This window comes from Pygocentrus nattereri, chromosome 6, assembly GCF_015220715.1.
Source record: "Pygocentrus nattereri isolate fPygNat1 chromosome 6, fPygNat1.pri, whole genome shotgun sequence".
Taxonomy (NCBI): Eukaryota; Metazoa; Chordata; class Actinopteri; order Characiformes; family Serrasalmidae; genus Pygocentrus; species Pygocentrus nattereri.
The window spans coordinates 39,152,865-39,297,043 of NC_051216.1; the positions used below are offsets into that span (position 1 = coordinate 39,152,865).

Consider the following 144,179-nt stretch of genomic DNA (forward strand, 5'->3'; position numbering starts at 1 on the left):
TGATCATCTTGTATAGCATTTTAAGAAGTTTCCTTGCCCACAAAAATGCCATTGCAAGGGCTCCCGAGTGGCGCAACCGTCTAAGCATTGGCCCTATCATCAGGAGATCACTAGTTTGATCCCTGGTGATGCTACAGCCATCCGTAGACGGGAGTCCAAGAGAGCACAATTGGCCTCGCTCTCTCTGGGTGGGCCCCTCCTTCTTCCCCATCACTCAACGCGATACTTGTCAGTGCAGGCGTTTGTTAGCTGACGTAACAGTTCTGGCGGTAGGCGCTTTTCACCGAGCGCATTCAGCTGTCCAATGACGTTGCGAGAGCGGCAGTTTGTAAAGAAGCGGTGGCTGGTGTTTCACAGGTCTTGGAGGATGCCTGTGCTAGCCTTCACTCTCCTAGCGTTGATAGCATCATGTGATTGGGGTGATCCTAATCAGCACATAGAATTGGAAATGACTAAATTGGGGAGAAAATTGGGTAACCCCCCCCCCCCCAAAAAAAAAAAAATCCATTGCATGATGAGTATACATCTTTTATGCAATCACAACACAATTAGAAACGCTTCTGACCAGGCATATCACAATTATTACATAATAGTCTGATTGTAATTACTTGTCCTGATTGAAATTATTTTCCACAGCTGTTAATTTTCACATTACATTTACATCACAACAGGATGTGAATTGGGGGTGCTTCAGTGGGTTAAAGCAAATACATGTAAATGAAGGACAAAACACTTTTGTCGAGATGTGTCATGGGTCTTACAAAAGCAACTAAGGTTTTAACTTTTGGCCTGTGCTTTAACATCTGAAGAGGGCAGACGTAAGTTTGTTTATTTGAGCTCGAGCTGCGTCTGTCATTATCTGGGAGCTACTAAACAGCCCATTTACCTACTTTATCATTGTATTATAACAGTTGCATAAAATGAACAAAAAAAAAAAGACATCGTTAATCACAATTACTTAAAGGCCAGTTAATGATCGATGGGTGTGTGTTTGGCTCTTCTGGTTCAATGACTCACCCACAGCCCTAATGGATTGGTATGCATAAGTATGACTTGTTGAGTACAACCGATCAATACATCTCAGTGTCCTGCAGTATGATCAGTATTACTGGATTAGTCGAAGGCTGGAGCATGTGTTGAGTAGGATTGGGTGGTATAACAGTACTGCAGTATTTAAAAAGATGACAAAATATTGACGTGTCTACATCCGAATGGGTAAATAAACACATTTTACCTATTTATATTTTAGAGAGGTCATTGCATTGGTGGCCTGTAATCTCAACAGTAGGGCACACTAAAAGAAAGAGGATAAATAAGAGCCTGAAAATTACTCAGAAAAACTAAGCATGAAAGCGTCTCAGCCATGGCTAAGAGCTCCACTCACCACAGAACATGTTCGATTTCAGCTTTCCCTTAAACACCAGTCATTAGACTAGAAGATTTCTGAGAACACACAAACAAGTATCATTTTATCATCAGTTAGCTGGAACCAAGCCTGTGCTGTGTGACATTTGGCCTGCTAACTAAGCTATCATTAGCTATCATTATCATACGGAAGAGCTTTGAGTTTCATCAAAAAGCTTGACCTTGCTATGCCAAGTATTTGACTAATGAATACTGCTGTGCTTGTTCAGTAAGCCTATCACAGAATATCTATTTTACTTTATTCTGTAAAATGTTCTGGCCTCTTTGCCTGCTGGCTGTTTCTTCAGTAAACACTGGAAATACCTGAGTTAAGTGGCACAGGACGGATAAAGAATGGCTGGACTGTGAAGGCAGCTCGCCAAATACTCTTACTGGGTGACACCAGCAATTTAGAAGCAGCTTTCCTAGGCTGCAATGCAAGAGTCTTTGTCTAGATCACCTTGTCAGTGGACATTCCCCATTGAGAACCCGTCTTGCTGTAAGACCGACCTTAATCTAGGTTGGCAAAACTTGCGCTGGGAAGCCATTCGTCTTGCCTTCATGTAGCACTTAGGAAGAGATGAAAGCCATTGTAAACTGCCCTGCGTTCCACTTGCACCGAAGGGAAAGGAGTTCATCTGCTTTCATTAGGAGACTGCTGAGCCTTCACAGCCTCTATGGGACTTTAATACCCCCTCTATCTGTCTTCACTATCGTGAACTTTCTCCTGGCTCCTCTTACACTAAAGCACATGGAGGCAAGGCTCAACTGATGTTATTTTGGTTCTGTATGATCAGGTTTCGTGTGACCAAGAGTAGGAGATATTTGTGCAGTTGATTTGGATGGTATGTTCATTAAGAAAAGATATTCACTTGGGAGGTGTGCACTGGTGGTCACTTAGGATTCCCATATTTTATAATGTTAGTGAAGACACCAAAATAACACATGCAATACATTGTGGCTGTAGGAACAAACTGTGCTCCAGTTTTTTTTTTTTTTTTTTTTGTCATGTTTCATTTTTTGACATGGATGTCAATACATTTGTTGATAAATGGACCAATAGAAATTGTCCACAATTAAGATTTAATCAGTAACTATATACTTAAATATTGATTAATGATGCATAGATACTGGTATTGGGTATCAGCCAATTACTGTGCTCATTTACTTGTACTTGTGCTCAATTTTAGCCTTTTCAGCATTTCCTTTTGACGTCTGAATACACGCACTTGGTACACAATGATCTACTCAAACATACAGTATGAATCACCAAAGAACAAGATTTTTAAAATCGCAGTGTATGTCTGGCTTTAGAGGACTGGCTTTTGTTTGACCATTGCTCCGAAATGGATGTTTTGGAAGAGTCTCTTAACTTGGTCTGGGTGGTAGAACAGCAGGAAGAGAAGGAATTTAAAGGCAGGCTGATTGCGGATGTGACGATGTGACAGCTACAGGTATTAAGCATTATATTACAGTATAGTCTTCTAATGATATATTACATTGTGTTCACTTATGTACAATGTTATCAACAGAAACGTCCTAGTTTTTGACCGATTTTGACCGAAATGCATGTTTGTGTCACTGAAAAAAAATTGCTTGTCAGTTAATAACACATTGGCTTTGTTTACATGCAAAGATTTTGCCAGTCCGATTGAATTTATTCCGATTACAGATTTAGGATGAGGTGTTTATATGCACACTCTATTAAACAATTTTATGGTCACTACAAGTAATCCGAGGCAAAATGGAGTACCACTTAGAGTAAACGTTACCATGACAGTGAGATCCAGTCCTAGTGAGATGAGTTTCCAGTTGGCGCGTTTGTGTTTTTAACTCCTTTAAAATGATGTCAGACTCAGAAAAACACTTCACATGTAGTTATTAAGGAAGTGGTGAGAGGAAGACGTCATGTTCTGAGACACGTAAGCTGGACATCAGTCCCACCGCCGTCTTTTAAAGATCAGAGCATAAACTTCATGTCCTTTGCAGACCAGTTTCTGCTCCCGCCATGTTGAACATTATAAACCTTTGCTATGATGCGATGCACATCCGCAGAACATACTTAAATGTTCTGATTGGAATGTAATCGGATTCAGGCGTTTATATGTCTGTTATTCTACTATTTAATGGATTATTTACAGGATTACCCACCTCGTTCAATCGGATTGAAATTGTATTCTAAACTATTTGTATTTTGGACTATTTCACTTGAGGTGTTTACATGGAGGTATTCTATTCTGATTGAGCTATTAGTCGGATTATTAGGCTGCATGTAAACATATCCATTGTCATCATGGTTGTTTTGCCAGTGCTGGCAGTAACATCTACTCGTGGTTTCTCCCTTTAGCTTCCAGGGAAGAGGTATGCAGAGGGTTACAATGAAGATGCAGGAGACAAAGGTATTTGGCTGAAGTGAGAAGCTTACCGCTAACTGCCAACCTTCTCAGAGATGCACCAACATGACTTAAGGGAAGGAGCAGCTGTTGGAGAGTAAACCTTTTTTTTTTTTTTTTTTTTTTTTTTTTTTTAATTTAATCCTGCTTCATTTGTTTGTCCACATCCTCTGGGAGGGAAGATTGTGTTCTGCTGTTCTGCGGCTGAACTTCTGTAAATTGTTATTAAGCAAAAATAAACTCGTATCTGTTTAAAATATTACATATGAATCTGAATCTTTTCAATAAAAGAACATTAACATCTATATAGGTTTCCCTTAACACATGTAGTTGATCAGCCGAGACGCTTGCTGCAGGTTGCTTTTTTGCACTGCAGCTTCATGGCTGATGTAGCTAATAACCAAGCTTATAACCAGACCATTTAGAATGAGCAAACAGCACGCACAGTATCGTAGGCTAGAGCGTGATGATTTAAGCATGCATTTTGTCCATTTTGTTCATTTGAGAAGCAAAGTGATATCGGAATCATAGTCATATGCAAAAGTTTGAGCATCCCGGTCATATTCCATGTTATAGATTTTCTAAATGAAAATCTCTACAGAGAACACATTTCTGCATGTTTTAATGCCCAAATACTGTTTATTTGCTGAACATAACATACAGGGGATGGGACTGTGCAAAAGATATGGCATTTTATTGTTATTTATTGTTTTATATATTATTATTATTTGTTTTCCAAAATGTTAAAATTGTGCACTAATATTTGCAGAAAAGCGCCATGTTTAGTTTTTTTTTCTCCCCTTGTAGATTGTGTTAATGTATATCTAATTTCTTTGAAAATACACAATGTAATTTGTAATGTAACATATAAGTTCACCAGAATCATTCAAATTTACAGTGCTGAGATATCTGCATCTTTTCTCTTTATCTTTAATCCTAAAATAAGAACTGTTATATTTATATTGAAATTAGGTTGAAAGTTACCTGTAAGTTTTAGGTTAGGGTTATGGTTAAGGTTAGATTAAGGGACAGGGTTAGTGTTTGGGGAAAATTATGGTGAATTTAGATACAGATATGCAGTAGTATAAAGTTAAGTTAAAAGCCGGTTATTGTTACCTCATTTTTGTTACTTGTTAAATATATTAGCCTCTTAGCTCTGGTGCGAAGACTAAAGAAGCAAACTTTGGACGTCAAACATGACTAATGGGCTAAATTTGAAGTGAGGGGAAGTTTACGTACCATTTGTTTCTTGCTAAACTACTCCCTTTGGACCTTCTATGGTCTAATGATCTGGTGTAATGGAGATTCGGCCAGTGGAAGGCCCAAAAAGTCAATTCCAGGAATAAAGTGGGGGACAATGGACAAACACGACAAGTGGTGATTGGTTTCGTAGAGATTTGGGCAGATGATGTTTAGCATTCCATCACTCCCACACTCCAAAGTGATGGAAAGACGAATGGCGGTAAAGAAGCTAAATCGGACGATCAGCGCTTTCATCCCGTCCTGCCGCGGCCAGACAGTGACTAATCGGCCCAATTAAAAGTCACTTTTGAGAAGCACGACGAGGAAAGCTCGTCTCAACTCATTAGCCATCCGAAACCACCCGCTTCTCGTTAGTGCCCCCACTCTCCCTCCCCCACCAAAAAGATGCTATCTTGGGCCTGTCTGCGGTATTATTTTGTTCCCGCTGCCAGTAAGACTGCGGCCCGCCGTTCCAGAAATAGCAGTACGCTTTGTGCCACTAGTGATTAATTCCTGTCTTTTGTATGCTGAAGAGGCTTCAGATTACCATAATCAACTCCTGATTGCCAGTGCTGATACCTCCCCAATAAAAAAATGCTGTTTATTCATGAACCTCTCCAATTACGCTGCAGAAGTAGATCAGAATGATAAAAAATCGCAGAGTCCTCGCATGACTCACCCAGTCAAATAGCTTTGATCTGTGCATGTCAGTCTTTCGCCATCTCCTGTGGAACCCGGGTCCCTCCTTATTACCCTCCGTGAGTGATTGTTCAAAGGCCAGGAGTGGGATACAGAGAGCTGAGATTAAAACAAATACAAGGGTTTCACTTCAAAAGAGACTGAAAGCCTGTATCTGATTTCATGCCCTTGTCAAGTGGCCCGAGCTGGAGGAGGCTTGCGCTTCAGGAGCCATGCAAATGCACCGAGCATCAGAACATCAGAAAAAGAGCAGGTAAGTAGTGACGTTGAAATTGTGTCTTAGGTGAAGGAGGTCGTGCTAGCTGCATCCCATATCACCAAAGTGGTGGCTTGGTTGAAAAATCATATCTGCTTCCCCCCCAGATGTAGTTGTATCAGATATGTTTGGTTTGCTGAATTTGCTTCTTAAATTTTCTAGAATTATGAGGTTACTGTAGTGTTTAAGTGATGAAAGCTAGCTAACTGGTAATCAAGCCGCAAACAATAGTCTAAAATTTTAAGTAAACCCAGACTTGCTGATGTGGTTTCTGAAGCTGCATGACTGTTTAAACTTTCATGGCGACAACTACTGCTTTTAGCCATGCAGTATACTTTTGTCCATTTTTGTAGATGTGGTAGTGTCATAAGCAAGTCTACTTGGCATTACTCAGTAACTCGATAAGGATTGAAGCAAGTATGTCATGATTTAGACTTGCAGTTTCCACAATGATGAAACGGTTCCTTTAAATTTCTGTTTCTTTATAGCTGCATTAGCCTCATAGCTTCAGTCCAAAACTACAGAAGCAAACTTTGAAACACCAAACATGTATTGACTTGACTACATTTGGCTTAAGAGGAACATTTATAAATTTTATTTCTGGTGAGATAACTGCTTTAACATGTGGTAGCTGTAGGCCAGAGGTGCTGAGCTCTGGCCTGGAATGTCCATCACAGTGGTGTGCCTTCTATTCAAAGCATTCTTGATTCAACTCTGTGGAGAGTTAAAAGGAGTAGTAGGTCTTGCTGAGCAGAGGAATCATCAAAAGGCCCTGTAGGAGGAGAAGTGGACACACTTGCTTCCGTCTGTGAGGCCATAGGTGTTGTCAAAGATGGTCTCTGTCTGGTTTGTTCATCATAATGTTCAAAGCTTATTGTAAACCACTAGGGGGCACACTTAATACACCTCTCAAAGCCGATTGCAGACGAAACGTTTAGAGCTGGGTGGCCTGCAGTTAGGTCTTCTAGCCAAAAGAGGGCACAGACGAGCCTTTTCTCTTTTACAAAGCAAGAAATGGATCTAAAACATCTTATGGATTCATGCTTGGTGGTGCGGAAGACTTTATTTCCCTTCAGCTTGTGCCTTAGGTGTAGCTGACATTAAGAGGCTTTTATTTTGACAGCACTGTTTTAAATATATAAATATTTAATGCTCTGAGATCCTCTCTCTAGTTGTTATTGTACACTCCTGCACTTTTAGGTTGGGGTGCTGCAGTGCAGCTGTGTTAATGGCTGGAGACTGTATGTGTGCTGTGGGCCAGGTAGGGGAGGGCTAAGAACTCCTAATTTTAATGAAAAGAATACATCGTTTCATATCTGCAATGCAGGAATTGAACTTCATTAATGCCATCCATGCTAAACGAGTTTTAAAAGGCTAAATTAGGTCGGCAAAGTCTCTCTTTTTCCCCCTGTAAAGTGGTTGGATTGTAGTTTGAATCTGCATTAGGAAATATGAGCCTCAGCCTGGGTTCCTCTGCCCAGGGCCTAATCCGAAATGACATTACCATTTGAATCGTGGATTATTACAGTTATGATCAGGAGTGGCGAAGAAACGAGCCAGCTGGAAAGACAGACAAAGCCACTGTTGCAGGGTTGAAACACAATAGACAAAACACCAGAATGAGCAACTGTCAGGAAAATTAACAACAGGGGGTCTTATCGCAGAAGAACATATTGAACATCGTGACCTCTGACCCTACGTCATATATTGGATGTCCCTAAATAGTGAGTTTTCACATTTTAATTGCACACAAGTACAGTACGAGTAGGCTGGCACCCTTCTTACCTTTTCAAGATATAATAATCTTGTGTGTACATATTTAAATAAGTAAATATAATGTAACAAATAAATATAATGTGAACACTTTTTTTTTTAGTGTTTATGTACTGTACCTTTATTACAGCTCCATTCTTCAGTGATGTTGAGGTCTCGACTCTGGGGGGGTCAGCCCATTGTTCTGAGAACACCAGCAGATTCTTTGTTTGATGTGTCTGTTTCCTTTTCTCAGTAAGAGCTTCTTGAACTGCTACACATCCTTTCAGACCCACAGCACTGAGTCGTCTTCTCACAGTGGATGGACAGAAACACCTGTGGATGTTTTCAGATCTGAACCAGCTTGACTTTCACCTCTAAAAGGTTTTATGCAACTTTCTAACACTAGAGGAACACATTGAAAAAGCATTTCTCATTTCTTTTCTTTCAAGGTCCTCCTCCTGAAAGACTTTAGAAAATGATACAGGATTACTGCTCAGTTAAAAAAAAAACATTTCACTGAAAAAGTGAATAGTACTGTGCAAAAGCCAGAGGAACACCCTTCTTTTATTTAATTTCCAGTCAAAACAGCCTTTAAGAACAAGTTAATTTTTCAGCAGGTAATTCTGAGGGGAATGTATGTAAGGAAATCCATTTGCATAAGGAAGGAAAAAGGGAAAGCAGAGGAGAGGAGAGGAGAAAATCAAGCTCCACTCTTACAACCCCAATTCCAATGAAGTTGGACGTTGTGTAAAACATAAATAAATACAGAATACGATGATTTGCAAATCCTTTTCAACCTACATTCGATTGAATACACTACAAAGACAAGATATTTAATGTTCAAATGGATAAACTTTATTGTTTTTTGCAAATATTCACTCATTTTGAATTTGATGCCTGCAACACGTTCCAAAGAAGTTGGGACAGGGGCAACAAAAGACTGGGGAAGTTGAGGAAAGCTCCAAAAACACCTGTTTAGAACATTCCACAGGTGAGCAGGTTAATTGGAAACAGGTGAGTGTCATGATTGGGTATAAAGGGAGCATCCCTGAAAGGCTCAGTCGTTCACAAGCAAGGATGGGGTGAGGTTCACCACTTTGTGAACAACTGCATGAGCAAATAGTCCAACAGTTTAAGAACAACATTTCTCAACATGCAATTGCAGGGAATTTAGGGATTTCATCATCTACAGTCCATAATATCATCAAAAGATTCAGAGAATCTGGAGAAATCTCTGCAAGTAAGCGGCAAGGCAGAAAACCAACATTGAATGCCCGTGACCTTCGATCCCTCAGGCGGCACTGCATTAAAAACCGACATCATTCTGTAACGGATATTCCCACATGGGCTCAGGAACACTTCAGAAAACCACTATCAGTGAACACAGTTCGTCGCTCCATCTACAAGTGCAAGTTAAAACTCTGCCATGCTAAGCGAAAGCCACATATCACCACCACCCAGAAACGCTGCTGGCTTCTCTGGGCCCGAGCTCATCTGAGATGGACTGATGCAAAGTGGAAAAGTGTCCTGTGGTCTGACGAGTCCACACTTCAAATTGTTTTTGGAAATCATGGATGTCGTGTCCTCCGGGCCAAAGAGGAAAAGGACTGTCCAGATTGTTATCAGCGCAAAGTTCAAAAGCCAGCATCTCTGATGGTATGGGGGTGTGTTAGTGCCCATAGCATGGGTAACTTGCACATCTGTGAAGGCACCATTCAATGCCAAGTCACATTCTGCACGTGTTACAACAGCGTGGCTTCATAGTAAAAGAGTGCGGGTACTAGACTGGCCTGCCTGCAGTCCAGACCTGTCTCACATTGAAAATGTGTCGCGCATTATGAAGTGCAAAATACGACAACGGAGACCCCGGACTGTTGAGCAACTGAAGTTGTACATCAAGCAAGAATGGGAAAGAATTCCACCTACAAAGCTTCAACAATTAGTGTCCTCAGTTCCCAAACGCTTATTGAGTGTTGTTTAAAGGAAAGGTGATGTAACACAGTGGTAAACATGCCCCTGTCCCAACTTCTTTGGAACGTGTTGCAGGCATCAAATTCAAAATGAATGAATATTTGCAAAAAAACAATAAAGTTTATCCGTTTGAACATTAAATATCTTGTCTTTGTAGTGTATTCAATTCAATATAGGTTGAAAAGCATTTGCAAATCATTGTATTCTGTTTTTATTTATGTTTTACACAACGTCCCAACTTCACTGGAATTGGGGTTGTACTTCAGATCAGAAAAACATCCACAGGTGTTTCTGTCCATCTTTCCACTGTGAGAAGACAACTCAGTGTTAGGGGTCTGAAAGGATGCATTGCTGTTCAAGAAGCTCTTACTGGAAAAAGAAAACAGACTCATCTAACAAAGTATCTGCTGGTGTTCTCAGAACCATGGGCTGACCACCCCAGAGTCCAGACCTCAACGTCACTGAACGCGTTTGGTATTATTTGGATGGTGAGAAGCAGAAAATGCTAAACTAACTTCTAAGACTGAACTTTAGATTTCTTGAGAAACTGAAAGCAAGTCTCCTGAAAAGAACGGACACTGTAATAAAGGTAAAGAGTGGACACAATAAACTTAGTTTGTTGAGGCTTCTGTAAAATTTTATGTCAGACATATGTTTCCTGCTTTTTTCTATTGCTGAAAAATGAGCAGCTTGTACTTGGTGGTTTACAGTGGTTTTGTCTGCAAATTAACCAAAGAAATGCTAGCCTGATGTTTGTACAGTACATATGTTGCAAAAATGGTTTGTAACTGAATTTAGCAACTTCTCTTGGTCTTCTGTTAGGTATTTTTGAGTAAACACAGAGAATATTAATAAAGGAATAAGAATTACAATTGCAAAGCCTAGATGTTTTCAGTTCTTGACTGGGTGCTGATACGATTTCTAGCACTGCTCTGACACGCAGTGTTCCCTGCTGCAAATGTGCCAGGAATTCAGACGGCTTCTGAAGCTGTCTAATAGATACTCCGATAATCCGCTTTTAACTGTCAGACACCTACCCGTGCCTGTTAATGCAGGAGGAAGTGGAGAGCGCTTTGTGAAGCTGTGGATATTAAGAGTAGATGTTGGGCAGATTGATTCTCTCCTGCTGAAGTATCATGCTTTACCATAGTATACTGATGGCTTGATGTGGATGACAGTTTTTTCACCCATAAACGACCTTGTGTTTTGTTGCTGCGCCCATATTTATGCCCACAAAAGTATGACAGGGTAGCATTAACAAAGAATTGCACCCACAGGGCCGTAATAATATGAAGACCAGGGTTTCCAAACTTTTTACAAAGAAGGCTGGATTGTATCATATCAAAAATACATAAGGGCCAAAATAGTTTTCAAAGTATCACTGCACAGAATCAAAGCTCTCTGTGAGCTACTTTGTTTCCTATCACTGTGAAAAAGGCGCATGATGTTTCTTTTATTGTTGGATTGCTCATTCAGAGCAGTTTGCAGTGACAAGTGCTTCTAATAAATTATTAAATTCTTTAAGAAGAACAATAAATCATGACCGATGTATTAGTTATATTCATATTCAAGTGTTTACTTGTTCAAAAATAGAATTTGTGAGATAAACAAAAAAAAATCTCAAATTTTTGATTTTGTTAGATGTTCTTTACATGTCAGATAAATGCAGCAACCAAATTCAGAAATCACTTTATTAAACAAGAACAGCAGATTAAACAGCCACATTTTTGTTAATGAATCTGTTCATGCTTTGTTTCATGTCTATTAATGTTAAATTCATTTCAGTCTTTTGAAAGGCTCACGGATTTGCTGTTGCTGTCAATGAAAAGGTATTCAAATTTCCCTCTCACCAAAATTGCCAGATCTCGGGGATGGGGGAGTAGCTAAGTAGCGTGCTACTTTTTGTAGTTAATTACAAAGTTTTGTAGCTAGTAGCTGTAGCCACTACAGTTTTATGAAATGTAGCAAGTAGCTGTGGTGCCTACAGATTTCTGTGTAGTTATAGCGATAATTTTCGCTGCAATTTCGCTTCAGGCAGTCCATGGAAAATCCATAGAATGAACCATAGAATGTAACCGTTAAATGGACTGGTGGCAATTTTGCAATTTTGCAGCCGGTTGAGCAAATGGACACGTGCTGCCCCATGCACTGATCACCCCATAGCAGTAGGCTTAGCTCAGGGGTTGCAACCAAAATAGTAAGAAGAGCAATTTTGTCCTTTCAACAAAAATAAAACCTTTTACACACAACATTTTATATCCGATTTACCATTTTGGTTGTGAATAAGTCTCAATATGTGCTAATGTGCTAGTATAGGCTAAAAAAACTAAGAAACAAAAATGCAGACTTATGTTGCTCAGCTTTAAGCTTTAGCTCAGCTGTAGCCACTTTTCTCGCACCTCAGGCAGGAAACTTTACTGCAAGTTTCTTGTAAAATGTCTCCCAGTGTTTGACTTTTTTACGATACTGAAGTCGCTTCTCATTCTCCTGCTTCTCGTTCCAATTCTCCCGTTCCACCTTAGGGTCAATGATGAGAATTTTGAGGCTAAAGTGTTGCTGAAATTTAACAAAGAGCCCTTGTGTGGGTACATATATTACTGAAATGTGTAAATTGAAGCAGTTTTATTTCAACAGTTGAAAATGCTTTACATTAAATTTTTGGTTTGTTTGAGTTTATTTTTGTTGATTTTTGTTAGGAAAAACCTGGAATGATTGAATTTGCCTTTACTTAGTCTATATCTTTCTTGGATATCATGCCTTTGGGTGTGTAAGTTTGATTGTTAGTTACACTTTTTGGTGAACATTTCATACATATGCAGCTTTTGTATGTTTCTTTCTGGTACAGGAGTAAAAGCAGTGTCTTGTTCACACTATCAGTTGGGCTTGTTTGGTGTGTCAGGTGGAGATTCACAAACATTCAGACAGTCATGCTTTGAAAATAACTAAAAAGCAGTGCACTATTTTTCAAAATGTAGCTAAAAAGTAGCCACTACTTGCTCTGGAAAAGTAGCTGAATTGTACCTAGCTACAAAGTAGCTAACTACTCATTTTTCAGTAGGTATCCCCACCCTGCTGGTTCTTAGTGTTAGGTTTGTGCCTTATTACTGTAGGCTTGACTAAATGTTTTTCAGTAAATTAAGCTGCAGGTCTAGCTAAGGGGTCAGCAATATGTGACTCGTGTACTGCCCTGTTGCAGCTCCACAGCAGAATTAGATTTTTAGGTAAAAATAAAATAATCGGATTTTTCAGTGAAATAAAGTTCTGCTGATCATTCTCACACAGTTTTAACAATATTGGTCTTAAAATAATGGTTAATTTCACTAAAATTCATTACACTAAATGACTTTTTTACTGCCACCATCAGGTAAAAGGAAGAGCTGCAACTTACTGGCTGGTTGGCCACTTATAACACACTGTCATAGAAGTCACAGCTCAAATTAAATTAATTAAAATGAAATTATCCACATGATGCAGTTGAGCCTGAGGCCAGACGTTGGACACCTCTGCATGAGGACTGTTTGGAACACTTGGAGATTGTAGAGGTGGAAAATAATCTCAAGCAGTCGTGTGGTTTGGGATTAGTTAGCACTGTGCCACTACACATTAGTAAGTGCTTTAAATTGGCTTTAGTACAGCTGCAGTTTTGTGCAGACGTTTAGGCACCCCGGTCAAATTCCATGTTTTATATGTTATTTTCTATATGAAAACAAGTTCATGCATCCTGTACAGAGAATACACTTCTGCACATTTCAGCATGTGGTTGTTTCCAGGTACGGTGAAAAGTCACTGTGCATGCTACTTGGACATATTCAACCAGTAATTATTCTGTATTCAATGATGAGTTTCTGCTGTGAAGCAAACTCTAACATCAAAATAATAAACTTCTAACATCAATAATTTCTGACACATAAATCCTTACAGTTTTATTTCAATCTGATTGATATTCTGAAGCTTTCTTTGGACCTCAGTAGCGTTTCTCTGACATGTGCTGCACCTGAAAGTCCTTGACTGGTGCTGTATCCTTCAGAAATGAAACGGGAACAGGAGAAAAGTTTCAGCGGTGTGAAGAAAAGCCCTGGGCTACAATTTCACAGCTGGGGTGTCAAGAGTGGGCCTCCTTTTGACAACTTTCCATTTTTACTGTCAGTTTAATCATATTTCATACCTCGTTTTAAATGAGTCATTAACATGCAGGGGAACACATGATTTGTGTAACTTTGATTACTTTTGTACCTCCGTCAGTGTGGCCGTGGGCTAATTTCTGAATTTATAGCGTGGACCTTATTGAGGTCCACTGCCTGTCCTTGACCCAGGAACGTGCTGGAATTTTCTTTTGGACTGAATGTGCCACAGGACAATGTTCACTTGCTTTTTCAATTGACCATGTAGGAGTACAGTTGAGACGTTTTCAGCTACAGTAACAGAGTTTACATGACGTATTACAGTATTTTTTTTTTGTATTGCCGCTGTCGGAACAAAACCTTGTATCTCCATTTGTCTCACTTTAACTTTGTTAATACAGTTTGCAAATTCCAGTAGTCCTTTGCATTGTCTTAAAATTTTATGATAAATCCATCCATCCATCCATCCATCCATCCATCCATCCATCCATCCATCCATCCATCCATCCATCCATCCATCATCGTTGACTGCTGATGATCAGCATGATTTATGATAAATGGACCAACAGAAATCATCCAAAATTACTTGTTTTTTTCTTTATATTGTAAATGTACTGTTGGAGGTTTTGTTCCAAAAGCTACAGTATATACTGTAATAAAGTGTTCTCATTTCTGAAGAGATTTTAATTGTACTGTAGCATATAGCATGTACTGTAACATGTCTTATTATTATTTATTCTTATGTGGGAGAAAACTTGATAGAATATTGCTTCATAACCGTGTCTGATGTTTTCAGCTTCCAAGTGGGAAAAACCTGTTTCAAACTTGGTTTGTCAAGAGCTTGCTCAAGAGACTTCTCCAAGTAACAGTTCTTTGATGATATTTTAACATAGCAATGCCCATACACTAAGATGTGAGGGTGCATTTACAGCTATTTAAAGCACTTTTTAGTTTGTATTTGTGTGTGATATGCATCTCTAAATAAATGGGGATACTTGATGAATTCAAAGGTTAACTCAATCTGTACTGTAGCCCATATTTATCAAAACGTTTTACAGCTTTCAGATAACACTGAATAGAATTACATGAACTGCTGAAACATGACTTTAGATCAGTGTTCTAACTTTGAAATTCTTGATAAATATGCGGCTTTCAATTATATGTTTGGTGAAATGCCACAGTTTAAGCATCCACATTCACGTAAATGAAGCACTAATCAAAACACTTTTTAATTCCAGCATAACATTTTTAAGAGGCTTTTTTGTATATGCACAAGCAATCAACTTTCACGACCCTCCCCCTTGCCAATACTGACCATCCAATCATAGCAACTGTAACTACACACTGGTACTGGCACTTCCGACAAGCTTTCAGAATTTAACCATATGCTACCATGCTTCCTGGTGACAAAAAACAGCTTAGAATAGTCTTGCTGGTTGACCAGCATCCAAAACATTTAGTTTAGATTTAATTTAATTTAGTTTATTTTGCACAATTTAAAATAGAAACAAATAGCATACATACAGTGCAGGGAGAGGCAAAAAATCTAATAGGCCTATATAAAGCTGTCACAATTGGCCCCTCCCAGTCCTGTCCATGTACGTTTGTTTTGGTTTTCAAGTCCTGCCCCTTGTTTGGTTACTCCCCCCTGATTGTTTTCACCTGTCCCTCGTTTTCTCTGTGTATTTAAGCCCTGAGTTTGCCCCTTGTGTTTGCTGGTCTTTGTATCGGTCTTTGTTTGATGTATTGGTCTATATTTGCTCGTCGTGTTTGTACCGTTGGTTAGTCTGGTTTTGTCATGTCTGCCTCAAGATCTATCCGTATTGGCTCTTTGACCCTGGACCGTTATGACCCTGATTTTGGATTTACCCTCAATAAAAGTCACTTACCTCCACACATGCGTCCGCTGTCTTGTTCCTCGTTACAAAAGCCTCCACCTAAATAACAATAAAATTACACAATATAGTGAAAAATGCTAAATAATATATAACATAATACTGACATAAAACAAACCTCAAATAGCTTAACTATTAACTTAAATATTAACATTGACATAACACATTACACAAAAAAAAACATTCAAGCATATATGAAATATATATACATGTGTTTATGAAATTGGTGATTTATATAACCATATTAACTCTGGAACAGTAGTAATAATAAACACAATAAATATCCCAATAAATGAAGCAAATAAAACAATAAAAAACTACATTACAGATATTAAGTGATCTTTTAAGTATCTTCTTTAGGATTTTATAGAACAATTTTTTTTTGCCAAATGAGAAAGCCTATTCCATATTTTAGTACCCCTAAATCTTATTAAAATTGACCTCTACAAGTGGGAAATTTAGGAGGATGAAGATCTGAAGATTGACACGTTAAATATAGATGAACGTCTGACTTTACTGTGAAATAATTTTTAAACTGCTCTGGAATATTCCCTTCACTTGAATATATCTTACAAATAAAAATGATCTATTTGAAAAATGTTCATATCATAAATTGTAAGAATTTGAAATTTCTGAAAAAGAGGAGCAGATGACGTATATAAATCTGATCAGGCTACAATCCTAACAACACATTGCTGAAGGACCCAAATTGTGAAGAGTAGTGAAGAAAGTACTTGCCCACAATATATTGCAATATTAAAGGATAAATTAAACTATAATAAGGAGTAAAAAGACTATTTGCATTAACCAGATGACCACCTTGAGGCATCTCAACAGACTCAATTATAATTTTAGATAAATTCATTTATCATTTTTTACCACTAAAAATGATAAAATTTGACTTTTTATATATTTAAAGAAAGTTTATTTAATCTAAACCATGTAGTATAGTCATTTAAACCATTAATATCCTTAATCAATGTGTTGAAATTTAAATGTGAAGTGTCATCTGCAAACATGATTGGAGAAAGAATAATTGAAACATTAGACAGATCATTAATATAAACAAGAAATAATAATGATCCAAAAATGGATCCCTGAGGAACCACGCCCAATAATCTAGTTTGACTGGAATAGCAACATATGCTGGTCTTGGTGCTGATCCTCATAACATCATCCGTTGACGCTGACCAGCATACCAGCACCAAAACTTGACATTATTCTATTTTTGGGTGCCGATTGTGCTTTAGATGTTTGTAGATAATCATTACATTGCCAAGCTTGTTTTGTTACAATGGATGTACAGTTTTTAAAAAGTTTATATATATATATAGCCGTCTTTACCACATTCTCCATCAGTCTAAAGAACGCTTTCATGATGTAAAGAACCCTTTCATCATGCAAAGGGTTAGTTGAGTCTTCAAGGTTCTGTATAGAACCATTTTCTTTACTAAAGATCCCTTGAAGAGTATAGGGGGTGCTTAGCTACGCTAAGGAATAAAATCTACCTAAAAGCCGTGGTGATGGTAAATGTAGCCTGTCATTTTTTTCTATTTCTCAGCAAACCAAAATCAATTTTTGCATTTCTAGTAGTATTTTACTAGTTATTAGGTGGTTACTAGTGCCATGGCCCAACCTTATGTACTATTTGGATGGGATTAGTTTTCCTTGGGGAGGTAGAGTAGTACAGTTTTACCACAGGACATCTATAATGTCTATGACTTGCACAGGATAAGAAATCTTGGTATGAATGACAGAGGTGGGAGCAGTTACTCAATATACATGCTGCCTTTACTTCAGAAATGAGTTGAAAAAATACAAAACCATTTCCTTTAGCCAATTACAGTGGATATAAAAAGTCTACACACCCCTGTTCAAATGCCAGGTTTTTGTGATGTAAAGAAATGACAGCAAGACAAATCATTTCACAACTTTTTCCACCTTTAATGTGACCTATAACCTGTACAATGTAATTGGAAAACAAACAGAAACCTTTACATTGGAAAAATCTAAAATAAAAAACTTAAAATAACCTGGTTGCATAAATATGCACACCCTTAAACTAATACTTTGTTGCAGCACCTTTGGCTTTTATTACAGCACTCAGTCTTTTTGGAGCCTATCAGTGTGGTACATCTTGATGTGGCAATATTTGCCCACTCTTCTTTGCAAAACCGCTCTAATTCTGACAGATTGCGAGGGCATCTCCTGTGCACAGCCCTCTTCAGATCACCCCACAGATTCGGTGGGATTCAGGTATGGACTGGCTGGGCCATTCCAAAGTCTTAATCTTATTCCGGTGAAGCCATTCTTTTGTTGATTTAGATGTGTGCTTTGGGTCATTGTCGTGCTGAAAGATGAAGTTCCTCTTCATCTTCAGCTTGCTAACAGAAGGCTGAAGGTTTTGTGCCAACATTGACTGGTATTTGGAACTGTTCATAATTCCGTCCACCCTGACTAAGGCCCCAGTTCCAGCTGAAGAAAAACAGCCCCAAAACATGACGCTGCCACCACCATGCTTCACTGTAGGTATGGTGTTCTTTTGGTGATGAGCAGTGTTGTTTTTGCGCCAAATATACCTTTTGGAATTATGTCCGAAAAGTTCAACCTTGGTTTCATCAGACAATAACAGATTTTCCCACATGCGTTTGGGAGATTTCAGATGTCTTTTTGCAAAATTAAGCCAGGCTTGGATGTTTTTCTTTGAAAGATAAGGCTTCCACCTTGCCACCCTACCCCATAGCCAAGACATATGAAGAAGATGGGAGATTGTTGTCACATGTACTGCACAGCCAGTACTTGCCAGAAATTCTTGCAGCTCCTTCAGTGTTGCTGTCGGCCTCTTGGCAGCCTCCCTGACCAGTTTTCTTCTTGTCTTATCATCAATTTTGGATGGATGTCCTGTTCTTGGTAATGTCACTGTTGTGCCATGTTTTCTCCACTTGATGATGACAGTCTTCACTGTGTTCCATGGTATATTTAATGACTTGGAAATTCTTTTGTAGCCTTCACCTGACTGATATCTTTGAATAATGAGATCCCTCTGATGCTCTGGCCGATCTTTGCGGACCATGACTTGTGCTGGAAGATGTGGCTACAAAAATGTCAGGACAAGATTACTAGAACAGCTGAACTTTATTTGGGGTTGATCAGAGGCACTTTGACAGAGGCATTGATGACAGGTGTGTGCTGACTCCAATTTAACATGAGTTTGAATGTAATTGGTTAAATCTGACCACAGCCACACCCCAAGTTATAAAAGGGTGTGCACACTTATGCAACCACATTATCTCAGTTGTTTATTTTTACTTCACCTCCCTGAAAGATTTCTGTTTGTTTTTCAATTGCATTGACTTTTTATATCCACTGTATTCTGTTTACACTGACCATCTGTCTTACTGTCTTAAGTAAATGCATTGTCTGATTAACATTGTCATTAGCTTGTGACTATTTTTCATGTCATTTTTATGTTTTAGGGTATGACAGCAGATATCACTTAAATTCTAGCCACAGAATACACAAGTAAATGCTTTTTTTAGCCTCCATACTTAAAAAACTCACAGAATATCATAGCATTTCTACTGATTTGTGCATAATTAATATAACCGGAGGTTATTTTTATGGCTCATAAAAGACACTGGGATCTTAATTGATGTGGGAGCATGCAATCAGAAAAAGTGACAGAAATGGACTAAAAGTGGACTAAAATAACAGAGAAACACTGTTAGTAATTACATTATCTCAACTTCTTATGTACAATTAATCAGATCTGCATAGGGCTTTAAACTGTAAAGCAACTGTACTACTTGTACACTTAAATATTGTTGTTGGTTTGCATTATTATCTCCCACTTATCTCCTACAGAAGCAGTCCTGAAACAACCACATGACCACCTGCTTTTAAGTTAAGAGGTTGGCATCCACTTTACCCCCTCTGGTATGGTAAACAGTGAAGATGATATCCATTTTCTGCTTTTGTTTTGTAAAGTTTTCTCATCTGCTCAGATGGAGGTCACAGCCAGTGCTGCCATGTATCATTTTCAAAAGTTTGAAGTTTGAAGTGCTATTCTACGCCTGTCTTTCACCTCCTCCCAACTAGTGTCAATCCAGCTGACTTTCACCATATCACTGGTGAAACCTCTTATGGAGTGGAAAGTAGTGTGAGCAGGCTGAGTTCATAGGCAAAAGGTGACATATTACCACATCTGGTATTGAGAAGCGTCTGAACTTGTTACTGACATGAATAATTTTCTCTGATTGTGGAAAGTTTCAGCAACGTGCTCAACCCTGGGATAATATAATTAATCCACTAATAATGTGTTTTTGCTATGTAACAAAGACATTTTCGTCTTAACTGTTTTCCAACCTATCTTTATCCTTTAGAATTAAACAGGCTGTTTTTGTTATGGTGAAGACTGACATATGTAAATGAGCTCTGTTGTCACTGGCTACCTGTATCGTGCCTCATTCCAAAGAAGCAGGCCAGGCTTCACTCCATATAGCTTAAAAAAAAAATAAAATAAAATAAAATAAAATAAAATAAGCTTGTTTTATCTGCTGTTTCCATGTAAAATCAAGTTTATGGAATTTATGATGAATTAGACCAGGCAGTGTTACATGTCCATGGTAAAGAACAGAGCACAGTGACACCACTCTGGCCATATTTCATAGATTACCTTCATGCTACTGTGCTAATAACCTAGCTTGTTGGGTATCTCTTAAACCTGCTGTCCAACCATGGAATCATTCCAGGCCCAGACTGCAATATTACTGGCTCCACTAGATTCAGTTAACATGGAGTCTTATTCACGCTTGTCATTTCTTGTGATTTGCGTACACACACAGAGGAGATTCAGCCACATTCCATTTACACCTTGCTACATAAATCTCCCTGATGGAAATTCAGTTTGCATCAGTGCACCTTTTCACATGCAATGCGCATTCTCTTCTGGAATCTTCTCAAATAATGCCTGGCACCACAGCATTTTTGACTCTGTGCAGTTTATGCAGTTTATGCATTTCATGAGAACATGCTCCAGCTTTTACAACACTTACTGTGAAAGAGGAGCTTTTGCTAGCAATTCAGTGAACTACATTTTTGCCATGGGAATGCAACATGTGGCAAAGTCTATCATAGTTTCACTCATATTTGTATATAGACCACTGCAGTCGGCCATCATTCTCTAGTCCGTATTATGCCCGTATTAGGAACTCTGGGGCTAAAATGGATTTCTTTATGGGAAATAAGTGGGGTTTTCGAAAAAGCACCTCTATCGTAACCTGTGGTAAATAAAAATGTTCAGAACCTGATGTGTTTTGTCCTGTGTACATTTTCCTCCCGCATATCATTGGATCCTCTGAATTATGGGGTTGTTAAAGAGTCTTCATAATAAAACTGCTACATGGAAGCTAATGCTACTGCGCATCAATTTGATGTCACTAAGCTACACGAAAGTATGGTGGGCTAGGGCAAGCTGTGCTACCTTATTGAAATGTCCTATCATAATGCATTTTTATAGAGGACCCCGTAAATAAAACTTCTAGGTAGGACATTTTGATAGCCTAAAGTTATTTATGAAAAAATACTACCAGTGTTAAAACTACCTAGGTAGTTTTAGCTACTTTTTCACCAGCTTCTTGTTTGAATTTCCCCATTTCACCTTAAATGATGCAGGAGTAGTGATTAGCTGTCATAAATATTACCAAATGTGACAAAACAATTCTGACCTGTTGGTTCTGTGAAAGAGCAAAATTAAATTATCGTTGGAAATGAAGTAACCTACTCATATCACACCTTTCAACTCTCCACGAAGCTGAAGACAGCTTGTTTTTTGCCAGCTGCTTGTTTGACTTTTCCCATTCCACCTTAAATGGCGCAGTAAGTGCGGCATTGTTGTTTAAGGCGGAATGGGAGAATTCAAATAGAAAGCTGGTGAATGTCCTGAGAAAGTGGATATTTTGAGAGCCTAAATCAGCTTATCAGGGGGTCAGCAGTGATATTAAGCTGAGTGTGTACTGAGTTAGTTTGAGTGCAGGCAAGTTTGTAGAGCTTTTCAAAGGAAGCTATGAACTCAACAGAGAGAACTGTCGTGTTTCAGTGAGTATCAGATGATGATGAGTCGATGCATGGCACCGACTGCAGAATGATAGCGCAACTACAGTGATCTATTATATTTAACTTTAATATGTTTCTGTTTGGTAGTAGCGTGGCATGGTGGTGCGGTGGATAGTGCTGCTGCCTCACAGCAAGAGGGGCCTGGGTCCTGACTGGGCATCCAGGATCCTTTCTGTGTGGAGTTTGAATGTTCTCCCGTCTCTGCGTGGGTTTCCTTCGGGTAAAATGTATGTCATCTGTCTGCCCTGCAATGGTCCAGGGTGTATCCTGCCTTCCACTCGATGACTGCTGGGATAGGCTCCAGCTCCCAATGCAACCCAGAAAGATAAGCAGCCTAGACATTGTGTGTGTGTGTTTGGTGAACATTTTACAAAGTATAAGTTATTAAAGACTTGAATGAAATAGCATGGCTGTATCACTAACTAGGCTAACAACTCTAGCTAATGTTTGCTAGGCCTAGTGAAAATCTATTTCTCCGACAAACTAACATGTTGGCATGTCGTCCTCTGAGAAGAAAAGTTCACCTGTAAGAAGATAAAAAATCTCAATCAGCATAAAACACTGTGCAAGTTAGATCTGCTGGCTCATCTGAAGAGGCAGCCTCTAATCATCCAACATAGAAAAAAAAACCTACAGAATGTTTGATTGCTGTGAATGATTACAGATGCATTTGTGGATCTGTTTGGATGAGGTACAGCCACGTAGATTGCACCTTGAAGAAAAAGATACATTTGCACTTGGACTAGCTGTGTCTAATACGTCCCAAATCATGTCCTAAAGTGGTCTCAGCATATGGACAGCAATGTATCTTGGTAGTGCTTGCACTTATTTTCATGATTAGGTAGTTGTCCAGCTGGTGAAGTGTAAATTAGTGTAAATTGGCTCTAAGGTGCTGCTTCCTGCTGTCAGATCCAGGGTTGTATGCTAAGGTGTGGATGAGACTAACATGTTATGGCATGCTAGTAGGCTAACAGCATGATGTTTCCTGCTGGATGTGGACAGCTAAAGGGGGTTCAGAACTTTACTGGTCCTCTTGTCAGATGTAAATAATGAAAGAGGCTTCAGGGAGCTTACGTCCTTGTTAGTAAAAGACAGATTTCTTGTTCCTTGGTCTTTTCACAGGTAATACAAGGCTGAAGGGTGGCACCAGATAATAATTTACCATGTAGGATAGTAGTTCATAGACCTTGTCCTCAATAATATGTTTGAAAATGCATGCCTTTTCCTCTCTTCTGGCTTTTCATCCTCCATGTCTATTTGAGAATGCTCTCCAGGAATGGAAAAGCATTTGGAAATACTGTTTTCAAATTGTAGGGTAGATGCTGGGGACCACTGACCGTATAAGTGTTTTCAAAAATGCTGGTTTCTGTCATCCTGCGACAGGCCCCCCGGTCACCACATGATACCAGCTCCAGCACATCCAGAATGGAGGACAACTTCATTAGAATGTCACTGTTAATCACTCTCTTGACATTTGGTCATTTCTTTAGAATTAAATCCCACAGCATTCTTAATTACAAGACAAGCACCTTGCATTGCTGTGCAACAGACCTCAGAGAGCTCACTTGCTATCGACTTGGTTTTGCTGTGTAGCTTAGCCATCTATTCTGTCCGGGGGGTCTCTCTTAGGAAACAGGATTTATGGCTCAGCCAGCAAACTTCAAGCGTAGTTCAGTCTAACTCTGGATTTTCTGTCTCACAACGGCGGATCACTTTTTGGCAGCTTGTACTGCACACATAACCTACTCAAAGGAAGGTTAAGTTTGGGGTTTTGAATCATAAACACTTCTTTGACCAGTCAACGCAAGCTTCTAACTAATCAGGGCTGATGGAGGTGGAAGCTTGTGGTGAGTTTCTTTTTCTTTTGTGGTGTTTGTGCCTTCAGTCACTTAAAATATTACTTTTTAGCAAAGGAAGCATATCATACAATGTAGATATTTTGGATTACATGCTTTTTTAGGTTTCATGAGGCTGAAAAGTCAGGAAGCAATGTTCTGGTGTTGGAGATCTAGTACCTTGGATCATTCAGATTCATCATACCTGGCTGTAATGCTCAGATGGCCCTAAAGACCTTGGGTATCTGATTCAGGTGTGTTAGGTCAAGGTTGGAGCTGACTTCTAGAACACCAAGACTGCGCACCTTTGTTTCAGGATCATCACATTTTCATTAGATCTGTACCTAGACAAAAGATTATGACATGCTCCACAACAAGCAACCTGGCTCAGATCCAGATTTTTGGCTGCTTCAATGTGGATGGAATACCTTTTACAAATGCCATATTAGTGTCTACAAGGTCTTAGCTAGTTAGATCTGACTGTTTTGAACAAACAGCAAAGCAAGAGTTGAAAAGTTAGACATCAGCAGAGCACCTGGAGACACTCGTTCTTCACTAATTTTGGACAGAAAATATAATTTGATTTGTATCTGTGGGATTCACATTGACACCCAGATGTGAACAAGTTTGCTGTAGTACATTAAGCATCAAGGGTGTTTTTTTTTTTTTTTTTTTAAATGAAATCCAATCTGTCACTTAGCAGAAGTAATGACAGCATTCTAAACAGTGTCTCGGTAATTGCTTTAATTGCACGGCCCTAAGTCTCTTTAGGTTATATTAGCGCTTTCATCTGGCACTGCCATCAGCTTCGGGAACAGGAATGACGCAGAGTTCCGACACATGAGCATGTCTCTCATTAGTCGAATGCAAGAGCAGTGTTAGAAAACCACCCAGAGCATAGCTTGCAGGCTTGGCTGCCTGCTAGCGCCAACAGTTGCATTATCAAACATGCTCATTGGTGGATTTACAGAAGCTGTTAGCTGTTATCGCAAATCAGTAGCAAGACCAAGCAGCTAAATTGATCAGTATGAATGAGCATAGCTGGTCATCAGCAAAATGTATATGTTTTGTTTTGGACGCTGGTAAGCTGGATGACCAACTAGACCCATATAAACCAACTTAGACCAGTTTAGACCAGCACAGAATTCATGTTGGTTGATGCTGGTTTTGCAGCAGGGTTGGTGAATAGTGAATGTGCTAACAAATCTTTGGTCATGGGAATGTTTTTTTGAAGGTTTAAGTAAAGTACATCTGTTGTTCTACAGCCATAATAGTCTTTGAAGTGAGATTTTCTGGTTTAAGAACTACAAAATACCCTCTGGAATGGATTGTTGTGGGTGTCTGTTTGATTTTTTTTCCTATTAGCTGGGAAACCAGAAGGAAACAATTAGCTAACATAACTTTTCAGAAGCCAAATATTTTAAGCCTTTAAGTCGTCAATACAGTGATGAGAACTCATTAATCAAAAAAACAAAAATGAGTTGTAAGATGTCGAGGACCACAAGCTAAAAGCTACAGGCAGCATCTGTGGAAAGGATTTTGTGCTAAAAAAGCAGCTTTTCCTTAAAAATGTGTAATAACTGAGGTAAGATTTACGCTAATGCTAGCTTGGTTGTTTTGATTAGCCTATAGATCAGTTGCTAGGCTAGCAGTCAGGAATTGTTGACAACAGAGGGATTCTCATTGGTAGTTCTGATGTATTTGTGTAATGCATGCTGTGTGCTGTAGTAGGAGAACCAAAATATGAAAAAAATCTTGAACTCTGTCCAAGGAGGAATAATGCTGCGCTACATAACAGGACAAACACCATTCAACTGTAATTTTAGGCCCCTAAATCCAGAACTAAGCTAATCATTCAAGCATGTTATGTCTTTTTCTAACCATGTCTACTCAAATCAGCGCTGCTCCATGTTTTTGCCTTTGGCTTGTCAGCTTTTTGTCGTGCTAGTAAGGTCCCTTGCTAAGCAAGTCCAGGCATCCTCACTGCGCTGAGAACACAAGTGTGTACTTGCTGTCTCGCTCTGCACAAAGACTTGATTTCACAAACACTTAGGTGATCTGAGCTTTAAATAGAAGTTTTAATCATATTTCCATATGTTAAACACACTGAGGATACGAGGGGGAGAAATTACTTTGGGGAATCTTTGGAAATCCAGTTAATTTGCTCCCTGGCCAGAATTAAGCCCCAAGCTCTCATAAATTACCATTTCATTAAGATTCAGAAGGCAAACAGATTTAAATATTCATGGGTTCCCTCCCCTCTTTGATTAGATTTTAATTACATGACTTTGTCTTAAACAAATGGGGAGGGGGGCACTGGGATAAAGGAGCTATTTGTTTCGAGGGATAATGAGCGCACCTGAAAGGTAGAGGTGCGGTGAGGAGAGGTATCATTCAGTGGCGGAGACAAAAAGGCCCCTTGGGGCCCTTCCCCTCGCGCTTTGTCTCATTTGTTTCGAAGAAGAGGTGGGGGGAGAAAAAAAGACATGATAGAATGAGAAGTTCCTGACTCGCGGCTGCCGAAGCCCGAGGATCCTTTCGCGACTTGTCAGGGAGTATCAGGACCTTGGCTGGCTCTCGAGAACAAATTTATCCTCAAAGTAGCTCCCGCCTTCGCCGTTCCCTGGCCTACTGAAAATTTCATGACCTCTAACAATTATTCAAAGGAGCGCCGTACACGACTCAATCACATTATAAACACTGTTACACACATCAGCTTTGAGGCTTTTTTCCCCTCCCAAAAGGAATTGAAATATGCATGCGATTCCATTCCATTATTAATTTGCCCCAGACACGATGCATGTGTCATAGCCAAGGACGAGATTGTGGTCCGCCATGGTCATGACGGGCAGAGCAGAATGAAATCAATTATGAAATTCCAGTTTTTCCCAGCACTCTCATGAGCTTTTTGCTTCTCTGCCAAAACACACACAAAGACAATATTAGCCAAACGATTTTGAGGAGATCTCCAGAGGCGCACGGCTTTGCATCATCCCTGAAATCACACATTTACATAATAGGCGATGTCTACTGTCAATTTGCTCAAAATCTCTCCGTGTTATCTTCCATTGCTCTCTATGGGCCAAACCCTGGCATGTTTAAATGGCCTTTTTTGAAACTTGGAGCGTCCATCACCTCTAAATGATTCGTGACCTGCCCAATTTAGGTCTCCACATGGGAGCTGTGGGCCTGGGGCAGGGTTTTGCAGAAACTGGGACGTTCCTCATTAATTCCTATAGGCTACACGAATTCTGACACCATGTTGGTTTGCTATCCTCAATCAAGCACATTTGAAAAGCTGGAGTTTAATATGACTATACATAATAGCAGCTGTTTTTAATGATTATTAATTAATACAGATACAGCATACCTAAGCATATATACTGTACACTTACTGGCCACTTTATTAGAGACCCACCACTTGTAGCTCCACCTTGCTGCAGACTGTAGTCCATGGGCTCCCAGTCCTGGTTCTGGAGATTGACAAGCCTTCATATTTTAGCTCCAACCCTAATACAACACACCTAATCCAGGTAATGAAATGAAGATAATGAAGAGCCAGGTGTGTTGGATCTGGAATCCCCTGGGTGGGACATCTCCAAGACTAGGATTGGCAGCCCTGCTGTAGCCCAGTTTAGCACAATCTGTGTTCGCCAGCCTTTCATAGGTATCCACTTCACAGTTGGCCACTTTCTGACCACAGAGCTGTTCTTTGCTGGATTTTTTTGGAATGGTGGAACACTTTCAACCTAGCATTGACACTGCTGTATTGGATACACTCGTACTAGCACCACACAGATTACCATGCCATTGTCAACGGTGCCACTGCTGTGCTGAGAATGATCCACCACCCAAATAATATCTGGTCATCAGCTGTCCTGTGGTCAGACACTAGCCAATGTTTAGATGAAAGGTGGTCAGAAATTGTACATGACAACAAATGAGCTACAGTTTGTGATTGTACTGTTACACTGTCAGAAAAAAAGTATTGCACAAGGACATTTTATTCTCAAGGTACAAACAATGCAAATGTACCCTCAAATGATTTTAAGGTCAAACTATGCACTTAAAATATGTTTTTCTCAGGAGAGAGTTACATAATTATGCCTTTTCATAACCTAATATCTTAAAATAGAAAAGTAAAATAATAAGGCTGGAGACAAGACAAAAAATGTGGTGTTACTAAAACTTATTATGGTACAATTATCTTCCCTGACTAAAGGTACTGAAGACATGCCTTTGAGGGTACCTTTATACCCCTACAGTGGACCTAACATTGGCGTAGGGTATGCAGGGTATGCATTTGTCTGAGTAGACCTATTTCAGTGAAGTTTGTACCATCTTGATATGAAGTGTGTTGCTATATGTTATACCTTGACTTGTGACTGTACCATTAGGTCAGATGTTTGCAAAAACAATTGTTAAGCCGAACTGACACTAAATGTAACTGGTTTGAATGTTATTTGGCTCTCAATCTGGTAATGCATAGTTATTTACATTACTTACGATTCTTATATCAAGATGTACACTTAGGTTTTATAGTGCACCTTAAAAAAATATATTTTACACTAAAGTCTTCAATCTTGTATCTTAAAGCTATCATAAAACAAAAGTCAGCTTAGAGGCATTAACCACTTCAGACGTCTGGTTCCTATCACCACCACTGAATAATTCTGATTTGGGTAATGAATCACTTTACATCAAAGCCACTCTAAATGACTCCTCATGGTTTAATTAAGATTCCATTTTTGCAAAAATCGAAACCCTCTAAGTTGAGGGTCTGTATCTTTTCAGAACAATTCTCACAGCAAGCATTTCAGCACTCTACACCTCTACACCTCTATCAGAGAAGAAATATACTATACTGTATACTAATGTTCTACACAACACAAAACAGCCTTTCTGGATTAATTTGTATTAATATTTATGTGATTAAGTCAAATAATTTTATTAATAATGATAAGATTGAATCAATTTTCTCTCTCAGGTGAACATATAGTGTAATTTGTAATATCGACATTTCAATATACCCTCAGTTTAGCCTGAAAATGCAAGTTATCTTAGAAGAGTTTTCTGGAGAGACAGACATGTCCATGGCTGGATTTCTATTTTTATGCATGTGGCTTCTCAGCCATCACACTTGCTATAAATGGTCTTGCAGGAGAAGAAGGTGCAGGCCAGCCACATCTCCCTTATCTGCTAACATAAACACTTCAGCTCTGCTAACACACGCTCGTCTGCTCGCCGAGGCGGCTATCTTGCCTCGACATCGGCCTGCGCCGGGGCAGTAATAAGGGCCGATAAATCAGCTCTTTCCGCTGGTAATTGTGCCTTTTGGGGATTTGTAGGCTCCATCTAATAGCCCTCTTAAACACACTGATTAAGATGACGGTGCACGCTGACTCGTCAGATTTAGCCACACGCCTCCTTCACCGGTAGTTCTCCTGTACAGACTCCTCCTGTGTTCCTACAGTAGGTCAGACTGTGGGGAGGAGGCCGCAAAATGTCGACTCCTCTGCACACCCCCAAAAAATGTGTCAAGCCCAAAATAGCAAAACAAGCTTTAATGTTCTTAACAAATCATTAGCAAGCAAATTAGGAAGAATTAAATAAACAAAATAAAAATGTGTAGGATAGCATTTCTTTAAATGTGGAAGGACTGTGGGTAAACTTGCAGATGCTCTGTTACGGACAGAAGAGTCAATGTTGTTCCGCTCAGCATTGATGGCTTCAGACAGCTGAAAAACATTGACAAGCTAGTTTGTGTTTAATATGAAACCAAATATTCTCTGTAGGGTTTAAATCTGGACTCTGGCTTTGTCCTTTGTTTTGCACAGGCTTGGACACTAATGTTTGCTTAACCTTGTGGCAAATTGAATTAGGGGTGTTTCAACATATCACAGCACTCGACACACACAAGCAGGTGATGAACACCACCACCTGCACTTGGATTTAACACTACAGGCAGGCTTTAATCCTTAAGCAACTGCTTTGAACACTTTCTTTATAACTTTTTGAACATTTTCACTTTTTCCTTCATTTCTTTTGTGTTTATACAGCCATATGCAAAATTACATGATTTTCTTAGTGAAATATGTTGACACGTCCTCTACAGAGAACAGACCTCTGCACATTTTAATGCACCACTACTGTTGTTTTTCCAATATGTTAAATAAATAAATTAGAAAAGGGCAAATCTCTAAAAAGCTATTAATTAAAGCCAAAATAGTTATTGTTCTAAAATTACACTTGTGTGTTTGTGCATGTGTGTGTGTGTGTGTGTGTGTGTGTATGACCTGGTCTGAGTGGAGTTTTAAACACCTCAGTGTCACTGCTGGACTGAGAACAGTCAACCAACCAAAAATATCCAGCCAACAGCGACCTGTGGCCAGGGTCCTGTGACCACTGATGGAGGACTAGATGATTATCTCATACTGTACAGCCAGAGGTGAGCTGTTGTGTCTGGTTTTATATCTACAATGACAAGGTAGGAGTATCTAATAGAGTGGACAGTGAGTGGACACTTCAGCAGCACTGCTGTGTCTGATCCACTTGTATCAGCACAACACACACTAGCACATCACCACCACGTCAGTGTTACTGCAGTGCTGAGAATGACCCACCACCCAAAAAGTACCTGCTCTGTGAGGGTCCATGGGTGTCCTAATCCCTGAAGAACAGGGTAAAAGGGGACAAATAAAGTATCAGAGAAACAGATGGACTACAGTCTGTAACTGTAGAAATACAAAGTGCATCTATATAGTAAGGGGAGCTGATAAAATGGACAACACACACACACACACACACACACACACATATATATATATATATATATATATATATATATATATAGGTCAGAGTCCAGAAGCACAAACTGACTTGGCAATGTTTTCCAACTGTTTTGCACCATCAATACTAAGAGAAACAACATTGACTGTTCTGTCTGTAAAAGGCTGTCTGCAGGTTTACCCACAAGACTTCTACATTTAAAGGAATCAAAGAGTAAAGCTTTCCCACACTAACTTACTGCACTTATTGGCAATGTCTATTTATACTCACTGAATGCAGCACTGACAGCCTGACTGTGTGCACTAACTTCAGCTGGTAATTCATGTGACTAGAACAACAAAGCGCTCATTTTTGCTGCAGTTTTAATATTTTTCATGAACTAAAATGAGGCAATACTGGAGAAAAAGCTGTCTTTAAGGGAGAACTGGAGAGTAAAGGTATTGGTTCGTTCATTCATTTATTCATTCCAACAAATGAGTCAACTTTCCACTCATGGCTCAATCATTATTAAATAAATAAAATGGTAAAATATCAGTCTAGTAATAACAGTTACTAATGCTGAAACATTAGGACAAAAGTTTGATGATGATGTTTTGGATAGTGTACTTGCCATGTTTGTAAATGATTATTTATCTGTTATTTTTGTCTAAAATAAAACGAAACATCCTTCAGATCAACTTAAGTTGTTGCACTCAAAATCAACTGTACTTTTAATAGTCACATGCACAAAATAGATTTCTTTAAAAACACACATGTACAGATATAGAACTGCAGATGTAAACACTAGCAATAACAAATCAGGCAGAAAGAGAGTGGTTGGTAATGATGCAGAGCTTAAAAGAAAAGGCAGAATCATTATATTGCTAAATTGTAAGCTAATACTGCTACATTGCTATCAAGGAATAGTATAAAATAGCACATAATTATGTGTTACATAGTAAAATTGTGCTGTTTACTCCAAGTGTACATAGCAGCATTATTTTATTATGCATTTAGAGTTCAAAGTGCTATTTTATACTATTCCCTGATCTGCCTTATCTACTTGTCTAAGGATATAAAAGCTTAATGTTTTGCCTATTTCTTTGCATGTAAGTGTACATGTTCTTTAACTCTCCTGTTATCCTTGGAGTCCACTTGACCCCGTTCAGTGGTGAACATCTCTAAATAAATGATTGACATCATTTCTTTGCTTAATTTTTAATGACTTTTCCTAATTTTATCGGGACAACTGAGTAAACCTAAAATTAACATGATGATATGCAACACTTTACGGTGGGTTACTGTTCATAAGGCTACATGACACCTACATAAGGTTGTCATTACAACTGACATAACCCTACATAACTGTTTATAAATGCTTATTACAACAGGCACCTTCTGTCATAAAGGCTACTTTAGCTGACTTTGATCTAAACTGGCAAATGTAACCTTTATAGTGAATGACGCTTATCGGAACAAGCATTTATAAACAGTTATGTAGGGTTATGTAGGTGTCATGTTGCTGATATGGTTTCAGTGTCCTGTACACATTTTTTATGCATCAGTGTTCTCTGGGTTCACTTTGACCCCAGGCTGTTTTAGGTGTGTAAAACGTAAGAAATATTTGGTTGTTTTGGATGATACTGTGATCAGTATTACATGCAATTTTATAATCTTCATAAAGCTTCCCTCTGTGGCACTACCATAACAGAACCATACCTGTAGTACTGCGAGAGCCCATGAAAGTTCACACAATGTGGAGGGAGAGTAAAATTCCCAGAGGTTTAAATTGCTGGGGTCAAACATCAGGTGGCTTAAGCATTTGGTAGTTGAGGCAAGATATTGAAGCCCAAGCCATAAAACAAAACTACTGCATAAAACCAGAAAATAAACTTGAGTTTTTTTTTATTTATAAAGCACTCTTTATACCTGTGGCAGCTCTAAATGCAGTAATCAGATTTCTCAGTGCAGGTAAACTCTGCGCATGTGCAAAAACAGACGCAGGTACTGGAAATAAGCGAAAAATGTTGCCGCAAGACGGCAGCAAAACACTTTAAAAGCGACACTGAAACCAACTATGTTTGAAGAAATGAAGGATCTAAATATTCATCTTCTAGATGATGGATGCTCATATTTTGAGGTAAAGTGGTGCCATGAAATTTGTTTACATCACATCCTCTTCTGTGAGTTTACTGGCTGGTTGTAAAGCAGAAACTCAGAGTTTTCACATTATCTGATTACTCAAGTACATATAAACTTAAAATTCAATGCTAAGTTAAAGAGATGTGTGATCTCTTTGTAAAAGATGAAATGGAGTTCTATGGTTTATAAGCATAATAACCGAAAAAGATAACAGCAACTACTCCATATTGTTTAAAAGGGTTAGTAAAATATACAGTAGCAATATTACTGACCTAAAAACCCCCAAAAAACATGTATGTCCATTTTTCTGCATCATTTGAACTGGGCAGCTGTTTTTCGCATTGTGTGAACATGTTATAAAGAATGGAAATGCTGCAAAATGACTTGGAATAAAATATCTTTACATTAATTTATATTAATATGTGTATTTATATTAATGAATGCCTTCTCCTGTAAATGTCCCATTTTGGAGATTCATAACAGAGGCGGTACACAGCAGGCCGTTTCTTTAGTTGTGTATGTGTTTAGGAAGTGTAAACTGTATGCAGTGTGTGAAATGCACCTGCTTTGAGTTGTACAGTGTTTAGCTTGCAGGACAGCTTTTAATTACAAATTGTTTTGCCTGCCACATCTTCACCTTAACGTTTTGCTTGTAAGCTTATTGTTCACATCAACACTATTTTCTCCATTAAATTGTGTGTGCTCTTTTCAGTTGATGTGAGAAGGTGGCTTTGGTAGACTGTTCTGTTTGCAGTTTGGAAAACAAATGATAAAAGACAGTTCTACCAAGGACCCACTATTCTAGGCTGCAGCCCAGCTTTTGGAATGCAGCTACAGTGTGTGCTCACAACAGAAGTGGTCCAATTTTTTTAGCATCTAATTACATTTGAGTGGCATTCTGATGCCTCTCCCAGAAGAACTGGGATCAGCTAATTAGTGAATTAACAGATCTGTAGGGTCCAATACTAGTAGGGTCCAGAAGACTAAAGGGGAATTCCACCCATTTTTAAAATGTTTTACATAATTCTACTGTTGTAAACAAAATCATTCATAGCGTTTGTATTTACTATCCAAAACCACAGTGAACCTACATGCATCTGCTTAGTTTGTAATGGAACTTAGATAATGGGAAAATAGTGATAAATCAGACAAGGTACATTTTTTAGGGGAATATTTTGCCTCTCAATGCCCTGCATGCACCCCTCCACCATGCATGGATTAAAATAAACAGATTAATATTTTAGGACATTTTAGGCCAAAAGTTTACCACAAAACTGTCATGAAACAATGTCTCAAACATCTCAGACCATCTACTAACATTCTGCGAGGGAGCTTTTAGAGGTGGGTGTCTGGTTCCTATCACCACCAGTTCTCTAGAATGGAGCATTTCACATCAAACCACTCTGAATGACTTAATTTACATCTTAACCATTTAATTATTTAAATATATTTTGAAAAATTGGTGGAGTTCCCCTTTAAAAGGTATCAGACTGTGCATATGTGTTACTGCTAAGATAGTACACTAGCTTGTTTCTTCTTTCTAAACTTGTTAATCTGGGTGGTGAAAAACTGCTACACTTACTAGAAGCTGTGGCAAGAAATTTCAGTCACTGACTCTCATGTAAAGGTTGTGTCTGATTCGTTAGAGCCTTCGGAGCATGACGGTCCTCCGCCCCACATCTTCGCTGGTGGCCCTGGGCTCAGTGCCAGTTCAAAGCAATTTCCAGCTAAATATGGTTCTGATATGGATACTAAAAGACTGGGAGATAAGCAACGCAGAGCCACTTGTCTTCCACACGCTGCTTCCTCCATTAATGAAAGGATTCAGTGCTCAATGGTCCGTCAGAGGCCGAAGCGATGGCTTGGCCACTGCTCAGAGAGAATGTCCGTGCTCCCGAGATGAATGCCATCACTCTGCTCATTGTTCCAGACAATGAGAGCCACCCATGCCAGCGTACACTCAAATTGCTGCTTCCCGCAGCTGTAGCCTGTTGGTCTGCTATGGTGAAAACAGTCTATTGTTTTTTTTTTGTGTGTTGAATTTGAATTATATTTTTCATTAGTTGCTATGCAGTCAGGTTGATTTTTTTTTTTGGCTCATTTTTTCTTCCCCAGTTTTCTCATGGCCTAATCTGCCAGCCAGGTTTCAACATCTCATGATGCTGCCAAGCTGAGAGGGTGAAGGCCAATTCATGCTTGCTCTGAAACATGTGAGATCAGCCACTGCATCTTTTCTAAGTGTTGCTATGCAATGTCATTGGACAGCTCCACATGCTTGGTGGACCAAGCGTGTGGAACTGTCACCACTACTTTGTTGAATGATGGTGGACCCTGTTGGGACCACTGGTCACAGATGGCTATGGCATCACTGGGGATTGAACTCCTAGTCAATCAAAAAGGGCCAGTGTGGCTGTCAGTTTCATTACAAACGAGTGGGAGCTCAGCTAATCAGTTGTTTGAAGAAATTGATTTAATGAGTAAAATTAGGAAAGTTGCTGCTTGTTTGGATTAGGTCACCAGTATTCCAGGGACATTTACAGTTCAGTGGTCAATATATCATTAAAACACCCAATGTTTTTGTCTATGAAATATTAAAAGGGGGGACATCGCTTGTTTCATGTATTTTGACCATAGTAACTGTTGTATTGTATTAAATTATGGTCTGACTAGGCATTATCTAACTTTGTCAACTGTGTCAGAAAATCAGACAGTAGTCTGCCATGGTGAGTGAAGCTGTAGTAAACAATGGAACTCTCAATAAAGAAAAATGGTCAACATGCATGGGAATAAGTCACAGTAGTCCTATAAAAGATTTGTATTTCTTACTTTCCCCCTAACATTAGTTGTCATTCATCACTGTTTAGAAATAATGTCACTATGTCACGGACTCCATCTCCCAGAACCCCACACCCCTCCACCTTTCAGCGTCACTTGATTACTGATTAACCTCACCTGTTAATTGTTTCATGTGGCTTATTAGTTTAGTGTATAAGGCTAGGCTTTAGCATAGGATCTTTACAAAGTATTGCCTTTGTTTACAGAGCATTACTGAGCCTTCCAATCTGTTTGTTTGCTTTAGCACTGTGTATGACCATTGCTTTATTTTGTTTTTGACCATGCCTTTTACCTTGCCCTTTCGGTATTGTTGTGATTTCTGGTTTGACCTCCTTTTCTGGATTTTGGACTTTGTTTTTTGAACTTCTGTCATGGCTACTGTTTTGGTGATCTGGCTTTGGATGGGTTGATTTTAGATACTCCTTAATAAACCTTTTTTACTTCAGTGTGGTCTGCAAGCATCTGAAGTATAAAGGGTCTCAAAAGTCAGTAAGTCTGGTGGCTTAGTTAGGGACAAGGCAGAGATATGTTTGCCACAAAAGATCTAGTGGTTGTTTGAGCCTATAATTTATATTCATAGTAATATTTTAGTGGCACAGTGGTGGGTAGCGCTGTCGCCTCTCAGCAAGAAGGGCCTGGGTTCGATTCCCCATCTGAGCGACCAGGGTCCTTTCTGTGTGGAGTTTGCATGTTCTCCCTGTGTCTGCTTCGGTTTCCTCCCACTGTCCAAAGACATGCAGTCAGGCCAATAAGACATGGTAAATTGCCCCTAGGTGTGAGTGTGAATGTGTATGTCTGTCTGTCTGTCTGCCCTGCGATGGACTGCTGACCTGTCCATGGTGTTTCCTGCCTTCTGCCTGGTGACAGCTGGGATAGGCTCCATCTTCCCCTGTGACCCAGAAGGAGAAGTGGCTTAGAAGGTGTGTGTGTGTGTCTGTGTGTGTGTGTAAATATTTTGGCAGTAAAAAGAGACCCTATAGATGGCTGCAGCCCTTAGGAAACCCCTAGAAGAAATGTTGATATCCTCCTGATTCTGTTTAGGATCATCTAGCAGAAAATCAAAGTTGACTGCACTCTGTTCTGCTATTGTGCTGAAGTGCCAAAAAAGTAGAAGCAGCTTTTTTATACTTAAAATAGCAATTTTTGACATTCCTTTTTTTTCAGAACTTTCAGGGACTTTTTCTCCTCTTGGCACTTTTTACTTCATGCACTCTGCTCTAAGGGCTTGTAGAGTTCCATGGGATAGTTCATTAAAGCCCCATCCTCTGGTTGAGCTCCTTACTGTATTGCTTAACTCAGGATCTTGAATCATTGCTTTATTGTACACACTTAAAAATTTTGGTTCTTCAAGGGTTCTTTAGTAAAGAAAATAGTTCTATATACAGCCACAAACTCTCAAAGAGCCCTTTGCACAAATGAAAAGGTTATTTGCATTGTGATGGGGTTCTTTCGATTGATGGAGAATGTGCTGTAGATGGTTCTATATAGAACTTTTTGAAAAGGGTTCTGCTATTGTCACGATGTTTAAGCTTGCTAAACAGAAGAACCCTATTTTGGGTGAAAAAGGTTCAGTATAGCACCATATACTACACATTCTCCATTCTCCATCCAGTCTGAAAATGATTTTATCATGCAAAAAACTTGTGGCTCTAAATAGAACCATTGCCTTAGCTCCTCTTCCAAATGAAACTTACTACTGACAAAAACTGCAGCAGCCCTTTTTTGTCAGTTGGCACTTTTCTTTATTTTGTTAAGGAAAGTCCAATTTAAGCAAGGAAGGTTTTGTAATATGGTTATTGAATTTATTTCTGAACTATTAGATATAAGGTTACCAATGTGCCCGTCTCCTCTGTTGCTATGTAATGACTCTGATATCAGCCTAAATCTCCAAAATTGAAGGCTTATCATGGCAGGTTTGATGAGCTTCTGTAAAAACTATTTTAAGGCACTACTGTGAGCCTGATATTCTGTCAAAGAAAGTATAGCTACAGTACCGCTTTGGCATTCTGACCACTGAACCGTTCCACAGCTAAGCTTCTTAATGAAACTCCAATTACTCCAGGTAGCTGGTCAAATGCTATATGATTTGTGAAAGATATTTGAAAAAGTATGTGTGGAGAGGTCTTATGCCTGTTCCCTGAGAGGTTTTATCCTCTTTTTTGTTGTATTGTTTGTTGATTCTGTTACACTGAATTGCAATGTTTATTATTATCCTTATGGCATATTTGTTATGCATGCATATCTATGTAAAACCCAATAAAACACCATTCACAAAAACCAAAAAGATCAATGTTCATACTTCTCCCATGAATGCATTAATTTTTGTAGCTACTGTTGCCAAACCAGTAGAAGCTTTACAGAATGATGCCAAACTCTCCTTAAATATAATAGCTGCGTTCCAAAGCCTGGGCTGCAGCCGAGGTAGTGCGGGTCGGGTCCTCGGTAGGACTGTCCTATGAAGACTCCTTAGTAGCCTATTGGTCACACAAATGGAACAGTCCTAACAAGGCCGTTTGGTGACGTCACCAGAGAGGCGTGACATTTGTGAGGGAATTAGGGGGAGAAAGTGGAGCCTGTTACATTGTGTTTGTTGCCTTTTTATTTCTTCACGGAAATAATGTTCTCATGTAGTACAATAAACCACATATGTACAAATACTTCTATAACCTCATTTCCAAAAATGATGCACAAAATTTAAATAAAAACAAAATGATGAGCAAATTATTTAAACCCTATATTTAATTGAAAATAGTACAAACACAACATATCCAATGTCAAAACTGAGGAATTTTATGGTATCTTGAAAAATATTTGCCCATTTAGAATTTGACACAACAACACATTCCAAAAAATTGAGGACAGGTGCAAGAAAAGGCTGGTAAAGTTGTGTAATGCTAAAAAAACACCTGGTGGTTAATTACAGGTCAGTAACACGATATGGGTATAAAAAAAGCATCCCAGAGAATCTTTCAGAAGGAAAGATGAGGAGTTCACCGCTCTGAGAAAGACTGCACAATCAGAGAACTTTTGCTTTTCATCTTCTGCAGTACAAACAGAAAAAGTCTATCTTAAATAGGTTTTTCCCAGTGAAAAGTACATATTTATACCTTTTTATAACCTAATGTTTTAAAACAGACCAATACAATTAAAAGCCTGGAGACAATACAACTGAGAAAATATAATGTCATTGGTTGTGGTACAATTATGTCCTCTGACTGAAGGTATTGAGATGTACCCTTGAGGCTACCACCCCAGTGACAGTTTACTACCTTTATTTCTGAGAATGTAGGCTTTGGAACTCAGCTAAATGTAGGATGTACCTCTGGTCAAGTAACATTTTGTCACTGCTGGGACAAAAACTCACATCTCTAAAATTGTATCTTACAAAAAAACGTGTGATGGAAGTTAATGCAAGAACATTTTTTCTGAGGAATATTTTCAAATTATGCAACAGCAATGCTTTTCTAAATGAAAATGATGTAAAGACATCATCTACAGAGAACAGATTTCTGCACATTTTAATACACAATTACTTTTATATGATGAATTTAATATATTGTGGGAAAAATTAAACATAAAATGTACAAAAGTTATCACACATTCTATATTCTATGTTAAGTCGGGTGGAGGTGTTTGAACTTTTGGATGTAACTATACGTTAACTCAGTGACGTTGAAAAAAGCTAAATCGATAGAACGATCAGTCAGTTCATCCTTAAAACCGTTATTGCACAATAAACTAGACACACACACAAAATTAACGTCATGTGAATTCCTGTTGGCTGTGGATGGGCAGTGGAGGTTGAGCACCTTGGCTGCATTTGTGGAGGTGAAACTGCTGGAGAAGCCAGGCCGTGTTGTCCTGCAGTGTTACTGAGGGCGTTAGGGTTGTCCTGTGTCATGGTCACACTCTAGATGAACAACCTTGTCCTGACAGTCTAAATATAACAAGCAGAGTTCCAATGGTGTGGCCTAATATGCCCCACTGCGTCCAGATGTCTGCCTCTGTGCCAGTGCGCTGACCCTTCCTATCACAGCTGGAGTGGTGCGCCAATGACCAGAGCAGCTTTGGCCTTTGCTGTGGGTGAAGATGGCAGGTCAGGCTGATGAACGGTGATGAGTATTTCGGGAAGGGTAGGCAAACAAGACCAGAGCGGTGGTGGGTAAATCAAAAACGAGAGAGAAATGTAGCTTAATGGAAACGTTAATGGAAATAGCATTGTTCTCTCTCTGTATCTCTCTCTATATCTCATATATCAGTATCTTTCTGTCTCTATATACCACTTTCTTTTATAATCTCTCCTAATATGTCTCTGTCTTTCTCTCCTTCTGTCTTCATATCTCTCTCTCAAAATCTGTTTCTCAATATCTCTATCATTGAAATAATGAGGGGGAGACACTCTCTCCTGTCCCTCCCTCTCTCTGTGTAAATGTCTCTCTCAGTGTCTCTCTACATCTTTGTGTCTCTCGGTATCTCTGAATGTTTCCTGTATCACTCTCAGTGTCTCTCTGTATCTCTCTCAGTGTCTCTTCATATGTTTCTCAGTGTCTCTCTGCAGCTTTGTGCCTCTTGTATCTCAATATTTTCCAGTATCTCTCAGTGTCTCTCTATATCTCTCTGTTTCTGTATCTCCCTCAGTGTCTCTGTATCTCTCTCCGCATCTCTGTATCTCTGTCTGTATCTCACTGTATCTCTGTATTGCTCTGTGTCTGTCTGTATCTCTCTGTCTCTGTATCTGTGTCTCTCTGTATCTCTCTCAGTGTCGCTTGTACCCCTCTCACATTTCCTCTGTCTTTCTGTATCTCTCTCTCTCTCTTATCCCTCTCTGTCTCTCTGTATTTCACTCTCAGTATCTGTTATTCTCTCTCTGCATCTCTCTCTTTTTATCTCTCATTATGTATTTTTCTCTCCTTACCTCTCACTGTATCTGCCTCTCTCATCATCTGTCTCTTTGTATATCTGAGCATCTTTCCCTCTGTTTCTCTCTTCTTCATTATCTCAATCAATATCTTTCTCTCATTCTCTCTCTTTTTTTCTCTCAAACTCACACACCACACTCGCCACAGAGTGAGAACGGAGACATATGCTTTCATCATCATGCGTTTTCCTAACTCGATTTGCCGAGCGAGGAAATTCAATTCAGACTAGGCTGCTATCCTACTGGCAGCTGCTTAGCCAGTTGTTCTTCTCTCTTAGTACATTTCATTATGCAAATGTAGTATAGAAACAATAGCACGAACAACGTTAAGGGTGCTGTGCTGGAAAATGAAACAAAACACAAGTCTCTTTCTGACATAATGCATGTCGGGCTTTGGTGAATTGTGATCTTTTCCTGTTTCCCCACACAAGGCGGTTGATTATAGAGCTACCATGTACAAACAAGCCATATGTACATATTTTCCTAAAAGCCTGTAATTACTCTGCATCCTAAAAAAAATCTCTGCCTAAAGTAGGACAAAAACAGTTTACAGTGCCTAAATGACTCCAGTTTATTCCACCCTTAAACCCTCCAGTAAGTGCAAAAATATAAGGACTTTATATAGTTTTATATGGAATTATACTTAAAGGGGCACTCCTACCAAATACTACAAATTACATATACTCATTGTGTTATGTTGTATTCTGTAGTGCAGTGTTATATGCCTCAGCCTCATCAGTTTCACAGAATTAAAATATTTCATTTTAATTCATTTATCCATTCATCTTAAAAAAGGCAATGGTTCCACTTAGAAATATGAGCTCTATATAGAACCATTTGCATGCTTAAATGGTTCTTTGCATGGTGAAATCGGTTCTTCACATTGATGGAGAATGTTTGCATACAGAACCTTTTTGAAAATGTTTCTATATGGCACCAAAAAGGGTTCTACTACTGTGAGGATGTCAAGCTTGTAACAATAGAACAATAGATGAACACTTTTCCGTGCTGTATAGAACCATTCTCAAAAAAGCTCTGTATACAACACATTCTTCATCAAACTGAAGAGCAGTTTCATCATGCAAATGAAAGGAAAATTTAAGTCTCCAAATGGTTCTATATAGAACTCATGATTGTAAAATGAACCATTGCCTTTACTAAAGAACCGTGTTTTTTAAACGTGTAGTCATGCATGATTTAAGGCAGTAGCCACAGTTATGCGGCTGTAATGAAATATTCAGCTTCCTAGCAGTAATGTTAGATATCTATTTTCCACCTAAATCCACCTCAAAGCACTTTTTTTTTTTTTTTCAAAAGTTCCTCCCATCTTCAAGATACATCATCAGAAGTGTAGTTCCCTAGTCTTTAAAATGCTTTACATTGGTGTTTCATTTGTTTTGTAGTATTTGTGTAATATTTTGATGTTACTCTGCTGGCTGAGGATTTTGCCATCATATCTACCAAGATAGTGGCCAAGAGTGATTTTACAACTGTGGCTCAGAGGCTTATTGGGCTGGCTGTTTGGGTGACACTACATCACAGCTATGATGCAGCCTTGACTGGCTGCTGGAGTGATGCTGTATTGCAGCTAAAAGGCTCCCCGGACTGGGGACCTGATTGACGTGACATTGCAGCCTGGGCTGGCTGTTTGGTTGATTCTGCACTGCAGCTGTGGGGCTGCCTGGACTGGTAGTGCTTGGCTGCATGAGCAGCTCTACACTGAATCTATGAAGCCTCTGAGGCCGGCTGCCTAAGCATCGCAGCTATATTGCTGCCTGGGCCGGCCAATTAGGTGATGCTGCGTCGCAGCTATGAGGCTGCCTGGATCGGTGGTGTTCAGCTGCAGGAAAATACTACCCATTTGTGGCTAAGGACATTTTCAGCCTTTGAAGCATCCCATGTCGGCCTCCTGTGTGATGCACTGTAGTTGGCTAAGGACACTTTCTGGGCTAGCTAAGTGACTCTATACCATGGTTTGTGAAATACCCCTGCTAGCTGTATTGTGTATTATGCTCTTTACTTTGGATTATAGATTTAATCATTTCTGATTGAGAAGTGTCTTTCAGTATGGGAAAGGTGCTATATAAATAAAAGTGATGATGATGATGATATTGCATCACCGCTATAAGATGTGAGTAAGCAGGTGTAGCAGTATTGGCCGCAGTATCTCCTTAAAGGTTTCACAGATTGTAAGCATTTACCATTTTTTCGAAGATGCACAGTTCAGTGTGGCGTTGCAGAAGTCTTTGTTTTTTTTTTCTTCTTCCAGTCGAGGTCAGAGAACAGATCACTATACATAAAGCCCCGACTCCTTCTGGCGTCCTGCTTGTGTTTTCCCATTTCTCCAGGCGACGACATCCATTAAGATTGAGCGTTCACAATCTCTTTAGAAATTCCACAGCATGCCGTGCTGCACCACACGCTGAAGACAAATTGCTTTCTTGAAGTTTATTTCAATGTTTCTAAACCACCACCCCCCCCAAAAAAGCAAAGAGAGAGAAAGAGAAAAAAATGCTTTTGTGATGTATGATAAGGCCGGGAGGAAGTAAAATGTGGTGGAATGTTTGGCCTTTGTGTTGAAAGCTTAGCGATCCGTTTGATTTCTACAAGTGCTTTACGGTGACACGGCATGCTGGGTACTGTCATATCAAAGGCAGGCTTCAATGGCAAGGCGTTAAAACTTCCCAAGCTCCCCTTTCAAATTTACCTCTGTGGCAAAATGCTACAGAATGCAAACAGCTTTTTTTTTCCTTTGAGCAAAGCAAATAGAAAGAGCTCAAATTTTGCCTGGGATATTTTTAGATTTTTTTTTATGTTTGTAATCATAAATGGATGTCATTGCTTTGGTAAGTAAAAGCAAAATGATAAAATTTCTTGCTTTTGCCTGGAATATATTTAGAGTTTTTAATAGGTATGTTCTTGTTGTGGATATGTTTATGGTCAATTTCTTAGCAAAGATAAAACTTGAATTGAATTGAAATGACATCCATTATCTATTGAAACGAGCTGTGGTGGTTTGTACCTGGGGCTAGTTAAGGGGGTTTCAGGTTCATGATTAGAAGAATGTTTCATAAGCTAGATTGAAAACACACACAGCTTTTCTGTAGATAGATTAATGTTGTGCATTTGTAAAGCCTAATGTTTCTGAAATGTCTCATACATATAACTATAACGAGAGGTGGCAGAAATACACGAGTCCCTCACTTAAGTAAAAGTATTAGTAATCTAGTAAAACAAATACGCAAATGAAAGTCTAAACATGAATTAGATTTGTTTACTCAAGTTGAAGTATAAAAGTGCATACTCCTACAGTAAAAGTATTTCTTAAAAAAATTTAATAGTGACAATTTAATTGGTCCTTTTTAGATGAAATAAACACTCAATAGACTCTCGAGTAACATTTCAACAACATATCAGTGATGTAGCAGTGAACACATTCAATAAATTAGCAAGAGACTTTCACTTCACTAAAAAATAAAAAATAAAAATTAATAAAATTAAATTTGTTTAGAATCTGATGGATTCAGTTGTTTTTCACTTTATTCGAAGGGTCCAAGTTCATATCTGTTGATGTAAACCTGAGAGGAACTGAACATGTAACAGGTTTATTAGAGACCATCTACACATTCTCAACAAACTGGTACTGCTGACACCTTTCTGTAACTGGAGTTTAACTGGACTAGGTTTTGGTTAAAGTAAGTGTTGGATTAGTGCCAGCGTGAGGGTTAGGATTAGGTTTTGGGTTGAGGTTAAGGTTAGGGTTAGGAATAGGGCCAGGATGAGGGTTAGGATTAGGTTTTGGGTTGAGGTTAAGGTTAGGGTTAGGAATAGGTGTTATAATTAGGGTAAGGTTGGGTAATGTTAGGTTTTTTTGTAATGGAAGTACCATATAAAGTCTAATTCATTCACCAACCACTCAAAATAATGTGTTACCAAAAACATTTAAAGAAATTTTTATTTTTATAGAGGGTTGGAGGTATATTGAGGTCTATGAAACTGAGCATACCTAATGGTTTATACTAGAACTGTATCATCTTTATCCAGATAAAGACAATATGAAAGTTAAATAAAACAGCTAATGTGTGCAGATGTAGAAAAACAACAAAGCAATCTTAAAAAGCTAAACCTATTCATTGTAGGCAAAAGCATACTGCCACAGCAGGCAAGAAACACATATATGGCCCATTTATGTCTTACTTAGTGACTCATTAGATGTTTGCTTTGCCATTTTCTCAAAGCCCATGCCAGCTTTTGTAGTACAAGAGCACTGTAAGTACCAAATTTACAGAAAACCGCTGACGATGACATTATTTATATTTGTTTTTGGCTTTGGATGGGAACAAAAAGATCTACTTTAATGGCAGATAAACTTTTAACCATCACCAGGTTATCTTTTAACCATATATAGAGCTTCATTTTTTTAAAAATGGCACACTGATAATGAAATGAAGAATTGAAACAAATGTGAAAAACTCTCTAGAGCTGCTTTGTATGTCAATGACAAAGTGGAGCTAAGATAGAAGGTAGAAGGTGCTTTATTTGACAATGCGACATAGAAACGTCATAAACTGTGAAGAATGAGTGGAAAACCTATGGATATTCTTGGCTGAATACATAATGGAGTTCAAGAACTGTAGGCTTTTCATAGATGCAGATGTTGTTCAAAGCACAGTGAAACCTTTAAGCATTCTTTTAAGCATTTTTCCAATGGCATCAGTGGCACTACTCAAAAAACAAACTCCTCTGGATTTATAATATATAACCATGTTTGCCGTTACCACAGACAAAATCTTGTCGTCAGTAAATATATCATAAGTGACCAGAATAACATATTATTTGCTGTAAGTAGGTACCATAAGCTGTCATGCATGAGAAAATGGCTAGCCCATATGAGAACCTCCAGATTTGTCCCCAGATTCAATCTGGCAATTTCAAATCATTAATGTTCTGGCTTCGGTTTAGCTCTGACAGATGGTCGCCATGAACAAAAATAGCTTCTAAATTTGGGAATGGGTTTGAAAACCAAGTTAGGCCTCTTTGCACAATATTTGTGTGCAAATCATTCAGCCTGATGATAAGTGTTAGCTGGTGTTCTTTTATTACATTTGCAAACATCCAAACTTAGTCAACAGCAGATTTAGTGATATACAGAGTTTGTATTGCTTTAACAATAGACACAGCATTTACTACTGAGGCTGTAAACCCAGAACTACAGACATTTATGGATTGCTGATGTTAACAAATGCATTAGTTCTTCTAGGTCACTGTACTACTGAACCTGTTGGTTCTCATTTTCAGAAATGGGGACCACATCCATTCCTCAATCTAATTCACCCAAGTTTAACTCGGTTACTTGACTAACCTTTCAAGAGAGGCTCCTGTGGGTGGTTCAACTGTCTAAGCATTGGTCCTATCTTTACGAGATTGTGGCAATGCCACAGCCATCCATAGCTGGGAGACAGAATTGGCAGTTAATTTTCTTATCCAAGAATGTTAAGCTGTCCAATTACGTTGTGTTAGTTTAAAAAAATGTGGAAGGCATATGGAAGCTTGGTTACATTATGTGATAGGAGAACCTAATCAGGAATTGGTGGAATTGTCCACGAGAAAATTGGGTTAAAATAAAAAGAGTGTCTCACCCCAAGGAAAAAATTGTACATAGCATTAGGTCCCAAGAACTGTAGTTGAGAACCACTGAGCTGAGCACCGTCGCTGGTTCCTTATGTTTAAATCAGAGGCCATAGATATATTGCAATATATCGAAGCCATCCATCCTCATGGCTTATGGTATATTTTTCTCCAGCCAAGAACCAGAACGTCATGGGCTACACCCCCCCCCCCCACCCCCTGCACTTGTGACCCAAGATACGAGATTGCATTCCGACATCCATTTACACAAATTTATTTCTGTCATTCCATGAGTCGGGCATGATGCCTGTCTCAGATGGAATATTTATTATTTGCTTTTAGTTTAAATTACCTCTGTGGAATAAATAAATCATCTGGGCATCAAAATGATGTACTGCCATTAATTTTTCAAATGTTCAGAGCACATTCGTGATAAAAGGTACTTGGAGATGCTTCCATTAGAGTGTGGACTTTCTGTGCTCAAGAAAACACTTTCTACTTAAAGTTGGGACTTTTTGTTTTTAAAGATTGTTGCAATGCTTTGTTGACCATGTGCTGGATACACCAGCCCAATGGCTGGAACTTTCCACTGGCAGTTCGTCTGACTGACCGTATTGAGAATAAACCTCCCACTGTTTTCATATCACAATATGTGGTAAGGCCGTATCCATTGATTAAGCGACCATAGTGCAAAACCAGACTTCAGTGTTGACAGTGGTGAATGAGTTTATTGTTTGATACTGGGTAGTGGTATTGGGCCATTATGATGTGGTTACTACTGTTACAAGGTGACTTTTCTTTACAGTAAATTTGTTCCAATATTACTATCCAGTATCAGCATACCTAAACTCTTTCACCACCACCAAGTCTGCTTTGGCACTATGGTCACTTAATCAATGGATACTGGGTAGTGGTATTGGGTCGATATCAACAGAAAATGCTGGCTTGGATAAAATTGAATCTCAGTCACTTGTTACAATTCTAGGCTGAAATCTCACAGAATTTCCTGTAAATTATAACATTATAACACTACATGATAATGGTACATAAACAGTAAGGGTAGCAGAGGGTTTGAGTAGTTTGAACATGGTAAAATTATACAAATAATAAAAAAAAACATATCTTTAAAAGCTTAGTAGTTTTAAACTGGCTGATCAAAGTTTCAGTATTGGTATCAGTATCAAAAGATACTGTGCCATCTCTATGTACATGAATAGCTATCAGTAGACCATTCATGACTACCAAACTTCAGGACCTCGGCCGGACCTTTGAAAACTCCTCGCTGATACCATTTCCAGGCCTGCTGACCCCTCCCTCTATCCCCACAAAACAAAGTTTAACAAGTTGTCCTTTTCGTACTAATTCTATGCCAAGCTCCCTTCATGAGATGGAATTCTGAAGGCTGATTTCCATTTTTGGGAGCAGTTAAGGTGGGATAAAAGAGAAGATACAAAGCAGACTAGAGGCCACTGGCAAAGCGATAATTGCGTCGTCTTGTTCATCTCGTTCCTGTTTTCAGGGAGGTTAATCATGAAGGTGTCAGCTTCGGTTAGCATGGCTCAAGTGATGACAAGTAACCTAGATGCTGCTTAGCAGGCAGAGCAGGTCTTTTCTTTTTTTTTTTTTTTAAGTTCACCATTAGGGAAAAAAAAAAAAAACAAGAGCAATAGAGATCTTTGATGGCGAGTTTCCATTAATCAAGGGAGCTGAAGAGAGAAAAGATGGAGGTTAGGAGGGTGAAGTTCAAGCTTCAGGCTTATTTTCAGCCTGTATCCTTGAGGCGATGAATTAATCATAGGAAAAACACATCCATGCTGTCTGTATGAGAATATATTTCAGAAACATAAAACATTTTCTTCAGTGTTTAATGAGCATTTCAATCTGGTTAAGGTGCTGCAAAGACATCTTCACATGACAAGTGTGACAGCAGTATTGCCTGAGATAGAACGGGAGTTTTATAAGAAGCCAAAAATGGATGAACTATATTGTATGTGTAGATGATGTTGATGAGAGGCCTCGTTCCCAACCAGGTTTCCAGTTCATCCCAAAGGTGTTCGGTGAGGTTGAGCTCAGGGCTGTGTGCAGGCCACTGGAGTTCCAAAACAGCTGCAAAGTTTCTTTTTGGTTGCACGGTGTCGAATTGATCGGCAATTTTTTTGTGCCTTTGTCAACAAAATTTTACCTCATGTAAAAAAACACACACACACACACACACACACACACACACACACACACACACACACATATATATATATATATATATATATATATATTTTTTTTTTTTTTTTTTTTTTTTTTTAACAAATCCACACCAACTGCACTTTCTTTGCCAGCCAGCAAATACATTTAATAAAAAAATCTATAATACAGTTTGCAACCTTGGTGTTTGTAATAATTTGCTTCAAATATTTGGATTTCTTTTAAGAATAACTTGTTTATTTTGCTAAAACATGAAAATGACAGGGTGGACAGGCTGACAGGTCCTGACTTCAGGAAACAGAAGGAAACACTTGTGATAGATGAAGTCTATGAGAACATTACGTTCAATTCAATTAAAAATTTTAAACAAAATGTAAAAAAATGTCGTTACTGCAATTTTTGCAGTATTTCCATTTGCTTTGTAGAGATTTCTGGTAGTTCTGGTGTAGTTTTTACAGGAACATACTGTAAATTCTACAATGAGCTGTTAAGAATGGACATCAGCTCCCAGAATTCATAGCAAAATACAATAACACTGTAATTTAAGACATCAGGTTAAAGTACACCGTAAAATTACAGTAACTGTTTACAGTGTGTTGACCTTGCGTGACAGGGTGGAAATTACCTAAATTTAGCATGTTATGAACACATGTTGACCTTTATTTAGCAAAGTGTTCAACTGTTAAAAGTGATCTGGTACCGTTTCACAAACATATTCTAATATTCCATCCATCCATCCATTTTCTAAGCCGCTTCTCCGTCGTATTCTAATATTCTGAAACCTTTATTGAGAAACTACAAGTTTTACCATGATACATTAAGCTTGATCACACAATATGATGAGAAAATATAGTTGTATATGTTCACTGTGCATGCAGCAGTGGTTAGGAACTCCGTTAAAGGAAAGCATTATGGTCGTTTTGATGTCACTGATGTCAAAAATCAGGAGCCTTAACAGGTTGTAACCCCCTTATGACATCAATGGGTGGACATCCATGTCAAAGATAAACATAAAATGTTGAAAAAAATAAAATGAAAATTACTACATGAATGTTTAAAAGATCTAAACTGTAAAACACAATGTTTGTGGCTGTTAGACAATATGGAAGATCAGGCAGCTAATGGTCTTCAGTATATCAAAATCACCTACATTCAGTAAAAAAAAAGGTACAAAATGTGTCAAATGCTTCTTAATGTAAATACCATTATGCAGATATATTCATGCTCATTTACTCAATCAGAGCAACACTTGAGAATTAAAAAAAGTATGAAACCTGAGTGACTATATACTATGGACAGTGTAGTGTTAAACTGATTATTACTGTTATTGTTGCAAGGATGGATAGACTACAGAACACTAATGCAAATGCACATGAACATTTTGTAGCACTTTTAGATTAAACATGTACATTGAAGCTTGTAAAAAACATTCCATGTGTGTTATTTGAAGCCTGTAACAGATAATAACAGATATTTGAGTTTGTATGTTTCAGTTAGAGCTGCTTAAACTACAGCTCAACCTTGTTGTTAATAACAAATCTAGAACTTCCAGAAGGTCTGGATTGATGGTTTTCTCTCAAAATTGGTCCAACTGGAAATCAAAGCGTGGTTAGTTCCTATGTCACTTTCTAATTATGCTGGTAGTTAATCTAATGTGTAAGTAAGCCTAATGTGTAAGAAAGGCTAGAAATGCAATGCAGTATTCTCGTGAAGTGAATACATTACGATGATTTTAAACAAACATTTCTGACATAAAACCACTTGATGTATCATAGAACTGCATTAAAATCACATTTTATGACAAATAATTAACTTTGGTGAACAAACATGTCCAATTTTGAAACCGTTGTTCTATGCGCTCAGATACACTGAAAAGGTGCTTACAGCACGCCAGAAGCCCTCAAATGCTGCAGAAAGGCTAGAAATGCAATACAGCGTTCTCGTGGCGTGAATACATTACAATGATTTTAAACAAACATTCCTGACTTAAAACACACTTGATATGTCATAGAACTTCATTAAAATCACATTTTTCTGACAAATAATTAACTTTTGTGAACAAGCATGTCCAATTTTGAAACCGTTGTTCTATACGCTTAGATACACTGAAAAAGCACTACCAGCATGCCAGAAGCCCTCGAATGCTGCAGAAAGGCTATAATGTGAAATAAGAGTGGAATTACAATACTTGCTGAGTAGTTTTTAGTTTACAGAAATCGTTGGGCCTTCTCCTGAGGCCTAAAAGACAACTCCATTTTTTGTCAATATGTTATATACATTAACCATGTTGGACCACTTTGTTTAAAAATACTATACCCAGCTGCACATGTTATTATAGCTATTTGAAAATAGACAGGTTGCAAACAATGATGTATTTGACACCATTCTCATGTTAGTTTGATTATATGGCAGGAAAATAAAAAAACCTAAATCCACTAAACACACTAAATGTATGTATTTCAAGTTTTTCTCAATTAATTATTAAGTAGAATTTTGGCATCATTCTGCAAAACTTGTCCAACATCACAACATGGACACAGCACAGGTACATCAATTGTGTGTCGTTGGTTGGGAGCCTTGATCACAGTTTTCACACTTGTCTACTGATTGTTTCATTCTATCTCAGGTACATCATCGATCAGAACGCCACACGGGGTATTTCCATTGATTAAGGGCACAAGGACAAAAGTACTTTCAAATCTTAAAACAGACGACAAGGTAATAAAGCAGTCTTGATAGAGTGACTAATGGTTTCTTGTAGTTCTTTAGTAGTTATTTGAAGCTTATCTAGTGAAGAAGAATAGCATACCTGAAATAAACATGAAAGCTCCTTTGGCAATATTTTGGCTTTGGCTGTTTTGATTGTCAGTGCGATTACCATTACTGAATACTGTATATGTTGAATAATCTCCAGTTTTATGCCTTTAATATACTGTCTACTGCAATCTATAAGAAATTAATAAGTAAGTAAGACAAATTGTTTACACTTTTATGACACTGTATTCAAGCACATTGAATTATATTTGAAATGAAACAATGACTGTTTAAGGAATTAAGCTGGCTGCTCAGTTGTTTCATGGTCTGTTGGGCATGGTTGCATCATCAGTTTATGCACAGTAGAGTTAACAAAAGGTCTAGTGGTTATTGTAAATGTGGCGTGTAAATCTGCTGCTGTTATCTCTAAACAAGACCATCATGAGGCTGAGAAACAGCGACCAAATATTAGATATGTCAAAATGAACTGCTTTTACATTGTTAAGAACCAAGACAATAGTAGATAATTCACTCACATCCTCGGGAAAACATGTCTTTCACCATGTTTTGACTGAGTTTGCTTTGAATTCTCTTTCAATCATCAGAATCATCCACTCATGGAAGGGGTCCAAAGCACAACCCATGATACTAAATGTTCTTCTGCACATTGTGTGCAATTACACTTTTACACCAGAGAGGCCTCCAAAACGTAGACAACTTACATAATGTAGCTTTAACTCCTTACATGGCCAGAGGCTGCTGGTGGGCCCAAAGTTTTATTACACACTTCTGTAACGTAAAAACAGCTCAGTCAGTTTGCACTGCCTGCTGTGCTAACATTCACAAAATAAGCTTAAAAAGCTCGAAAAATTTGTAAGTGACATTTGTAAAGTGTTTTTAAGCATAGCATAAGCCCTGCCCCTCCCTCCCCACTTCATAGTGGATGCCTCCACTATCAAGACTTTCCAGTGGTGTGTTCACACTTGTCTACTGATCATCGATCAGTAGACATCTGAACATCTGAACACCACATGGTTTGTATTAACAGTGGTTTGTATGAAAAAGACCCTTGGTTTTAATTACAACTTATATATGTAATAATGAAGGTAATTAAGCCCAAACGTCTTTTGCTTAACCTCATCATTATTGTTTCATTTCAAATCCAGTGTGCTGGTGTATAGATACAAATAAACCCAAATGCTATCAAGGTTCACTTACTTATAAACTCTTATTTTTGGTTTCATACATGGTGAGACAACACTCAATGTCCTGTAAGCAATAAACAACAAAAAAAAAGACTTCAAGGTTTTATCTTATTTGCATATGAAAGACATCAAGTTCTTTCTGACGCACTGCTAGTGTGCAGTGACTTCTTCTCTTTAGCTTTCCTTCATGCTCTTGCGTCCCGCGGTGCTATTTGACAGTCATTTCATGCTTTGGCTTCGGTGCAATGCTCTTCACACCCGTATGGCTGATTCATGTCAAATGCATGCATTCCTCTCTTTTCGTTTGGGTTAACTGATTCGGCACCTGCTGGCGTTGTTCAATTCCCTTCACAAAAAAATAAAAAATAAAAAATAAAACCTGCCTGATGGCCTTTTCCCAGCACCTGGCCGTTACACGAAATATAGTCTGAAGGTCAGCATGTAATGCTGCAGGGACCCGGGCATGTATAGGTGATCCCAGCCAGGTGATGGCAGAAACGGCACCAGGACAGCATAAAAATCATTTTGTGTATTCTCCCATCTGCCGTGACTAACTGGATGCACCTAGTTGGATTAAAATTCATGTTTTAAATGGAAGGGCCTTTTGTGGGGTGGAGGGGGTGGGGGTGGGGCTGGTGCTGTATCATATGAAGTATTCCTTCTTGGTCTCATCCATGGAGTCCTGCAATGCTGGGTCATTCCGGAGGGCCACATCGGCCGTCTCGGCAAACTCGGTACCCTTGGCCTCGTTGGTGTGGTAGGTGCCCTTATACCGGTACATGTAGCGGAGGATGACCACCAACAAGCAGATCAAGACCAGGACCACTGCAGCAATTACAGCTGAGGAGAAAATGGTAAATTAATTGTAAATTTGCTTGCAGATAACATATCGCTGTTGTCTGAAGAAAACCTTGTATCTCCAAAATGGGAACTGTAAAGGGGAAGGAAAAACCTACTTTACTTTCAATGCAAGTCAATGGAACTAGACTTTTTTCCAAGTCATTTCGGGTCATTTCTTTTGGTCCGTTCTTCATTAAATTTACAAGTGCAACATGAACTTTCAAATCATGTCAATAATTGAAAAACGACAAAAATGGTGATATGAGGTTTTCTTCCAACAACAGCAATATATTATGTAAAATAAAGCAATATTTATTGTTAGCAGTGAGACACTTCACATTATCTCTAACGACATTCATAAAAAATTAAAGTGGTAAAACTAGAAAGGGAAAGTTCACAAACAAACTTTAAGTTGGCTTGACAAAGCCAGCTAATTGTATTTCAGAAGCTGTTGCTAGGCCTTTGCTATGATATCCCAGGTGGTTGCTAGACTGTTGCAGTTCATTGTCAGTTAAAATGTCGCAAATATGACAGGATTAGATTTGATGCTAGTCATGATTCATAGGTGATGCTGCACCTTCACAGGTTTCTACTACTCTATAGAAAGCTGTAAAAACCCAGCCAGTTTGTTCTCAACGTGTGTCCGTAATTAATATTCAGAATGCCTTTTATTTCAGAAGTGATCAAAAATTCTGAGAAAGCTGTGACATTATATGCTTTCTGCTTCAAGAAAATTAAATATATACATGCATAAGTGACTCCAAATTTTTGAACAGGTTAAATACATAAACGTGTAAATAAATACATTACAGAAAAGGTATATTTTGTGCATGCATGACACTGCTATGGTTTCCATTCAGATACACAGGTTTAAGGTAAAGAGGTCATTCTCAGGTCACCACTTTGTTTCCATAGTGCACAACCTGGCTTCATTCTTATGATCCTTCATCCTTATGTGTAAATTAGTAGTAAATTAACTACTGGTCAGTTCACATCAATCACCACTTCTTAAATCAATAAGGTCAAAAGGTGGGCAGTAAGAATAATTGACATTCCTTGTCAATAATTATTGATTATCTCATATCCACAGTAGCCATAAAATGCATGATGGAATACATTTTGATGTATGATTTGCAAAACTGACTGTTTGAAGGTGAGTGTTATATATAAAAGATGTAAAGAAAGCTGCAGTTGCATGTTTTATCTCTACACTGTTGTCGGAACAAAACCTAATATCTCCAAAATGGTAACTTTAAAGGAGAAGGAACAAACATACTTCACTTTCAATGTAAGTCAGTGGAACCAGACTTTTTCCCATGTCATCTTGGACCGTTTCTTTTGGTCCATTCATCAAGGCATGTATATATACATACATATATATATATATATATATATATATATATATATATATATATATATATATATATATACATATACACAGCGCAATGCAAAAGGCACCCAAGACACATTTTCAAAATCCATTTATTTATGTAGTATGTGTTTATTTGCTGAGAAAAGTGTTAATATTTGAATAAACAAAATTTATAGAATATGAATTAATAATGATTATATATAAATAATAGAGATTTTCTGGATGTTAGTTTGTTTGTTTAACCATTTTCAAACCTCTCCTCGAGGAAGCCCAGTATTATATGTAGTTAAAAAGCAACTCCTGGTTTGACCAATCAGTGCTTCAGTAAATTGTGCTCATGATATAATTGATGATATTAACAAGTCTCTGTGGTGGCTGTGAAGGTGTCAAGGAAAAATATGGATCCAAGAAATTCTTGTTACTTTTTATTGTTTTTATGTTTATTTGAATTATGAATATGACTTTACATATTAATAGTATATTATATTATATTATAATGTATATTGTGATAAACTCACTGCTGAGGGAAATTGTTTTAAAAATTTGCTTAGGTGCCTAAAACTTCCACACAGCACTGTATATATATATATAATATTTGTGGAGGGTACTGTAGTACTTACAGTACCCTCCACAAATATTGGTACAGTGGGTAAACATTTTTTACTTATCTCTTTGCTCTTTCATTCACCCCTTTATTTAATTTGTTGTTCAGCCTCCCTTTTCAATGGCAACAGCTCTGAGTCTTCTCCTATAAAGCTTAATGAAACTGGAGAACACATGGCAAAGGATCTGAGACTATTCCTCCATACAGAACCCTTCCAGATCCTTCAGATTCCAAGGTATATGCTCATGGACTCACCTCTTTATCTCAGCCCACCAGCATTCTACAGGGTTTAGATCAGGGGACTGGGATGACCATGTCAAAACCTTAATTCTGTTGTCAGTGAACTATTCTTGTGTTGATTTTGAGGTGTATTTTGAATCATTGTGCTGCTTCTTCTTCTTCTTTCGGCTGCTCCCTTTAGGGGTCACCACAGCGGATCATCTGCCTCCATCTTGCCCTATCCATTGCCTCCTCTACTTTCACACCAACCATCTCAATGTCCACCTTCACTACATCCATAAACCTTCTCTGAGGTCTACCTCTTCTCCTTCTACCCGGCAGCTCCATCTCCAACATTCTTTGCCCAATATATCCACTATTCCTCCTCAACACATGTCCAAACCATCTCAACCTGGCCTCTCTGGCTTTATCTCCAAACAGCTCCACCTTCACTGTCCCTCTGATCTGCTCATTTCTAATCTTATTTTGAATCATTGTGCTACTGAAAGATCTAAATTATGATCCAATTTAAACTTCCTGGCTGAGGCAGTCAGGTTTTGATTTTATATCTGCTAACTCATGGTGGAGTCTGTGATATAACCATACATCTAAACAAATTGTCCAGGGTTTTTGAATTAAAAAAAAAAAAACAGCCCCACAACATCACAGATCCACCATACTTCACAGTGGGGATGAAGGGCTTTTCTGCATGGCTACCTCTGCATCTATACCAAATCTTCCTCCAGTGTTTATTGCCAAAAAGTTCCAGTTCAGTCTCATCTGAGCATAGAACCCAGTCCCACTGAAAGTTATAGAAGAACCTGGCAACCTGTAGGCCTTCAAGTTTGTTGGTTCTTCACAGCAGGGGCTTCTTCTGGCAACCCTCTCAAAAAACCTGTGGTTATTTAGGTGGCATCTATTGTAGTTTGGGAGATGTTTTAGCCCTTGACCTAACTGATGTCTCCAGTTTCTTATCTGTGATTCTTGGGGATTCTTTGTCCCTGCATTTTAAGCATTTTAACTGTTTAGTTATTTTCCTGTATCCTGATTTGTGCAGGTTCTCTGGTCTTTCTCATAACAGTGGATTACTGAGGGCATCCACTTTATTAGAAACCCTACTGTTGACAATCTAGAGCGTGACTAGCACAGTATGCAATAGATGGGCTACAATCTCAAACTGCACATTGGCAAGGTGAAGCTACAGCGTAGGGCTTTGTAATAAAGTGGCTGGTGAGTGTATACTCCCAGTGCTCTAATTAGCATTAGTGCCCTTGATATAAACTATTTACCTCAACAGTATTTCAAAGACCATGATTCCACTGATATCCTGCTGAGATTTATTGTATCTAATTACGCACAAGCCTGACCACATATCTCCTTACTGATTATTCATGTGCAAATTCAGTTAAGAGGAATGGTGCTGGAGCTTTAAGCTTTCACCTTCTTTAACCTTCAGCATGTGTAGAACTTTTCAGAAGCATCTTGCACAGAAGAAAACCATGTTTTGAAGCAGAAGCAGAAGCTTTTCTATAGTTGCAACATCACCACCAGTGCAGTCTGGAAAATTGGACGCATTAGGTCAGGACAGAGTGCACTCGAAGTCGGGCACCTTAATGTTTCTGGCACACAGACATGGCCTTTTATGAGTTTCTTCATCAGAGAGGGACACGTTTTATATCGACTCTTGGACTTCATGACTCTGCAATATCTACCCTAATAGAACTTTAATACCCCAATCTGGAGCAATCTTAGTGAGCAGCTGCTCTTGGAAAAATATTTGGATGCCTCCAAGGAATTAATAATGATAAATCATGCTTCTTTAATCCCTTCATAATTGCATACATAGCATTATTTATATTATTCATTATTGACAACAGCCACAATAACATTAATAATTATAATCATATAATATATATAGAACATAAACCAACTTCTAAGACTGAACTGTAGGCGAGTCTCCTGAAAAGAATGGATGCTGATATTCATATTTAGTCCTTAAGAATTCTGTGTAATTATCTGCTAGATATGTTTTTCTGAGCCAACCCTTTTTTATTTCATTTTATAAGTAATATATCTTTTTTGTTTATGTAATGTAATAACATGCAGTTTCATTCTCAAAGTGCGTTATGTCCATTTATAACATTTTTTAAATATCAATAGGTTCGAAAAGAATAACGAGTCTCATCTAACACATTTATTTTTCAAATAAAGGTTCTATTAATTATCATATAACATTAACATTTCTTGTATTAAGCCCCCTCCCAACAGCATACATGATTGGAGAAAGAGAAAAATCATAAAAGTGGCTTTTAATGTGTTTCAGAAGCAAATCTTTCGTATATTAATCAATAATGATTATATTAAATGACTACATTGAATACATTAAAACTGCCTTCCTTATTATTAAAATGAAAATCAGTCACTTTTTGTACTTATTTGCCTTTAATATGTGTATTTTAACTTACCACCAATTATGACCTTAAAGAATCCATCATCTGAGTTGTCTGCAGAAGAAAAAAAGACACTACATTAGTGATTAAAAATGGATCAGTAGTGCATCAGTGCATCAATCATTTCACACTACATCATGTTGCTATTTCAAGTCACGTATTTATTGCTTAGGCGTTTTAATAATGTCTTAAAACAAATCAGTGATATAATGTAATTTAAAATTGTTTAACATTAGTACAGTATACTATATATATATATATATATATATATATATAGTAGCCTTCTATCTTTTAATGCATTACAGAGACAGTTAACTCTTACACAAGTCAGTCACGTTAATCATGTTGATACCACTCTCATATTCAGCAGTCATGGTTTCTGTTTAGATCCCCAGTGTTAAGTTGTAGAAGTCAGTCTCTGCTCATGATGTTGAACAGTTTTCTTTAATATAAAAACTGGTGTTGCTGATGCAGTGAAAAAATAGCACAGCCTATATCCTTATGTGCAAATTAACTGCTGATCAATTTACATCACAGCTTCTTGAGTTGATAAAGTGAAAGTAAAATTAGAATGAAATGAGACACATCTTTGCTTTAGTACATGTTTTTTATGGATGTAGGTCCATCATAATAACTTATATGCAGCACTGTGCAAGAGTGGATATTTCTGAAAAGAGTTTCTCATTTTTCCAAAGAATCTTTGTCCACAGCAACAGCGTTTTTGAATATTTCGTCACACAAGAATGAAAAAATGAGTTGGAAGTATTACATGAGGATACCAGGCCAAGCGATAATAACTCATAAAAATTGTTGTGATATCACTCAAAAAGACCATAGGTCCTTTTCACATTTCCATTTTTCTGCTGGAAACACTCAGTGCAGGCTGACACTGCACCTTTTTTATTGTCCGCTAAAGCCATGACAATAACAATGACGGGAAGAGCGCGTACAGCTTACTCAAGCGTTCAAGTTTGAAGCAAAAACAACCTTAACGTTAACATGTAGCTTGTGCTTTGAAGTTGCTGCTGCTGCCGCTTTCAGTGGAACAGTTTTCATTTCTCTCTCAAAAGCTGTCAGTATCCTCAGTCCTCAGCGGGGAGTAAATGTTCATACACTGGGGCCGGAAGTTGTGTGAAATGTCTACAGTGGCATTACAAACCACAATGATAGCAAGCTGTTTCAACATCTCCAGCTAACATGGATAATCTAGCGTTTTGGTTATAGTTATTTTCATCTGTCCATCAATTTATCACTCTGTAGACGTTAGCTGACATTACTGTATTTTGATAGCCGTAAAGGAGTTTTTCTACAAAGCATGCAACTTTGCAAGTTCTAACACTTAGAAATATGATGAAAGATGAAAAGATGAAAATTTCAGACCCCTCCATGATTTCTAAGTGGGAGAACTTGCAAAGTCGCAGGGTGTTCAAATGCTTATTTTCCTCACTGGATGTCCTTTATGTGAGCATGCATTTAAAAAAAACAAAGCACAAATCGGAAGCAGAGAAAGTGAAGCAAACGCCTTGTTTGACTTGAACTGAGTCATTGAACATTGCACTTGAACTGTGCAGTTTTATCTCACACAGGTCCAATTTCTGCCACAAAATGAAAATTCTCAGAAAAAAAAATACTACATTGAAATGAAAAAGTAACACTAAATTCAGTTATATAGCATGTTTTCAACCCCCACATTGCTGAGCACTCAGAAAACACCTAGTCATCACGTAAGCTTAACAAATGAAGGCTGCAAAAACCACATACAAATTAATGGTGTGATGTCAGCATTTTCAAAAACCTGTCCACCTGAAAACATAGCAAAATAGACATTTTTTGGTTTTAAAAATCTTTAACCTTGTAAAAAAAAAAAAAAAACTTGTTTTTAATAACTGAAAATGTCCAGGATGTCAAAATGCAGATTTTCCAAAAATGTCTGGATACATCTGAACTTTAGGCACCATAAAATGATTTGAAACAATTTATTACTAAATTGTGTGTTTTGCCTGTAAAAACACTACATCACACTATAATATATGCACATTTAAATACAATTAAAGTTCTTGCTTACAGCTCATCTTTTAAATAACTATTGTAGGCCAAATCTGGCAATTTGCATAATGTTAAAGGAGTGGTCCATCTGGGTTTTTCTTCCTGATCAGCCCCCACCACCAAAATGCTGTACTCGCCATGTCCTAACCCCTATTAAATATTTACCTTCCTCTGACTTTGTTATTATAACATGGGTGAATCTTTCATAAGGCTTTTGTTTTTACAGACAGCTGTCTCCACTGCGCCGTGCCTCATTGTCTCCGTCACCGTAGGGACGAAAACCTCGTTAAAGGAGGCGATTGAAGATAATCATGAATTATTGCACGGGGAACATCTGCCCGCCTCCACTCGACTTTCGCTGAAGGACAAAAGGGAGAGGAAGCCTGTCACTCTCCCAAACTGGACAGGATTGAGGATTAGAATGAAAAAACAGCCTTTAATTGAATATTTGGCCAAAAATCTAATTTACTGAATATTCACCAATTCACCAGCAAATGCATTCGATCAGGATATGTTTGGTGTCTGAAGTTTGCATAACTAGATTTGCATTGGAGCTAAAAAAACTAATGTAGCTAACAAGTATAATAACTAACAATTAGGCTATAAAGTCTATGAGTAGATTTAGTAAAGAGATTAGGTGAAATTGCACACCAATGTGTGCAGCACCAATTAACACCTTATTCCAGAAGGTTCATTACCACACTGTACAACAACATACAGTCAGCATTTTTCTTCATTGGTATTTTGTTAAAAAATAAAGTGAAAATATCAAATCATAAACCCAATATCAAGAATGAAACTAGAGCCGAGTTTATTGTTACACCCCTATCAGAATGTCACAGAGTGTCAGAAACCACATAACCAAGTCTATTTAGACTAGTTTGCAAATCAGTGTGTAATGTTTTAGGTGTGCAGTTTGTGATGATGCTTACTGGTGGGGTAGCTACATTAGCCTCAGTGTAAAACAACAGAAGCTACCTTCAGACATAAAACATGTGTTGGCTGTCCTGGGAAAACTGTGTTTTATATTTAGCCAAACCATCACTTTAAACCCTAAAGCTGTCGGTGCACTTCAAACAACAAAAAAGCTAATTGAAATTGAACTGCTGCCAAACACACTATCATCAGTATACTGAAAGTAAAGTTTGTGTATGTCTTTTGCACACTGGACTGCTCCATGAAGTGACATGGACAGTCGTATGACGTGTGAAAAAAATCACAGTCAGGGAAAGGTCTCAGAACACACAACATGGTGATTAGGGCCAATCACGGTCAGGGGAAGGCCTCAGAACAAAGAATGTGGTGATTAGGAACAATCACAGTCAAGGAGAGGTCTCAGAACAAAGAATGTGGTGATTAGGACCAACCACAGTCAGGGCGAGGTCTCACACAGTGGTTAGGACCAATCACAGTCAGGGGAGGTTTCAGAACACACAGTATGGTGATTAGGACAAATTGCAGTCAAGGGGAGGTCTCAGGACAATCAACGTGGTGTTTAGGGCCAATCACAGCCAGGGGAGGTCTCAGAACAAGCAACATGGTTTTTGGACCAGTCACAGTCAGGGGAAGGTCTCATAGCAAACAATGTGGTGATTAGGACCAATCACAGTCAAGGAGAGGTCTCAGAACAAAGAATGTGGTGATTAGGACCAACCACAGTCAGGGCGAGGTCTCACACAGTGGTTAGGACCAATCACAGTCAGGGGAGGTTTCAGAACACACAGTATGGTGATTAGGACAAATTGCAGTCAAGGGGAGGTCTCAGGACAATGAACGTGGTGTTTAGGGCCAATCACAGCCAAGGGAGGTCTCAGAACAAGCAACATGGTTTTTAGGACCAGTCACAGTCAGGGGAAGGTCTCATAGCAAACAATGTGGTGATTAGGACCAATCACAGTCAAGGAGAGGTCTCAGAACAAAGAATGTGGTGATTAGGACCAACCACAGTCAGGGCGAGGTCTCACACAGTGGTTAGGACCAATCACAGTCAGGGGAGGTCTCAGAACACACAATATGGTGACGAGGACAAATCGCAGTCAAGGAGAGGTCTCAGAACAAAGAATGTGGTGATTAGGACCAACCACAGTCAGGGCGAGGTCTCACACAGTGGTTAGGACCAATCACAGTCGGGGGAGGTTTCAGAACACACAGTATGGTGATTAGGACAAATCGCAGTCAAGGACAGGTCTCAGAACAAAGAATGTTGTGATTAGGACCAATCACAGTCATGGCGAGGTCTCACACAGTGGTTAGGACCAATCACAGTCAGGGGAGGTTTCAGAACACACAGTATGGTGATTAGGACAAATTGCAGTCAAGGGGAGGTCTCAGGACAATCAACGTGGTGTTTAGGGCCAATCACAGCCAGGGGAGGTCTCAGAACAAGCAACATGGTTTTTAGGACCAATCACAGTCAGGGGAAGGTCTCATAGCAAACAATGTGGTGATTAGGACCAATGACAGTCACGGGATGCGGGTCACAGAACAAGCAGTCTGGTGATTAGGACCGATCGCAGTTGGGCGAAGGTCTCAGAACAAATGACATAGTGATATGGACCAATCAAAGTCATGGGAATGTCTCAGAAGAAATGATATGGCGATACAGACCAATCACAGTGAGGGGGAGGTCTCACACAATGATTATGACCAATCAGTCAGGGGGGAGTCTCAAAGCAAATGACACAGTGATTAGGGACTGATCACACTCAGGCAGAGGTCTCAGAACACACAGTGTGGTGATTAGGACCAATTATTGTCAGGGGGATTTGCTGCAAAACATTGTTTTATAATATACTGTTGGTTCAAGGGTCTGCAAATAAGCCCATTCTTCAATTCTCTCATAGCTACATAAATATTAGTTTTATAGTAGTTGCTAATTAAAAAGTCTTAAACTGTAAACATCAGGGGTGAGCAACTGAGGACTGGAGTCCAGCACAGTTTGGTGATTTTGCACTTCTTAAACCTGGCAATCTTAACTTAATTTGTGCAGGAAAATCACCAAACTGCACAGGGATCTGGCCCTTCAGAAGCAGAATTCCCCTTTATACACTTTTTAATCTGTTTTTTGGTTATCTTTTTTGCTTAATAATTATAATTCATTGTTTTATGAATTATTCTATGAAGAACTACGTAAGATATAAAAATATGTAGTTGCAAGAGTGAAGAATTAAAGCGTAGACCTGCTGACAGGCCCTTAGTGTTTAAAGACTAATCTCCTCATTACAGTTTAAAGAGTAAATAAAGAACTGAATAATAAATCTAGGGTTTAAGGTGTGAAAACAACTTGAGAAATAATATGGAATCGATCAAAACACTGGAGCCCCCTGCTCACCCTAAAATGTAGACAATTAAAGCCGCCTCATTAATGGCTAATCACCCGTAACTTTGAGCTGCGTCGGCTGTCGTTAAAAGCTCATCAGGCCAAAGTGTTTACAGTGCAGTCATACGCTGCACAATTAAAGGCAAACTGCGGAACATGACCAGTAGGGAGAAAGTGGAAGCTAGTGTGGGTAAGAAAAATTGGGTTTGTGGTGTTAGGAGTGGTGCAGATGTAAAGATTTACATTTTATTAGCAACCTCTGCCTTTACACCCATGCTAACCTGTAGTCAGTCACCCCATTCTTGGTTCTTCTATGGCAACACACAAAGAACCTCTCTAGCAGTGTAGCTATGCAATTTGAAGTCAAGGAGGAGACTGCTCAGTTCAATCATTCCTCAGTAACACTGAGATTAATACCTCATCATGTTGATTTATCAATCTACTCAGGCTTTAGCAGAGCTCAGTAACACAGATTAATAACTGATCATCATGTTGATTTATCAGTCTACTTAGGCTTTAGCAGGACCTTCAGTAACCCTGAGATTAATGACTGATCATCACCTTGAGTTTTCAAGTCTACTCAGGCTTTAGCAGAGCTCAGTAACACTGAGATTAATAACTGATCATCTCATTGATTTATCAGTCTACTCAGGCTTTAGCAGAGCTCAGTAACACTGAGATTAATAACTGATCATCACATTGATTTATCAGTCTACTCAGGCTTCAGCAGAGCTCAGTAACACTGAGATTAATAACTGATCATCACATTGATTTATCAGTCTACTCAGGCTTTAGCAGGACCTTCAATGTCTGTTTAGGGTAATGTTTTACAGTAACATGTGAAAGTAATGTCACGTAAACAGGACTCAACAGCTTTGAATTCTTTTCATGAAGATTTCAAGGCAGCTGCTTTTGAATTGATTCTACTGGCCAGTTTCTGGGGTTCAAGCAGCGTCAGCTGTTCCTATTTGCCTAGAAGAGGTATTTTTACTGACTGATTGAGCCACATTCAATCTAGCTAACGTGAGCTAGCAACCTGTGTTCCTTGCTTTAAATATGTGTGGTGATCTTCAGAAACCTGTTGGAAGTCACTGACATCTTTTTTGCAACATATAGGCAAGGAGAAGCATTAGCATCCTGTTGCCATTGCTTATCACTTTTGTTTTCACTGGAAAAAACTGAGATACAAATAGTTGAAATTATATAAAACCATCTGCAAGTCTAGCTTGTTAAATGTATAAATGTATAAATGCAGCATATTTGTTAGAGGTAATTTCCCCTATAGCTCGAATACAGTGGACCATTGTTAGCCTGCTGGTCCACTGCCATTTTGCTCAGCTTTTTCCTGGTGGCCCACTAGTGATCAAGCTGACTGTTAGACAAAATACCACTTTTCATCAATTATTTTCCACTCACAGTCTAATTTACAGATTTGTCCATTTCTTTTTTTCGCTTTCCTTTCTAAATTAGTAAATCATTTTCATCTAGTACAGTGTCATCAATAGCATTTTTAACTAAACCATTTAATATTAGGCCTAGTCATTATTTTTTTCCTCTCAGCTGTTTGTATTACTCGTCTTAGGTCTTTTTTTTCTTCAAAATAAAAGACTTTGAGCTTTAAAGATCTGTTTGAGGAAATTGGAAATTGTATGCAAGGCAGTAAACTGGGTGGTCTGAGGGTCAGCGGGGTGTCAACCTTATAAAGACAGCAGATATAAATATTTGCTATATACCTATATATGTCTGGATTTTAAATAAAATTTCACCATTTCAGGTTACTTCAGGCCGCCACACATATAATTAAATAAATGCGAGGATATGCTCTGGTATGAATACGTTTGTAGCTGTATAGGTATTGGCTATAGTTAGCTTGTCTGTTATATTGTTTAATTACAAATGCATATTTTGTGTTTAGCTGCTCAGTCTAGCTAAAGTAACTTGGCAGGCAATATCCCAGGTACTGGGTCTCATTGCAAAGATGAGAGGAGGACTTTTATTAAAAAGTGTATTTTTTGGGCCGTACACGAATTATGTGATAAATCCTATGCAGCCGATGGCGACCCAGCAATACTAGGCTTATTTTAATCAGTCATTACTGACTGGTGTCTTGTTTTAAGGTAGGCATAGTAAGAGTCCTTTTGAACCATGTTTGCTGTGGCATTACTAAAAAGGACTGGGTTTAAGTGGGAAAGATTTGTCTGGGGTTTAGAGAGTAACCTAAAAGTAAAGTAGTGAGACTACTTTTTCCAAGACATAATAAGTAAAGCAATTCCATTACAGTTTTAGAGATTTAATTATTCATTTGTAATTGATTATTTTTCTGTGACAACTCCAACCCTGGCAACTGCACTTTCCGCTGTTTAAAGGCAGCTAGCTACAATACTGTATTCGTGTGTGGCTCCCATCATGAACAACACCAAACAGGCAGAGTTTTTGTAGATGAATACATAAAACATTGCAGACTACATTTATTCCTATTGTTTCGAGGACAGTACAGCTTGCGGATCCGCTGAGTTTGGTCTCTGGGTTCTTGTTAAAGTGAATGATACACCAACAGGAAGTGGAAGGCGAGTCCCCGACGTCTAGTACAAGCACAAAACTTACCAACAATGACTCCCTCCGTGGCTTGGGTTGTGCCTGAGAAGACAGAAACACAAACAGTGTTAGCTTAGTGACTTCAGCACTTCGAGGACAAAAGCAAGCGTTTTTCATTTCACACGCTTTTTGTTATCCTTCTCGAGGCAAATGAGGCCTTCGACTGGGAAATGCTTGCAGCAGACGATGTGTAACTCGCGAGCAAAAGAAAGGATAAGACACCGTCTTGAGATTTAGATGAAAAATGTACTTTTGCTTGATGCTCCTTCTCTGCATCATTCAGAAGATGTGTTCGGCTCAGGGGGATCACAGGTTTTGCTGGGCCTGTGTGATTATTTAATCACTCCATACACTCATGTAATTTTAATGAAGAGAGGAACTTGGAAACTTTGGCAAACAGTGAAAAGTGTTTTAGGCCCCACAGCTGTATACATACGTTAGGATATACTGTACAATTTATTACAAACTCTCACCTTATACGTCCACTCACTGGACACTTCATGATATCCACCTACCTTGTACGTCCACTATGTAGAGCTGTAGACTTTACAGACTGTAGCCAGTATGTTGTCCTAGACTCAGACTCGCCCTTATCTGACTTGCAAATCAATTTGGACTCACCCTTAAAAAACTCTCGTTTTGGACTGGCCCTTAACTGACTCACAACTTCTGACTCACTCTTAACTGACTCACAACTAAACTCAAACTCGTCCTTATTTGTCTTGCAAGTTGACTATGCTGCACACTTTTGAGCCAAGATACAGTGTCCTGTCTCAAAAATATTTCACTGACAGAGCAACCCCCTCTTGACAATGAGATCACAACCAAAGTTATGGAATCACACGAAAACGGGTAGAACAGCTGTAACATGATGCATGGACATCCATATAATCGCCATAACTGTGCATTTCATCACACATGAGTGGCAGTCTGTGTCTCATGTGCTCCAAATAAGAGCAGTGAATGAGAGCCTTCCAGTTCCTTTGCCACATCACTTCCATTTGATTTATTAAGAAAAGATATTGGAAGTAAATTCATTAGGAATCATTACAAATACTTTGCTTTAAAACTACAGAGTCCCTTACACAGTAAGAAAAAAGAAGTCCTCTATAGAAAAAAAGATGCATCAAGATGCATCGATAATTGTTTTATAATTACATCGCAGCCTCTGAATCATAATCGAATCAAATCATGAGGTACCTAGAGATTCCCACCCCTAGTGTTCAGTAGTGTGTATGTGGGCGTTTCACTGCACAGATGGGTTTAATGAGGAGGTGAATTTCCCGTTGTGGGATTAATAAAAGGTAACAAACTTTAAACTTATATATTTATAGATAAATAAAAGAGTGGAGTAGTGAAAGTCACAAGGACAATCAAACATGAAAAATGAGGCGTTTGGGTGATGAGAACATTTCAACACTTATAGTGCTGCATTACTCTAATGAGTTCACCCATTTACAGTCATAAAGAACTCAACATGAGATTTTATTACTGTTACCTAGAAAGGATTGCTAAGGCTGCTTTTCAATTGAAATATATTACACATTTCTGATTATTTAATGATGATTTTTAGTCATGCTAAAATATAAGGAATAATGTAAAGTAGCAGGACATTTTTCAGAAAAAAAAATCAGTAATATGTTCTGCTGTACATTGACAGTGCATGTAAAAAGTTTGACGATATGGAAGAAATAAAAAAAATATGAATATAAATACAAATGCATAGACAATGTTGTCATATTGTCAGCAAAAAAAATAGTAGTACTGCATTTTAAAGGGAAATTCCAATGATTTTCCAATAATTCAGCATAATTTAATTGCTGAAATGTAAGTTATTCAGAGTGGCTTGTTGTGGTTTATTATTGAGACTCAGGTTTCTTTACAGTGGTGGTGATAGGAACCAGGTGTCTACCACACAAATACAGCCATTTTATTTACTATCCAAAACCACCAGTGAAGTTTTGTCTTCTAAGTTTTTATATGAGTTGTTGATGATGGTAAAATGGTAGAAAATTAGAAAAAAATAATTTTCTTTGGGGGCTATTTTGCCTTACAATGCCCTGCATGTACCCCTCCGCCATAACTGTATTTTAAGAGTACATTTTACCATCATACAAAAAATGTCTCAGGGTTCAGACAGAGTGTTCCTAACAATAACAACTTTATGAACTTTCTGGAATTAAACTCTTCAGATGTCTGGCTCCCATCACCACTAGTGTGAACTCCTCTTACTCCTCTTACGCTGTAAGTTACAGAGAATGGTCCACTTCATATAACTCAATTGCCAGCCATAGTTGAATGACTTTTTTTGCATCTTAACGATTTAATTATACAGATATTTTGAAAAGTTTGGTGGAATTCCCCTTTAAAAGGTAGGCAGGACTAATGAAGGGAGGCAGGACGTGTCACAATTTTGCAAATGATCAGTTGATCTAAGTCTTTTTGATGATATATGCAGTTGGTCAGTGTTCTAGAAGTACTGGCAATCCTCATATACTCATAAAAGCATTTCAATGTAATATATCATAATAACAATGACATACTGTCATATTGCTGACCATACTATAACATTAGATTTTGCCGCATTACTCATTGATTTAGAAAACATTGACACGACTTGTTTACAGATTGTTTCTGTCAATAGACAGTCATTTTTTTCCCATAAATTTGAAATATATAACTGTAATATAGTCTGTATGTTCCTTTATTCCCAAGACTGGGCTTGAAATTAAATTGTCCTTCGGCGTAGCATCAATTCTAGAATTAACGCCTCTTTAAAACGGTTTTGTGCTGCCTCTGGGTCCCAGGGCACGCGCAGGCGCACAGGAAGGCCCAAATCCCTGCTAAATTTGCCGAGCAAACACCAGGGAGCCTGTCTGGCCTGGAGGCATCCCCTCGTTAGCCTCGTTAGTGAGATCTGCTAGCTGCCGTGACACAGAGAAGGACATCTGTGCAGCTCAGTCAGATCTGAAGAACTGGAATTTTTTTTTCTCAAACTGCTGCTGTGCAACCCTAAGGATCCGCACTGACAGCACGTCCGTGGCCAAAGGCTTTGGGATGCCAGGGAACATTAGAGCCATTGGCCCTCCATCCTTCTCCCTCTCGCTTTCGCAAGTTTTAGCCACCACACACTCACCCAGGGGAAGAGCCAACCCAAGGGCGAGGCTTTTGCTTTCATCACCTTCCCAGAAGTGGAGCTAATCTCGCCCAGAGCCGGCTTTTTGAAGCGTGCTGGTAATTGTCTCCCGATAGGGAGGAAAAGCAGATCTTGGAGCCAAAAATGAATTCCAGCTCCCTTCAGTACTTGGGCGGGGGAAAGCATGCGAGCTGATATTTGCTTGAATTAATACTGATTTCCCATTGCCGCCTTCTTGTGTGGTTTTCCACATTTTTCACTACACATACAACCTGTTTCATGCTCTCCACACTTCTGTCCCTCTCTCCAGTAGCCAATTTAACCTAGTCATGCGGCTAACATCAGATAGTCCATAGAAATGGACAGTTGTGGTTGTGATCTTCAGTTCCTTGACTGTTCTAAGCCAAAGTTCAGGCCGCTGTGGCTCCCTAACCTTCTTTTCCTGACCGTATTCATTAGAAAAATATAGAATATCTCTTGGCCCCAGGGATCCATGTACCCCACTGTTGTTCTAAAGAACATTAGAACATCCACTCTTATTATAGACAGAGCATTGTGAAGCTTTGTGACAGTCCTAAAAGTTCAAATTTGATGACCTTCTATCCTGTTGCTCAGAGCTTAAAGTTTAGTGGATGTCACCCAAAGTATTGCTCCAGTATCACCATATTATACTGTGTGAAAACCCATGCTACTTTTGTCCATGTCTATAAAAAACAAATGAAAAATTGGAATTTAAACATTGTTGGTCATAACAGTCTCTCTTTAACTGGTTTACAGTTTATATTCTCTGTAACTGGGCTGTATTCTGCCTTCACTCTGAAAATGACTGACAGGGTAGACACAACTTGTCATAAGATTCTGGTTTTTCATTGTAAAATAAAAAGTGTTTACTCTTGACACAAGATGTTTTCTGGTGAGTCTGTAGTCTTATAATGAACAGTGGAGAATGAAGTACACAAACCACATACTTGAATTAAAGTAGAAACACCCAAGGTAAAATATTACTCCAGTAAAAGTGAAAGTTCCTCCCTTTAGACTTCCACTTGAGTAAAAGTACAAAAGTATTTGCCTTCAAATGTACTTAAAAGTAAAGTACTAAAAGATTAATTATGACTATGACATAATTATGTCCTATCATAATTTCTGTAAGACTCTTACATGAACTCATTTTAAGTGAAAATACTCTAGTGTCTCTCTTGATAAACCAGTCTTTTAATAGAATGTCATTAATTAGTCTGACACTGATGTCTATTAAAATTATTGTAAGCACAAAACACCGAAGGCAAACAATTTCCATTAGGTAGAACTGAGTGGCTCTGAAATAACCTGCAAACAAGCAAAGTTTAAGATTTATTTGCCACTTAGTTACAAGTTTAAGTTTAATACAATCTTGCTTTAAACAGGTTCACAAATGAGTTTTCCTTTACTGTATTGCACCTGTAGGTCTCTGTTCATAAACATAAACTAGCCAAAAAGTTTGGAAAAAATTCAGAAAAAAGACACATCAGTCACGACTGCATATGTGGACATATTTCTATATTGTGCTCTATTTACACAAAGTTAGGTTAGTTCATCATTTATGTTGAATAGACTCTCCCAAACTCTCCCAAACCGTGTGCTGGGTTGGTATGACCAACAGGTCAAAACAAGCTCAAAACAAAGGGACGGCTGTGCCCTGATTGGTGGTTCTTGCTTTGTGCTTCTTTTGTTTTGACATTACATTTTTATGTACACATAAACCAAAAGGAACGACAGATTTCTCAAAATATAGTGGAGTTAAAAAGTGAGATAATTGACTTTGAGATGTAGTGGAGTAAAAAGTGAAAGTAAAAAGTTGCCCAAAATGAAAAAAAATTCAGTACAGATACATGAAAAAAAAACTACTTAAATACAGTAACGAATTACATTTACTTCACTACTGTTCACCACGGATAATGAATGAATATTCAAATGCTTAAATAATGTTAAAATCTTAAGTAAAGTTATGAGGTCACAAAAGCCAGTATTTGGGGCAGTCGTGGGCTGGAGGTTTGGGAACTGGCCCTGTGCCCAGAGCCGCCAATTGCTACCCCCAATTGCTCCCTGGGTACCATGGATAGGGCTGCCCACCACTGCGGGCAAGTGTGCTCACTGCCCCCTAGTGTGTGTGTCTATTCACTAGTGTGTATGTGGTGTTTCACTTCACGAATGCGGAGGTGGAATTTCCCTGTTTGTGGGATTAATAAAGTATCACTTAATACTAATGGGCCTCATTCCCCAACTGTTCTTAAGAAGAAATTTCTTCTTAAAACCCTTTTATGCAGTTAACACATCATGAGTCTGACTTTTTCTTGGGATCTTTCTCAAGAACAAATTTAAGAAGAAAAAAAAACCATAGTAAAATATTGGTAAATGAGGCCCAGTGAGCCTGAGCCTGGAGAAAAAGACCATCTGCAGTGCTCCATGGAGTAAACTAGATTCAAGGGCACAACACTGGTCATATGAAGGACATTGGACACGCGCCTGGTATGAGTCTAAACCCAATGACCCAGTGGAACCAGAATAACTCCATGTGCTATATAATAGGTTCCGTGATATCCTCACAAAGCCTACACTCATTATGCTGAAATGCAAGCCCATTACCATTACATGTGGGACTCCAATGAAGGTTCCATGTCACCTTGTCATGGGCATAAAATAATAGGCTATGCATAGGCCCACTGGCCATTGGAAGCATCATTAGTATTATCATTAGTAGTGCCATTGGTAAATGTAATTAGCACAGCTGGCCAATATTATTATGATATAGTGGCAGCTTTAAATGCTCGTATATATCATGTCTCAAAGTATTTACTCTAATGGCGATTATGACAACATGGAAATATTACACATAAAGGTTTCAGAGTGAGGAAAGATGATCTGTGGGACTACATCCTCAAGGTGACTCCCAGCTCTGAACCGTGGAGAGATATTAGCAAGAATCTTCACGACATTCTTCTTGTTCATAATGCGTTTACTCTCTGTGTAATTGCAGCATTGCCACCATTAATACACTATCGATTTTGCACTTATCTCACCCCGACAGCATCACACGACTAAGAACCTGGTATATTACAGCAGAAATTACAGCGATTTTTAACAGCATATGATCTGCCATGGTGGCTCAGTGGCCTCTCCTTTTCTGCTAAGAGGTTATCGCGCCTCTGTATATTGGCTGACCAAATGCAGATAGGCGTCTGAGGTCTTTGGGTGAAGTCCGAGGAGATGAAATGTCAGGAGAGGGCGTTATATTTCATGTTGAGATGGCTGGCTGGTGAATTAAGCACGCTTCCGACGTCTGTCAGCCGGGCACTCAGCTGTGGCCCATTGCCTGCGTTAAACTGAGGGTGAAAACAGCCACTAAACGCCTCGCTAAGCCCCCTCTCTCACTCTTATGCTCGCTCTTGCTGTCTCTCCTAGGCCAATCATTTATTATTTAACACATTGAGGGTCCCTTGAAAAGCATTCGGAAAGAAAATGGACAGACATGAGTGCACTCAGAAAACAGAATGTGTTGTTGAAACGTGCCAGCCTCCTGAGGTGTCATTGTTTTGCCATCTTTGCTGAAGTTGCTTTGTGATCGCATGTGGGCTGATGACTGTCTGTTTTATCAGACAGAAAACAATACAGTAGCTGTGGTTCTAATTCTGTCTGCAGTTACAAACACACACATATATATATATATATATATATATATATATATATATATATATATTATTGTAACTTGCTGCATTTATTTACTTTTTATTATGTGTTTGTCTATTAGTTTGCAGTGGTAAGCATGTAGGCCTGCTATATAACAAAGTACTAAGACCGCCCTTCATTTATTTGATTTTCAGTCAAAATGGCCATTAAGTACAATTTATTCATTTTCCATCAGGACAAATAAAAAACATTTCAAATAAAGCCACATAGAAGCCTCAACAATAAAATATAATATAGTTTTCATCACTATTTAGTGTGTCCACTCTTTACCTTTAGTACAGCTTCCAGTCTTTTCAGGAGTCTCACTCATTGTTTCTCAAAGAAATCTGCAGCTACACCATCAAAGTTTAGTCTTAGAAGTTGGTTTTGGACTCACAGTGTTGAGTTAGGGTTAGGGTTCCTCACAGTGGAAGGCTGGACAGAAAAATCTGTGGATTCCTCTCTCTCAAAGATGAAAGCTTTAAGTTCTGTTCATCTGATAGGAGCAGTACTGGTGATCTAGCAGGTCTTCCGGGTGGTTGTTAGGAGTCCCATTTTCTCTGCAGTTTTTAATCAATGTTTAAACTCCAGTTTTGGAAAAGTCTGATTTTCCACTTATTTTTCTTTGACATTTTCTTTCCTTTTGCAAGCAGATCATTTTATACCTAATCTCCAGAGAAAATGAATTACTTTAACTTAATGGCCACTTTGAGCAGAAATTGTGCTTCAAAGTTGCATCTAAGACAAATAATAGACTTTATTTAAAAGCAGTCAAATTAATCATTCACACATACACATTTTCTAAGCTGCTTCTCCCTCAGGGTCGTGGGGGAGCATAAGTTGCCATGGTGATATAGCCAGGTAAAAGTGATCCACCATCATGAGACAGAAAATACAGGGTTAGAATGAACTAAGCCTTCTCAGCTGGCTAAGCAAGAAACCCTGCTTAAAGAGACCCAAGGTGGAAAGTAGCAAAAAAAAGTAAAAACCCATCTATGAAAAGGTGTCCAAACTTTTGCCTGATACTAAATATAACAAAGCATATTATAGCTCCCTCATTGGATTCAGTAATGTACATGACATCATTCTGAAAAGCTCCCCAAACAATTAACTTATAACTTTTTAAATATGTTTAAATTATACATGTGGAGACAATGATGTAAGTCTTAACTCTCCACCCAAATACAAATCTTGGGGTCAGGTTTATTTTCTTTTATATATATATATAGCAAATCTGTCATTTGTTCATATACTCTCAATAAAGTGTGCACAGACTAATAGGGAACGATGGATCGAGGGGCCCTAATCACTAGCAAATGTCATTCACTCGCAATCGTATGATGAAGTCCGAGGTCATCTGACAGTGCCCTTGTAGTGTCGACTTAAATGGAACTTGCTAAATCCACGCAGCACCCCCCTCCCATTCAGCATAAGCAGAGCAGAACCTCACCGAATGGAAAGAGAAGATACTTGACAGTCCCACTAGATGAAGCTATTGCTAATGACTATAATGGAAATAGATGATAGTCTTTGGTGGGAGGGGGGGGCTCGGATTCTAATAAAGCTCTAACCATCCACGCAAATGTTCAGGCACAGTTAATCAACACATTTTAATTAGGTACATTTTTCATTGCCACGCTACTGCCTGGCTCTTCAGACTCAGAGAAAGAGGCAAGAGTCCTGCTGCTGTGTTATTGTGTACAGAACAGTGATGGTGATATGCCTGATTTGCAAAAAAGAGATTTCATTCAAATGACAGTTTGAAAGATGCTTCATTTGAGCCCTCTTGAGAAAAGACAGCCTAAATGTTTTGCAGTGCCAATTACAGTAGATCCATACAGGACCAAAGAGAAAATATCGAGCAACCAGTTATTTACTACTGTTGCAATGAGAAGTCCCACTCCAGACAATGGCCTCTTGTGAAATTGTGAAAACGGCCACTGTAAATCCATCAGCTCTTGGTGCGAGGCTGTCTTACAGGCTGGATTCCTATATACTACAGAGATTTTACAGGCCTTTATTTACCCCCGCCCCCTCCCCAACCAACCATTTTTACTATCGCCATTTTCTATCAAACCTGGTAGAAGCAGCCGTTGTATTTCTCGCAGCTGCCAATGTGACTGCAGAAACGATCCTATCAGAAAATTGGTGCTCGAGGGAGCTTGTGTCAAGGCCAGAGGACGTTGGCCAGGCTATCCATGTGCTAAGACAGGCATGGCGTAGCGATTTTTTACACTGTTGTGAAATACATGGAACATGTGCTGCCGTAGACATGCAAAGATTCCACTGTCTGATTCATCAGGTGTTTTGAAAGCAATTTAGGACTTCCAAGAACTGGGATTGCCACTGCAAAAGCTTGATTCTATGGTTACTGAATTAATTTTGTGTGTTTATTTGGAGAAATGCTTTGGATTATTGTCCTCTTGGAAGAACCTTGACCCAGTCTTCGGCAAGTGGCAGAAGCAGATGTCACATCTCGTGGAATTGGTTCTATGACAGGTGTTGTTTTTTAGCATGAAGAGCATGGAATGTGCAATGTTAAGGCCACCTTCACTCATTTGTCAGTTATTCCTCCTGTTAGACAGATTTCCTTCATAAAACTCTAACAATGGATGAGGAAAAGAAGTGCTCAACTGATCAGGTGGCTATCAAGGGCTTTACTTCTTTGTAATTCACAAGGTCTCCAAAACAACTGACAGGCTATTTTAGCTCTCTAACTAAAGCTGTAATGTACATGGTTACTTGAGTAGTTGTGCATTCATTGTGTTTCATTAAGCACAATGTAGAAAATATGCAGGCCGACAATTCTGTAAAAAAATCTATTTGACTTGTTTGCTCACCTACGAAGATGCAAATCTAGTTTCCTTTTGGTTTTGTAAATTACACACATTTCAATTTAAATATATTCCAATATTAAAGAATAGTTCAACTGATGGACCTCCTCAAAGACAAGTGGAAATCACTTTTTATGACTACTGTGAAAAGGACTTTGACAGTTTTGCTTGTATTTGCAAACATGTATGTGACTTTTATTACACTTTGCTACTACAAAACACAAATGGCCTAATATTTGCACATATACAAGGACACGTTGTTAAGGAGGTGACTAGGCAGAAATAGCTTGCCTTTGTCACTCTTTAGGCCAACTACTCTAGCTGATGTTAGCTAGACCCAGAAATATTGACAATATACGTCTCTGATATTGGCATATCATCCACTGAGGAGAAAAAATCTTCCATAGAAGATGACAAAATTTCTTCAGCATTTAGCATTGCACTGGTTAACTCTAGTGTTAGCTAGCTCAACTGAAGAGGCTATTACCCATGCAACACAAAAACCCATAGATGTCCCTTGGTTATTCTCTAATTATAAAATGTGTTTTCTTTTGTATACCTCTGTGTACTGCAAACTTAGTGTATTGACAGAGTTTTTAGCCTCTTAACACATGCGATCACCTACACTGTTAGAAATAAAGGTTCTGTGCAGGTGCATTTTTAGTTCAAGGTACAATCAATTTAAATGTTCCCTCAAAGATACAGCAATAGTGTTAAGATCCAATTGTGAACCTTATATATATAAGTTGTTTTTTTCCAATTGAAAAGTACATATTTGTACATTTTCATAACCTAATTTTTAAAAATCCAACAATAAAATAAAAAGCCTGGAGACGTGATGGGGTGTGTGGAGTCACTACAACTTAGAACATATCATTTCAGTGGATTATAGTACAGTTATGTTCCCTGACTAAAGGTACTGAGATGTACCCTTGAGGGTACCACCCCAGTGACAGTTTTATACCTTTATTTCTGAGAGTGTACAATCCTTTTTTAATCTTGTCCTTCCCTGTGAATATCTGTTATAATTACCTTAAAAAGTAAAATAAATCAGAAAGTATACCCGTAAATTAAAGTTGTACTTTTATCTTGTTTTATCAGTTTTATAAGCTCAGCCGAAATGAAGGAGCTGGTGAACTGTCATCCTTCATTAATAGCTAAGGTATTTTGGAAAAGACAGTGGCACTGCAGAAAGGTGCCTCAAATGTCTACAGAGATCTTCTACAATGTTCCCTCTCTGCTTTGCACAAATTATCTCAGACTTCTTCTCACACTGCATCTGTGCTGACTGAAACACCACACCAATGCTGGTGCCAACTACTTACCCTGGGAGGAAACTGGCCAAATATGTGTAGGAAGTCATGATGTTTCATTTTAATTAGGATATAACCCAGTTTTCGAGCATCAACCAAATCTAGGGCAGATATCGGAAATGAAATCTGCTGTGTATTAATTCTGAATGCAGGAAATTGGTGTGTATCATGCTTCTGCATCATATGAAATTTTCGCTAACTAGATGAACTACTCCACCTGATATTAGCTAGGTTGTTTTATCATCCCTGCAAATATCTGTAACAGTAATTCAAATAGTAAAATTACACAAAATGCCTTTGACTAAATAAAAGATGCACTCACATCTAGTTTTATTATCTTCTTAAACTCAGCTGAAGTGAAGGAACTGGTGTATAGTCCACCTGCATTATTAGTGAACAGACCATGGTACACTAATTCTCTGCCTGTGAAGACTTTGCACAAATGAGTTCAAACTTTAAAACAAATGCACATAATGAAACACCTCACCAACGTTGGCGCCAACTACCAACTCTGGGACAAAACTGGTCAAACATGTGTTGAACCTAAGGTAAGCAAAGATATTTCATTTGAATTAGGATACAACCCAGTTTTCAAGCATCAACCAAATCTGGGGCGAACATCAGAAATGAAATATGCTGTCTGTTGATTCTGAATGCACTGGATCACGCTATTGCATCGGTTTACATCATACGACATAGAAAAGAGCTTGTAAAGCCTCTGCAGCAACCTCCGACTGCCCCAAATAGGGCAGCTAGGGGAAAGCTTTTTAAATGCAGCACAACTGCACAGGTGCAAAGTGTGTGTCGTGGCCAAAGATGTCAGCGGTGATTATGACTCTGAATTCTCAGCTGCAGAAGAGGAGGAGGGGGTCAGGATGGAGTGCTAGCTGAGAGGTGGAACAGGAAAGGAGGAAAAAAAAGAGATAACAGCTCTTACAACCTCACCTTATTTCTCTCCGAGACAAATTAATAGGGGCTGAAATTAGAGGGCTGAAAGAGGAAGCAGAGATGGGATGAGAGCAGGGACTCTAGAGTGAGATTTTGCCAGGTGTGGGGGGAGGAGAGACAGACAAAGTGGTGCTTGGAAGGAAAGGATACTCCGTTATGAGAAAGAGGGAGGGAGTAGAGTGGGGAAGAAGGAGAGAGATATCTCCGGCTGGGGCCAGATAGAGGCCGCACCTTGGCTGTTTCTTGTTTATAGGGGGAGAGAGCAGTAATAACACGTGCAACCCCTCCTTTCACTGCGCCATCTCATTACACAGCATCCCAGCTATGTGGCAGCCCAACCCTTCTTCACAGATCTATCCTCCTACACTCTGCTCCTCTCACTGGCCTTATTAGGAGAAAAATTACATTCTTCAATGTAGGGGTGACAAAAGGCACCACAAAACTTGATGTTCGCAATATGCAATATGTATCACTATAATTCAATGGAAATATCACCATAGTAAGAAAGCCATTCAGTGAAATGGTTCATTGCAGAGATTTCTTTTCAGTGGTGTTGATTGGAACCAGGTGTTGTCATGTTTACAACACACATAAAGCCATTTTATTTAAAACCATCAATGAACCAAACACATATCTTCTTTGTTTGTATATATTGATGATGGTAAACAGTGGTAAATCTGAAAAAAAAAAAGTTTTCTTAGGGGCCTATTTAGCCTTACGGTGCCCTGCATTTACCTCTCTTTCCTGCGTGTATTGAAAAAAAAAACTGTATGTCTCAAGCATCAGGCAGCCTATTTGTGTTGGACTGATTTAGAAATCCCACTTCTGACACCACTGCCCTGCGATGGGCTGGCGACCTGTCCGGGGTGTATCCTGCCTTCCGCCCATTGACCGCTGGGATAGGCTCCAGCGTCCCGCCGCAACCCTGAGGGAGAAGCGGCTTAGAAAATGTGTGTGTGTGAGATTTAGAAATTTCACGCTCAGTTTGTTCCCACCCTGACAAGTCTACATTCCCACCAACATTTAGCCCACAATTTCCCATGGCTGTCGTCATATGTTCTTGTTATGCAGACACGTTTGGGCACACGAGACTACGTTAGCATGCTAGTGTTAATTCTTTTATCTTAAATGTTGAATAATGTATATGCAATTGTAAATAAAACCTAAATTCTAAAATATGCCATATCTCTTGCACAAGCCACATTTTATGTTTTATTTTTATGTTAAATTGCACATTGAAATTTGCAGAAGTGTGTTCTCTGTAGAAGATATGTTAACTTATTTTCATTTAGCCTTTTAACTTTTCTTAACCATTTTTTCCTGAAATGGAATAACCAAAATAACAGGAGCACTGTTACTACATAATTTGGGCTACAATCATGAAATTGATCTGAAAGGTAGCACTCCTAAGTTTTTTTCTCCCAACTCTCAGAATAATTGTATGAATTACTGACACAGAGTAACAGACTAGAAAGGAGTTTATTTCCACCTGACTCATAGATCTCTAAACTGATCTCTGTCTCTTGCTGTGTATCAAGGCCACATATATTGAATTATGATGTCTCTGTGAATATAGACAAGGCTTTGGAGGTAAGGACCTACACATTTACTAGCATTTGCTCATTCAGTGCTTATGTTGCAAATGAGACAATCCTTACTGCTGTGATTAATGGACCATAACATGGTTTATGGGAATTGAACCCTGACATCTCAAACTTTGCTGGATGATTTGATGCATAAAAATGATGTATAAAAAATGGAAGTGAACACTTCAATGGATGTGTGCTGAAAACTTGACCAGGAGCACCCAAACTTTCCCTCAGGATTTACTTTAGAAGACATCCTTGTGCACCACTCACTGGCCTCTCTATGATCTCCTCTTACCAAAAGTGACAGGCTGTAGCCCATTTGTCAAGCAAAATTTGTCTGCTGCTCTCTATGTTGTTCATCTGACCACAGTTTCTGACCACAGAACTGTTGCTGACCAGACCAGATATTTGGGTGGTGGAGCATTCTCAACACAACTCACTGCAAGGTTGAGATGTGGGCAGCGCCCCCCAAAAATATCCATCCAAGAGTGCCACTGTGGTAGAAAGCCCTTCATCAATGGTCACAAGCGGAACATTGATGAATGGCTGGAGGATGGCTGGCAAACTATACAGATCACTTACAGTCTTTAACTGTACACGAGCAAGGCAACCACACAAAGTAAGGGGTTTCTAATAAATTCACCAGTGTGTGTAAACTTCCACTATGGCCTACCAAGATTTAATAGATGATACTTAAAAGCTAATTTAATTGGACAGACTTTGAAAAACAGAAACGTTAAAGGGCATCACAACACAATTAGCAGAAGCTCCTAATTTCCATATATCAGTCTTAACCTCAGTTCCCCACTTGATGCTGTTGACCCTCTGGTGAACTGTTTCCATTTGGCCTTGCATAATTATATCTGTGCGTCCCACACTCAGCAAGTGACATCCCTTTTAGCAGTAACAAAAAATTGAATGTGAATTACCACTTCAGATGAGATGGCTCCATCCGTCATTGTGCTACATCACACAATACCTTGTGTTGTAATCAAAGCACCGGGCCCTCGATTATGATCCTCATTCCTATAGATGCTGCGTGGCCTCATCAAGGTCATTCCATAATCACAAGGAACTAGACATTTAATCTCCCAGGGTGGTGAAAGTGCAAGGAACGGATTAGGAAATCACTGGGAAATAGGTATGAAAAGGAAATTGCAAATGACCCATGGGTCACCTGGCCATAGATACAGTTATTCAGTGACCTAGAAATCAGATTACTGTGCAGAGGGAGAGGAAAAAAAATCAAATTGAGGAATAGAGCCAGAGGGCTATACCATGTACCTGTGAAGATAAAGATTCATATCGCAAGAGATACCTGAAGGAATACGAGGACAGGTGCAAGAAAAGCTCTCAAAGTTTTGGCACCCAGCTGTCAATGCAAACAATATATCGTTTGGTCTAGACTTTTGCATACACATAATTTCTTTAAATGACTGTCACTCCTTGATCCTGTGCTATGTTTCAAAGCCTTATGTGTTAATGTCTTAAACTTTCATGGTGACTTCAAGATTTGATACTCAATTTCCTCCACTACCCAGTTGAGTGGCCAGTTACTTTTTACTTTTTATAAGAATTTCTTTTCTTATAATATTTATTTACTCATTAAAAAACAAAGACATATAATCTTAAAAAAGCATGAGTGTTTGTTTATTAGCTAAAGTATTTTAAAATAAATGCAAAGCATGTAGTAAACAGGCTCATTATATTGACTCTAAAGAATGGAATTGGAAAATTCAACTAAAGCCTGAGTAGACTGATAAAACAATACAATGATCAGTTAATTATCTCTGTCTTACTGAGCTCTGCTAAAGCCTGAGTAGACTAGTAAATCAATTTAGTGATCAGTTACTAATATCAGTGTTACCAAGCTCTGTTAAAACCCGAGTACTGATAAATTAATGTGAAGATCAGTTATTAATCTCAGTGTTAACACATTCATCAGAATGGCAACATACCAATGCAAGACAAAATAATAACAATGTGCTGCAAACTCACAAAACACTTTCATCAAAATGACAACACCAGCACTACATCTTACAAACTCTCTGCAAATACAGAAAACACATGCATCTTAAGGTAATTAGCTTTACATGTTATTAATTGGGAATCACACCACTGCTTAAACTTGCAAGATTTTGTTTCGCTTTACAAAAAAAGAACAATTAAAATGAAACATGGTTTTTAAAAAATGCCAAATGTCTGCATTGGCCATGAGAGTATTATGGGATTGGATCAAAGGACGTAATGAGTTTAGAAATTTGGAACTTAATGCAAAGAAAAAGTATTTTCGTTCATGAAAGAAAGAATGAAAAAATGACCAAGTAATATCACTGAAAGAAAATGTGAAATAATTAATATATGTATTTCAGTCATGGCACAGCAACAAAAAACAACCTGTTTAGTTGTAAGGGGTAAAGAGATGTTAGAAATAAAGCTGAGTTGGGATTGTTTTGGGTAAAGAAAATCATATAAATTGCATAAGTGGACCTCTTTGGAGATTATAAAATAAAGTAAAATGTTGGACATGGCTCATTTAAGGCATGGCTTTTGGTGAACAAAAAGTTACCCCTTGTTCTGACAGTGTAAGTCTCCCAGTACAGTATCACATAATGTGGCTAAGCTGGGACATGGGGGCTATTATCTTTTCGAGCTGCAGATAATGCAATATAATTGGACAGTTCAACACAACTTGGAGGAGAATGTTAACTGCTAAATCTGTTATGTCAGTTTACAGATGCTAGAATTGCATCCTGACACATGTTTAAGCTTAACTGTGAGTAAGTTCTATCAACCCCTATAAAGCATCTCTTCATTTAATTAATGTTGGCACGAATTAAAAAAGTCGTATGTAAAATACTGTCCAACCTAATTAAGTAATCACACAACAAAAAGAGGGCCATCATTAATCATCCTATAAAAAGAGGAGAAAGTTGAGAATGACCAGAAGCGAGATAACCCTTCCAAGAATGAGGTGAGGGTTCTTTGGTACCACTTTAGGCCTCATTTTCCTGAAGTAGGCCAGTTGGTAGCTTAAAATAGGGTGTGATTATTGTTTAGAGGGAAAGTTCATTCTCCAAAATTTCTCTTCCATTTCCAGCCCCAAGATTTCTCAGCAACTGTCTAAATCTGCAAACAGAAACGAGACAATGCTATCTGCTGTGTCCCGACGTCCGTCCGTGACTCCTCGGGTTCGAGTGTTCAGGTTCAGGGTTGTGTGTGGGTTCGCTCACGAGGTTTTCACAGTGTTTCAAACGCCCTCCGTGGACGAGCACACATGTTTCATCACTCGCTCGGCCCGTGGGGCCAGTACTGGGCTGGAAAGACCCTTACAAACACATCTTTCCCCTTAGCCCTTCTTCTTTCCCTCTGCTTTCCACAGTTGATTTCCTCAGACAATGCACTCCTTCACTCGTCCCCCTCCTCCTCCTCCCTCCATCCCTCTCTCACTGCTGCCTGAGGTCACATCTGGTTGGGAATTTGAAGCCAGAGTGGAAACTCGCTCCTATCTCTCTCAGCCATATGTCCTATGTCCAGCCTCGGCAGAGCTGTCACCCTTCTATTTCTTTTTTTTCTTTCTTCCTCTCGCTCTAATTCAGATCGAGGGTCTGGAAGGACTGCATGAAAAGAGTGGTTTTCTGCCATTAGATCTTATGATGAGGTCAGGTGACTGCCTGGCCCGCTGAGCCTGATGAGTCCCATGTCTCACGCTGTCCACTGGTGAAGAAAATTCCCTTAAAGGGCACATACCCTACACTTTTCTCATATTTTATTTCACCCCCCCCCCCCAGAGATCTTCTAATGACATTTGACTTTATGTACCAAAAATAGTCATTCATTTTTGCATAATTTTTTTTTTCCCTAAATAGGCTGTTTTTGTTAATGTGCACACTTACATATGACATTTATTGCTAATAAATTTGGTGGACATTTTCTGTTTATTTGCTTAGATAATGAAAAGGAAAAAAAATGAAATATGACACACTTAATATGTTAAATTCAGCAAACAAAGTGTAATTATGCATTAATAAAATGTGATCTGTGTTTCTGATTTACACTTAGAAAATCAAGAAAACATCTACATTTGACCAAGGATGCCCGAACTTTTGCATACAACTGTGTGTAAATAATATCTGTTCTGACCTCATTCAAAAAGATGTGCTGACTGAAACATTCCTTATGACTTAAATGTCATTATGTGGTGTTAAATTGCTTAGACCGAATAGATGGATATGTGTGTGTTGGTTTTTGTGACACCACAAAGAGGGCTGTTTTAGTGCACTCTCAGAAATAAAGGTACTAAACTCTCACTGGGCCAGCACCTCTTTTGTTACTGGGGTGGTACCTCAGGGTACATCTCAGTACCTTTAGTCATGGAACATTACTCTATCATAATCACTTGAAATTATATTTTTGAAGTTGTATTGACTCCACACACCCCGTCTCATCTCCAAGGCTTTTTATTTTATTGTTCGGTTTTAAAACATTATTTAATGAAAAGATACAAATACGTACTTTTCTACTAGGTCAAATGTATTTAAGGTACACAACTGGACCTTAAAACTACTGTTGTACCTTTTGAGGGCATATTTACATTGTTTGTACCTTGATGAACGAAAACCCTACCTGCACACTACTTTTATTTCTAGTGTCCAGTGATGGTCTCTAGAATGAGATTTCCAGTTCAGATTAGTTTTTGTTGCCTGGTAAATGCAGAAGAAAGCTGTAATGTTACTACTAGGAAGCTGAATATTAACTTTATAAACTTCTAAACCTTGTAATAAAGAAGAGAATGGATCACTCAGATGAGAAAAATGATGGGTTTACTATTCTGTGAATATCCCATTTCATTTCTTTCTTTGGTTTTTTAGTTCACATTATAAAGGACTTTGAGTTGCATTTTAAATATATGAAAGGAGTGATATGAATGGTCTAGATTTACCTTACTTTTGTTTCTTTCTTTCCAGCTAAAAAGGTAAAAACCTCTCTCTTTATTACCCATTTTGTGCTCAGTAAAGATAGAATCACTGTTTTTCATATTGAGTTTAAGTTAAGAGGTAAGAGTTACCCTAATGCAAGCTTGTATTTGTAGTGTGTAGACCAGTTGCTAGGCTAGTACGCAGGATTGGGTGACACCACCGGGATTCCCAACAACAGTTTGCATCTCTCCACAATGACGAACAAGTGCCAAATCCTGTACAAGTGGCATAATAAACAAACCCAATAACAACACTTTTATAAACACTCACCTATGGAAAAGAAAATCCAGTTTGCTTCCAGTTTTGTAAATCAAGCTAATTTCCATCTAACAATATTCTGTCAACTTTGCATTTCACGGCCACTGTGAAAACATTCATGTGTGAAAACGTCTCACTAAAACAAATGCAGCATCTTTACAATGACAGGAGTTAGAATCATGGTGGGCTCAAAGAAGAAACGGGATGGATTTGATTTTGAAATGTAATTAGCCAACCATCGCAAAGCACAACCACTTCATTATCTACACCAGCGTGCTGACAGCTATTAAAATGAATATCTCCAGACTGTTTGGTCTATGAAGCTTGCAGCAACAGCCAAACAGCATGGCTTATTAGCCATGCTAGCATTACGGAGAGAAATTATGAATAATCAATCAACATCATAAACACAGGAAGCTAAAAGTTACAAACTCATGCAAAACACCAACTTCACTCAGCCCTTGTGGTGTGAAAAGCAGCCTAAAAGCATTCAAAAGTGAAATAATGACTTGAGTCGAAACTTCTCAAGAACTGCAGTGGAACTTCACAGTACAGCCAGCTCACATCTGCACAAGAACTGAAGTTTGTTTCTTCTCTTTTTTGGATGCTTTGAGTCTAAAATAAAATGCCAAAGCTTCAAAGTGTGAAGGTGTGAGCAATAGCAAAGCAGTCTAGGTGCTATCACCAAAAGAACTGAAAAAAAGGAACTCAGTGTGAAAGACTAAAAGGGAAGAGACAAAATATTCCTTGAATATACTTGGACAAAAGTAAAAGTAATACTATTTGACAGCACTCTGAAAATGCACACCTATCTGAGCAGTACTTAAGGAAAAGCAATGGTCTCTTTTTATTTGGATAGCCCACTTTAGTCCCCTAGATTATCTACAGACATTCAAATTGTTAACAAACTAACTGTTGAAACTCTAAACAGTGGTGATGTTAGGGTTAGGATTTGGATCAGGCCTGGGGCTAGGACCAGGGTGAGGGTGGGGTTTAGGTTTTGAGTTGAGTTTAAGGTTAGGGTTAGGATTAGAGCCAGGATTAGAGTTAAAGACAATTATGGTCAATTTAGTAGATATTTAGTTGAATGTAACTTGAAGGTAACCGAAGTATCTTGTGGACTATCCAAATAAAGCTTTGCCTAAGGAACTGCCTAGTATTTACCCATTTCTACCCACTCCTCATCACGGATGCCTGATCTTGTGTGTGCAGAAGCAATGCTGATTATAACTGCTTTCCCAGGTAAATACACAACACATTTATTCTGCCGCTCACATCTCTCAACTTTGTAGCTTTGGAATTTTATTTGAGCCCAAAATTATCCCAAAGAGAGAGGAATAGTGACTAACAAGCTTCAGTTCCTCACCTGATAGGTGCTGGATGTAATAAGAAGTTCTACTTCTGTTCTCTAGGGAACTGAAGACCTCATAATTTTGTTATTTTTGGCTAGGCAAAATTTGACTTGTCTTTTGCTACTCTAATTATTTCATGGTACTTTTACTTGAGTGTGGGTTTAGGCTGCTCTACCAACCTCTCTTTATGACCGGTAACCAGCTCTATGTGGGATGCTGGAGCAGGAACAGAAAAGTATCATTTGAATTCAGAACAAACCGAAATAAAAAATATTTCACCCTTTGCAGTCCCTGCTGACAAATCCCAAATCTTCTCTTATGTGTTGTGCAAATACACACCATGCAACATGTGGGTTAAAGCCATAGGAAAGACAGAGTAAAATGTGTAATACATTTGTACGGCATTAAAACTGAGTGTTCCCGCAAAGTTTGACTGGAAAAACTCTTAAAAATATAAAGTGTATGTATATGTCTCAAATGACCCATTTTCCTTTTATGTAGTGATGTCTTAAAGAAGTTAATGTACTTATTCACCTTACTACTGCATCCAAGGAATGAACAGATAAACAAATTAAATGGATAAACAAGCAGACAGACAGATGCTTATGCTTGCTAGGTTAGCTTTCGCTTGGTGGTTAGTTTTCACTCACTAAGATTTTCTGAATTTAATCAGAAAAAGGTTGCGGTAGAACATTTTAAAGCCATGTGGGAGGGACAAACCAGCCAAGATTCAATACATTGGCCATTTATCGGACACTTGTACGTTATTGATAGAGCATACTTTGTACATGTTGTGTGCTCACAAGAACAAGATCAGACTAAATAGAAAGAATGAGCAAATTAAGGTGACCTGGTGTGTTAAATCTCACAGAAAAGAGGCAACTTTGCTACTCTCACTCTCAGCTAACTTGTACAATTTATTCTACAAAAGAAAAAGACTAATTCAGAACAGCAGATACAATGTGTTGCTAATGCAGACCCAGTATAAGCTAAATGATTAACCGGTCAATTGTTATCAGACAAATAAACAAATGTTCAAACCATGCTATTAGTGGAAAAATGTTAATTTTATTTCATTTTAAATAAATAACTTTCTATTTGAACAGGTGGGTTTATCGTTCATATGGGAGAGTAATGAGTGGGAAGGATATCCCATCATTTTATATTACACTCATTTCATGAAATTTTTAGTTCTTGATTATATAATCATGAACATGTCATAGTTTAAATAAAACAGCCCCTCTGTTTAAACAGAGCAGGACAGAACCAGGTTCGTTTGATATGCACTTGGGTCATTTACTTTATTTTCCTTCCCCTTCTTACAGTCATATGCAAAAGATTTTTGCTTTGAGTGGCCCTATAAATTAATTAAGTTTATTTTATTAAAGCACATGATTAAACATTCCATTTCATCACTACCAAAACAAATATAGCACTACCAAAACTTTACCAAATGTTTCATTAGTGACTGTTTCGGTGGTTACAATTTTAGCTAATTTTAACCAGAACTAAAAAAATAGCCAGTACATGACTAGCCAACAAAGCTTTGGACAGTTATACACACATAAAGTCATATTATTATTTACTACAAAACAAAAAAGTTTTAAAATGATGAACAGGGATGCAGTCTCACTTCCTGCTCTAAAATACAATGGTATGACTAAAACTTTTACACCGTAGTGACAGAATCTATCTATCTATCTATCTATCTATCTATCTATCTATCTATCTATCTATCTATCTATCTATCTATCTATCTATCTATCTACAAATGGTAACTTTACAGGAGAAGGAAAAAACCTACTTTACTTTTAATCAAGTCAATGGAACCAGAATTTTTTACAAGTCATTTTGGGTCATTTCTTCTGGCCCATCCTTCATGAAATTTACACACAATGTAAAGAGCAACAGGCATTTTCAAACTATGTCAAAAACTGAAAAATGACAAAAATGAAAAAAAAAGGTTTTGTTCTGACAACAGCGATATACTGTATATATATATATATATATATATATATATATATATATATATATATATTATCACCACCTCCATGCTCTATGCTCATTGTCCATTTTATCAGCTCCACTTACTGTATAGGTGCACTTTGTAGTTCTACAGTTACAGACTGTAGTCCATCTGTTTCTCTGCATACTTCGTTGGTCCCCTTTTACCCTGTTCTTCAATGGTCAAGGCCCCCATGGACTTGGTGGTGGTGAGTCAGTGTTACTGCAGTGCTGAGAAGGATCCACAACCCAAATAGTACCTGCTCTGTGAGGGTCCATGGGGGACAGCGCTGCTGTCAGAGAAAAATCTCCATTTTTGTTGTTTTTCAGTTTTTGACATAATTTGAGAATACCTGTCGCCCCTTATATTGTGTTGCAATTTCATGATAAATGAAATGACTTGGGGAAAAAAACTGGTTCCAGTGACTTATGTTACAAATAAAGTATGTTTTTGCCTTCTCCTATAAAGTTGTCATTTTGGAGATATGAGCTTTTGTTCCGACAGCAGCAACATATGTATATATGTATTTTAATTGATATTTCATAGGCCATGTGCTTAATTTTAGGCTTGGCATTTAAGGATTAGTTGCCTAATAATTGTGTTTATTATTTTGCCAAGATTTGCATGACTGATCCAATGTGTTTCTAATACACTTCCAGTTACTGCTAGTATAGATGAGCTAAAGCAATGTGTTGCTAATGTGGGTGCTGCAAACAGTATTTTGTTTAACTCCTGCTCGCCAAGTTGAATGAAAGTTTGGGAGCAAAAGCATATGTTTGCTCCCCCTTAATAAAAGGAGGGTTGCTCCAGTAGCTCCATTGTTAAGGCATCTTTGCCCCCACCCACACAGCTTTCTGAAAATAGTAAAGCACAGTAGGTGGTACTTCTTCATAAGCAGATGCGTCTCATGCACATCCCATTTGCATAGCCTGTGCATGTGTCTGTTTTTACAGCCTTGTTTTTACAGTGAATTTCTGCAAGAAAAAACGAATTAGCCCAACACGTGACAGCTGGCAGCACGGCATAAACCTGAACAGCAGGTATTCACACACCTAACAACGCTTCACATCAGACCTTCGCTAGTGGACTTGGATGTGAGTGTTTTTAAGGACTAAAGATAAATCAACGGGTTTTGGCCGGCTGGGCTGCTCCAAGGCAAGCAGGGTGAGACACACACACACACACACACAAACAGAAACACTCCAACTCTTTAAGCCTCCATATCCGTTTCTTCCTGTTCCAAGGAAAGGGAAAAGGCGTAGTTCTATTTCTCTTTTTGTTTTTTTTTTCTTTTTATCTTTTCAGTCAAGCTCTCTGACTCCTCCATTTCTTTGCATCGATTTTCCTGTCCACGCTATCTTTCCACTTGCTTTTTCTTTTCCATTCTTCACCCCCTCTATGTCACTCTCTCTCTCGCAGTTTATCTCTGTTGGTCTCTGTTTGGGCAAAAATAACATGGTACCCCTCTAACTGAAGCAACACATGAGCTCTGGATATTTAGATCATTCTACCAAATCGGAAATAAAATCCTTTTGCTTTGAGTGACCCGGTAACTTAATTAAGTTTATTAAGTTAAAGCAAATGAATAAACATTTCATTTTGTCACTACCAAAACAATCATAACACTCAAACTTACCAAATGTTTCAATAGTGACGTTTCGCTACTGACAATTTTTTGAGCAGGACTCAAAAACACTAGCCAGCCACACGACTAGCAAATGCAGCTTTGAACAGTTCTACACACAGAAAATCATGATTTTCACTAAAACACGAAAAAAAGTCAAAACAATGGGATCTGACTGCTTACCAATAAGGAGGAACAGGGATGCAGTCTCACTTCCTGCTCTAAAATTCAGGGGTGTGGCTAAAATAAGGCGTGTGTTTAGGTAGTGACATGAAAATTAAAATATAATAATAAATAATAATAATATATATATAATAATAAAAATAATAATATAATAATAAATATAAATCTTTCAAGTTTAAAAGAAGTCCAATATTTAAAAATAATATAATATCAGTTATTTTCTGTATTTATTGTGTCCACTCTTTAACTTTATTACAGCTTCCATTCTTTTCTGGAGACTCACTTTCAGTTTCTCAAAGACATCTGCAGCGATACCTCCAAACTTCAGTCTGAGAAGTTGGTTTAGCATTTCCTTAAGTAAACCCAAACACATTCAGTGATATTGAGGTCTGGACCCAGGGGTGGTCAGTTCATTGTTCTGAGAACACCAGCAGCTTCGTTGTTGATGTGTCTGTTTCTTTTTCTCAGTAAGAGCTTCTTGAACAGCTACACATCCTTTCAGACCCATAGTGCCAAGTTGTCTTCTCACAGTGGAAGGATGGACAGAAACACCTGTGGATATTTTTAGATGTGAAGCAGCTTGATTTTCTCCTCTCCATCAAAGATGAAAGCTTTAAGTGCTGTTTATCTGATGGAGTTTTTGTGGTCTACCAGGTCTTCCAGGTGGTTGTTAGTCCCATTTTTATTGTAGCTGTTAATGATTTTATGCAAGTGTATTACCTCATGTCTAGTCTCTTCCGAAATACCTCTTTGAAAAGGAATAACTTGTACTTAAGCAAGAAAGATGGTAGGCACCTAGTGGAAAAGTGAAACACAGTGTCTGTACAGCATCTGTGTTCTACCCACCTCTGGTTTCTAACGGGTCACCAGCTTGGGAAAGAGGGGATGGGGGAACGGAAGCATGAACAGAAAAGTACCGGTTATGTTAAGAACAAACTGAAATGAACTGCATTTTGTTTGTAATCCCTGCTGCCAAATCACAAATCTCCTCTTCCACGTTGAGCAAATTTAGACATTCAGCAACTTTGTTGCACAACGAATGGATTAAATCTCAGAGCCAAGAGGCATCTTTGCAACTCTGGTTCTCCAGGAACTTTTGTTTAAGGGAAGTTGATGACATTATCTGGAAAATATGATTCTGTTAACAGGCAGTGCTGTATGCAGAGAATAATTTTGTTTTTTGTTGAATAAGAAGTGGGGGTGGCAAACATATTGCTTTAGCCATGAGAGGAAATTGCTTTACTGATGACAGCCAGCATCCTTCAGAACAACACATTTACTGTATTGCTAATGTAGACCCAATACATTGCTAATAATGATATGACAGGTCCGAGTTATTGCTAATGCAGATATGTGTTCCAGTGTGTTTCTTATGCACATATGACAAATCCAATGAATTGCTAATGTAGATAAAACAGATACAATGTGCTGCCAATGCAGATATGACAAATCCAATGTAAAGCTAATGCAGATCCAACATAGGCTATTTTAAGGTGGATACAGTGTATTTCTATTAGATCTAAATGGCTGATAATGCAGATACGGCAGATATAGTGTAATACAGATTTAAATGATGCTAATAAAGATCCAGTTGATTGCTATTGCTGATTTAATTGATTGCTAACACAAATATGATAGAACCAGGATGTTGCTAATACAGATCTCTCATACCACTAATACAGATATGACTATTCCAGCGTTGCAAAGAGAGTTCCAAATCTTTGCTAATATAGCAAAGTATAGTCAATGCATATGTTACAAATACAATGTAATGCTAATGCAGATCCAATGTAGGCTACCTTAATATACATAAGGTAGATACAATGTATTGATAATACATCTAAATGGCTGGTAATGCAGATATGGCAGATATAGTGTATTGCTAATACAGATCTAATTGATTGCTAACACAGAGATTGGCAGAGCAAGTATATTGGTAATACAGTTCCAGTGTATTGTTATTGTAAATCTAATATAATGCTAATGAAGATATAAGATATCTAGTATATTGCTAACATAGATCCATTGTATTGCCAATGCAGATTGAGTTGCTAATGCAGATAAGACAAATTAATGTGTTGCTAATACAGGTCTAATCATTTGCTAATATAAATAAGACAGATTCACTTTGATGCTAAGCCAGATATGACAAATGTGCTGCTAATACAGATCCAGTGTAGGCCACTTATGACATATGCAACATATCGCTAATAGATCTAATATAGCGCTAATACAAATACAGCAGATCCAGTGTATTGCTAATACTGATTCAAGGGATCGCTAATGCAGATATAATATTGCTAATACTACTAAATGAACCAGTGCCAGTGTATCACTAATGCAGATGTAGCATGCTGCTAATGGAAATACAACAGATCCAAATACACTGCTAATGTCATTTATGTTAACATTGTAAATATCTTGTACGGATTTTCCTTGTGTGTTTTATTTGAACTACTGGAACATGATCGTGTTGATAGCTATAAGGATGAGTATGGATAGAGAGTTTTCCAGCAATGCAGTCAGCACCCTCAAAAGTGTGCTACGTGATGGTTTTATCCAGTGCCATCACTAACTGCTGACTGCACTTTGTTTGCCTTCTAAAAGCTCCTTCCCTGCAGTGGGGCTCCAGTCACCATTCATGCTGCCCTTTGCGTTTTTCTTCCGCTACCTAATCAAGCCTTTGAGTTGTCACAGCAGGAAGTCATCAATTAGCACTGAGATCAAATTTCCCTCGTCCCTCTTCGGGAACACGGGCAGCCAGGCAAGCGACAACTTTTACGCTTATTTAAACACCGGCGAGCAAACAAGCAGCAGGTGACCACCTTCCAGGCTCTCTGGAAATTGGTGTCGGGCCCTTAACTTCCGGCTGGGTCTCTGGTGCTTGCGCTTTCCCGCAACTTAACACAATAAGTACTGTTTCCACAACCCTGAAAACCACCTTGACGTGCTCTCTGGGTTTTTAGTGCCGTGTGAGGGGAGCTGGCAACAGTGCACACTTTAACACTTTTCTAACACCTCTGGGAGGACTATCACAGCTTCGATGACCAGAAAGGGCACAGGAGTCTGCAAAGCGCCAGCTCTTAGTTTCCAGTGCTCCAGCACTTGCGAACTAGCAATTTGCCCCTGCGGTGGCCAGGGGATGTTGTTTTGTCGGCGCTGTGCCGCAGAAAAGATGGGACTTCAAAAATGCATCACAGGGGAAAAAAGCCAGAGAGGCAGGCGGCCCGGATTAGAGAGCTTTATAAATAAAATGCATCTCCTTGGCTTTTTACTCTGCTGTTCTCGGGTGTCAGGCTTTTCTCCATCTCTTGGCTGGCGTCACTCTGAAGGGAAGCGACGTGCCGCTTTGTATCCTAATGCTCGGTTCCTGTTTGGAGCGACTCTGTGCTCTTGGGAATAATGTGAAGGGGAATGAAAAGGGAGGGGAAGCAAGACGACTGGGAAAGTGTTTAGGCCGTTTAAACAGAGCCTCAGTGTTTTTATATTGCTCAGTTTTTTTTCGTATTTCTTTTTTTTTTTGCTATGGGCTGTCTTGTGTAAAACAGGATCAGTAAATCACGGAGAATCAAAGTGCCCTTATTTTAACAATGAGGAAACACGATGTGTGCTTACAGCATTAGTAATGTCGTTGTATAACCTTATAAAATAAGATTTCCCAATGGTTACGTCTATTGGTCCATTGGCATAGTTGAGTAAAAAGTCTAGAAATGTATACGAGCCATTTTACTGCATTAGCTTAAACTGCAGTCTCACATAAAAAAATTGAATAAATAAAGCATTCAGACTTTAGATATTTACAAGGATTATTTTATGATGTATTTAAACCCAAGGAACTTATAGAAATATTAAAAAACTAAATATACGCAAAATATAATTTGTAGGGTACTTTCTATCTGGAGGTGTCTCCCAAACCTAAACTCTTAACACTTTTTCATTTTTAAAAGTTCTTTTAAAGTGCTTTCCCACATTTTCATGTTGCATGAGTTTTAGTCTGTGGGCAGAGTCTCATTTTTCATGCCCCTGATTTTAGAGCAGGAAGTGAGACTGCATCTCTGGCCCTCATGGCCACATAGTGAGCAGTTAGTTGTTAATGTAAATATGTCCCTAATAAGTCAGCTTTTTGTGTTCTAATGGAAAATATTATTGTGTGTACAGCTGTTCAAAGCTGTGTTTGCTAGTCAGTAGGCTGCCAGATAAAACCTGATAATTAACAAATAAAGTATGTTTTCTCAGTGATGTTAAAAATCAGTAAAATTTTGTCATTTAATTTCTTAAAATACTGCCTTTTTACTGTGGATCGACTAGGTATTGTGGCATACTGTCTTTTACCTTAAGAATAACAGTAACAACAATTAAATTAAATGCAAATGCCTGTGATATAAAAGTAGTCACACACACACACACATCTTCTAAGCCGCTAATCCTTTTGGGTCGTGGGGGAAGCTGGAGCCTATCCCAGCAGTCATTGGGTGGAAGGCAGGATACACCCTGGACAGGCTACCAGTCCATCACTGGGCTACAAAAGTAATCTTTTTTGTGAATTTATGCTCTATTTCTGTAAAGTAATAACAGCTCTGTAAAATATAGTGAATACATATACATTATAGGCTAATTTTGGCGAAATGAAAGGAGAGCAGTGAAAGTTTTACTACCTCATTTAGGAGCTGCGACTTACAACTCAAATGGCTGTAGCTCAGTTTGAACTGCTTTTGGACATGCTAACTCTACAAATGACAAAGCAGATAAACAACGAATGCTTTTTGTAAAAAGAGGACAAAACCAATGGACAAAACCAATTCATCACTTTGGGTGTTGCTACAGGCAGAGGTGATTGGTTCAGTGAGTTCATGCCACCTACAAAACTTCACAAAGTGATATCAAATAAAATAATGTTGCAATATTTTTTTTTCCAAAAAGTAGCATTTTGTGGACAAAATATCAGTTATACATGTGTTTGAATTGATTTAGTGGAAAATATTATGATTTAATGTGGGCACAGCTGTGTAAAGCTTTGTTTGCATAGGGCTACCAGATAAAACCCAATTATTAAGTTTGTTTCTCAGTGATGGTAGAATCCGTAATATTACTTAATTCATTTCTCAAAAAAAGAAAAAAAAATCACATATGCCTTGAATAAATTGTGTGCAGTCTTTAAAGACCTTTACTGAGGGAGCATTGAGTTCAGACATTTAAAGTAAACTATGCACATTTCATATTCATACAGGATTAACATCACTGATGTTATCTATATTTACCTAAATCCAAGGTCAAAGTTTTGGCTTCATAAGTGAGTGGGACTTTAAGAAGTTGGAATTGATGTTAATGTCAATGTTTATCTGATAATGCACAGCTAGAAAACGGTAGCATTCCTGAAACGAATGAAACTAGAAACTACACCAATGCTTATATTACAGTAGCTCCCTATGTAAAAGGAGCTTGAATGTCTTGAATAGAGCTTCAAAAGATGTACAGAGCATGCGGAACCACTGATTTACTTTGGGGTGATTCTGCAGACACACTTTTAATGGGGATTAACCATTGAAACCACCTCTTCGTCTAGAACCAGACTAAATCTTAGCCTAATCTGAGAAGAGGACTACGCTGCACGGAGGGCCACGTTCGTTTTCTTCGGCTAATCCTCTAAAACGCACACTTGAACCTTACAGCCGTGGACCTGAACCATGCCTTCAGCGTGTTAGCGGAGCTTTGAGGTAGCCACAAAATCGCCTGCTGCTTTTTCACAGCACCTGAGCATGCCTGACTCGTTTCCAATAGCATTCGCTCTGAGCTGCTCTTCCGCCCTTCACCCCCCCAATGGAGAGAATCGCTCCCTGCAGTTCTCCGGAAATTAGTGTGGTTGACACACAGTATCGATGAATATTGATTGTTGTCCCTTTGAAATCGGGGCTGACAAAGTGCCACGCTGGCAGCCAAATCTATAACATGACTGTATGTTGATGTACACTCACCACTTTATTAGGTACACCTTGCTAGTAAAAGGTTGGACCCCCTTTTGCCTTCAGAACTGCCTTAATTCTTCATGGCACTTTCAACAAGGTGTTGGAAACGTTCCTCAGAGATTTTGGTTGGTTATTTGAGTTACTGTTGCCTTTCTATCATCTGGAACCAGTCTGCCCATTCTCCTCTGACCTCTCACATCAAGGCATTTTTGTCCACACAACTGCCGCTCACTGGATGTTTCCTCTTTTTCGGACCGTTCTCTGTAAACCCTAGAGATGGTTGTGCGTGAAAATCCCAGTAGATCAGCAGTTTCTGAAATACTCAGACCAGCCCGTCTGGCACCAACAACCACACCACGTTCAAAGTCCCTTAAATCCCCTTTCTTCCCCGTTCTGATGCTCGGTTTGCACTTCAGCAAGTTGTCTTGACCACCTCTACATGCCTAAATGCACTGAGTTGCGGCCGTGTGATTGGCTGATTAGCTATTTGTGTTAACAAGCAATTGAACAGTGAGTGTATAGTGTAATGGTGCTGTGTGCCATTAAACTGCTACTTACTTTAAATTCCAGATAATTACTTGTTGCTACTTCATGATATTGAATTTGGAATTTCAGATATGAATAGCTGATGGACTAATGTGCACATACAGGTGTATGCAAAAGTTTGTGCCCCCTAACTGAATTTGTTGATTTTTTGAAGTGACACGATGTAAATGGGGCCTTTGAAGCAAAATATTTTAAAAAAATGCTTTTTTGAAAAGACTAATATTACTCTTCTAAGCCACTTATCCTTATGGGTCATGGGGGAGCTGGAGACTATCCCAGCAGTCATTGGGTGGAAGGCATGATACACCCTGTGCAGGTCATGCCAGTTTCTTTATATATGTGTATTATGTATTTTATATAATATAAAGAACCAAACATCTGCATACAACTGTATAAAATGCTGAAATATACATGGTCATACATGCACACTGGACCATCTCCACCTAAGGATTTTCTTAGTTGACTAGATGGCCTGAAAATCTCCCCAAAAAACGTTGTCTGTTACTCATTAAAGTTCAATACAGTGCAGGTTTCTCTGCCTTTCCTGGTGCACGAATTTCATGATTCATGATACTTTTGTACAACATGGAAACGATCTGAGATTTGCAAATGATGAGTGCAAATGATGAATCAGCTTCAGTACGTGAAATCAAGTGCCGGCTTATCAGCATCTCATTGATATATCATTTACATAACTTCTGCATTTGTTTCTTGAGCAAAGGGCGGTCCATGTAGGCGGAGTTTAAGATGCAGCAGTGAGTGCACTTCTCCCCCTACTAACCAAACTTTGTTAACTGGAAAGAATGAAATGTGAAATACACAAAATGTCTTAAATCCTTTAAGGCAGTGGAATGATTGAGAAGTGTAAAATAACATTTAAATGCTGAATTATTGCAGTGTATGACATTAGCTGTGTTTGTATTGTTTATTTTGTGGGTGGAGTCAGTAGTGTAACTGCAGCACGTCCACTTTTATACTCCACATCTCATTATCATTTCCATTTTCTATTTTTCTTCTTCTTATTGGTACTATAGATTATGTTGGTAACAGTTTTACTGTACTTTAGAAGCATTTTTTTCAGGTTGTTACGCTCAGGTTGACACACTCCTACCAGACGTGAGTTTGATCGTACAGATATGCCAAAGATGAAACTGATGAAGAACAAAACTGTCAGTGAAATTTGTGGGCACTCATTTTGTGATCACATTCAACCACAACTTTGATGAATATGGGTGTAAATTTGAAGAGGGTGTAAGCACTGGAAGTATATGAAATAAAAACAATAGTGTCTGAATACTTATTTCCCCTTATAGTGAATGCAAAGAGAATCCTACTGATTGATTATTGAACTAGTCAGCTTAAAGAGGACAGTCCTACTGCAGACATCACAGTGAATATGTTAAGTGCACAAAACTCCATATTACTTACTCATATTGGTGAACGCATCTTTGTATTCAGCAGAGCTTTTATTAAAAGCCATTTCTGCAGAGCGTTCCTTCACCAGCATGTGTGGAAACGTCTCCGGGAAAGATTGAAGGGCACAGCTGAGGGAAAGAGAGAGAGAGAGAGAGGAAGAGAGAGCGAGTGAGTGCTCATAGATGATATGGTGCCTGTTGAGAGAGAAGCAAAGAATTATTTCACTTGGATCTCAAATCACAATGGAGCCTGAGAAAGGAAATGGCTGAAAGGTTACGTTAGGCTTTTCCTTTCCAAGATCAGTGAGCATTCAGAGCTGTGAACCCCAATGTTACTCACATCTGTTATGCAGCAGTGCTCAGTAAAGAAATGTGTTACAACAACCCACGAATGTGCTCATATTTTCTCTCTGCAGTCTAATTCTGGAACCTATTTAACGCGTCCAACCACGGAGGAGTGAGCCTTTATATTTAGCTCATCAGTTTGTTCAAATTTGCTTTCGCTCACCAACTTATCTGCTTAGCTGTTAAAGTCATTCTGAATGCCTTGGAGCCTGGTGCAATTAATCCCTTCAGGGATGCCGGAAAGAGTTTAAATAGTGATTTCCACTTATTTTACCAATTTTTTTGCATACTTGAAATGTTAAGATGGAAGCGAAGTCGTTCAGAGTAGTGAATTACTATAATAATTATTCATTACTAATCACAACCACAAATGTGACAGACCAAAGAGTTTTAGTCTGTAGGTGGAGCCTTATTTTAGCTACGCCCCTGCATTTTAGAGCAGGAAGTGAGACTGCATCCCTCCCTCTCATGGCCACATTGTGAGCAGTTAGATGCCATTGTTTAGAAGTAAGCATGTCCTGAATTCTGAAAATCGATGTGGAGCATTAAGAACGGTCACTACCGAAACACATTTTCTACAATTAAGTAAACTTTTTTTGTATTGCAAAGAAAGACATTATGATGTTATGTGTGTAGAACTGTTTAAAGCTGGGTTTGCTAGTCATGTACTGGCACACTAGAACATTTTCAAGTTCTGCTCAAAAAGAGCTAAAAATGTCCCCACCGAAACACTCACAACTGAAACATTTAGTAAAGTTTCGGTAGTTTTACTTCATTTCAGTCTACAATCATTACATCTTTAACTTTGAACCAGTTTGGTAGAATGATCCATTTATGTAAATGAGGTCTGTTCTGAATGGCTGGCTTGTATTGTTACTAACTCAATAAGTACTCAGGACTCAAACAATCCTTATAACATTAGTGTGAATAAGTGGGGCCACACTGGTAAGCATGATCACCATAAGCACCATTTATAGGGCCTAGAGGGCGCACTGGAGGCTTTATTCCTTCCACCGCAGTCTGCTGTAGCGACAGACAGTTTGTAAACAAGGATGTACTGCTGTGTCATTCCAGTTGGCTTTGGAATCCAAACATTTGACATTAATAAGGTGAAATGCATGATTTCATTAGCTTCTCTAACTAATAAGCAAAATAAGCAGAAACCAATACCAGTGTGGGTGATGTTAATGACTAATTACTTCATTTTACTTCAATTTTTTCAGAAGCAGTTTTTTCTAGTAAAGTCTCAAGAATCTAATGCATGTTACCAAATCTCTCATGACAAATGATCTACTTTTGAGTAAAACTTGTGTAGTATCCCTGTGGGGCGCTAAAGACTACCGCACACTGGATAGCATCATATAGCATAACATAGAGTCATGCAGCGTAGTGTCACGTAGTGCACAATCACATACGTAGTGTCATGTAGCATAGCATCAGAGAAGATTGTTCATTTATTTTAAAGAACTTATCTTGACTGTCTTCTTCAGTGTAAACTTCAAGGGAGAAACAGAAGAGCAGAGTTACCAATTGACGCCAAAGTTCGGCAGCGACCGGTTTGCTTGTACAATTTGTACAATGGCTCTTTAAATGTATGTATGTTAATGACACTGTACGGCAACCTTAGGGGTTAACAGAAACCAACAAAAGCCCTAAGAATGCTGGGAAGCTCTGCCTTCAGTGCTATATATAAATATAATATAATATTATATTTATGCATTATGTAATATGTATTGCAGTATTTAATATAATATTATATTTATATATAATATTATAAATAAACATACAAACTCGAAACTCCAAACTATTATTACTATTATTATTATTATTATTATTAGTAGTAGTAGTAGTAGTATGAAGGTGCAGTTAAGCAACCCTGAAGCCTCCTGTGGGCCCGTTTCTCTTATTCCAGATTTAATTAATTTCAAATACTTGACCCATAGGTGAGAATATTGAAAAACACAGCGATAACAACTGCAATACCATTAAAATAGTTTGGGCCTAAGGGACGTCACAAATGCCATAATTGGTTTGTTAATTCTATTTTCATGTTGTTGTTTTTTCCTCATCTACCAGAGGTGTAAAAATCAGTGCAGAACAGTTAATGGAGCACTAATTAGTCTGTGAGTGGCGCGCTACATGAAAATTCACTAATCGGCATTCTTCAGACACCAGCTCAGAGTACTGCTGTCTCAAATAAAGATCAAGCGAACCTGATCCCATCAGTCTTTGTTTCCACTCAACCTTCCAACCTTGCAGACCTTAAAGGCAGCTAATAAACACAGGAAGAGAAGGGAGATTAGAGCAAGTGTCTTATCACAGTCTGTCCAACTCTGTTATTCACCTTCACTCACCTGGCACCAGGTCCCTCAGCCCTGCTTCCTGTTTGATTTCAATCCAGCCGCACTATCAAGCAATCTACTAAAGGAGGGGTGGGCAATGTTATGCATTATGTAATATGTATTGCAGTATTTTGTTTTAATGAGGTCTGCTAAGTTGGAGTAGAGGCAGTGCCCCAGTGGTGCCACATGTAAAAATGTCAAAAACTGATAGTATAGTTTTTTTTTTTATTAACATTTTACATACTATCCAGCGAAACTCTCACAGACTCCTTGGGTCAGTGATTGATCGAAATAGTGATTGATCAGTTGTGGATGAAATATGTTATCAATAACCCCTCCAGGTAGAGGGAGGTGACAAGGAACCTCAAGCACTATATTAAACCCAGACCACAAATCCACATAGTCACCTTGTAACCTTTTAGACCAAAAACAACAAGTTTATGGAGAACATCATTGATCTTCTGGGTTTCTTGTCCAGAGTGCAAAGCCTTTAGCTGACTGCAGTAGTCTGTCTTCCTCTTTTGGTCTAAACTAGGGGTCAGCAACATGCAGCTTTTTCACTGCTCTTTTGTGACCCATCAGCAGTATAAGATTTGTTTAGGCAATAATAAAATAATCCTCCTTTCCAGTAAAATAAAGCTTTGCTGAGCATTCTAACATGCAATTTTAACAAACCCTCAAGATTGACACACAAACTGAAGGTCATGTAGACATCAATCTTGCCTATCTATTAGCTAACATAAGGACAAAGAAAAAAAACACTTTTAAAATAAAGCTGTTGATCATTTGGGGATAAATGTACTTTTCACTTATAAACAATCAGCTGATTTGCTGATATATTTAATCTGCAATGAGAAACTGCTGACTACTAAAAAGTTGCGAGGTTGAAGACAGCTTCTAGTTTGAATTTTTCCATTCCACCTTAAATGGTGTGTCAGTTGTCATTCTCTATTTAAGGTGGAACGGGAAAATTCAAAGAATAAGCTGGTGAATTAGAAGCTGACTTCAGCCTCATAAAAAGTCAAACATTGAGAGACATTTTACAAGAAACTATTCTATTTCTGTGGAAAAGTATCCTGCTGGAGATGTGAGAAATGCAGCCATAGCAGTCCGAATCTTTAAACCAGAACAAAGTTAGTCTGTGTTTTTGTTTATATATATATTTTTAGTCGGTTCTAGTACATTAGCACAGACTGGGACATATTTATAGCCAAGATGGTAAAATATTACTTCAATTAAATGGACATGATGTGGCTCCCAAAGTGGATTGATTTTTGTTGAAAGGACAAAATGGCTCATCCTAACATGTGGGTTGCCAACTCCTGGTCTAAACAGATACAAACCAAACTCTGACCAAAACATAAGACAGAGTTCAGACGTCACATGGTTGTTGTACATGATGACGTACAGCTAAAATGTTTAGTGGATGCACTGTGAAAGTGACTCTTCAGTGATTCTATTACAGGATGCATTTCTTTTTCTTTTATCTGCAGGAAACAGGTGTCTGGATACATCAGTAAAGCCAAATCATTTTTTTTGTTTGAAAGTATGTGTTGCTACTGGCTTGCTCATGGGGGCTTGGACTTTTTTCTGTAATGCTGATTTTTCTGTAAAGCTGCTTTGTGACAACACCTGTTGTAAAAAGTGCTATATAAATAAACTTTGCTTGCTTGCTTGTTAGCCTGTAGGCCGATTGCTACATGCTGGCTCTTTGGTTGCCTAGATTTATATACAACAATATCTTTGCGGCAAATTAAATCAATCTGGAAATTTTGCAGTCGATACTGATACAGATTTTACGGGGTGAAAAATTCTACAAATTTTTGTATAGTTTTAAATTCAATTTTAGATTTTAATTTAGCACTCCGATGTTTTAGTTAAACAGCGCTTTACTGTCTTCACACTTCTTCAATTCATCAAGAATAAGAACTCAAAACTCGTTTTCTTTCTGTACCGTTACGTATTTCTGAGCGCCAACACAGGAAAGATCTCTGAGTTAGCTGAGCATTTTGCGTAATTATAGGTGGGGTTGTGGGAGGGGGAGGTGAAAAAGTATGTTGTTGGTATTATTATGGAAGATTACAGGAAAACGAAGTTTTAAATGATGTTTTAAAAGTGAATCATGTGTAGTATAACCAGAGACAAGAACTAACAAGGTAAAGAAGTTCAGTTTTTTTTTAACCCCATATATTAGCAGAAACTCAGTCTTAAATAATGTAAGCCTTAATTTAGCCTTAATTTCATGTTGCTTTGGTTTCTGTTTCTTTCCTTTTATTTTTCTTATTTTTAGCCTATATTGCTACTATATAGTTAAATAGTGGTGACTCATAATGGATAACCAAATTGCATTTTTTGAATTCCAGTGATGCCACCAAAAACGTTTCTAATTATTAATGTGTTATTTATGATATTTTCACTGAAACCAATAAAACTGCAGGTTGTCTGTATTGTCCAACGTCAATGACAATGAGGCCCAATGAGGTTGTTACATTTGCTTTGTCCATCTTGAAGTGGACATTTCAAAATTTCTACTGAAATGTAAAGTCATTCAGAGTGGTTGGGTGTGAAGTGGATCATTGTAGAAGCTCAGATTTCTTTACAGAGGTGGTGCCAGGAACCATGGGTCACCATGTGTACAACACAAACATGGGCATTTTATTTAAAATCCGTAACTACCAGTGAACCTACACATGTCTTCTGAGTTTTTATCTGAATGTTAAGAGCAATGAATCCAAAAACAACAAAAGATTTCTTTGGGCAGTATTTTGCCCTGCATGTACCTCTCCACCATAAATGGGTTAAAAAGATTAGTTAAAGTTCAAAAACTTGTCTCAAACCTGTCGTGAAACAATGTCTCAGAAATCATGCAGTGTATTCATAACTATTTCATGTAAGGACTTCCAGTGAGGGAGCCTTTAGAAGTGGATGTCTGGTTCCTATCACTTCCAATGTACACAATTCTGACTCTAAGTTTCTCTAGAACAGAGCATTCCATACCAAACCAAACCACTCTGAATGACTTATTTTATATCATAACCATTTAATTATGCAGACATTTTTGCAACGTTCAACTTAGCAAAGTCCAACCTCACAATAATCAGTTGTGTTATTTATTTATAACAGTGTGGAATGACTTGGACCGAAAAATAAACAATATTTTATAGCAAAGCTTAATCTGATGGTGTGCTTAAAGACTTTCTGGCAAGCGTACACTCCTAATTCAGACCTTCAGGCACTGTGAAGTGCTGCTCAAGTTCCTCAAGTGGCAGAACAAATGTCATGCACAACTGTTTGCAGTTATGAACAGGCTGTCTGCAGCCAGCTTTAGTAACGTTTCACCCAACTGGCACTCGTTTTACTCATGGAGTTTCAATTCCTCAAACTTTTCCCTGCTAATTTGCATGCTATTTATATCAGCATTTCAGAAAATGAACATGACCCATAAGAGTAAATTTACTGAGCTAAATATTTCTTTCAGCATTCTTGCTTTCTCGGGAAATCATGACTGAAACACAATGTTGTCTTTTACTCTTTATGTAATTACTACAAAGTAACATTTCCTTAAAGACATGCATGTATTAACAGGAAAATAATGATGCAAATGAGGTCTAACATACCAACTTTCACTGAAAAGCAACAAGTTGTCCCTCTGCTCCTGCCTAGTCCGCTACAGAGCCAGGAAATGCTTCCTTAGACAGCTTAGCACGTAGGAAGCTGCTTTTTTTTTTTCATCTTTCGGGGAAAGAAAAGAGAGAGAAAACTGCCTGCTAAACTCTTAGCACTGCTGCATTCATATGTGGTTAGATCAGATGGGTTGCACGTGAACTTTTTGAGGCTTTTTTTATGCCTTTTTTGTCCCTCCACCCCTGACTTATTCCCTGGTGAATGATCTCTGCCGCTGCAACCAATAGATCAGCAGACCCCTCCCCATAGCTGTGTAAATAACCCACAGCTGTTGTCAGTACAAGGTCTGGGAAAGTGTGGAGGGTTGGGGGGGGCAGGAAGGAGAGAGAGAGAGAGAGAGAGAGAGAGAGAGAGAGAGAGAACTAAGTGCTCAGGAAAAAAAGAGAGTTTAGCTTGACATCTGCGTTAAGAATGAAGATACTAGTGTGGAGTTGCCTTAAAGGAATAGTTTGATGTAAAATCAAATTTACACAATTTCCCTCTTATTCCTAATATAATCCATCACCCAAGACATGTTTGATGTCCAAAGTTTCCTACTCTATTTTCTTCTTCTGTTTTAACTGTGATGTAAACGTAGCCAACAAGCAATATAGCTTAATTTACATCAGGAAAACTACATGCTTAAAACTAAATGCTACTTTAGGTGTGAGCAAAACTAACCTCATAATGTGAATATTTAGACACGTTTGTTTTTGTTATGTAATGTCTTTTGACACATATGAACCAAAGTATGTATTCATAAGCATAAACACAGCTATAGGTAAAGAACTGTTGAGAGCACAGTGCATTTTAATAAACACTTACTGTTTATTTGCTGAATTTACCATATAGGGAAAAAAAACCCAAAATGTAGCCTGTGGAAAAATTATGGTGCAATTTCAATGTATTTATTTTTTCCATTATGTTAAACTCAAAAACAAATAGAAATTTTTAAACTTATCTGCAGAATAATGTCATACAGTTTGCACAGGTGACATTTTATACTTTTAATATGTGGAATCCAACCAATAAATAGAAATTGCGCATTAAAAGATTGCCGATGTTTGTTTTCTGTGTACGAATGAACATGTGTATAGAAAATCAACAACATGTCAATTGATCAGGGGTGGATGACTGTATATGTAAAGGTCACATAAAAATACAGCAATTTCTAGAAAATAATGCTGTGCAGTACCTGGTGTTATTATAATGGATGTTGCCCTTATTTGGGAACACAAGTGTCAATCATAGTGCAGGAGAAGGAGCTTCCTAAAGTTTTCGGGGAGAACATCACTAAACAACACTGGAATATAAAAGCTCGAATGGAAAGAGCCACAGCAAAGACCTTAAACATCCCTCTCAGTACAAACAGTGTGATAATATGCAATGCAAGCGCAATGTTAACGGATGGTCATGGACAGGTGCGCAATGTTCTCTCAGACTAATTATCAGGAAGGTAAGAGAAAAGCCTGCATTAGGTTACATTAACCTGAAAGCAGTAGAACAACACAGAGAACAATAAGCAGTGAGCTGCACTGCAATCATCTCAATCATCTCATCTCCTACACCCCATGCTGAAGGTCTCGGTTAATACAGAAGCTCAGAGATCTACTTCTAAAATTTGCTGCACACTAGAATTGAGACAAATCAGAACTGCTTTAGAGCAATGTTCTTCCATCAGATTAAACAAAAAATACAAGTGTTTGGCAAAAATTCAGCTCATCATGTTTGGAGAAAGAAGCATTGCACACGTGATCCTAAAAACACCCACAGTGAAGCATGAAGGTGGCAGCATCGTGAAATGGAGCTGCTACTCTGCAAACTATACTGCAGCATTACATGACATTGGAGGATACATGAATGGAGCAGTGTACTGGGAGATATCACATGAGAATTTATTGTATTAAGCCTAGAAACTGACGTGAACTGAGAAGACGTAACAGACATTTTATTAAAACAATGGCCCTAAACATCCAGCCAAAACACCTCAACATTGGATTCTAAAGAAAGTGAAGGTGCTTGCACTGAAAGTTTATGTAGAGTTTCAAATTGACAGTTAGAGGAACTGGGATACTGTAGGGTACTGAAGATGGTTTGCTGAGAGGAACAGGCCAAAAGTGAATTATTCCTTACTATAGACATCACAAAGCAACAATTGCTGTCAACAGCTTTGCGACAAAATGCTAATGTTATTAATACATGCTGTCTGAATACCTTACTACTTACTACTTTTTAGCATGAATCCATGATCTTGTTTTACATGTGTAAGTTGAAAGTCTAAAGACATTATTATTATTATATTAACTTACAAAAACAGAAATGCCTGAATACTTATTTCTCCTCACTACTGCTCCAGTGAGAACCTAAAGAAACTTTGGACACTAATCATATATTGGTTGACCGATTACATTTGGTTTAAGAGGAAAGCTGTGTAAATGTCATTTTTCAGAGATCTATTTCTTTCAGAGCCAGCTGGAATGCCTCACTGTTATCAGTCACACTTCTGGTCAAGTGTTTCTGCTCCAGTGTCTGATGCTTCCCACCTTCAACTTTTGAGTGATGACTCGGTCAGAGCGCCAAGTCGTTTTCATTGCTAACAACCATTACAGTCATACTTTTTATCCACCATTTCTGTATGTATGGATTTCTAACCTATTGACAGTTGCTGTTCATGAACAATCAGCTGTCGGGTCAAAAAGAGCAGGCGGCAATGCATCAGGGCATGGTCCAATTGAACTCCTGATTTGAGAGTTATATTGCAATATGTGTTGCTATCACTGAGTTTTCTAGTCCTATTACTGCCCCCTCGCCCACCACACGCACACACATGCACATACGAAAATAGATACAAACAGGAAACAGGTGGGAGAAAAAGTCGAACTCAGGAACCCCAGCAGTTTTTCGATGAAATGCAGAACATTTCACATGAAGTTTGTAATTAGGCTAACTGAGTCCTAACTGGCTCAGCACTGCTGATAAATGTATCATTGTTTTACAGTCCAAGTCTGGGCCAGGACTGTAGCTCCCAGAAGAAAAGCAACACAGCAAATTCTTTCTGAATCAAGGGCTCATCAGTAAATGCATCTTAGCGTTCAACTTAGAAGCTGTAGTTATTGTAAGCAGAAGAAAAACATATTGTACTTTTACATTAAAGAGCTTCTAGCACAGAAATCTGAATAAGAAGTCAATAGTTTGGTGTAGAACGTAGATGTTACTAAAGTTTCAAAACATACCATTCCGTCTTTCGTTTGAATTCATTGCTTTTGTGATGTCAGGAAAACCAACACATTTAAATATATCCACCTATTCAGCCTACAGCGCAATAGATCCGCCAAATCAACACATTCACATATATCTGCCTATTCACCGTGCAAGAGTTTAGCTCTACCCACTCAACATAATTACAATTATCCACATATTTAGCCTACATCTGTTTAGCTCTGCCCACTCAACATATTTACAATTATCCATCTATTTAGCCTACAAAAGTTTAGCTCCACCCATCAACATATTTACATATATCCACATATTCAGTAGAAAGCAGCTTAGCTCCACTCCTCAACATATTTACATAATTATGTAGCATATTTAGCCTACCAGAGTTTAGCTCTGCCCACTCAACATATTTACATATATCCACCTATCCAGCCTTCAGCAGTTTAGCTACACCCCTTCAATACATTTATATATATTCACATATTCAGCTTACAGCAGTTAAGGTCCGCCCACTCAATGTATTTACATATATCCACCTGTCCAGCCAACAGCAGTTCAGCCACACCCACTCATCATATTTACATATATCCACCTATTCAGCCTACAGAAGTTTAACTCCACCCCCTCAATATATTTACTTTAGTCCATCTATTTGGCCTACAGCATTTTAGCTCTGCACCTCGACATATTTACAGCAGTTTAGCTCCACCCCACACAACACATCCATAAGTCAGACTATTCGGCCTACAGCATTTTACCCAAGTCTGTTCAGGCTGAAGGAACGTTTCAGCTGGGGCCAATCAGAACAGAGCACATTTACTTAGATCAGTCTGAAAAGCAGTAAGAAAAACAGCCTGTTTGATTCTAAGTGATAATAACAGGTTGGAAAATGGTCGTGTAGAAATGAATAATGACTGTTTTTGTAAATAAAGTACAAGAAAAAAGTAGGATTTGATTTATTACTGACTTGTTGCATGTGGAGAAGTACCTTGCAAAGTGTACCCTGCTGAAAAAATATAGCACAGACTGGCTAGCAAGCAAACAAGCAAACCCATTGCGTTATGTTGGGTGACCAACGGACCACGATCAAAACACAACATATGCTGGTTTTGGTGGTGATCAGCACATCAGCTTTCACTGCTGTTGATTTTTCCAGCAACATAGATTCTAAAATGCCTCTAAAGACTTATTTTGCAGACATACATTACATTTTTTCCATCAAGACAAACAGGAAAAGTTGGACATGTACACTCAAACCTGTTGTAGAATATGAATTGAATATAGTAGTTCATTATGGGACAATATAATTATATATATGCGTTTGTATTCAATTCTGTTAAGAAAGAAAATTGAAAGATTTATTACATAATTATGTAAATAATTATGTAACTACACATGGCTGTTTCTTCATATTTACTTGCCCCCCCAATCCACCCAAGTTTAATACAAAGCAATACAAAAATCACAAACAAAAACAAAACAATAAACAACTATACACAAACTTTATTAAATAAGTACTAATACAGTAAAGGTGTAAACTTTGTTACAAATCAAGATGGTTTATGTTTCTCTACCATTTAACCCCTTAAATGGCCACAACCCACCAGCAGATCCAAAATTTTAGTACACATGTCTATAACCTAAGAATAACTCAGCCAGTTTGCATTGCAATTCAGTAGTTACTGATATATAATAAACCTGGGATTTTTTTCTTTTTTCCTATGAAGATTAAGACATGATTAACTTGCAAAAAATAATTTTCACCATTTAATCAACATGACTGACCATTATTCTTCTGTTTTTGAGGATATGAGTATAGACTAGTTAGCAACAAAGTGTCATGATGTGAGTTAGCCTAAGACTTCTTATACATATTTATGTTTGTAAATGAAAGAGGAGACATTGTATTATTATTTAAACCTGATGAGGTTTGTTTTTTAAATCCAAACAGTTCATTCTTTAGCAGTGTTAATGTTACCAAACATAAAAAAGTCAAAAACAAAATAACAAAACAACAATTATACTACAGTTTATGCAGTATGAAAATACATAGGCAAGTAAAATACACAGCAAAAAGACAGTATAATTAGTCACATTGTACAGTGACACTGTTGCATTGCTGTAGGAATCCCAGTATTATGTAAACAAAAGAGTGTATTTTCAACTTTAAGGTTGGGGAAAATTTTTGAATGGATGAGGGAGTTTCTAGCTGTGAAAAAAGAAATAATGTGAGAACAGAAGAACGGCCCAGGAGAGACCAATCTGCAACATAAACATCCATTCCTGAGCGAAGCGCAATCTTGCTTTGAATTCACAGCACTCTCTGGCGCTCCGGGATGCCGACGCCACATTTGATTGACTGTGGTGTAAGTAAAGCTCGCCTATGTGAAAGCAGAATGGCTTTTTAATTGCTGCCATTTTCCCTCTTTAAAAAATGCAGGATGACTTCTAGGCTGCTGGAGAGCACAGATGCCGCCCAAACTGATTTTTTCCCCTCCTTGCTGCTTGGCATGGGCCAGATGTCGTTCCATTGTCTCCCCCAAAAACTCCATCAATTACTTGCGAGGGGAAAAAAGTGACATCATCAGATGGGTCCGTGTGGCTCTAGGGGCAAAAAGTGTCCGTTCTGTGGTTTCTTTAATGAACCCATTTATTAGCATTGCAATTCAAACAGAAAAAAATTAATTACCCAAAGTGATACAAGTGAATGATAATATTGTGCTGTTGGTGAAATAGGGTCGGTGTTGTCACTGAACCTTTTTCAGACTCCAACATTCAACCATACTTGGGTCCCAAGTATTTCATGCGGTTTTGCAAATGTACAGCACCAGTTTAGTCATGCATTTGCTAATTTACACATTTTAAAAGTACAAACAGGAAACGTTTCTTTAATGTAGGCCATTCTCTTGGGATGCTCATGTGCAACTCCATCCTGAGATGCTTCTCCAACATGCTTGAAGAAGATAGACACAGTATGATTTCTTGTTGGCTGCTGAAAACTACACTTAAATGTCCAAAAGTTTGTAGACACCAGCTCATCCGGTGTTTCTTCTAAAATGAAGTGTAGTCAGGGAGTTTGCCCCCCTTTGCTGCAGTAACAGCCTCTAATCTTATGTGAATGCATTACTCTACACTCTTAAAAAGATGGTTCTTCAGGCTGAAGGTCGCCAGTTTGATAATCTGAGCTGACAGTCTGTGACTGAAGTGCCCTTGAGTAAGGCACCTAACCACCAACTGCTCCCTGGGTACTGCGGATTGGGCTGCCCACCGCTCTGGGCAAGTGTGCTCACTGCCCCTAGTGTGTGTCTTCACTAGTGTGTGTGTGTGTGTGGTGGGTTAGATTGTGGAGGTGAAATTTCTCTATTGTGGGAAAAATAAGGGTCACTTAATCTTAAAAAGATTGTCTAGAACCATGAACACTCAAAGAACCCTTTGCATGATTAAAGGGTTATTTGCATCATAAAAGGGTTCTTTATATTTATGTAAAATGTGCATGAATGTGCTACTGATGGTTCTGTATAGAATCTTTTCGAAAAAGGATCTACACAGCACCCAAAAGAATTATTCTATTGTTACAAGCTTGACATCATAACAGTAGAAGACTCCTTTTGGGTGCTATTTTCTGCATCAATCTGATGAAGCCTTTTATTTAACTTTTTTACACTTAATTTCTGTATTTGCTTCTGTTTTACCACCATCAACATTCCATAAAAAACTCAGAAGACACATGTAGGTTCACTGGTGGTTTTGGATAGTAAATAAAATGGCTATATTTGTGTTGTAGACACAGTGACCCCTGGTTTCTATCACCACCATTGTAAAGAAATCTCTTCATAATGTAAAATGTTAGAGAAATCCTCTTAAATTGTAAGGGATGAAGAGAGGTTGGAAAATGGTCATGTAAAAATGAACTAGGATGGATTTTGGTCAATAAAACCACACAAATGAGTCTCAGAGGAAAAATAAAACATGAAAAATGTATATGGGTCCGTTTAGACATGAAACGCATGCACAGAAACACATTCAATATGACTTTTTCTTCCCTCAGCAGAGCATTTTCCCTTTTTTAACTAAAGCTGTCATGAGACAGGGTGTCTCCTGGCTTCCACTGCATTGCTGGACCTGGTGGTTCTCATCCATTAGTGAGATGGTTGTTTACTATAATTACAGAAAACACAAGCCTCCATTCGACCAGGCGGGCAGGTTCAGACTGATAGGCTTCCTCTGAGAACACACACACACACACACCTACACACCCACACAAATCAATGGCAAGGAAAACCATGCAAACAAATTCCATTAACACCTCTCTCCGCTACAAGATGTTAATTATTTCGGATGGCGTGAGCTGTAATCTAAATCACCAGTCGTATACCCGCCTGTAGGCAATGGCTTGCATTCGGGGTGTTTATTATGTGTGAATGTGGTCTGATAAGTAATTTAGCTGAATTACATGAATTTTCCACCCCCCAAAAAATTGAGCTACTTAGTAATTGCAATAACATGGCTTAATTCAGCAAGTTAACATTAATGTGTGAAACTGATCGCTTTAAAGCAAGCGTGAACAGCTTGGCAAAGGAGAAGCATGTTGCACTAAATAAGAAGGCTTAAATTTTCAGTCCCCTATTGTTCACAACAACAAAAAAGGGTGGAATATATGTATATATATATATATATATATATATATATATATATATATATATATGACCCAAAATTAGTCGGGGAAAACAGTGTGGCTCCACTGACTTACAGTCACCCTACAAAAAGAATGGTTAGTTATGTAATAGCTAGTTTGTGTTTATTGTAAGACCAAATATTCTCTGTAGGGTTTAAATCTGGACTCTGATCAGACCAAAACCATCAGAAAGATCACACCAAGAGCATGTAACAGTCTGTAATAATAATCACAAAGGAACCAAGGCTAACTTCAAAGCAACTAAAGGCCTGTCTCACTGTGGCTAATGTTAATATTCATGAGTTCACCATCAGGAGTACGCTGAACAACAATGGTGTGCATGGCATGGCAATGCTATTGGAGCAATGCTATTGGACCAGTGAGAGACTAGGGAAAACACAAGGCTTAAATACAGGGACAGGTAATGAGACACAGGTGGTTGACAAGAGGGTAACAGGTGAAAACAATCAAGGGCAGGGTCTGGAAACAAGGGGGCAAGACCAGGAAGGAAGCAAAACAAAAGCACATGGACCAGACCAAAACCAAAACAAAAGCACACAGAGGACTGGGAGAGGCCAATCATGACCAAACCCACCAACATAACAAAGTTGAAGCTGTTTTTACAAAGGATTCAGCTAAAATTCCATCAAGCCAATGTGCAGGACTAAAGAACAGTTACTGGAAATGTTTAGTTGCAGTTATTGCTGCACAAGGGGGTCACAACAGTTATGGAAATTAAAAGTTCACATTCTTTTGCCACATAGAGATATGTAATATAGGATAATTTTCCCTAAATAAATAAATGACCAAATCAAATTACACCATTATTTTGTTGGAAAGTTGTCCTCTAAGGATTAAACTCTTAAGACCCAAGTCTAAAAATGCCTGGACCTCAGCTTTTCACTTATGCCAGCTATTAAACAACAGTCAATATCAGATAAGAGAATGATGTGCAAAAAAAAAAAAAAAAAAACAATAATAAAAGTAAAAAATATTTAACAATTATTAGTGGTGATCTAGCCTAGCAGAAAAAGTGCCGATGTCAAAAGTGTCGATTTCAAAATTCTTTGAAACACAGAATACATATATAGTCAGAAAACTCAGCTTCTCTAGTTAAATGTGGAATTTAAAGGGTGTTGATGTCATAAATGCTTGCAAAGTTATTGAAGTTTAAACAGGAGTTTAAAATGCTCTTGATTTCCATGCATGCCCCCTTTTCCCTCCCAGCAGCCTCTCGCATCTGTTGGCTGTAATGAAAGGGCCAGTAAGTGGACAAATGAAAATCCCAGAAATACACTGTGCCCAGTTTGGCTGAAGTGAACATTTCTCACTAAGCCAGTTCGACTTCTCCAGAGAGACCGCTGTACTTCAGCGCCAGAATAAATCTGGACTACCGGAGAGAGCTGTTGGTGTCAACTGGCCATGTGCTGTCTGCCTTACATAAATAACCTGGAAGGTTGCGAGAGAGTTATAAAAGTGAGAAAACTGAACTCCATTGTATCTCTGCATGTACACTACCATGTGGAATCACTTGTTATATTAATACTGCTTGTTCTTGTACATCAAACAAGTTTAACAATGCAGATTTAAATAATTGAACACATACAACAAAAGGTACTTTTAGTCATATACAGTATTTCAAGTTCTTGGGCAATAACAAGAAGTTGAAGGTGGTTTGAACATTTTGGAGAAGTTTTATATATTTATTTTTTAAACAAAATTGTGAATGCAATTTGAATTGCAATGATTTTCTATTTAATAAGGTCAAGGCCTTTTTTTTGTTTTTGGCTAAGAACACCAGCAAATCCATTTTTTTCAGCTTGAAGCTTGAAGGCTGAATGTAGTGTGGCAGACAGCCAGTTAATTGCGGTTGTGATGTCACATTTGGAGCCTTTCTTAATGGTCAGACACATCTGAAGGCTGATGATGAGCTCAATGTTTCTGGGTTAAAATTCCCCACTTAAAATTTGTTAAGGCAATATTGTTGATGATATACGTTAGAATAAAAACGCAGTTATTGTGTACTCATTCAAATTACATCTGTGATATGAACTTTTCAGGTCTAATTGAAGGTTAAACTATATTCTTATACAACTATAAAGGGAACATTTGTGAATGAACATAAAATTAGCTTGAACTCAAATGTTGATTGTTTGCAATAACATGAGTTCATACAGTAAATCCAGATAGTTGCTATGGTTTTGCTATGAGGTTCCTATACTATGCACGAGTTAACATATATCAGGGGGCAGTGAGCACACTTGCTGGGAGCGTTGAGAGGCTCCTGGGGGAGGACACCTCAGTCATGTAATATGTAATGAAAATAAATATGAGGTATATGATATGTAATACTTATACAAGTGGAAAGACTCAGTTTCAGGATGATGTTGAGTTAAATTCTTACACTGGTTACAAAAACACAAGCAAGCTATGTGGGTATACATGAGGTATACAACTTAATTACCTATTTATAGGAATTTGAGGTAACACTTTACTTGAATCTTGCTACATATCAACGGTATAACTGTCATAAACAGGTCTTGGATGATGTCATGTGCTGTCATGGCAGATTTTGTTCAGTAATGTAACAGTATCATGCCACATTTAATACCATGTTACCACTGCTACTTGTCATTATGATTAATGTCATGACTTGAATATAACTTGAGTAAAATTAGCTTGTGACATAAGCAGTTGTCACAATTACTGTTAATGGTAACACGACAGTATTATATTATACCGAGCCCTCCTGCTACCCACTTCAGACCAGCTGCCCACGCCCCAGCTACCACCACCTACCTTGGATGAGCTGCCCACCCTACGCTGATGTTCTCATAGACTCCTAGATATTCCTAATATCAATATTACTGCTGTTAATATAAGTAGTATAATCACTTGTAGGTAGTTTGACCAGAGGAGGATGGGTTCCCTCTGGTGAGCCTGGTTCCTCCCAAGGTTTCTTCCTCAGTTCTGAGGGAGTTTTTCCTTGCCACTGTTGCCCCCGGCTTGCCCACTGGGGGGTTTCTGTACATTCTTACAGTACTGTTGAAACTTTGTCTTTTCTGAAATTCTGTAAAGCTGCTTTGTGACAACATCCGTTGTAAAAAGCGCTATACAAATAAATTTGATTTGATTTGATATTATTGAACAAAATCTGTCGTGACAGCATATGACATCTTCCAGCACACGTTTATAGCAAGGTTATGTCAAAGTTATGTAGCAGGGTTCGAGTAACGCCTTACTGAATTGGTTATGGTATGGCTCTGTGGTTATACCCTGACCACTGATGAAGGGCTAGAGAGTGGCAAGCACAAATCTACAGTCTCTAATTGCACCCCAGCATGGTGGAGCTACAAGATAGCAGCTTATAGGCCTGATAAAGTGGTCTGTAAGAGTAATTACAAAATATTACATATGGTTGCACTGTTGAAGTGGCAATCTTGTCCACTGACTACTAACGTACCTTGTTTTCTAATTGTCTTGGTATCACTGCTGGTGTTCTAACCTGAGGGAAAACAAAAAAAAGCGGCTAGGGTAAAAAAAGAACAAGTTGGCCTTTTCAACACATTGCAACATAGAGTAGGGTTTGTCCTCATTTATTTATTAATTTTTGGTGATGCTGTGACACATTCTGTCACATTAATATTTAAACACCACTGTGCTGTCGTGACAGAAATTTGGATAGCTCATTTGCAACATGGGAAGTGTCAACACATGTGTGATGAAAACGTGATAAATTACAGCACCGTCGTCATTAATAACAATAACGGGTGATGTCGCGGGCTCAATTTTTGTGCTGGAGTGTAGAACTCAACTTCTGTTGGGTCACGTCGGCGCAGAGTTTCATGTTTTCTCTGCTCTGCTGCACCCAGATCATCTTATGAAGGGCTTGATAATTAGCTGATGGGTCTGAATTATGCGTGGTTAATCAGGGAGAATGCAAAACTGCTTTGCTGCGAAGCTCCAGAAATGGAGGCTGGCACAAACATTCCAAACATTTCTGGACTCTCAACACAGTGTCCTGGAATACAATTTTTTTTTTCATTATTTATTCAATTTTTCCTTTTTTTTCACAGTAGGTGCAATCTAAAGCATATTCTCATCTAGCATTTTAGTTTTATCTGTAACACTTTATTTGAAAGGTACCTACATAGGGACAATATAACACCTGTATATGCATTGAATTACATACACTTTTTTTTAGTAGCACAGTTGTGCTGGATCAGGATGTTGGGCCTTCTCCAAATCGCTGACACAAAGTTGGAGGCAAATAAGAGTCTAAAATGTCTTTGTATGCTGTAGCATTAACATCTCCCTTTACTGAAACTAAGTGGTCCAAATCCTGAAAAAACAGCCCCAGACCATCATGCCTCCTCCACCAAACTTTATTGTTGGCATGATGCATTCTTATAGGTAGTGTTCTCCTGGCATCCACAAAAACCTCATTCATTTATCAGACTGACAGATTCATCACTCTAGATAACACATACCCACTGTTCCAGAGCCCAGAGGCAGTGCAGTTTACAGCATTCCAGTTGACGCATATAGTGATCTTAGGCTTGTGTGCAGCTGCCATGGAAACCCATTTCATGAAGCTGAACTGAGGGACCAGGTTGAAAACAGGTTTCATTGCATTATATGACTATTGTGAAAAAAGATTAAGGTCCTTTATGCCCTTATGTCAAAATATTTTTTTTTGCTTTAAAAATTCATTATTCAGAATTACATATGTGTTATGAAGTCCATGTGATGAATCCAGTTAATTTTGTTTTTAATTAAAATTTTAACTGAATATTTTTTTTCATTTATAAAAACATATTATAAAAAGAAAAATAATGCATGAAATTTAAGCAGATTTTATGTCCATGATGAGCACATGCTGTAGGCCCCAAATGCTCATGAGCATGTGAATGAACCATTGTTAAGAGACGAAAATTAGCTAAATGGATGAGAAACAGGTCAGGGAAGCCAAAACAAAGAACTTTGACAGCAAAACTAATAAACACTTTGTCATAACCTTGTCATAAACTTGCCATAGCAGATGTCTATGGCATATGGTATATGCTGTATATATAATTAGGACAGAATTAAGACAAGATCTATTTACACTCTAAAAGTTCCTTTTCAGCTTCTCCAGGTTGTTAGCGTTGTCTCAACAGTGCATGGAGGAGCGAGGACAAAAAATATTCTGTCTGTTCCAACTAGATCAAAAACGGATAGATCAAAAACATGCTCGTCTCTCTCTGTCCAATCAGAGATGGTCATGCAGTAGAAAACCCCAACTTGTTATATTTTTCTTTCTTGAATCATTTGTTGTGATCAAGCTAAAAATAGCTTGAAAGTGGTGATGCCATCACAGAGTCGGCAGTGGTGGAGGAGGAATGGATGTGAGCCTGAAGATGAAGCAGTTGAGGAAAAAGACTCAAAAAGATACGACTGTGCCTCCCGCAGTGGCAAGAGAGGAGCCATGTGGAGAGGGAGCTGTGTGTGAAAAATGGGTTTGTTTTTGTTCATTTTCAGGACGAGAATGTCTTGACTCTGTCGGAAAAGCAGAGAAAACCATGTTAAAATGGTCTTTTGTTGTTCCTATAGGAATTTTTTTTTATAAGAGCTGCATGTTTCACTTTTTAATCTGATAGGGCTATGGTTAAGGTTGACAGAAAATCATCAACATATATTCTTATTTACAAGTCATCACTGGTGGAACAAAATTTTGCATGGTTTTTAATTTGTAACAAAATTCGTCAATGGCAACTTCCCTTGGCAATGTGTTAAAATTTCACAATAAACTGTCCAACAAAAATGATCCAAAATTAAACCTTGTTCCATGTACCCTTTAAAAATCCTAGGCTTATTACATACGAGGGCTTATTATTTAGTAACTACAGTGACTTCAATGCAAACTGCCTGAGCTATTCTTAGGTTATAGAAGCATGTATAGAAGTGGACCCTGGCCATTTAAAGGATCCTTTAAAAGTTAAGAAAGTTTTTGATAACACTTTCTATGTGTTCTTAAGCCATTGTTATTGCTCTTAGAACTTGCCAACCAAGCTTTGTAAGCATACTTGTAAAACTCTAATAATGCTTTCTGAGGTTTTAATAAGGAATCCTTTGATGGCTTGTAAACATGTTGCACCAATATTGTGTTAGTGGGTCTTGTTAGGAAGTGTAACCAAAGAAAAGCAACGTGACATCTGGGACTGTCGTCTTTGACACCTCAGAATGGGTTCACAATCATTTTTTTTTCTTTTCTTTTCCTTGATAAGGATTAGACTGAGGGTTAGTTTTAAGATTAGCTTTAGGTTTTGGGTTGAGTCTCACATAAGGGTTAGGTTTAGGATTTGCTTTAGGTTTTGGGTTGGAGTCAAGATGAGGGTTAAAATTAGGATTAGCTCTAAATTTTTGATTGAAGTCAAGATGAGGGTTAGGTTTAGGATTAGCTTTATATTTTGGATTGAAGTCAAGATGAGTGTAATGTTAAGATTATCTTTTTTTTAGCTAGGTTTTGGGTTGAGGTAAGGTAAGGGTTAAGTATAGGATTAGCTGTAAATCTTGGGTTGGAATCAAGATGAGGATTAGCTTTAGGATTAGCTTGGGGTATTGGGTAGGAATCAAAATGAGGGTTAGGTTTAGGATTGCCTCTGGGTTTTGGTTGAAGTTGGGATGAAGGTTAAATTTAGAATTAGCTTCAGGTTTTGGGATGAAATCAAGAAGAGAGTTAGGTTCAGGGTTACATTTAATCGAATTTATGACATTCAAGTTCATTTGCAGTTGATATTTGATTAAATGTAAGTTTAAGTTAAAAATAAAAGTAAAAGAGCATCTACAGAGCACCTAAAAGCATTATCAAAACATTTATTTGTGCATGACTTTTAAAGCTAGATGTCCCCAATCTTTTGACAGGCAGTGTAATGTACAGTGTATACCCCCTACAGGTAGCAGCCTGGCCCCTCACTGTGCATCCCATTCATTCAGGGTGATTTTCTTCTTGAGCTGTTTCAGTGGTGTGGCATTGTGGGCTTTTATAATAGCTTTCTTTGTGAACATTTTTTATTGACTTTTAAAAAGCAATGAACATGCTGATAAATGCAGTAGGTCTTTGAAATCCCACATTATACTAGTTATGAAACATGAAGCATGAGGCCACTCTACAGAACTTTGTATGGGCCATTAACACCCAAAGAATTTTTGCTATGTGAAGAACTGAAGCACATAAAATCATCACAATGGTGAAGTATCTTGGAAAGCTACGCCTCGTTTTTACACTCACTGTCCACTTCATTAGAATCTCCTATCTTGTACTTCCATTCACTGATCATTTTATGAGCTACAGCTACAACACTATGCAAAAATCCCTTCATTATTAAATTTCCAGTCAAATCAGCAGTTAAGTAAAACTTATTAATTTTTCAGGAGATGTTTTCAAGGAGATTAGATGCAAGATAACCTTCATGCATAAGAAAAGAGAAAGTCAAAAGAAAATAAGCCGAAAAGCAGGAGTTTCCAAAACTGGAGTTCAACAAAATGATTAAAAGCTACAGAGAAAATCAGACTCCTGGAAGACCTGGTAGACCAACAAAACTGTCCATGTCAGATAAACAGCACTTAAAGCTTTCGTCTTTGAGAGAGAGTAGAAAATCAAGCTCCACAGGTGTTTCTGCCCATCCTTCCATGTGAAAAGACAAATTAGAGCGATAGGTCTGAAAGGATGTGTAGATGTCCAGAAGCCAGTACTGAGTCTTCTTTCTTCTTCTTCTTCTTCTTTCGGCTGCTCCCTTTAGGGGTCGCCACAGCGGATCATCTGCCTCCATCTTGCCCTATCCACTGCCTCCTCTACTTTTACACCAACCATCTCCATGTCCACCTTCACTACATCCATAAACCTTCTCTGAGGTCTACCTCTTCTCCTTCTACCCGGCAGCTCCATCTCCAACATTCTTTGACCAATATATCCAATATTCCTCCTCAACACATGTCCAAACCATCTCAACCTGGCCTCTCTGGCTTTATCTCCAAACTGCTCCACCTTCACTGTCCCTCTGATCTGCTCATTTCTAATCTTGTCCAGCCTTGTCACTCCCAATGAAAATCTCAGCATCTTCATCTCCGCCACCTCCAGCTCAGCCTCTTTTAGACAGAGCCACAGTCTCCAAACCATACATCATAGCAGGACGCACTACTGTCTTGTAGACCTTCCCTTTCACTCTTGCTGCTATCCTTCTGTCACACATCAGCCCTGACACCCATCTCCACCCACTCCATCCTGCCTGCACCCTCTTCTTCACCTCTTTTCTACACTGTCCATTGCTCTGGATGGTTTACCCAAGATACTTGAAGTCATCCACTTTTACGACCTCTACTCCTTGAATCTTCACCTTTCCACCTGCCTTCCTCTCATTCACACATGTATTCTGTCTTGTCTCTACTGACCTTCATTCCTCTCCTCTCCAGTGCAAACCTCTACCTCTCCAGATTCTCTTCCACCTGCTCTCTACTCTCACCACAGATTACAATGTCATCTGCAAACATCATGGTCCATGGAGCCTCCTGCCTGACCTCATCTGTCAACCTGTCCATCACCATTGGAAACAAGAAGGGGCTCAAAGCTGATCCCTGATGTAACCCTACCTTCACCTTGAAACCATAGTACTGAGTAAAGAAAACAAACACATCAAAAAAAGAAGTCAAAACAATGGACTGACCACCCCAGAGTCCAGACCTCAACATCACTGAATGTGTTTGAGATTGAATGTTGAGAAACAGAAAATGCTAAACCAACTTCTAAGACTGAACTTTGGAAGTTAGGAAAAATATCCCTGTAGATTTCTTGCTTTTTTGTTCACTGAAATTGTGGAATATTTTGGTGAAATGATTGCAATATTTACACCAGCACTAAATTGTTATTGTATATAAAATTATTAATATGGCAAGTGATGCCTACTTTTGATTTATTTTTGATTCTAGATAGTTTTGGATCATTTCTACCGATCCATTGCTCATATAATCGCTATATAATGCCTAGGACATTTGGCTTCTTCAAATGGTGTAAACATTTAAAAAATTGGGAAAAAATGGAGAATAAAGGTTTGAAATGAAAGAGATGATATAAAATGTAACCTACATGGTTTTTTGTTCCTGCTTTGTAATGAGTTATGCATGTAACTCATCACTGCAATGGTGCAATAAAATAAACTAGTGGGCTTTTATTTTTTAGGTATTGACATTTATGACAAGAATGAGAATCTTCTGCCAGTTCTTGGTTAGAACAGAGCTGTAGCTTTATCCACTTCTGCAGCCTATGAAGCAATCTTTTCACAACAGTGCCATCATCTCTCACTTTCTATATCCCAGTGCCTCCCTCTCAATCTCCTCCTCCCCATCCAATCTTCCCTCGCTCTCTCTCTCTTACCCTCTCATTCGTTCTCTCTGACCCGCTCTTCATCGCCCTTGTTTTCCTTTTCTCTTTACACTTGCTCACCCCTGTGGACCAGAGAGTGGAGAGAGGAGATTGAGTGTTGAGAGTGGAGGGGTGCCACTGCACAGCCAGATCCATAAATATTTGGACACCAACAAAGTTATCGTTATTTTAGCTTTCTGCCACAGCATAGAGTTGGAACTAAAATTCGGGCGAACAGGTTTTATATACCTAGTACCCTGTTGTTAGTGGCTTAGAAGTAATCAGACAATTGGCTGCTCAGCTATTCCACGGCTAAGTGTGTGTTATTCATTTCAGTTACACGTAAGCACATGAAAAATCTAGAGCCATGCAAGTGTGGCATTTGCATCTGGAATTTGTTGCAGTTAACTCGCAATATGAATTCCAAAGAGTCATCATCAAATAAATTTGATGACAAAACATCTAAACAAACCCATCAGAGAGATAGTGTAACGGTGGGGAGCGAGGAGGCGGATGCACGTGCTGAGATAAGTGATTTTTTATGGGCAAATCCAGGGTCATGGTCAAAACGGTCCAGGTTCAAACAGCCAACATGAACAGATCAGGGTGCAGACATGATAAACAACACAGAACCTCAAACAAGAACCAAACATGAGAATGCAAAGCATACATCCAACAAACATCAAACTTCCAAACAAACAAAACGTCCAGCAAACAAAGACTAGCAAGACAAACACATCAAACACAATCAAACAGTACAAAGACCAACGAAAACAAAGGGCAAACACAGGGCTTATAAAACACAGGGATAACGAGGGACAGACGGAAAACAGGTGGCGACAATCAGGGGCGGAGTCACGAAACAACGGGCTGGACTGAGAACCAAAACAAAGCACGTGGATGAATGAAAGTAAACAAAAAGCACATGGACAGGACTGGGAGGGGCCAATCATGACAGATAGCAAAAACATTAGATCATTAGAGGAAAGTTAATGGTCAAGAGAAAATTTCACCAGAGTGGATAAAAAGGGTTTATATCAAGATGTAACCTATTGATCCTATTTATCTAAAAAAAGCCTGTACAGTTCTAGATGAATATCTTTTGCACAGATGAGACAAAGATCAATTTGTACTAGAATGAGGGGAAGAGAACAGCATGGAGAAAAGAAAGAACTGCTCATGATCCAAATCTCATGTGTAGAGCATGGTGGAGGTAGTGTTATGGCTTAAGCACGTATGGCTGCCAATGGAACTGTTTCCTTTGTATTTACTGATGATGTGACTGCTGACGAGATGAATTCTGAAGTGTATAGGCTAGAATAAAATATCTGCTCAGATTGCTTCAAAATGCATTGGCCAGCGCTTCACAGTGCACATGGACAATTACCCGAAGCATACCATGAAAGCAACCCAAAAAGTAGAATGTTCTACAGTGGCCTGACCTCAATCCAATCAAGCATGCATTTCACCTACTGAAGGCAAAGCTGAAGGTGAAATGCCCTCAAGAACAAGCAGAAACTAAGAATAGCCGCAGTGAAGGTGGATTTTCACCAGGGAAGTATTAAAAATGACAATTTATGATTATGTTAATCCATCCAAATAGGAGGGATGGATATGTATGAAAATGACTGTAATTCCTACATCGTTTAAATAAAAATAAATGCAATGTTATGCAAATCATAGACCGTATTTTTAATGGAAAATACTACAAAGCCAACACATCAAATGTAGAAACTAGAAATTTTATCATTTTTTTGACAAATATATTCCCATTTTGAATTTAATTCCAGCAACAAGTTCCAGAAAAGTTGGTACAGGGGCATGCACTCTTCTTAAAAGAAGAGGTGTTTGATCACAGGACACTTTTCCACTTCACCTCAGTCCATTTTAAATGAGCTCAGGTCCAGAGAAGGTGGCAGTGTTTCTGGATCCTCTTTATATATGGATTGTTCTTTGCACTTTAGAGTTTTAACTAGTATTTGTGGATGCATCAACAAACTATTTTCATAGACAGTGGTGTTCAGAAGTGTTTCTGAATCATGTCTGTTTTGAATGCAGTGCCACCTGAGGGCCCAAAGATCATAGCCAGTAAATGCTGTTTTTTGACCTTGTCCCTTGCATACAGAGATTTCTCCAGATTCTCTGAAACTTTTAATGTTATTATGTACCACAGATGATGAAAAACAAAATTTCTTTGCTGTTTTTATGCTGATAATTATTCATTATTCTTGAATTGTTGTACTATGTGATTGTGCAGTCTTTCACAAAGTGGTGAACCCCTCCCTATCTTTACTTCTGAAAGACTCAGCTTCTCTGGGATGCTATTTTTATATCCAGTCATGCTGCTGACCTGTTGCCAATTAAACACCAGGTGTTTTCCTTTCGCGTTACACAACTTTACCAGCCTTTGGTTGCCCCCGTCCCAACTTTTTTGGAACATGTTGTTGGCATGAAATTCAAAATGAGCAAAAACAAACAAACAAAAAACTATTTCTCAGTTTCAACATTTGATATGTTGTCTTTATTGTCTACTATTTTCAATAAAACAGGGTTTACATAATTTGCACATCATTGCATTTTGTTTTTATTTACATTTTGCATAGGGTCCCAAAAATAGGGCTGTTATTTGTTATTAACATATAATATGTAAACTGTATAAGAGGTCTTCTATTGCTGCTTCATAATGTGTTTTACATGTAACCACAAGTTATAATGAGTATTAATAGTGGCTTATAATATTTATTAAAAGGTTCTATTTATGTGTTTATAATTATCTTGATCAAAGGGATTATCTCACTTGTAAAGAGCTCTTTAAGATATGTATAATGTACTGAAATGAAACAACATTTTAAAGACTCCCTTCACTTAAAACCTGGATAAGCCTGACAAAAAGCTCCATAAAGTCTTATAGTACATCACAACATTAGTGTAAACAGTATTCTTATGAACAGATATTATTGAGTTTTATGGAACCTGTCTCAATGAAATCATACACTCTTGCTGTATAAAGTGTTATGCATGTAATCATACCTATTTAAGAGATTATAGAAGGCTATGCCAGGTATTACAAGGCGTTATCTATGCTATATTATGCACTTATAGTGCCTTATGAAACAAGATTCATATGAAGTGTTACCAACAGGTTACATAGCAGGTTACATGGCACTAATTTGAGGAATCAGAGGGAAAAAAATGAATCCAGTTCTGTAACAAATACAGCCTTAAATGTCAGTGAAGTGCTTGTAGCAACACACAACAAAGTGCGGTAAAGTAGGTCATGTGATAACAGTAGCCACATGTAGCCTAAAGTTAACCCAAGAAGAAGCAGAATAAATTACAACTGAATTATTATAAACTTTCTAATTGTCTTAATTTTTGTGAAACTTTTATGAATTAAAAAAAGGAATTTCACTCAATTTAAGCTTTAAAAAGCTTTCTATGAACTCATAAGTGGTGCATCTTAGGTGAAGCACTTAAAATAAAATGAGGGTTTTTAGTAGCGTTTTAAAGTTTAGCACACTAAAAGAAATTAAGTCTGTCTGTTGTTGGTTTTAATTTGTTCTCTCTCTTTTACATTACTTCTCAAATATGTGTAAGTGTGCTTTTCTAGTCTCTAATTAATGTCGCTAATTATATAGTGTATGTGTGTGTGAGTGCTCTTTGCAATATATGTACATGTAAGTGCTTATGTCATTCTATATTTCATGCTTGCTCACCCGTGTGGATGAGGGAGTGGAGAGAGAGAGAGAGAGAGAGAAAAAGAGAGGAGATTGTGTGTGTGTCAGAGGCTAATGGCGGAGCGGCTGGAAGTCTATGACTCTGGCTTTGGCTCAGAGGGTGGGCTGCAGCAGCCAGCACATGACTGCCAACACACACTCTGCACACTGCTTGGTGGGGTGGAAATGAGTCGTGAGAGCGAGACAGGTGGCTGCTATGTGTGTGTGTGTGTGTGTGTGTGTGTGTGTGTGTGTACATGCATGAGAAACAGCTGTGAACTGTGAGTTTATATCAAAGTTGCTGCATTCACAAGCCTTTTGTCCTTGCATATCTATCCATGTGTATTTACATACACACCAGTCAGGCATACTATTAAAACAACCTCCCTGTTTCTACACTCATTGTCCATTTTATCAGCTCCATTTACTATATAGATGCACTTTGTAGTTCTTCAATTACATACTGTAGTCCATCTGTTTCTCTGCATGCTTTGTTTGCTCCCTTTCACCCTGTTCCTCAATGGTCAGGACCCCACAGGACCACTACAGAACAAGTATTATGTGGGTAGTGGATGGCCATTCCTATATATTGCTTTATAATAGTGTGAAGTATTTATTGTCTGGAGTATTTATTGTACATCCCCCAATCGTTTCACATTATTATGTATTTACTCTCTGTGAAGTTGTGTGTAACATGCTGTTATTGTGTGTTTGGGGCCTGAAGAACCACATTTTGTTCAAATGTATAAAGTTTGTACTGAGGATTGTCAATGATGATCACTTGACTCCCAATTCAGACTTTATGTTCAGTTCTTTAGAGAAGATAATAATCATAACAGCTTTAAAATAACAGGTATAATGAACTTTTCATCAGTCACTATAGCAAATGTGTCATTGTAATGACAAAAAAACAACAAAAAAAAACAGATCCTAGATCAGCAAATGTGCTAAATATACGCTGCAATGTGACCAAGGGGTGACCAGCATGAAGACCATCATGAGACCATCATGAGTGTATCTTGCTGTGATGGGCTTGTGATGGTCTATATACACGAAATGTATGTGCACTGATGTAATACATTTTTTATTTTATAAATTTTTTAAAGGGCTTTAGTTTACAGGCAATTGTGTTGATGTAATATTTTATTCATGTGGAAATGATGGACAGATTTTGTCATGTACAGAGAAAATAAGCACATCACTTATAATGTCGTTAGAGCGGTAATGTTTGGGAGCGATGAGGAGGCGGAAGCATATGCTGAGATAAGCGAGATTTATTCGGGGCAAATCCATATTCGAGGTCAAAACAGTCCAGGGTCATAGAGCCAACATGGATGGGATGGGGAACAGACGTGACAAAAGAAACACAGGATAAACAAACAACAGAGGTTGGAATAAACAAACCCCAAACACTTCAAACAACACACTACATTTCAAATAATAAATAACAGCAGCAGTTAACTGAATTCATACTGAACTTCATTCCGGAGCACGTGGCATTGCGATTTACTGTGTGGACAGTTGTACATGTGTCTGGATTTTTTGCAGACAGATCACTCATTGCAGCTATATAATTTTATTATATATTAAAAAATTTTATTTTACAGTTAAATAGATGTAACAATCTATTTAAACCAAAAACAAGGTAAGAAAGTCACAAATTAACCCTGCTTTTTCTGTATATTTGTAATGTAGCTGTGTATTTAGTGCAAACTTCCTACAGTCCAAAAAGATGATGTCACACACATGGATTATGAAGCAAAGATGTTTATTATATTTTAACTGTCCTGCTAATACAACTGTACTCGGTCTGTGCTATTCTTTGTTTGGGATCCAAGAATAGACCCATACTTCTCTAGCAGTTCCTTTTCCAAACACCAGGGGGTGCATGCTGCAGAACACACTGCACACTGGAGAACTGACTCTCAGCTGCAAACATCAAAACATAAAAGTGATTCCAAGATTTGGCTGCCTTTTGTACGATGGTTTTGTTTAGTGTTCGTTCATCCAGCCCCCGTTGTAGTTTTCCTGTGTTTATCATCATGTCTGACTCTCCATACATCCATGTTGGCCATTTGAACCTGGACTGTTATGACCACCACCCTGGATTTGCCCTTAATAAAAGTCACTTATATCTGCATATGTGTCCGCCTCCTCGCTCCCCGGCGTTAAAATGTAAAGTTTCATCCTGTTCTTCAATGGTCAGGGCCCCCACCAGACCACCAGAGAGCACTCAGCAATGCAGTGGTTCACCAAGCAAAAATGCCCAGCAAACAGCATCCTGTGGGCAGCATCCTGTAACCACTAATGAAGGACTAGAAAATGACCAACACAAAATGTGCAACAACAAATAAGCTACTGTCTCTGACGTTTCATCTACATGGTGGACCATGGATCATCTTATAGAATAGACAGTGAGTGGGAACAGTGTTTAAAACCTCCAGCAGCACTGTTGTGTCTGATCCACTCACAGTGTTACTGCAATGCTGAAAATGATCCACTATCCAAATAATACCTCCTCTGTGGTGGTCCTGTGTGGATGCTGACCCATGAAGAACAGGGTAAAAAGGGGGCAAACAAAGTATGCAGGGAAACAGATGGACTACAGTCTGTAATTGTACAACTATAAAGTGCACCTATTTAGTAAGTGGAGCGGATAAAATGGACAATACTGGCTGTGCTGATCGGTGTCTAAGAAAAGCTACTGGCTGTAGCCCATTGTGGTCCTTTAAATTCAGTGCAGTTCTTCTAGTCTGGAAATGTGATGCATATCTCTGCTCACTAAATGGATCTGAATTTCATAGGTTGACCCTAATTTATATAATAACCTCAGTTATAATGGATTTCTCTCACCTGTGTGCACTCACACTCACCAGTAGCCTGCAGCATCCATGTCACACTTGACAAGTTTCCCCTAGTGTGAGCGCTGATCTAAGATCAGGCCCCATCTGTTCCATCATTTGGATAGAAATTGCAAAAACCGATCCTAGATCTTTATTCACCGTTACATAACTCGGAGAGTGACAGAAACCCTGGAACGGCATGAAGCGCAAATTCTATCTGAGCAACGCGGGAGGCCGTCAAATCAATTACGGCACATGTTTGTTCTCTCTTACATGCCATGGTCAAACGGCTTTAACCTTGCAGCGACACCCTCCACACTTCACCTGTGGGGATCAGTAATCATTTAAATGGAAATTTTCCTCCCGTGTTCTGAGCTCAAAACTGGGACAAACTTGCCTGCAGTTCAGACAGACAGAGGCGTCTGGCACATGTGGTGAAGTCTTTGACAGTGTTTTGCGTCAGTTGAGTGGAAAATGTGTTTTATTATCTTTGTGCTTCATTTGGCAACAATTTATGTAACACATCATCATAAAACATTCTTAAAACCACTTTACTTCACTTATACCCAACAAACTAGGCACTATATGTCTATATGCACTATATGTTGCTTCTAGAAACCTTTGAAACCTTCATTTTCGTTCATTCATTTTACTTCATTATAACATAGATTTGTGACACTGAAGACAATTGGCTTTAAATGCACTTCAACATTTAGCATTACAGTACTGTTATAAACATATATTAAAATCTGTAACTGGTTTAATAGGTCATATATTGCCACGTTATGATATATTACACTTATGATTACTTCTAATAGCTTGTGACATTTATTATTTAAACTTTCCTATTTAAGGGCATCAAAAAAGACATTTAAAATCACTTTACCTCACTTAAACTGAGCATTATATTACACCTAATACATCTATAAACCTTTGAAACCTTTGTTCTCCTTAAAACAATCCAATTCATTCATTAATTTAATTAATTCTAAATTAGATTTGTGACACTGAAGACAAACCACATCTTGGCTTAAAACGCATTATGACATTTGGCATTATGATGCTGTTATCAAGGTATATTCAAAGTGGTAACCTGCTTAAAATGGCTTATATTTCTACTTTATAATGGATTACACGCTTGTAATGGCTTATGACATTTATTATTTAAAAGTTCCTATTTAAGGGCATCATAAAAGACATTTAAAATCGCTTTACCTGGCTTAAACTCTGTAGAAACTGAGCATTATATTACAGGCTTCTATAAACCTTTGAAACCTTTGTTTTTCTTTAGACACTCCATAGGTATCTAAGGCACTGTAACATACATTTATGACACAGAAGATTATGATTATATTCTAGATTATAGCTTAGAATGCATTATACCATTTGGGAATACAGTATGAACATATACTGAATTATGTAACCTGTTTAAACTGTCTTATATTTTAGGTTTAGAATGTGGTGCACAATTATGATTGCTTATAATGGCCTATAGCATTTGTCAATTTAATGGTCTTACGTAAAGACTTCATAAAATACTTTTAAAGTCACCTTAGTTGACTTGGTAACACTTTATTTGAAGGCTACCTACATAAGGACTTCATGACGCATTCATAAGCACTGAATAATGTGTTTATGAAGCACTACTTGAACATTTATTAAGTGCTTATGTCGGTTCTCGCAACCTGACATAAGATGTTTTATGAAATAAATGACATTGTACTGACATAATAAGAATAAACGTTGAACATATTTACAGCACTAAACATATTTAAAACACTATACATAACTATTTATGTCAGCATTCTTAAGATGACATTGTACTGATATCAGGTTAAATATGCCTGGAAACCACCCCCTCTTCACTCCATGGCATGGATAAGATGATTCATGCAATTATGTATAGGGTTTAAATATGTTTAGTGCTGTAAATATGTTCAACGTTTATTCTTATTATGTCAGTACAATGTCATTTATTTCATAAAATGTCTTATGTTGCGAGAACCGACATAAGCACTTAATAAATGTTTATGTAGTGCTTCATAAACACATTATTCAGTGCTTATGAATGCATCATAAAGCCCTTATGTAGGTAGCCTTCAAATAAAGTGTTACCATTCACTTAATACAGACTGGGGACTATGACTTACATCTTTCTTTAAACCTATGATTTTAAGGACGTGTCTTAAGGCATTATAACTTAGGCCCAGATTTGTGACACTGAAGACATACCAGATCATGGATTATAATGCACTGCAACATTTAGCATTACGATTCTGCTGTGAATGTGTACTGAAATATGTAGCCTGTTTCAAATGTCTTATTTTTGTTTTATAATGTGCTAAATGTTGATTATTTCTTACAATGGCTTATAGCATGTATTATTTAAAAAGTCCTACTTAAAACTTAAAACATTTTAAAACTTTACCGCCCCCAATTTATACCAGAGCATGGCTTAAACCTGTACTGTTGAACTATTTTAAGCCATAATATGTCATTTGTCTTTATAAAGTATTTCAGTATTATAATATGCGATGTGCCCAAAAGTTTGGAGACACCTGCTCTTCCAGTGTTTCCTCTGAAATGAAGGGTATTAATTGAGAGTTTGTGCCCCTTTGCTGCAGTAACAGCCTCTACTCATGTTGGAAGGCTTTACACTACGTCATGGAACATTGCTGTGAAGATTTGATTGCAATTAGCCACAACAACATTAGTGAAGTCAAGTACTGATATTGGATGATTAGTTCTGGATCACTCCAACTCATCCCAAAAATATTGGATGGATTCCATATCACTCCAGAGAACACAGTTCCACCACTCCACATCCCAATGCTAGGAGCTTTATACCCCTCTACCCCACCCTTAACATTAAGCATGGTGACCTTAGGCTTGTGCAGCTGCTCCAGAACGTCCTGTTCTACTAGCTTTTCTATGGGGATTATACATGCTGTTTGGTTGAAGCAATATGTGCACCTTAAAGTAGCTGAATATAATAATTAGATTTAGTGTCTGGATATATTTGGACATATAGTGTTTTAGTTTTTGAGTGCTTTTAATGGGTTATGCAATTCACTATATGCTGTTATACATGTATACAGGGTTTATAGAATGTGTTACAGCACACAATGTTGTTTATAAATGTCCATGTATCATGTACTTTCATGATATCTATGCATTATAAATGCTTTGTGGAGTTCTTAGGCAGGCACCTTAACCTGAAGCCTGACCATTTATATTCTTCTGCCTTCCCTCACAAAGCCTGATTGTTTTACTCACTAGACTGCACACAATAGCTGTTAATATTCCCTCTGCACTCATTCAAGTGGCCAAATAACACTGAGCAGAGGCGTCTGACTGAGCGAAGTGTAAAACCTTTCATTAGTGCTGCATGGGGTCCCTGGGGCAGTTTAAGTCTTAGACGACACCGTGACCTCGGCTTCCCCATCGCTGACCACTCATTTCCCTTGGGAGGCTCAGTGGCAACGCACTGTCCCAGAAGAGATCGAATCAACATTAGACGGGAGGTAGAACACATTCGGAGAACTGGGGTGGACGATTTGCAGGGTTTGTGGGCCGGCAAATGGCCAACCTTATTCGCACCACTACATGCTGTTGTGTGGAGAGCAAGCTTGACATTCTCTACATTGCTTTTTTTTTCTTCACTGTATTATCAAGCGTGGTGACCAATGCTTAAAATTACAGTAATTTCTGTACGGCTGTACATCCTTTAACTTTGCCCTTTTCCAACAGCAGAAGAAAGTGCGTAGGTATTCATTCAAAGATGAGGTGCGGTGAAAAAACATCCCCTGCCATATCCCAAATCAGAGCCTCAGCAAAGGAGTCCTACTTTTAGGGAACAGCAGATTGATGAGGTCTCTGTGAGACACATCGGTTGCAAAGATAAAACATGTATGTCTGTATACTGGCTGTTTCAGAGGATAGAAGAAATTTCAGAAGCGTAAGTTTTGGAGCAGATTTGGAAAGGTACACAAAGTTATCGAAGGGGTCAATTCTAATAGACATCATTTGGCTTAAAGATTGCATTTGTCAACTTATATGTCAAGTTGACATAACGTCTATGTTTTTGTTGACATTAGGTTGTATCATGACATTTTCTGGGGTGAAATGTTCATTGAAACCAAACACATAGCCATGAAATCTCCATAGATAAACACTGACAGTAGAATGGGTTGTACTGAAGTGACTTTAAATGTGGCACTGTCATAGGGTGCCACAAGTCAGTTTAAGACATTTCTGCCCTGCTAGATCTGTCCCCACCAACTGTATTTGCTATTATTCTGAAATATAACAACATCTCAGCCACTAAGTGCAAACTCACCGAGCAGGAAACTTCAGAACAACAGTACAAGAACTGTGCATTGGGAGCTTCATGAAATGGGTTTCTGTGGCCAAGCAGCTGCACACAAGCCTCACTTTGCGTCCGCTGGAGATATGTAAAGCACTGTTTCTCAACCCTGGTCCTCGAGGTCTACTGACCCACACTTTGTAGTGCTTTCCATGCTCCCAAAAAACATAACCCAATGAATCAGCTCATAAACAACCCATTATTGAGATAAAGGGGCTATGTTAAGGCAAGAAAAGGACAGTGGGGCTCCAGGACCAGTGTTGCGATGTACTGGTGTAAAGCATGCTGCCACTGGACTCTGGAGCAGTGGAAACAAAGATGAATCACACTTCAGTCTGGGTTTGTTGGATGCTACCTAATGGTGGAGAACACTACCTACTGGAATGCACAGTGCTAACAGTAAGGTTTAGTGGAGGAGGGATAATGGGCTGGGGCTGTTTTAGGGTTCCAGTGATAAGGTAATATTAATGCTGCAGCACACAATTTTTTAAATGTTTATATGCTTCCACTATGCACAAAGTGAGCTCCATAAAGACATGGCTCCATAATTTTCATGTGTCGAACTCCAGTGGCCTGCACAGAGTCCTGACCTCAGCCCTACTGAACACCTTTGCAATGAACTGGAACGCTGATTATGAGCCAGGCCTGTTTGTCCAACATCAACACCTGATCTCTTTCTCAGGTCAACAATGTCATTTGCAACATCAAAGGAAATTGTATGCAAAAGAATATTTAAGAAATACTTCCTCGAGGCTTACTTCTACAGCCAGGAAGGGTAATGTTTATTCCTTCGACAAGTCATGAACACAACCTCTGACATGAATACAGCCTCTGATTGGTCAACAAGTCAGGAATACAGCCTCTGATTGTCGACAAAATCTTAAATATAGCCTCTGATTGGTCGATACTCAACCCAAGGCATCAGTGGATGGCTGACAGCCATGGTAACAACAACAACTCTTTCCAACATGGAGGAATGGATAAATAATCAAAGAAAATATTCAGTATAGGATTTGTCATTGTGGATTTATTTTGCAAAGTCTCTGAAACAACAATGCAGTTCAAGGCTGGATTACACAACTGATGAAAGAGGCACGCTCACACCAGAGTCCTCATTGAAATGCCACAACACTACGCTTCCAGGAAAAATAAAAGTGTGTCTCTAGCATGCAGTGTTCCCAAGATTTATTCTTTTATGTACAACGTCCTTTGATGTTTGACATTGTCGACCTGAGAGGGTTAACTTAAATAGCAACTACGCTAAATTTAACTTAAGTTGCACTGAATACAACTACACTGACCTGGAACACATTGCTTTGAGTTTGGGCAGTAAAGTCAAGGTCCTCAGTGCCTAAAAATGCAATACCTTTTGACTGAACAGTTCTTTATTTGCTGCATATCAAGGGTCAATAAACACAACACAATGTTCTATGTAAAGCCTTGTGTAGTGCTCCTACAAGCCTTCATAAAGTACTGCTGTAACTCATGGCTTTTCAAAAAGCTCAGCTTCTTCCCACTCTGTCATTGATTTACATGGCTTCAACATCTGTCTCTCCGGCCTGCTGCTGTCTCTGGCGTTTCTTTTCGATCCGGCCACCAATCAATCACACTCTCCCACAAGCCTCCCACAGTAAGAGGCTGAACGCGCCTACACAATCTGCCTCTGCTTTTGGATGGCGCTGGGCCTTGCTGGCCAGAACCGCTGAATAAAACTCATTACAAGAAGCATTTATCAGCGTGTTTGGTAGGAGCTGTCATTCCACCCAAAAGTATTATGTGAACTAAAAATCTGTTGCTAAAAATCTGGATCAAGCCTGTTAAAACACAGGTGTTATTATTATATTGACATGATATTATTGTTCTTAATATTTCTTTCAGCACCTTTCCTTGTGTCTAGATTGCCTGCCTGTTTGCTAGCTTACGTAAAAGACTATTGACAGGTTACAGCTTGCACAAAGTGTGCCAGGTGGAGTACACCCTGATCCACATAGGATAGAGAATACTGGATCATTGGTGTAGTTGCCAGTTCAGTTCTTCTATTAGTTTTGAAAGCACCAAATGGTTGGACACCTTCATAATTTACCGAGTGACTGACAGATTGAATCCAAAACTATATCTTTTCTGTCTTTGATATGGCCATTCTTCATATCGGTGTTAGCAGGGTTCAGCCTGGCTTCACCCAGGTAATAGAGCTTTTAGTAGGTCCAGGTTCCAAGTTCCACGAGCTTGGGTGCCCCCTTTGGTACAGTGTCGACCATCTGTGGATATTTCCACCTCAGTATATCTGATCTGCTGTCCTCACTACAGCAAAGGGAAATCCTGCCAACAAAGTATCAATAATACTTTGAACAACCACCAGCTTTGTGAATGCAGCCCCATGTTGTGTAAAATGCCTGTTCATTTTCATAACTCACATACTGTGTCATAAACCACCCTGACAAGTCTGCTGAAGGTCTGGATGCAGTTAAAGCGGGTTAAACATTTTGGTGATGTATTTTTACAGAAATGGTTTGAGCTATTTAGATGACTATTGTGATCTAATGTTTGTTAACAATGTTAGCCTTCAGTTCTAAACTAAATAAGCAATATCTAGAGTCCAAATATGTCACTTGGCTACATCTGTGGCAGGTGGAAAATTTCATTAATTAGATTTTTTGCCCAATATTTCCTTTGACACTGGTTAAATGGCACATTCAAGGCCTTCACTACAATGAAATCTTGGCTATGCCAATCGATATGCTATCAGGCTTAAAGTCAGCTGATTATTTTTAGAGTGAAATTTTGGTTTTAAAACTCCAAAGGTGGACTTGCTGAAATACCTCTGAAAAACAATTCCAAATGGTTTATTCATTTTAACTTTGGTGTTTTCACTTCATATCCCTTCAATCATGTATGTTGTCGTGGAGCACTGTGAGTTATAGTTTTCTATTATTTTTATTGACTTGTTTCATTTGTTTCAAATATAGTAGAACTGATAAGTATCTATCCTGTTATAAACCTCTTCTTACCCTTATCTGCTCTTATTTTGAATGGCCTTTTGTAGAGCTTGTTGGTGGACAGTGTCAGGATCTGCCTTTGGCAAGAACTAAATCCAAGAGACATTGTAGGAGACTAGAGGATCTGCATAATCACGTTTTCCACAGAGAACGCTTCCTACCTTTTAAAATGACCTTTCTTGGCTGTGCCGGACCAGATTCATATTTTCGATGTGTTCCATCAGCTGCAGCACGCTCGCTGTTGGGCATATGATGATGCAAGTTCACCTTGGAGTTTCTCCATGGATAAAGCTTTAAACTTCATTACAAAATCCCAGAACTCAAAAACTTATAGTTGCTAACTTGAGAGAAAACAAAAAGAAGCCATTGAAAATCTGGAGACAAATCATGCACCTCTGTCTTTATGTTCTTCGGGAGTTGGGGTTTGGGTAGCGAAACATCAGAATCAACTTAATTGAGCTTCATCAACATTTAATGTGCAAAGCCATCAAAAAATGAAGCTTACTAATGCAGTTTCCAGACTGGTGCTTAAAATTCCCTTTGCAGAGCGAGGAAATTTTCATTCCTCCTGCCAGCGTGCATGAAATTGGCTGATTTTTATTCCCTCTTCTTGTCAGACCTGTTTCTTTGCCTCGCTTTCTGATGCCCTTTGAGATGATGCATTTGGGACTTGAGACCTAAACATGAGCTTAAAAAAAAGCATGGCTCTTGTTGTTTTTCTGCTCGAGATGTTCTGAGAGAGTAGGTCGTCGTTACTGACTGTTACTCAGACAGTAATGTTAATCTGCTTGAAGGCTGTGGATGCTCCAATTGAGTTTGAGCAAATATATGAGCAAATTCTCCTTATTAAAAGGTTTCCTTCCACAGAAGATTTTCACAGGAACAGTTTGGGGTATTTGGGTGACTATTGAGTTCTAGTGTTTGTCAGCGGAGCTGCGTATTATGGTTATGTGAGATCAAAGCTGCAGACCCTATGAAAGGACAGTAGTTTGTAGTCAGCGCTTGTTTGTAACTAGTTCTATTTCCACAGTTCCATGCACTTAAATACAATTTTGAGAACTTCTACAAGTCTTTTTAAATACGTGTGCTCCTGTTTAAGTATATTTGTAGCAAAATGACTGAACAACATCCTCAGTTCCATTTTAGTAGGAAACAGTTTTGATCTCTTTCCTGAAAACTTTGTTCACCACTCAAAGCCTTCTGGAAGTTCTAGATATGTCACTGACTGAATACAAATGATGGCCAGTCAGTGGACTGTTAGAAATGCTTAACATATAGCAGCTCTATACTAGCCTCACAGTGACATTGACGCAAAGTACAATATATGCTCTTATGTCTGTCACAAGCTTCAAGTAAAACATGGAATGTCTTTTAGAAGCTTCACATGTCTGCATTCAAGCTAAATGCTTTTTTCAAATGTTCCACCACCTTAAATTCTGCTGCAGTTACACTCAAGTGCTAACAAGTTTTCCAATCCACCTTGAATGCTGCAGCATTTACATTCCCATGCTAAAATGTGCCAGGATATATCTGATGCACCATTTAAGGTGGAACAGAAAACTTAAATAAGCTTCAGCCTCAAGCAGAGTGTTTGTGTAAATTGCCATTAGCTTAGCTCTAACATACTGCTACTGCCTATCAGAAGTTAGCATTGTTGTAGAGAGAGGTTTTTCCTCATGTTTGAACCAATTTTGCATTTATGGCCCAAATTGAAGGCCTAAGTCATTCTTAATTAATATTCTATAAATTTTGTTTATTCAAATATTAACACTTTTCTAAGCAACTAAACACATACTACACACATAAATAGATTTTGAAAATGTGTCTTGGGACTTCTGCACAGTACTGTACTACCGTACACTAATGATAGGCTGCATTACAGTCACTTTTGGAGTTCAGATTAAAAATGCATACTGACTTGTTTAGGACTCGAGATGCTCAAGTTTTAAAGGCACAGTGAAATGATGGATGACAATGAACTCCAGATAATACAGAAAATGAGGGCAATGATGAATGAAGTTTTACCACCAAGACATTCTACAGGCGTATTATTTTACACCAAACAGAATCTGCAAAACACAGACTGCATGCGCATGTTGTGGCTGCATCATGGCACATTTTATGCTGTCATCTTACAAATGTACTTCTGATCCTGAAATGTGAAACAGTTATTAAATGATGAAAATGTACATCTAGAAAATTGCATGTAAAACTGGTTGCTCAAACTTTAGTAGAGTGCAATACCTCCACCTATTTTCATGCTTTGTAACAATGGTAACATGGTAACTGTGCTTTGTAAGCAAACCAATGAAGCTAATTATTATGTGATAATGTACTTGAATTGAATGGGTAGCGCTGTCGCCTTACAGCGAGGAGTGCCTGGGTTCGATTCCACGGCTGGGTGACCAGGGTCCTCTCTGTATGGAGTTTGCATGTTCTCCCTGTGTCTGCATGGGTTTCTTCCGGGTTCTCCGGTTTCCTCCCACAGTCCAAAGACATGCAGTCAGGCCAATTGGACATGCTAAATTGCCCCTAGGTGTGAGTGTGTGAGTGACTGTCTGTGTCTGTCTGTCTGCCCTGCGATGGACTGGCGACCTGTCCAGGGTGTATCCTGCCTTCCGCCCGATGACTGCTGGGATAGGCTCCAGCACCCCCCGCAACCCTGACGGAGAAGCGGCTTAGAAAATGGATGGATGGGATGGATGGATTGATGGATGGGATGGAAGTGCTACTATCAACAAAAATGCCTTTTTATGACTGGTGGTGATAGGAACCAGACATCCACCTCTAAAAGCTTCCTCACAGAAGGTTGTTATATGAAATGCTTGCAAATACACTGCCAGGTGCCTGAGACATTGTCTTATAATCATTTTGAAGAAACCTTTTGGTTTAAAACATGCTTTTACATCCATTAATTATGGAGAGGTACATGTAGTGAGTTCACATTATCCCCAAAATAAAACTTATTTACCACTATTCACTATTATCCATCATCAACATTCCATATAAAACTCAGAAGACACATGTATGTTGCAGACATGGCGATCCCTGGTACCTATCACCACCACTGAATGATTAACACATCTCGACCACTAAATTGTGTTCAATTTTAAAAAATAGTTGGATTTCCCCTTTAGCAAGAATTCTAGTAGACTTCTAGCATATCTATTCTGCTCAGTTTACCTTTAGTGTCAGTAGATAATAACAAAACCGAAATAGGACGTTTGGTTTTGGCACATTAAATACATTCATCACAAATTGTGCTTTCAAAACACTTTTAAACACTAATGACTCAAAACCTTCAGTAGAGACCCTCAGATATTAATGCCAGAGGGACCAAGTGTGAATCTGTCCATGAGCACATCCCTCTGTTTATGAAGTCACGAGATAATGGGGCCTGCTCAAGTACGAAATCCAAGAGCACTGCGTACCGATCATTTTTTCCCTCTTGATTTGAAAATATACAGCTCATCTACTTTCTATTTAGAAAAGCCAGCAATTCAATATGGCCTGTTTGAGAGGCAGTGGAGACGGTGAGTGTCAGCAAATTTCCTCTCATTATTTGTCCAAAGTGAAAGTGCATTAAATGTCAGCGAAGCAGAAGGGTTCTGGCAATGCATGGCGCTCCCAGGCAGGAGCGATGAGATTGAGAATGATGATATTTGTGCAGGAGCTCTGGCTGGCCCACATCCTGCCCAAGAAGAGAAGAAAGCTTTTCATATACGTTGGGACGTGCTTGAGTTTGGATCATAAGCTTTCTTACTGAAAAAGAAAAGCAGTAATACTGTATAGAACTTGTATTCATGCTTAATTTTTAATGTACTATTATCTCATGGTATAACATGGTAACAATGCTTTGTAAGCGAACCAGTAAAGCCAATTATTATGTAATAATGCACTTGAATTTATTCCTTGAAGACTAAATATGTAATAACACAAGTGCTACTATCAATAAAAATGCCTTATAATTGGATAATGTACATCACTATAAAGTGTGACACCGCCACATAAAGGGGACCTGTGGGATCCCTATCTAGAAGTATTAACACTTACGTTCCTCATAGTGTTATTTAGGTGACCCCATGGATTAAAGTCCTTAGGAAACTTAGGCTGCTCATTGAGATGTGTTGGGAGAAGGTGTGGCCTTTTATATACATTATTTTTTGTGACCTTTTCCTGTTAATTTCTGGAGGGGAAGACTTTTATTGTGAAAGTGAACCCTGGTTTGAGAACGGAAAAAAGGAAGTAGAGCAGCCATCTTAAGGAAGGTGAAAGTTTGGGGAAGATAGGCCTGGGGAAGTTGGCTGTTGAGGCCCAAACAGCATCTACTTTTTCTTTCTCTCATCCTTGTCTTTGACGTGTGGATTACCCTTTTTTTTGAAGTGAGGTATTGCAAGGAACTGGGTGAGCTCATTCCATTTTTTTTTCCCGTTTTTGGTATTTTCTTTTTTTGTATGGCTGGGCCCTGTTTTTGATTTTTTTCCTGGACTTCATTAGCTCAAACTGTTGGTGCTGTTGGGGATTGTTTTCGGACTTTCTCAGGATATATATATATATATATATATATATATATATACACAATTAGGAGACAATCTATTGACTTTTGAGTGACTGAGCTTAATTTATTGTTGCTCTGGACTTGGATGTTGACTTGGATTGGTGCTTGGATGTTGCTGCTGGGGGGGGCAGAATACTGAATAAAATATATACTGGTCATCTTTGTTGTATACTGGCACTGTATGGTTTATACTCACCTAATTAGTCCTCAGACTTTTAATAGTAACAGCCAAGTAGTCAGATTGTTACAAAAGTACCTTTAATACTTAACACCTGTAATACAGTTGTTGTCAGAACAAAACCTTGTCCAAAACAGCAACTATACAAGAGAAGAAAAAAACATGTAAGTCAATGGAACCAGACTTTTTGCCAAGTAATTTTAAGCCATTTCTTTCGGCCCATTCATCATGAAATTTACAGACAGTGTAAAGTACAATAGCTACTTTCAAATGATCAAAAACCAAAAAAATTACAAAAATGGACATATGAGGTTTTGTTTTGACAGCAGCGATACATATAATAATAATTACAAAAACATTTAGGCCATTATAAATGCATATAACTCATTGTAACTCAGTAGCAATGTTTTGTGAGCATTGTTATGAACTAAAATGCCTATAAGGCTATAATTACTTCTATGATGACAAATAAACATGTAGTAGCAAAAGTGTTACTATTCACTCTAATACCTTTTAAACAAACCTTTATGTAATTATAAAGCACCTATAATGCAAGTTGACAATTACAAGAGCAATGTGAACATTGTTTTAAAATGCCAAGACTGAATGCTTCAAGCTTGAATTTCTGTAGTGGCGATGAGAACTGCTGTAATGTAATGTAATTACACCAACATAGGCATTTTATTTATTATCCAAAACAAACCTACATATGTCTTCTGAGTTATTATTTGTGGGTCATTCTATGAAACAGGTACCATTTCAAATTTGCAATTTTCAACATTTTCATCTAGAGCAAACTTTTTTTAATGCACTTTTAATGAACATTTTCCCATCTCAGACATGAATTCGTTATCATTATTATCCTTTTTATTATGATTTCCGATCTATTCCTTTGCTACCCAATCATGGAAAATGTATACCATTACGAAATTTTCATATTTTATTAAAATAATTTCAAAATTTTTATTTTTCCTACAAGTACAATGTCCTTTTCTTTGTAAATCGTCATGAGAAACTATGTAATTTGATCTGTTTATTTTTTTCATTTCATCTTGAAACATGAATTTGACATGTCAAATTTGACTGTTTCTATATCCATCCATCCATCCATCCATCCATCCATCCATCATCCGCTTACCTGAGTCCAGGTCGCGGGGGCAGCAGCCTAAGCAAAGAGGCCCAGGCCTCCCTCTCCCCCGCCACCTCCTTCAGCTCTTCCGGAGGGATACCAAGGCGTTCCCAAGACTGTCGAGAAATATAATCCCTCCAACGTGTCCTGGGTCTTACCCGGGGTCTCCTTCATGTCGGACATGTCTGGAACACCTCCTCCAGAGGCCATCCTTACCAGATGCCCGAACCACCTCAACAGTTTCTATACAAAATACTAATTCACTTCAAATTTTCAAATAAATGTTACATTTATTTTATTAGACCACAAATCAAGGACACCATTCAACATGAATTCATGGAGCATTTCACTCCCTTCCCATAATTTTTTAAGAGAATGACCTTGTGATGGGGTCATTCACTGTAATGAAGTGGTTCACTGTGACGAGGTGGTTTACTGTGATGGGGTGGTTTACTGTGACGAGGTGGTTTACTGTGACGGGGTGGTTTACTGTAATGGGGTGGTTTACTGTGACGGGGTGGTTTACTGTAATGGGGTGGTTTACTGTGATGGGGTGGTTTACTGTGACGAAGTGGTTTACTGTGATGGGGAGGTTTACTGTGACGAGGTGGTTTACTGTGATGGGGAGGTTTACTGTGATGGGGTGGTTCACGGTAATGGGGTGGTTCATTGTGACGGGGTGGTTCAATGTGACGGGTAGGTTTACTGTGACGAGGTGGTTTACTGTGACGAGGTGGTTTACTGTGATGGGGAGGTTTACTGTGATGAGGTGGTTTACTGTGATGAGGTGGTTTACTGTGATGAGGTGGTTTACTGTGACGAGGTGGTTTACTGTGATGGGGAGGTTTACTGTGATGGGGTGGTTTACTGTGATGAGGTGGTTTACTGTGATGGGGAGGTTTACTGTGACGAGGTGGTTTACTGTGATGAGGTGGTTTACTGTGACGAGGTGGTTTACTGTGATGAGGTGGTTTACTGTGATGAGGTGGTTTACTGTGACGAGGTGGTTTACTGTGATGAGGTGGTTTACTGTGACGAGGTGGTTTACTGTGATGAGGTGGTTTACTGTGATGGGGAGGTTTACTGTGATGAGGTGGTTTACTGTGACGAGGTGGTTTACTGTGATGAGGTGGTTTACTGTGATGGGGAGGTTTACTGTGATGGGGTGGTTTACGGTAATGGGGTGGTTCATTGTGATGGGGTGGTTCAATGTGACGGGTAGGTTTACTGTGATGGGGAGGTTTACTGTGATGGGGTGGTTCACCGTGATGGGGTGGTTCATTGTGACGAGGTGGTTCAATGTGACGGGTAGGTTCACTGTGGTGGGGAGGTTTACTGTGACGAGGTGGTTCACTGTGACGAGGTGGTTTACTGTGATGGGGTGGTTTACTGTGATGGGGTGGTTTACTGTGATGGGGTGGTTCACTGTGACAAGGTGCTTTACTGTGACGGGGAGGTTTACTGTGATGGGCTGGTTCACCGTGATGGGGTGGTTCATTGTGACAAGTTGGATTACTGTGACGGGGAGGTTTACTGTGATGGGCTGGTTCACCGTGATGGGGTGGTTCATTGTGACGGGGAGGTTTACTGTGACGAGGTGGTTTATTGTGACAAGTTGGTTTACTGTGATGAGGTGGTTTACTGTGATGAGGTGGTTTACTGTGACGAGGTGGTTTACTGTGACGAGGTGGTTTACTGTGATGGAGAGGTTTTCTGTGATGGGATGGTTCACCGTGATGGGGTGGTTCATTGTGACAGGAAGGTTTACTGTGATGTGGTGGTTTACTGTGATGAAATGGTTTACTGTGACAAGGTGGTTAACTGTGACGAGCTGGTTTATTGTGATGTGGTCTTTCACTGTGACGAGGTGGTTCACTGTGATGGGGAGGTTCACTGTGACGAGGTGGTTCACTGTGATGGGGAGGTTTACTGTGATGGGGTGGTTTACTGTGACGGGGAGGTTTACTGTGATGGGGCGGTTTACTGTGATGGGGTGGTTCACCGTGATGGGGTGGTTCACCGTGATGGGGTGGTTCACCGTGATGGGGTGGTTCACTGTGACGAGGTGGTTTACTGTGATATGGTGGTTCACTGTGATGAGGTGATTTACTGTGACGGGTAGGTTTACTGTGATGTGGTGGTTTACTGTGACGGGGAGGTTCATTGTGACGGGTAGGTTTACTGTGATGGGGCGGTTTACTGTGATGGGGTGCTTCATTGTGACGGGTAGGTTTACTGTGATGGGGCGGTTTACTGTGATGGGGCGGTTTACTGTGATGGGGCGGTTTACTGTGACGAGGTGGTTCACTGTAACGGGGAGGTTTACTGTGATGGGGTGGTTCACCATGTTGGGGTGGTTCACCATGATGGGATGGTTCAATTTGACGGGTAGGTTTACTGTGATGGGGCGGTTTAATGTGATGGGGCGGTTTACTGTGATGGGGTGGTTCACTGTGTCGAGATGGTTTACTGTGATGGGGAGGTTTACTGTGATATGGTGGTTCACTGTGATGAGGTGATTTACTGTGACGGGGAGGTTTACTGTGATGGGGTGGTTCACTGTGAATTTTTACAACAGCATGCTACAAATTAGTGCCAATGTATATGCTTGTATTAAACTACACAAATACTTACCATTCAATATGTGAATATAACATCATTCATCAAACATGCGACATTCAAATATTTGATGAAAAGAGCATTTAATTTTTATCAAGGTACTCTTTATAATCAATACTGAAAAATTGACGACGGTTCCAATAATAGCATTTGCGTACAGATATTGTGACAGTGAGTGAGTCAGTGAGAGAGAGCGAGAGAGAGAGAGAGTGAACCAAATAGCCATAACCAATAGCATAAGCCTATGCATGTTTCATTAATTTATTATGGTATAAATTATTATTAATTTATTCATTAATTTATTTATTCATTAATTTATTATGGTATGTACTTGTTGATTGAGAGAACAATAATATTGAGTGGAAGTGGCGTAAAGAACATTTTTGTTGAGTTTTCTCATCTCATATTTAGTGGGTCCCGAGACATTACCTCGATATAGGAGGGCCTGGCATGAAAATCTTTGGGTAGCTCTGAATTAGAGGGCTGAAATGTAAAGAGACAAAAGCATCAGAGGATGTGGAAATAAGAAATATGAATGCAGCATGACCCACTATACGAATAGCATATTAATGGTTACACAGTTGGTACTGATTTATACACATGTACTACATTTCAGGCTGCATGTGATTTGGGACGTTACACTGAAGTACCTTCACCTTTCCAATCCTTCCCTTAAATTTGGTCAAATTACAGGTATCCTCAAGGCCACA

The 144,179-nt window shown here is 38.5% G+C and overlaps 2 protein-coding genes across 2 annotated transcripts in view; one reads left to right on the plus strand and one right to left on the minus strand.

The window, feature by feature from the left end:
* The window catches only part of ndufa10 (NADH:ubiquinone oxidoreductase subunit A10), an 18,529-nt gene extending 14,470 nt beyond the window's left edge, over positions 1–4,059 (plus strand). The window contains exon 10 of the mRNA XM_017695070.2: positions 3,752–4,059. Coding sequence (XP_017550559.1) covers positions 3,752–3,820 — 69 coding nt within the window. The 3' untranslated portion in view covers positions 3,821–4,059. The remainder of the gene's footprint in view (positions 1–3,751) is intronic.
* Positions 4,060–48,390: 44,331 nt separating this feature from the next.
* Positions 48,391–104,006, minus strand: gypc (glycophorin C (Gerbich blood group)). The gene is made up of 5 exons (XM_017695069.1): positions 103,731–104,006; positions 97,440–97,555; positions 65,589–65,621; positions 57,635–57,673; positions 48,391–52,974 (listed from the first exon to the last, which is right to left on the minus strand). Exons 2-5 carry the CDS (start codon positions 97,516–97,518, stop codon positions 52,778–52,780), a joined length of 348 nt encoding a protein of 115 aa, XP_017550558.1. The 5' UTR covers positions 97,519–97,555; positions 103,731–104,006; the 3' UTR covers positions 48,391–52,777.
* Positions 104,007–144,179: the final 40,173 nt, after the last annotated feature.

Coding starts and splice junctions, on each gene's coding strand:
- gypc (XM_017695069.1), bottom strand. CDS start 97,518: ATGCTGGTGAAGGAACGCTCTGCAGAAATGGCTTTTAATAAAAGCTCT. Junction 65,622..97,439: donor AGATGCGTTCACCAATATGA/GTAAGTAATATG, acceptor CTGTCTTCTCAG/GCACAACCCAAGCCACGGAG. Junction 57,674..65,588: donor CACGGAGGGAGTCATTGTTG/GTAAGTTTTGTG, acceptor TTTCTTCTGCAG/ACAACTCAGATGATGGATTC.